The 139528-nt window shown below is 42.6% G+C and overlaps 3 protein-coding genes and 1 long non-coding RNA gene across 6 annotated transcripts in view; 3 read left to right on the plus strand and 1 right to left on the minus strand.

The window, feature by feature from the left end:
- Window positions 1-4063, plus strand: part of LOC115199633 (uncharacterized) — a 7033-nt gene extending 2970 nt beyond the window's left edge. Inside the window, exons 4-6 of the long non-coding RNA XR_003879396.1 lie at window positions 1915-2056; window positions 2301-2624; window positions 3364-4063. This is a non-coding gene — a long non-coding RNA (uncharacterized LOC115199633). The remainder of the gene's footprint in view (window positions 1-1914; window positions 2057-2300; window positions 2625-3363) is intronic.
- Window positions 4064-15202: 11139 nt separating this feature from the next.
- Window positions 15203-22801, plus strand: pik3ip1 (phosphoinositide-3-kinase interacting protein 1). The gene is made up of 6 exons (XM_029763062.1): window positions 15203-15269; window positions 15700-15828; window positions 16405-16521; window positions 18719-18883; window positions 19172-19250; window positions 21038-22801. The coding sequence occupies exons 1-6, from the start codon at window positions 15203-15205 to the stop codon at window positions 21249-21251; spliced, it is 771 nt and encodes a 256-aa protein (XP_029618922.1). The 3' UTR covers window positions 21252-22801.
- Window positions 22802-23032: 231 nt separating this feature from the next.
- limk2 (LIM domain kinase 2) lies at window positions 23033-60973 on the minus strand. Of its 3 annotated transcripts, XM_029763058.1 has the most exons (16): window positions 60733-60973; window positions 58100-58196; window positions 40627-40762; window positions 37477-37586; window positions 36885-37073; window positions 36417-36522; window positions 31779-31993; window positions 31447-31633; window positions 31237-31323; window positions 30728-30859; window positions 28396-28452; window positions 27729-27794; window positions 26755-26929; window positions 26590-26645; window positions 26237-26394; window positions 23033-25743 (listed from the first exon to the last, which is right to left on the minus strand). In XM_029763058.1, the coding sequence occupies exons 1-16, from the start codon at window positions 60746-60748 to the stop codon at window positions 25521-25523; spliced, it is 2010 nt and encodes a 669-aa protein (XP_029618918.1). In that variant the 5' UTR covers window positions 60749-60973; the 3' UTR covers window positions 23033-25520. The 3 variants fall into 3 exon arrangements, with proteins under 3 accessions (XP_029618918.1, XP_029618921.1, XP_029618920.1); XM_029763061.1 differs by lacking the exons at window positions 58100-58196; window positions 60733-60973 and adding an exon at window positions 41432-41531; XM_029763060.1 differs by lacking the exons at window positions 58100-58196; window positions 60733-60973 and adding an exon at window positions 41320-41501.
- A 2121-nt stretch (window positions 60974-63094) lies between these two features.
- LOC115200204 (sodium- and chloride-dependent GABA transporter ine) lies at window positions 63095-108218 on the plus strand. Its single transcript, XM_029763063.1, has 13 exons — window positions 63095-64080; window positions 68782-68916; window positions 83296-83506; window positions 83747-83879; window positions 84323-84457; window positions 84695-84798; window positions 98880-99004; window positions 101335-101447; window positions 103127-103267; window positions 103772-103871; window positions 104016-104116; window positions 104316-104486; window positions 105259-108218. The coding sequence occupies exons 1-13, from the start codon at window positions 63825-63827 to the stop codon at window positions 105367-105369; spliced, it is 1836 nt and encodes a 611-aa protein (XP_029618923.1). The 5' UTR covers window positions 63095-63824; the 3' UTR covers window positions 105370-108218.
- The last annotated feature ends 31310 nt before the right edge of the window (window positions 108219-139528 follow it).

Below are 139528 nucleotides of genomic sequence, written 5' to 3' on the forward strand. Positions count from 1 at the left end.
CTCCAATTGACTCAAATGATGTCAACTAGCCTATCAGAAGCTTCTAAAGCCATGACATAATTGTCTGTAATTTTCCAAGCTGTTTAAAGGCACAGTCAACTTAGTGTATGTTAATGTTGTTGATCCATCCTCAGTTTTCTCTTATCACAGCCAATAAACTCTGTAACTGTTTTAAAGTCACAATTGGCCTCATGGTGAAATCCCTGAGTGGTTTCCTTCCTCTCAGGCAACTGAGTTATGAAGGACGTCTTTATCTTTGTAGCGACTTGGTTTATTGATACACCATCCAAAGTGTAATTAATAACCACTGTCATGACGTGGCCCTTTCTGGGTGTAGATCGTGGCTTCTCAATCTCTCCTACACCCACGTTCTGTTATCTCAGGTCGTAAATTCCTGGCGGAGACTCTCTTCCTCTTTTCATGCAGAGAGTGAGACCACAGAGTGAACAAAGGATTTCACGTGGCCGAACTCCTAAATCCCCAAAATGGGAAAATGAAACTATATGTCCACTTGTGAGAATGTGGGAAGGGTCCGTGGACACTTAAGGGACAGTTATGTCAAGTGTGCTTCATTTGGTGACCTCACAAAGGACAGGAAACACACATAACTATATCTCTGAATGTGTACATTTCTCAATTATGGTGTTTGCATCTAATTCTTGTATTAAATGAATGAGCAAAGAGGAAACTATTTGTGAAATGATGTAATGTGATGTTAACCTTTAATGTTGAGAGAATTGTATTCCCTGTAAAGTTTAACTAGTCAGCGGCTACGCCCCCGTGAGCACAGACATGATCTGCCGTAATGGAACCACCTTTTCTACTGTTACGAATAAAAGCCCCTCCTAAGAAAATCCTCTTCAGACTAAGCAAACCCACAGTGTGAGCTGTGATTGCGAATAGTTAAGACCACGCATACCTCGGTGTAAGCTGAGGTGGCACAGGTTATTGAATTCCTAACCATACCACGTGGAGCATTGACTACATTGCGGGAAATGGTTAAACTCTGACTATCGATCCCTACAGAATAAGAGCAAATCTTAGATACTAACAACAATGACATATGCCGTAAATATATACTTGAAATTATTCTCGAATGAGCGGCAGTTCATGTGCGAAAGATTAGCATTTCAATGTATATGATTATAGACTGTGTAATGAATCCATTTTGTCTTTCCCGCTCTCTCTGTCCACACCCCTTCCCTTTGTCCACCAAGCCGTCATATCGGTTTAGCCCACTAGTGAATCTTCACTATCATTGTTAGTAACCAATATCTACTGTTTCTTTGTTTATGCGTTTCTGTGATTATTTAGTTAGTTAGTAAATAAATGATTATTTTTACCCGTCTATCAATAGGTGCCCTTCTTTGTGAGCCATTGGAAAATCTTCCTGGTCTTTGGGGTTGAATCTGTGTTTAAAATTCACTGCTCGACTGAGGGACCTTATAGATAATTGTATGTATGGGGTACAGAGATGAGGTAGTCATTCAAAAATCCTGTTAAACACTATTATTGCACACAGAGTGAGTCCGTGCAACTTATTATGTCACTTGTTTGCATATTTTTACTTTTTAACTTATTTATGCTAATCATAACAAAGGAGTTGAATACTTATTCACTCAAGGCTTTTCAATTTACATTAACTAGTAAAAAAATTGACAAACATCAATCCAGTTTGACGTTATGGGATATTGCGTGTAGGCCAGTGACAAAATATCTAAATTTAATACATGGTAAATTCAGGCTGTAACACAAAATGTGGAAAAAATCAAGAGGGTATGAATAATTTCTGAAGGCACTGTACATGCACGTTACCTACCACCAACACAGATGAGATGCACAGCCATAGGGATACTCAAGTACAGGTCAGTTAGCATTCTGTCTAATTTTGTCTTTCCCCCTCCTCTCCCCCAGGTGTGTGCAGTCAACACCTACAGGCCCTGGTGCGGGGCTCTGGGCTGAGGGTGGTTGCGCTGCAGTTTACCCAGGCTGTGGCTATGCTGTCCCTGACCCTTCTCAGCTCCCACTGCTGGACCATGAGGAACGCTGCCCTACTGTAAGACCTCCTCTCCTCTCACAACTGTAATGCACACACTGTCAACATAGTCAAATCTCACATTTCAGTGTCATTTGTATTGTCTGAAACTGTCCAAATCAAAAATGTAATTATATAGACCGGGCAAAAATTAGGCCCACTTGAGTGGTCTGCTCCAATTTCTTTCATGTAGCTATCAGACATGCATGTTAAATTATTGATTTGTTATTGTGCGCCCTCTGACTGAACCCTTTCTCATGCACAGGCGCTCTGTGCTCCAGGATGCTGGGTCAGTGCTCTGGGGGTGAGGAGGACTCCAGCAGCATGGCATGTCTTCCCCCTGCCTTCTTCATCCAGTACCCCGCCTTGCAGCCCTTCCTCCTGCGGGAGTTGAGGGGGGCGGCAGGGAACTTGCACGGTCCCATAGAGGAGGCCCAGCTCCGCCTGTACCCCTCCCTCTACCCTGTCCTTTTCCTCCTGGCCAAACTCCAGCGAGGGGTCCAAGACCAAACAGGGGGATTACTGTTTTCATGTCATTATTACATTTCCTCAAAGAGACAAGCAAAATGATCCCTACTCAAAGAAACAGGTGATTTTGTACACCACCGTTCACAAGTTTGGGGTCACTTAGAAATGTCATTGTTTTTGAAAGAAAAGCAATTTTTTGTCCATTAAAATAACATCAAATTGATCAGAAATACAGTGTAGACGTTGTTAATGTTGTAAATGACTATTGTAGCTGGAAACGGCAGATAGACTGATGAGTTTCAGAAGATAGTTCTTTGTTTTTGGCCATTTTGAACCTGTAATCGAACCCACAAATGCTGATGCTCCAGATACTCAACTAGTCTAAAGAAGGCCAGTTTTATTGCTTCTTTAATCAGGACAACAGTTTTCAGCTGTGCTAACATAATTGCAAAAGGGCTTTCTAATGATCAATTAGCCTTTTAAAATGATAAACTTGGATTAGTTAACACAACGTGCCATTGGAACACAGGAGCGATGGTTGCTGATAATGGGCCTCTGTCTGCCTATGTAGATATTCCATTAAAAATCTGCCGTTTCCAGCTACAATAGTCATTTACAAAATTAACAGTGTCTACACTGTATTTATGATCAATTTTATGTTATTTTAATGGACAAAAATGTGCTTTTCTTAAATAAAAAGGACATTTCTAAGTGACCCCAAACTTTTGAACAGTGGTGTACATGTACCTGTTTAAGGATGACAAACCTGTATGCTCAGTTAGGAACATAATCATTTACAGTATTCTGTGCGTCCGTCCCCCTGCATTATGTAAAGCGATCCATGTCATCTTTGTTCCCAGGGCCCTGTCAGATTTCCTGATTCCCCTGCTCCATCTGGCTGCCAGTCTCATCTACAGTGTGAGGATCTAGACCTCCAAAGCCTTGGTTGCCATGACACCCCCCTGCTCCATTTGACAGGAGACTGGAAAGGTCCCAGGACCACTGTGCTCACAACCGTCTGCATGGATAGCTACTGCAGATCAGAGCCATCCTGGACTGAGCTCTATGCACACACAGCTGAGGGTTTACAGAACAGAATAAAAGGGAAAGATTCCATTGAGGCCATAGAGATCCTTTATTTCATGTTATTTTTAATTCAGTGATTGTCAGGTTTTATAATCTGTTTTATATTTCCCCAGCCCTCTCCCTGATGTGATGTGGTGGGCTATGTAGAGTCCAGACTGTGGCTGGTAACGGAGGTTCAGCATTTCTCACTGGTGCGGGGGGCCTACCTGGGATTGGCAGGCGTGCTGAGGGGGCGCTGCTCACAGGGGTTCCTCCACCAGCTGAGTAATGCACTCCAGGCAGAGCTGCACTCACCACAGGCTCCAAGTATCTCTCTCGCTTTCTCACTCACTCACTCACTCACTCACTCACTCACACTTTTCCAGAAACACAGTACATTCATGATGTGCTAACTAACCACATTGTGTTTGTGTTAACCATCCCACTAGTGGTTAGAGCATTGGACTTGTAACCGAAAGGTTGCAAGATCGAATCCCCAAGCTGACAAGGTACAAATCTGTCATTCTGCCCCTGAACAAGGCAGTTAATTGAAAATAAGAATTTATTCTTAACTGACTTGCCTAGATAAATAAAGGTAAAATAAATCAAATGCACAATATGAGGAAACCAAGGCATTAAAGAAATGTTTGACTTAAAACACATGCTGCATGGGGCTGAAATCAAGCTGAGAATCTTTTATTTTCTCATGAAATGGGTGTGTATCAGCTTACAGCTATTATATACTAACTAATCAGGCAGACCTGAACAAGACCAGTCAAGGATATCCGTCCTTTTTCTCTGTTGTGTCAAAGTCATTATGGGTTCGCTGAGATTGTTGTATTAAAGAAAACTAAGTCAACACTGCACCACATTCTCTCCATAACCCATTGGTGACCAAATAGTGATCTGCCTTTCAGTCCGCAAATGCTTCCTGTAGCGTAGTCTGATAAGAGCTCTTGATACTTCCTCTATATAAAGACAACATTATTTTGCCTTTGATAAAACCCCATAGGTCCAATCAATATGCTTGTGTCAGTGCCCGTGTTACACCTCCTTCAGTTTCTGGAAAGCTAAGTGTCCCCACTTATTGGCTGCCCTTTTAGTCCCTTTAATAACTCCACATCCTGAATTGACAATGCTGACCTGACCTTGCTGTGTGTTATGTTGAATGGTGTTTAACATTGCACTCTGCTCCGGCCAACCTGAAGGAGGCGCTGTTGGACCAGAGTGTGGAGTACAGCAGGATATACTGTATCTGACAGCCCTAGTGGCAGTGATGACTCTGTCCCAGGACCCATCTCCTTCTCCCACACTGGATGGTCCAGTCCTGCTGGAGTGTGTGGAGCTGCTGCTGGTGGCCCTGGCGGGCAACAGAAGGGGGTATAGAGTTCCTCTCCCAGACCCTGTGTGATGCCAGCCTGCTGCTCTCCCAAAGGTCAGGATACAGATTCAGCACACCACACTCTCTGTTTTTGCCATGATTTATTACACTGTACAATAACATGTCATTATGGTGTCAGAGTCACAAAAAACATGCCGAAACCTTCAGTCTTTTTCTTCTCTCTCTATCTCAGTCTTCAGACATCTCTGTTTCCTCGCTGGTGCAGTCTGTTGGAGGTCCATCTGGCCCCAAAGGCCCCTGAGGCTCTCAGGGTAGCCTGAGCCCTGTCTGGCTGGGGCCCCCTCACTGAGCACGGCCCTAAGGGACCACACTCCTCTCCCTGTCTTCAGCACCAGGTAGAGATCTAGAGTAGGGTCGTAGATTAAAAAGTACAGTATACTATACCTACAGACCTTCTCACAATCTGCTGTCGTTTATCTCGTCTCATCATGATAATATCCTCTACTTGTGCTTCCTATGCATGTTGATCAACACAGGGCTTTACCTGCTGCAGGATGAGGGAGGCCAGGAGAGGAGGAGGGGATAGGAGCTTGTACCTGATGCAGGTCAATCAGGCTCTGCCCTTCCTGCTGGAGCTGCTGCTGGAGGAATACTGGGATAACGCTGGTGCCCTGGAAGTGTTACTGTGTCACCATCCCCAGTCTAACCTGAGACCTGTACTGAGGGAGGCCATGGACACTGGGTGAGTTACGGCACTCACAGGCAATTGACAAGCTCATGTAGACAGAATATTAGCGGTGAGCGATTTAGTGCTTTTTGAGGTCGGTTCAATTATTTAAAAAATTACCACGGTTTCGGCTTCTATTCTTTTTTTTCTTTTTACATTAAATGCAATATGCATTATGTGAGTTGAATGGTGTAACAACACAGAATAAAACAATTAATAATGTCTTATTTCATTCCAAGTCATCATCTCATCTGTCTGACAAAAATCACAATTTTAGTAGTTCTTCAAAGTAAATAAGGCATATATTTGACTGCTGAATACCAATACCTCATGAAGCAACTGCTCTCTATGCCATGATTTATAACTTATACGAGCCCTGATAATTAACTACAATGACCCTAATCCATTGCGCGGCTATTTGTCCGTTTCTTTTACGCCTGCTAGATAAGAGACAGAAGCAATGGAGTATGGTCATTGTAGTTAATTATCAGGTTTTCTGCGCTAAACTATGTAGAACATTGGCCTGTTGGAAACTACAACTCCCTACTACATTGCACAGTTCGGGCTTGATCTGATTTATCTCTAGAGAAACTGCAGCGTAATGTGCATGTTGAGCCCGTTGAAAAAAAACGAAGCAAATGGAATTTAAATAATTGAACCGATGTCGGTCAATTACTTGTTTAAAAAACGAAAAATAGCCGACATTTCGGTTAATCGCTCATCACTACAGAATATGTATTTTGTCACTCAGTCTTATGTTCTTTTTTTGTTGTTCATAGTTCACTCTGTGTTTCACAGGTGTGCTAGTCTCTATGAGCAGGATGAGGCCACGTGTTTGCAGAACCGTCTGTGATGTCAGCATCTCAGCTTCCATACCTGCTTCAGCTCGCTGAAAAGTACCCAGCATCGTCAGTGGTGGCAGAGCGTGTGGGTGTGTGCGCCAGGGAGAATGTTACAGACCTGTTGGAGAACCTCGGGGTCTGCAAAGACCTCCAGCCAGGTAACACAGAGGCCAAGGACCAAGGGCCACATACTTACTGATCGTGTCTAACTGTTCTTCCATTCTAGGTGAGACACAGGACCCGGCCTGGTTGGCTCTCCTCATGGATTCTGGTTTCCATGGTGGCCTGTTGGCCAGGCCAGTGTTCCTCCTGTGGCTGCTGGAAATGTCTGACCTATGGCCCCTCTGTGATCCTCAGAGTGTATGTAAGAACATCCAGGAAATTACCTGTATGCTTAGCCAGAACGGTGTCCAGTTGCCTGCTGCCTTTACTGCAGCTATAACTGGAGACCTGCCTGGATGATACAGTAGTCTGGTTCACACTGTGACAATTTATTGCCTCAAAGAGGACCTCCTCTTTGATGATCTAAGTCCAGAATAAATACATCCATGGATGCTGTATAAATGCCTACAGAAGTTACAAACTATGTGGGCTTTGTTTGAATGGACACTCTGCAACTGCTTAATTCCTATGTTCCTATCCTACAGTACAGTACAGTACAATGCAGTAGCATTTGGCAGGCAGGCTCTCAGATGAGTAATGTACGAGAGCTGACTGACTACAGCCAGATGAATGGCAATGATCAGATTACTTACTGCTGCTGATGAGAGGCCTGCTAAGTATTGAACAGCTATAACCTATGGAGAGCCTCTCCTTACACCTACAATTCCTGAGCTGAGTGTCAATACTGACTCATCCAAAGAGCCTCATTTCAGTTGATGCTATTGCTTGTTTTATTAACATTGTGTTTGTGCATTTGCATGTCTGTGTAATAAAAATGCAACCATGATGCAAGTAATATTTAGCATGGTTTTAAAAGTTATGTTTTTAATGTCATAGATTAAATCATCTCTGATAAATCCACTATAATTGAGAATTTCAATAAGCATTTTTCTACGGCTGGCCATGCTTTCCACCTGGCTACCCCTACCGCGGTCAACAGCACTGCACCCCCCACAGCTACTCGCCCAAGCCTTCCCCATTTCTCCTTCTCCCAAATCCAGTCAGCTGATGTTCTGAAAGAGCTGCACAATCTGGACCCCTACAAATCAGCCGGGCTAGACAATCTGGACCCTTTCTTTTTAAAATTATCTGCCGAAATTGTTGCAATCCCAATTACTAGCCTGTTCAACCTCTCTTTCGTGTCGTCTGAGATTCCAAAAGATTAGAAAGCAGCTGCTGTCATCCCCCTCTTCAAAGGAGGGGACACTCTTGACCCAAACTGCTACAGACCTATATCTATCCTACCCTGCCTTTCTAAGGTCTCCGAGAGCCAAGTCAACAAACAAATTACCGACCATTTCGAATCCCACCGCACCTTCTCCGCAATGCAATCTGGTTTCAGAGCTGGTCATGGGTGCACCTCAGCCACGCTCAAGGTCCTAAACGATATCGTAACCGCCATCGATAAGAAACAATACTGTGCTGACGTATTCATCGACCTGGCCAAGGCTTTCGACTCTGTCAATCACCACATCTTCATCGGCAGACTCAATGGCCTTGGTTTCTCAAATGATTGCCTTGCCTGGTTCACTAACTACTTCTCTGATGGAGTTCAATGTGTCAAATCGGAGGGCCTGTTGTCCGGGCCTCTGGTAGTCTCTATGGGGGTGCCACAGGGTTCAATTCTTGGGCCAACTCTTTTCTCTGTATACATCAATGATGTCGCTCTTGCTGCTGGTGAGTCTCTGATCCACCTCTACGCAGACGACACCATTCTGTATACTTCTAGCCCTTTGGACACTGTGTTAACAACCCTCCAGACGAGCTTCAATGCCATACAACTCTCCTTCCGTAGCTTCCAACTGCTCTTAAATACAAGTAAAACTAAATGCATGCTCTTCAACCGATCGCTGCCCGCACCTACCCGCCCGTCCAGCATCACTACTCTGGACGGTTCTTACTTAGAATATGTGGACAACTACAAATATCTAGGTGTCTGGTTAGACTGTAAGCTCTCCTTCCAGACTCACATTAAGCATCTCCAATCCAAAATTAAATCTAGAATTGGCTTCCTATATCGCAACAAAGCATCCTTCACTCATGCTGCCAAACATACCCTCGTAAAACTGACCATCCTACCGATCCTCGACTTCGGCGATGTCATTTACAAAATAGCCTCCAATACCCTACTCAATAAACTGGATGCAGTCTATCACAGTGCCATCCATTTTGTCACCAAAGCCCCATATACTACCCACCACTGCGACCTGTACGCTCTCGTTGGCTGGCCCTCGCTTCATACTCGTCGCCAAACCCACTGGCTCCAGGTCATCTACAAGACCCTGCTAGGTAAAGTCCCCCCTTATCTCAGCTCACTGGTCACCATCGCAGCACCCACCTGTAGCACGCGCTCCAGCAGGTATATCTCTCTGGTCACCCCCAAAGCCAATTCCTCCTTTGGCCGTCTCTTCTTCCAGTTCTCTGCTGCCAATGACTGGAACGAACTACAAAAATCTCTGAAACTGGAAACATTTATCTCCCTCACTAGCTTTAAGCACCAGCTGTCAGAGCAGCTCACAGATCACTGCACCTGTACATAGCCCATCTAGAATGTAGCCCAATCAACTACCTCTTCCCCTACTGTATTTATTTATTTATTTTGCTCCTTTGCACCCCATTATTTCTATTTCTACTTTGCACTTTCTTCCACTACAAATCTACCATTCCAGTGTTTTACTTGCTATATTGTATTTACTTTGCCACCATGGCCTTTTTTGCCTTTACCTCCCTTATCTCACCTCATTTGCTCACATTGTATATAGACTTATTTTTCTACTGTATTATTGACTGTATGTTTGTTTTACTCCATGTGTAACTCTGTGTTGTTGTATGTGTCAAACTGCTTTGCTTTATCTTGGCCAGGTCGCAATTGTAAATGAAAACTTGTTCTCATCTTGCCTACCTGGTTAAATAAAGGTGAAATAAAATAAATAAATAGAAATGATCTATTCAAGTGGGATTGTCCTCTCTTTCCTATAGCCTTTCATGTTTAGATGTGTTTTATCTGTAGCCCAACATTAAATCCCTCTGTTGTACTTGGCTAGACCATGAACAAAGCCCCTCTGTGAGGATATGCATACAGCTCTGACTCCCTAGACCAGTTCCAACTGCCTCTGATCACTCCTGGTGGAACTGTCATACCACCACCAGCCACAGCAAGGCACCCTCCTTCATTTCAGTCTACAGTAAGCTACATTGCCTTTTCTTTTCTCCTGTTGATTGAAATGATTATACAATAAATAAATAAATAAATAAATAAATATACATAAGGGTGCTCAAGCCAGTGATACCTCCAGATACAATTTAAGAAAAGCATCAAGGATGACATTTAATAAAGGAAGGGGGGAATGCAGCGAGGTTTGGCAGCAATGGTAGTGGCAAACAATAGAGTATCACAGTATGAGTTATAAAGCCTAGCATCATACAAGGAAAGGGTTCTAATTGTTTTTCCAGAATTCATTTTTCCTATATGGGATTTTTAGAAACACTTAAAATAAGGGCTGTGTTTCATGTAGGTTTACCCTGGCATGAGGTTTTGATAACCGTGTAAATCTCTCTAGGACAAGGTGACTTTTATCAATATATTCACCTGTATTTGCCCCGACAAAAAATGAATGCTAATTAGCTGCTATTGTGGCCATCATAAAGAACTACAAACAACATGATGATCTGGACAAGACAGGAGCTTGCAGGGATTTGTAATCTTGCATGATGTCTACTTTGATTCTAATTCGCATTTTCTAATCTGAGCGTAAATAGAGCTGAATATATTGATAAAAGTCACCTTGTCCTAGAAAGATTTACACGTTTATCAAAACGTCACGCCAGGGTAAGCCTACATGAAACACAGCCCCTATTTTAAGTGTTTCTAAAATTCCCTATGGGAAAAATGAATGGTGGAAAAATGATTGGAACCATTTCCATGTTTGACCGCTAGGTTTTATTGGTATTATGACATCTCCACTGTGGGGTTCAATTACAGAATGTAATTGTTGTTTGTTTCATAAAATTAGCTAATTAGTACAGTTCCATTTCCTATTAAACTACTCTGGACAGGTACATCTCCCTGCTCTCGCATACACCTAATACATACAACAATCAATGTCTTATACATACACAAGACAATCACAATATGATACACCAAAGGCAGACAATATGCTATCCTGGGTATTTTCTTCTCACCAACGTACTGTAGTCTTACGACTCACTTCTTCTTTCTATATTAGCTACGTCTTATTGGGTTTCATCTGCAGCAGAGAGACTCAGACGGTGACGTAATGCCAGCAGTAGGCCGGCAGCAGTAGAGACAGACAGACAGCAGGGTTGGGGAACAGCATGGGAATACAAGGCTTTATGCTCCGTTAGTGGAAGGCCTTCTGCCTGGATAAGTGTCCATTGTCAGACCGCCTGCCTCCCTCCGTCCGATGAAGATGATTGACTGGATAAGTGTCCATTGTCAGACCGCCTGCCTCCCTCCGTCCGATGAAGATGATTGACTGGATAAGTGTCCATTGTCAGACCGCCTGCCTCCCTCTGTCCGATGAAGATGATTGACTGTACTGTAGAGCTGCTGGTTGCTCTGCAACACTCCACACACTAGAACAGTCTTACATCATAATCATTACAGTAGTCCACTCCTTTTGTTGGAGATGTGCATCTATCAGTGCAGGCAAATATTTGATAAGAGGCTACAGCTACTGTGCTGTCCACCCTCTTTGGAAGCATTTGTGTGTACATTGGGTCTGAATGACCTTTTCTAATATGTCCTTGTAGATGTGCTTGGAGGAGGTCAGTGTGATCATGTGCAATATAGTGTTATTGAGGCGAGGAGCGCATACACCAGATGTGATCAACAGACAAATAATAAAATGCTGCCTTCTTGGCCTTGGAGGAAATAATAGTGTGGTTCCAGGATGTGGAGGGCAGCACACAAAGGGGGTAGTGATAACTTAAGAAAACAAGAGTCTATTATCTGAACGTTTGATTCTGAAAAACCATTTCCCCATGCCACCATATCTATGTGGTCTCTTTCAGTCATGTTTACATGATCATATATCTGTTTTTCATTGCACTGACTGCCTGTCATCCACCTCATGCTCAAGTGTTGTGGTGAAACTTTTTTGCTACTTTTACCAGGTATGCTTTATTTACATTACCAAGTATAAAAAAAAATCCTGTGGTATTTAGTGTTGGTCCCTATTGGTTTACTGTAGACATCTGTCTCTAACTCTCGTACCTGTGTTCATCTATTTTATGTAACCACTTCTGAGATCAAATTTGTATTAATAACTCATACATGCCACTTATTCAATCCATGTTCCTAAGACGTCTTAGAAATTAGAGACACAGGGAGATAAACGGGGTGTATAATCTTACAGGATTTAAATATGTCTAAGAGCAGGTACAATACTATAGCACTGTAACATAATCTACTGATTTACCCATTGTGATACCAACACTGTGTGCTTTGAAAACAAACAGTACAAATGTTTCTATGTGAACTCTGTGCTACTTACAGACAGACAAATAACATGTTGTGATTTTGGTCCTTGAGTATGTCTGAACACTGAACTAAAAAATACATAATGAAATGAATAAAGGAAACAACTTGTGTAATCTTATACACAACATGTTTGTATTCTCTTGCTCCTTTCACTTCGGTGTTGTTTCCTTGTCTGGCTCACTCCAACTATGACCTATTTAACTGTCCAAATGTTTTTCCATGGGAAACTTTCCATAGATAATTAAGAAAATTAAAGTTGGGCATTTTCCGGAGTGTGTGTGTGTGTGTGTGTCGGTGTGTGTGTCGGTGTGTGTGTTTCCTGCACTCTGGCTAGGGTTTAATAGGAACCTGGAGGCAGACCATCTGGCCTTATTAGAGCCTTTGTTACCATTCCCTGAGACTGCAGGGTTACCTGGATACAGCCTCAGAGGTTTTCATTAAGTCTGTGTCCATGTAATGAAATGATTAGCCACGGCAGACAGGAACAAGGCCAAGTAAGCATCAAGGCTTTTATGAGCTGTGTGTTCCATTTAAGGTCACAAGGAATCTGCTTTTCCCCTCACTGACATATCACTGCCAGTCTTCTGCTCTTGTTAAGAAAACAATAAGAGAGAACATTCACACTTTACTCAGCATCAACACAACATGATTTTAGGTCAACTCAATGTAAAGAGCTAATAAAATATATGAAGTCAGTTTGAATAAGATTGGTTTTAACTTCCTCTTACACTGCTATCAGCAGCAGTGGGTATTTGTGTTTACATGAGAGAAAAAGAGAGCGTGAGAGAGTATTTGTGTTAAGCTTGGGAAGAAAGAACGAGTGACTAGAAAGGGATAGAGAGTTTTAGAGAGAGAGGGAGAATGTTTGTATTGGTAATTGACAAAGCAGGGTGACATTTGTGTGAAAAGCCGCTGCTGAGTGAACGCTGACTGAGTCATGCTCTGTTAGTGGCCTGTGGCTCTCCTTCTGCTGGGGTCAGCCAACAATGACAGGGGCCTCTCTCCTTAAGTACCCAGCTGCCTGCACAAGGAGAGGAGATAGCATTTAACATTGGCCTCCTTCGGTCCTCATGCCCTTATGAAGTCTTGGCCTGTCAGTGACATCAACATGGGTCAGTGACTGAGGCTGAGGGAGAATACAGTAGGGTTGAGAGAGAGGGGCTGTGTGGGGGGATGAAAGGGTCTGTCTGGGATAAAGTGTTGAATGTAAAGTCTATTGTCAGCATTATTTTATAGGGTGTGTCTGATAATAATTCAAGTAACTCTGACACTAAAGTAACACAGTCCTTAAAATATTGTGAATATTTTGGGTAAAAGTTTCTCTGGGATTAGACCTCCTGTAAGTAAAAAGCCACAGTGAAGTTGAAATCTCTGTCAACAAAATTTGCAGAAAGGTTTGTATTTAGAATGAAGGCAAGTAAATCATTAGAGTGGTTTGTGCACTTAAAAAAAAGTGTTTTATTTTAGTGTTAAAAAGCAGGAACGTCTGAATAGTAAACTAATCCAGTATGTCTGTTGGCTGAGTGTGAGTTTTTTGGGAAAATCTTTGGACAGCTCAGGAAGGCAGAGATTTGAGATATACAGTGTAACAGTGTCTGGACTCTGAACAGTCTCTAAAGTGATGTTTTGGAAGCTTGCAAAGTAGGGCAGTGGGGCATATTATTTATAAGTACTGTAATGTGTTCTATTTGGCCTAGTGGGCCAGCAGGATAAATGGTGGACAAACAAGGGAGAAGTGTTTCAATGCTGCTACTGTACAGGGAGATTGTTCCTTTTTTCTTTTGCTGCATTTATTTTTTCTTTCCATGTCTCCTGCAGTCTATAATCTGATTGTCAGGGCAGTTCTATTCTGCCAAAGGAGGAGATCAAGTCTTTCCACCATAAAAAAAAGATTGGAAAAAAGTGATCAGTGATCCGTATAACAAGGCCCTTGGTGACCAAGTCTAGAGTAACAACTTCATGGTTCTTCCTCTATGTTTCATTTAACAGAGGGTTCAGATCAGAAGATCCTAAAGGAACCAGATATATTATTTACCAATAAAAACATTTATTAAGCTACTCAAATATCAGGAGAAACCATGAGTTATTCAAATCAAACTGTGTTGAATGACCCTCACTATAACTTAATTAAAATGAGTAGTATTCAGTGCCAAATAGGCCTAATCTATTTGAGCATGTACACCTTTAGAAAAAAGGGTTTTTGGCTGTCCATAGGAGAAACGGTTTTGGTTCCATGTAGGACCATCAGTGGAAATGGGCCGAGTGGTGTCACACAAAATGGTCATACTCGAGTAAAAGTAAAGATACCTTAATATAAAATGACTCAAGTGAAAGTTTAAATATACTTAAGTATCAAAAGTAAATGTAATTGCTAAAATATACTTAAGTATCAAAAGTAAAAGTATAAATAATTTCAAATTCCTTATATTAAGCAAAGCAGGCGGCACCATTTTTTAAATTGTTTTATTTATGGATAGCCAGGGGCACACTCAGACATAATTTACAAACGAAGCACTTGCCAGATCAGAGGCCGTCGGGATGACTAGGGATGTTAGCTTGATAAGTGTGTGAATCAGACCATTTTACTGTCCTGCTAAGCATTCAAAATACAAATAGTACTTTTGGTTGTCAGGGAAAATGTATGGAGTAAAAAGTACATAATTTTCTTTAGGAATGTAGTAAAGTAAAAGTTGTCAAAAATATAAAGTGTAAAGAACAGATAGCAGCAAAAAAAACGACTTAAGTACTTTACACACCTGTTTTTCTGCAAGGAGAAGGGTTGGCTCTAGGACCTTGAAGATGCTGGCGCCGCCGCACGATACTGCAAATGGGATTTCCTTGTCCAGGAGAGAGGCTGTTTATGAAGAAAGCTCTACTCCCTTCGACAAGGAAGGGCTGATCTGCCGATGGGAGCAGTTTGACTGAATTATTCAGCATAGGCTCTTCCACGCAAAGTTATTTTTTGGGTTGAGAAATAGCTTATCAATTTATTTTTCGTGCATATTGTTTTCGTTTTTATTCATCCTATATTTTATTCATCCTATTCATTATCTACAGTATGTTTTTGTCGTTGCACTTTGTTTTGCTGAGCGTCGCTTTTGTGGACAGCGCATCCATTGTGGAAGGTAACATTCATATGACTGAAAATCAATGCCTTTGTTCACATTAGTCCACGTTATCCGATAGAATGTGCGCCTTTGTTACTTAATTAAGGTGCAATGCTTTGTTTAAAAAGTTATCATCCTATTTTCAGTTTAAAATGTGGATTTTATAGTGCCATTATTGTATAGGACCTGAGAAATGTCTAAGCAGTTGCAAAATAAGTTATAAAATGTTTTTTTGTTTACAACAAGAAGATTCAAGAATACAATTCTTGTTGATTATTATTAAGCATAATTGCGATACTTCCATGGGAATTCCTTTTTGAATGTATGGCGTTGTGGAAACGTCAGACTTACACTTTTACATTCCACACTTAGTATGTTTTATTTGCTGGTAATTTATCCTCTTAATTTTCAATAAAATGTTTCCATAAATCACTGAATGTGTCCCCAGACTGCATCAGATTCAATGGTGTGGAGTACAGAGGGGAGCAACAGAGCTCCTCCGCAGGACGAACCTGTCTAAACTGGACCAACACAACCCGGGACTATGATGTAATGGCATATACAGATTCACAAATGGGTAAATTACATTACACAATCAAACATGTAATATGCCATCAAATTGATGTTTCATTGATTTTACACAAGTTTATCATCTGCTACCATTGCTGTGGTGTTCACTACAAGTGCCATGATTTAAATGTCACTCACATTTGTTTTAATGGTAAACAGTTTGTTTGGTTATAGATGTTATTTAGAGTGTATAACTGCAGGCTCTAGTCTCTTTGTGTGGGTTATATTAGCAAGGTCAGGTTTGAACTATTTGAATCTTGTTGGCAAATACCAACCCAGAGTATGCATTTCAGTAGTACAGTATATCAAAGATGTCACATGCATATCTACACACACACACACACGTTTGTTTTACTATCCTTGTGGGGACCAAACAGTTGATTCCCATTCAAAATCCTATTTTCCCTAATGCTCAACCTAACTTTAACCCCCAGTCCTAACCTTAATTGTAATCCTGAACTTAAGCCTAAAATAGCCTTTTTCCTTGTGGGGACCAGCAAATGTCCCCACTTGTCAGAATGTTCCTTGTTTTACTATCCTTTTGAGGACTTGGTTGATGTGTCCTTTTCTTTATGCTCTGTAGGTATTGGGGACCATAACTACTGCCGTAACCCAGACTCCTCTGAGAAGCCCTGGTGCTACGTGACTGGCCTAGATGCACAGGCCCAGAGACAATCATGTGCCATTGACACCTGCGAAGGTATTTAGCTAGGTTTCCATCCAACTGGCAACATATTTTCATGTGACTATTCTAAAAGCTGCATAAAGAAAATATGCACATTTTCTCACCAGTGGCATGTTTCCACCAAACTGACTTGTTGCAGATAAAAATCAGTACGTGATGACGTAGTGCACACAAAATGTACTTTTTCACTTAAGTTTTCATGTACCAAATAAACATCTAAAGTTCAATGCGTTTCCATCGCATTTTCAACGCTACTGATAGTTTTGTCACAAAAAACGTTGCATTAAATAGCAAATGTGCCTACTCTGGTTTTGGTCCGTGTGCTCTAGCCAAAAGCTTGCGCGGGTATGCTAGTCGACATAATGAGATTATTATGGATAAGGGAGAGGATATTTTTATTTGTCATGTCACCAGAATAAGACCCTCAATATTTATTGGAAAGGAGCATCAAGATCACTGTGCACTTTCACCTAACTGTGAAGTTCATCATTTATTTCATCTGTAGCCTAATAAACTGCATGGTTTCCCAAGTCATAGTGGGAGGACTACACAACATATCAAGTTTACTTCCATATGATGGTTGTTATATACATTTTTGGTGTTTCCACTGCCATTATTCACATAATTTATTTTAGGCACACAAATATCCCACAATGTTGAACGAATGATCTGTCGGCATTTATAAAATTGTACTGAAACTTCCTGTTTCCATCACAGCTGTCGTGATTTAATATATATTTTTTTTATACGGTATGACTTTACTTGCATAAAAAATGTGGATGGAAACGGTTACTGAAATATATACAGTGCACATGTGAACGCACTACATTGGGAAAATGTATGTAAAATGCTGTTTAAACATAGCTGCGACGGAGTGAATAAATATTGTGCACACATTGAAATGTAGGTCAAGGCTGGGCAAAATACATTACTGGATGGGAAAAAGACTGTCGCCTCTGCCCTTCCCTAAATTGAATCTCGATGCAGTTCTTGGAAAAGGGTGTCACTGTATTTGGGGAATGTCTAACTTTTTAAAGAGATGAAATGTAAATGTTTTTCTGAGGCTCTTTCTAACCCTGTGAATGTTATTATGAAATCCAAAGTGAGAGTCTGGAAGTGGTATGGTGGGACTTCCCCCCCAGACTGGGCCGTGAGAACAAAGAAATCTAAGGGGAGCCATGTGTTTCTTTCTTGGGAACCTAGAATGTATTTATTCTCATAAGGAAGCTAGAGCACTTTTGCCACAATATTTTTTGACGGTATATTTGTAGTTATTTTATAGTTATGCAACAATTTATACACAAACTGATGCAGAATTGTAGATATCCTATTAAAGTATTCTAATTCCTAATTCTTTGTACACAATGTTCAAATAAGACAGCTAATTAGGCATCTCTAGAGAAATATCTTCTCCCGCGTGAGAAGCTGTGGGAGAAGAAAAGACTAGGCCAGTTTGTCAGTTAATCCACTTTGAGGATGCTTCCTGGGGTTTGACCTTTGCTCTCACATTGTCTGGAAAGGCAGTGCATGTCAAGCAATAACAAGGGCCCTGTCCGTACTGAGCCTGTAGAGCCATAACTTGTTAGGCAGATGGCTGCCTCAGGGTAGGTGTAAGCCCCACCCTATTCCTCAACCCATTGGTGGAAAGTTATACTTTTACCATGGAGACAGTAGGTAATTGGCTACTGCTGGTTGTGACCTCAGGCTCTTCAACTCCAGTAGAGTTGATAAACAACTTTTTCTGGAGGGGTAGGGCCTGACTCAGTGGCGCTCAAGAGCAGATGTTGACACTAGCAGCTTCCTTTCCCCCATTTTGCTGGGAAATGGCTGTCCTTTTTTAATTATTTAATTTCTTTATAGAACTGCTTCCAAAGTGAACAAATTAGACAAATCCAGTAGCTTTCCTTGTCCTACTGAGTCCATGCAGCAACGTTTTTAATGTCAAACAAGGCAGGGATTTTAGAAACCATGCGGTCTGATTTCTTAAAATGGGACCAAGTGAAAATTATTCACGCATTTATTCTACAATAAAAGCACTTAGAGTGAAATTAAACAATACAGTTAAATTTAATCCACTACTACTATCATGTGTTCAAGTATGCAAACACAAAGGCAACATCAGTAAACCTAGAAAGCAAACTAACATGGTGGTCGGGTGGTGTATGGGGACTGGCTGTTGATCTTATCTGCTTTTCTCATATTGTCTCCACAGAAGAAGCCCCTACAGAGGCAGGCCCCCTTACCACAGCACAGAGAGAGGTTTTTGAGCTGACCAAGTCTGGGTCAGCCCAGGGAGGGGGTGCTGCGGTCCAGCCAGTCATTGGCATCAGCCAGCGGGTACGCACAGGACCCAAGAAGAAGGACCTGGGCACTCTCGGTATGTCCTGATTGCACTGCTGAAGCAGATGGATTAACATAGGGGGGATGTCATAGGGCCATAACGTGAGCCTCAAGGTATTCTCTTAAAAAGAGTGGTCCAGCTTGATGCAGCTCGGCTTGGCACAATAGAATGAGATGGATATAAATGAGTTATAAAGGACTCACAATATTATCATAGGGATAAAATGTGAGGTGCATTGATATGCACATTTTCAAATGCAGACTGTATATAAACCTTTGAATTCAGTTTGGTAACCATAGAGCCTGTGTGTTTTATCTCTCTCAGGCTATGTGGTTGGCATCCTCATGATGGCCATCATCATCCTAATGGGGGTGGGCATCACCTTCGGCTACTTCTACAAGAGGTCAGTATCAGCCACTATGCTACACTAGGTGCTCCGACTGGAGACACAGAGCATTACAACCCTAGCTATTGTCTACTACTTTGTTAGGTTGCATCATGTGGTATGTCTGAGTGACATACGAAGTGGAACACGGGAACCACTAGACCAAATGGTGCCTCAGAGAGTAGGGACACACAATGTTACATTGGTTTGCAACAGATGCTTATTTCTACAGCGCAGAGAGACCAAAATAGAACATGAACAAAATGTTCTGCTATATTATGCCTAATTAGCTGTCTTATTTGAACATTGTGCACAAAGAATTAGGAATTAGAATACTTTAATAGGATATCTACAATTTTGTAGCATTGCACAGCTTAGACTTGTGTCCATGACACAGGCAGCAGTTAAAGGCTTGGAACCTCTCAGGCAGAATGTCAGTGGGGTGAGGGAGGGCTTGTGTGGGCAGTTGGCACAGAATGTTACCAGGATGTGGAGCAGAGGCCACAGGCTGCCTCCCCCTCTACCCATCCTGTTGCCTCCCTCCACTACCCATCCTGATAGCTGTCTCTCTCCAATGTGATGAGGCCTGTTCAGAAGCCACAACAACAACAACAACATGAAAGCGGAAGGAAGAAAAAAAAGAGGGCGCCTGTAGCCTGGCTATTTTAGGCACCCACGTTTGATGTTTCTGAAATAGTGGAGAGCATGCAGGAGTCCTGGGGGAGATAGAGGATCTACTGCAGTGGTGCAGCAGGCAGAGAGGAGGACCCAGTTCTGCAGATGGGGGATTCTGACTGATGGCCTCTGGCACAGAACTAAATGTTCTGGAGCTCCAGGTTTGGCTGTCCAATCTGATTATGTGACTCAGCGTTATCTATTCTAAGAAGCTGGGGGGTAGTGTGTTTCAAGTAGCTTGATTTAAATCGGTCAAGGAAATTGATTTCTTTCTCACGCTGTGATATCAGGTTTAAGAAAAAAGTGTAGCCTCTGAAGCCCGTGCTTATCAAGTCAACAAGATTTGGAAGGATGGCCCCACAAGACTAGGAAAAAGTTGAAAAGTGGGGTTAGGAGGATTTGCTGATTCCTAAAATTACACTATGCAGACCCAATGCGTAGGAAACTGCTGTAGTGGAGCAGAGCACAGTTGTGTAACGTGTCGCATAGAAGCAGTCAAGCAGGAAGAGGCGCCAGTCCAACACTATGGCATGTTCCCTGTGTTGGATGCGGTTCAGCAGATGGCAGATCGCACACCCTCAGATTGTACCCCAAATGGCACCCTATTCCCTCCATAGTGCACTACTTTTGAGAAGAGCTCTAGGAAATAGGGTGCCATTTGACAATCTGCCCCAGTCAGCTGCCTGGACTGGCTTATGTCATACTGCAGGATGCCTGCCACCACCTAGCCCCAGTCCCATCAAAACATTCCCTGTGCCAGACCAGATACCGTCTCGAACAGGTCTGTCTGGCCCTGTTGTTTTTGCTACTGCAAGGTTAATGGCCACTGTTGAAAATAGCCTCATCCCAGTGATATGAGACTCAGTATGGGACGTCGCCTCTCGTTCTGGTCATAAATAGAAATCGTGACCTAGCTGTCTCTGTGTTTCGAAAGATGATGCAGGTCATTGGAAGTTACCGAGGCACGCTATGATGAAACTCTGATTCATAGCAGTGTTTTTTTTCTTCCAGGTTAAAGACATTAGTCCTGTAAACTGTTATTGTAAACAACCCCATGCGCCTACATAATCTGCTCCGATGATCAGTACCACCGTCATCCTAACCTCTTGTGTCTGTGCTTTTTGTTGCAGGGGTCGTGACCTGAAGAAGCAGCATGAGCAGCGAGTGTATGAGCGGGAGATGCAGAGGATCACCCTGCCCCTGTCAGCCTTCTCCAACCCAACCTGTGAGCTGGTGGATGAGAACTCCATCGTCATCATGGCCGAGGAGCAGACCCCCACCCAGGAGGGCATGGAGGGGGGAGACCCCCTGATGGGCCAGCAGGCTGGTACCCCAGGAGCCTGAGCACTGACCACCCCACAGGACTGGGAATAAACAAGGACATTCGAACCTCAGAGAATCCAAATACTCCCCATAGCCCCCAAATCACCCCCCTTTTTTAAAGGCCTATGAGGAGAAGGGGAGCAGGGCTGAGCTCCAAAGACTAAACGTTGTGTCCTTATTGCCCTGGTTTTAACACAAGTGTCACCAACAGGGGAAAAAATGACAACAGGTGGAGCTGAAGGACTAATTTCACTCCACATGGAGACCAATCGGAGATGGTTGTGTACAAAAGTGCATGTCAGGGATGCTCATTAAGAAACAGTGCATTTGATATCCAAGAAAACATGATCATGGGCTGACGCTCTGCTATAGCAGTATGATTGTCTTGTGAATGGGGTGTGCATCAATCAACATTAATGATGGAGGGTGATGTTATAAGCTTTGGATGAGAGTAGGAGACAGTGTTTGGAAAGGGGGAATTCATAGCCTTTTGTTATTCTTTCTTTTTCATATTGAGGTATTCAGTAGTTTGGTGTTATGGGCTTACCTGAGAAAACAATGCTACACTTCCCCTGGCCCTTTTGGCTGTGCTAGGGCGGGTATGGGGAGGGCATCCAGTATAGGATAGCCCTGTTAAACATCTGCGTTAGACATCTTAAAGACCATTGGAACAGATGTGGAGTAATAATTAGCATGAGGGAACGTTTATGTCAGATCTGCAAAAGGAAAGGAAACATCTCCCGCTCTCTGAAGCTGTGACGTTGCCTTAGCATAATGCGTCTGAATGCATTTGTACATGGTTCCCCTGGTGACCTTTCTGTTTAACTCATAAGGCTGGGTGATAGAAACCAATGTGCACTAACTAGAAACATCAGGAGTCGTTGGCTTTCCATGAGAGGACAGGCTGTATGGTTCCTTAGGTTAGAGACTGACAGGAAAAGAGGGACGTCTTTGTAAATCGGAGAGTCTGTTCTCAGGAGGAAATGCAGCAGCACAGCTGTGACACAGAATACAGCTTAGTCTGAGGTCTGGCTAGAACCGTACAGAGGCTGTCTGAATGACGCTTGGGCAGAACAGAAGTCTGTTTAAAAGTTGATGCCTGGGGCATTAGATTGAATTTAGACCATTTTGAATTGTGTCCCAAACGTCAGGGCAAGCAGACGAGCAAAGTAAAAGGGTAAACAGGATATGAGTCCAAAACTGAGGTAACCTACCATATTAGATATGTACAGGATGGAATAATTGCATAATAAGCAGCCTGTTGCATGTTTTGAAACAGGATGCTGAAAGTAATGCCACAGTTGGTTAGAAAATGTAACGTGTTATTGACCAACACCATCTCTTGTTGGGAATAAATGTAATATCTTTCTGCTTTACATGATTGCTCTATTCTGCATCACTCCAAATGGTTGAATCATTCTGCATCCCTGGTTACTCTTCAATCATTGTGGTTCCTTAGTTTTGGTGCAATGCTGTTTTTTAAATGTTTCTTCACTGTTGCTCATCATTGGAAATGAGTACTTGTATTTGTAAGTTTGGCAGATTTCAATAAAATTGACTTTGAAAAAGCATAACTGCGTCCTCATTCCTCACCTTTAAATGAATACAAATGAGTTCCTTAATTTAGCTGAAACCTGCTAAAAGTGAGTGACTCATGCTCACTGGGAATTCAATAAGACTAGACTAGGTTTAAGATTCACCCATCCCATGAGCAGAGTCATACATTACCTCCCTCTAGTGGTCATCTACACCCATTTACAAAGGGAGAGTAGGGTTTGTGTGCATCTTTAAAGTTAGCAATATATTAGCAAAATGTTTTATTTTATTCATTCAACATCATGGTGATAAGTGATTACAATGTGTACAAATCAGTACCTTAGATTATGCTAGCATACAAAACCATGTTTATTTTAATCTCCATATTCTACAAATATTGTTCATGTCTAAACAAAATCTACAAACCCTTGATTCCCTTAGGCATATATACATTCCTTACAGCCAACTTAAATATATAAATCCAGTTTTATTTAACTACAATTCACTTTGTCAGGGTTTACAAAAGCAGCCTAATTTAGATATTTCACTAATTTGTCCTTTGACCAATCAGATCTGAAAAATATACATTTAGCAGAGCAATTAGGGTTAAATGCCTTGCTCAAGGGCACAGACAGATTTTACCTAGTCAGCTCCGGGATTTGAACCAGCTGTCTTACTGGTCCAACGCTCTTATTAACCACTAGGCTACCTGATGTGATTGGTCAAGACGAATGTGGGAAAAAGATCATAATTGGGTTGCCTGTGTAAACAGAGCCTTTTTAGTAAGTTGTACAATGCCTTTGAGAGCAGAGCTCTATTGAGTACACACCAGGTTCATGCTGTCCAATCAGAGCTGAGATTCTGGAGCGCATACAGAGCTCTGTGTTGAGTGGTCCTTAACAACAAGCACCAGGTACCAGTCTGGTTCTAAAGGTGTGCTGCATGTAAAAACACTATTCATCCTATAACAAACTCTGAATCAGTCAACAGCTCCAAATTCCCAAATCATAATACAATTTTAAATCTGTCCATGTGCACATGGACAAAAACAAATTCAGAGTTAATTTAGTGGATTAAAAACATTTTGTTAATTGTAAGAAAATCTATACACTACCATGTCCACCCTCTACAGTAACTTTACATTAGTAGATGCCCCACAAACCAAATGACAATAAGACTAAAGGATGATTACTGTTAACGGCTGTAGAGTGGATCTGATGCCATCAGTGAAGCATGGAAGTTCTCTAAGATCAAGGTCACATTTCAAGTTGAATCACTGTTTGACAAGGATTTTCTTGGTCAGTGAGCTCATAACATTCCTTTGACACAGCTCCACATATTTCTCTGACTGGTGTGACAGTGTGTGGCCTCCTCAGAGTGCTTGTTTGGTCCCTGCTGTGCTCTTCACACCAGAGGGGTATCCTACAAAGCAAGCTAAATCTACTTAGCTTCACATTCCAGCTCAGGCTTCACCCATACTATGACGGTGGATATTGCTTGTCCGCCTGCCACTAACTCTAGCAGGCTTGTAACCGCGAGTGCATGTTGCACATGGCTAGTTGAATGCCAAACTCTTCATTGAGACAATGCTAAAACTTCGATCCATGGGCAAGTCAGTGCCCCATCTTCATTTGTGCTGAAGTCAAACTAAAATAAAAGTTATCTTGCAAATTCAGCAGGCTATGGTATATTTATTACTTATCGTTAATGCAGACTTTGGTGTGCTTATCAATGCACAACCGCCTTTCTTTACACACTCCTATCAATAAAATAACTGCATTAAGTCATACAAGTGGTACTGTGCTGGAAAATGTAAATGCATTCCGTCAATAATAAATGTGTAATGTGATATATTTTAATCAGTCGTCTTCCTCCAATTGAAAGGGATGACAATGCAGTCCTCAACTCGTGGCTCAGTCATTTCAGGGTAAGCAGAGTTAACTGAATTAGCCTGCCCCGGAGAAGGTTAGTTCTGAAGGATTCATTGTCATAGAAATTTACCTGGATAAAAGATGAATCACCTTCGTATGACTGGTTATTCCGGGTTGAACTCAGAGTTGACCAAAGTAACCTCGCTAACTACTCAAATCTGCTTCGTAGGATACCCCTCTGTCCTCCTGATGGTAAACAAACTTCACTCCAAATGCTCTGCCCTGGGTTAACTCCGTCAATCAGCTAGTCTGTCACACATCTCTATTTTCACTGCTGCTGCCTGCCGATCGAGTCTTCTCTCCACAATCCACACATAGCACACTACAACTTAAGACCCACCCGACGAGATAAAAATGTATATTAAATGCTGTGGAGAGATTGTCTCGATAAAATGAGGAATCATTGAGAGAGCAGAGAACCAACCACATAACAGAATCTGCTAGCATGGTAAACAGATGTGTAAAACCCTGCATGTCCTGGTGTGTGCAAAAAAAAGGATTTAAAAAATGTAACAGGACAAAAATAAATACCAAACGCCTCTAGACTTCTCATTGAAATGTGTCTCCTCCCTTATCTCCAGTCTACACACACTGCAGTGCCTTGGTGCTCTCAGAGCTGTATGGTCACTCACACACATCCACTACAGACCATATCAACATAACACACAGAGAGAGAGGAGCTTGGTCCAGCTAGCTCAGGTTATCCAGTTCCCAGATGGCATGAGTTAGGTTTGTCTTCCCCACTCCTCCTCCAGCTGTGTTAGTGCAGTCCAGGCTGTGGTCTTGGAGGGAGGGCTTGGGGATCCAGAGGGGCAGGCGTCTGCTAGGTGCCATTGTCAGCCAGGCTGGACTCCTCTGGAGGGGCTGGTGTTGGGGCTGGTGTTGGGACTGTGCTCTGGGGAGCTGGGAGCGAGGAGCTTTCTTTTGGAGGGTGGAGTCGACACAGTTTCTGGTGCAGCTCTTCCAGTTCGGCTGGCAGACGGATGCCCATCTCCTGGTTAAGGAACAGGGCCTCGAAACAGTCCTCCAGCTTCTGGAAGGCAGGCCTGGGGAGGGAGTGGGGGGAGACACAGGGGGGTGAGAGGTTACAACCAGGAAGGAAGGTCATGGTATGAGGGAACATGAGGGAGCAATCTGCCTTCTGAGACAGAGATGCTATCTGGTTCTGAGGAGTGTTCCGTTTTTCCACTTGCTTTTGTGGCTCTAGAGGGCAGAGAATAGCCTGGATAATGTCTCATGGGGAGGCAGGGGAAAACTTTCCCACATGTGGCCGTTCAGCTCAGTTACAAACACTGTGCTTTCTGTTCCATGTACTACCCCTCACGCCCTCTCTGTTATCTCCCTCCCTGGTCTCTCTCTCTCTACCTTTGTTCTCGCTGTTACTTTGAGCCTTCAATTACAGAATGTTTTGTATACATGCCTACTACAGCTATGTTATCACTACACTGACTTGTTTATCAAAGTAATACATTCAACTGTAATACATTACTCAGCATCTTAAGCCATCAGACACTGTATAAAACAATTGTCTCAATTCACCTGTTTTCAGGGATGAGGTCACAACAAGCCACAGCCAATGGGAAGAAAGCTGGTGGGCAGTTGTCAGGGAGAAACTTCTCCATGAACTTGTCTACATTCAGGCCAAAGTCATAGGTCCTGGGAAGGCACTCTGGGTCTGCATTCACCTGCCCAATAATCTACAATAACAGAGAGAGTTAAAAATGGATATACACTCCAGATTGCAGTATCTGACCAACACTGTGGACAAATCAAACAAAATAAATGATAGCGCAATTTCCAAACACAACAAGTATCCTCCATTTCAACATACAGCCCATAGCCTAATTCTGTGAGTAAATATAAAAAGCAGGCCTTTAAAATCGTATTCTTACCTCACAAAGCACAATCCCAAAGGAGAAAATGTCCACCTTTTCATCATAGCGTTTACCTGAGGATGACAGTTAATTAACAGGCCAGCATACAATGAATGAAGAAGTGTTAAAGTGAATGATCCGTGTGATCCACAGCTCCAAGCTAGGTCCTCCTGCTCTGCTCACCGTTCAGCATCTCTGGAGCCATCCAGTAGGGGTTCCCCACCACCGTGTAGCGCTTCTTACGGTCAATACGCCTGAACACCCTCTTCTTATTGACCAGTTTCTCAGGGGGAGGTTGCTTGACCTCCTCCACCATGAGCCGGGATAGGCCGAAGTCTGCCACCACCACTGTGTTGTCCTGAGGGAGGTCAGGGGTTAGAGGTCAACAGAACATGACGTGGCAATGTAACAGTGTCAGGTGTTTTCTTCAGTCAAGGAGCATATTACTTAACATACCTCAATCAATATGGGTCAAATAACAACAAAGGATAAGATTGTTTCCAAGAGTTGTTGCTTATGTGTCAAGTCAATGACCAATAAAATAAATCACAATGAAGTATGACCAGATGGGTATGTGTGTTGTCTTATATATATATATAATAGACACTGAACTGAGACAGGTATACAGTTATACATAGGTCACTACATGTAAATCAATTAGTCTGTCTGTGGAAATAACAGACAAGACTCATTACACCTCATGTAGGGTTGCCATACAGTGAAAGCTCTGTGAAGACCTATATAAGCCTGTACTTTATTACTTACACAATATGTTGTTGTGAGTTGTGTTCTACTGCTAGAATAGAACATAGCTCTACCTGGCCTGTACCAACAAGACTACTCTGTCCCAATCAAAGACTTCTGTGACAACAACAAAACATGTTCTAGAACACCCTCCCTCCAGGGTAATCTAAAACAAGAACCTACACTACCCACGGTACATCAATCTTTAACAGTTTAGAAGCCAAACACACACTTTTGGTATAAGAGAGAAACAATGACTGATTAACGAGAGATAATGAAGCAGGAGTGGAATCTGCATGTGTTTCTGTAAATGGATCAGGAAAACTGAAATGGATCTCTGATTTTCTATATTCTCCTCTACCTATCTATCTTTGAGTTAGCTTGCCATGTACAATTCAGGATAGGTCACCTACCAGTTTCACCAGGCAGTTGTGAGAGTTAAGATCTCTGTGGATGATGCTCATTGAATGCAAGTAAGCCTGAAATAAGGAAAAAATATGAGTCAAACCAATCATCCACAAGTGGAAGCAAACACGGCATATTAAAGACATAAATAGTGCTTTATGCTGCATAGAAAACAATGTAGCTTAAAACGTCTCCCACTAAGCCTGGCTGATAGAAACTTCATCATTTGACAATGTCTTAAGGGAACAAATAAATTATTTTGTTGCCCTACATACTTGTGTTTCTGTGGAAGGACTGTGGGTTGTAAGGAAAGGGAATCAGAGAATAAGGAACTGTCAGTATTGAAGTGGTCTCCAGGGAAATGGGAAGGCCTGCCACTCTGTTGGCTAAGACAGACAGTAAGGTATGTGGAACATATGGCTACCCCTAGGTCACTGCAAAGCCCCACACTACAGTATGACCCACTGGCAAGAGCAATCCCTGCCTCAATTAATTTGATCTCAGTTCATAGAGTCAGAGTCAACCTGAACCCAAGTACTGTACCTTTAAAATGCATTGTGTTTAACTACCACCATACATATTGGAAGCTGCTCCAGCTGAACAAAAAGCAGCCAGTGTCTATAGGGAGAGTATTTAACCTCCAACAGTAAATATCCCTGGAAGGGGCCAACTCACCATTCCAGAAGCAATGCCTTTGGCGAAACTAACCCTCTGCTCCCATGGAAACTGGTCCTGTAGCAACCCAGGGAAAAATAAACAACAAGAAATGAATAGGTGGGCCCCTTAGTAGCCTTTATGGCTACACAGAATATTGTGGGCGTTCAAAGGAAAGTTACATAAAATCATATAGTGTAACCCACCACTGAAAATCTCAAATCAAATAATTAAAACTCCAGTTCCCTCTGATTGCTGTTGACCATATGTTTTGTTGGACTGCGGTGTAAATGATCCAATCTGGGAAGTAAGGGTGGTAATAAACTCCTTTGAATCTTCACCTGGGAACACTTTCTCTATTTACTCCCATTCCACATCTCTGCTGGTTTACATGCCAGCCAGCCCACCACTGAGCCAACAGCCTTTATCTGAGCAGAGTTTACCTTAGGTCAAGTCAGTCCCAGTCCCACACAGCACAGGCCCTTAAAGGGATACTTTGGGATTTGGCAATGAGGCCCTGTATCTAATTTCCCAGAGTCCGATGAACTTGTGGATACCATTTTTCTGTCTCTGTGTCCACTATGAAGGAAGTTACAGGTAGTTTTGTGAGCCAATGCTAACTAGCATTAGCACAATGTCTGGAAGTCTGACTTCCAGACATTGTGCTTACCTCTAACTTCCTTCATACTTGCCAGACATAAAAATGGTATCCACAAGTTCATCTACAGACCAGTATCCCTTCTTTCTTTTCTCTCCAAAACTCGAGCGTGCCGTCCTTGGCCAGCTCTCTTGCCATCTCTCTCAGAATGACCTTCTTGATCCAAATCAGTCAGGTTTCAAGACTGGTCATTCAACTGAGACTGCTCTTCTCTGTGTCACGGAGGCTCTCCGCACTGCTAAAGCTAACTCTCTCTACTCTGCTCTCATCCTTCTAGACCTATCTGCTGCCTTTGATACTGTGAACCATCAGATCCTCCTCTCCACCCTCTCCGAGTTGGGCATCTCCGGCGCGGCTCACTCTTGGATTGCGTCCTACCTGACAGGTCGCTCCTACCAGGTGGTGTGGCGAGAATCCGTCTCCGCACCACGTGCTCTCACCACTGGTGTCCCCCAGGGCTCAGTTCTAGGCCCTCTCCTATTCTCGCTATACACCAAGTCACTTGGCTCTGTCATATCCTCACATGGTCTCTCCTATCATTGCTACGCAGACGACACACAATTCATCTTCTCCTTTCCCCCTTCTGATAACCAGGTGGCGAATCGCATCTCTGCATGTCTGGCAGACATATCAGTGTGGATGACGGATCACAACCTCAAGCTGAACCTCGGCAAGACGGAGCTGCTCTTCCTCCCGGGGAAGGACTGCCCGTTCCATGATCTCGCCATCACGGTTGACAACTCCATTGTGTCATCCTCCCAGAGTGCTAAGAGCCTTGGCGTGACCCTGGACAACACCCTGTCGTTCTCCGCTAACATCAAGGCGGTGACCCGATCCTGTAGGTTCCTGCTCTACAACATTCGCAGAGTACGGCCCTGCCTTACACAGGAAGCGGCGCAGGTCCTAATCCAGGCACTTGTCATCTCCCGTCTGGATTACTACAACTCGCTGCTGGCGGGGCTCCCTGCCTGTGCCATTAAACCCCTACAACTCATCCAGAACGCCGCAGCCCGTCTGGTGTTCAAACTTCCCAAGTTCTCTCACGTCACCCCGCTCCTCCGCACACTCCACTGGCTTCCAGTTGAAGCTCGCATCTGCTACAAGACCATGGTGCTTGCCTACGGAGCTGTGAGGGGAACGGCACCTCCGTACCTTCAGGCTCTGATCAGTCCCTACACCCAAAGAAGGGCACTGTGTTCATCCACCTCTGGCCTGCTGGCCCCCCTACCTCTGCGGAAGCACAGTTCCCGCTCAGCCCAGTCAAAACTGTTCGCTGCTCTGGCACCCCAATGGTGGAACAAGCTCCCTCACGACGCCAGGACAGCGGAGTCAATCACCATCTTCTGGAGACACCTGAAACCCCACCTCTGTAAGGAATACCTGGGATAGGATAAAGTAATCCTTCTAACCCCCCCCAAAAAAAGATATAGATGTACTATTGTAAAGTGGTTGTTCCACTGGATGTCATAAGGTGAATGCACCAATTTGTAAGTCAATCTGGATAAGAGCGTCTGCTAAATGACGTAAATGTAAAATGTAAAATCTGACTCTGGGTAAATAGATAAAGGGCCTCATTGCCAAAATCCCAAAGTATACGTTTAAGGAAAACAGTAACAGCTATTTATTTCTAAACTATATTTTGGTGCAGTGGGAGAGAAGAGAGAGGGTTTAGTGAATTAATTAGCTGAAACACACCATGTCTCTAATGAAATCCTTCAGTGTGCCTCCCTCAATAAACTCGGTTATTAAATTCAGCCTCTTGTCCTTGTATAGCACGCCGATGAACTTCAACACGTGGGGATGTTCCAGACTCCTCATCACTTTGACCTGGAGAGAGAGATACATTTAAAGCTGCAATCCTTAATGGTGAAACAGCCACGGCCTGTAAACAACCAACACAGTATTTTCAACCTCGGACATCATTGCACGCACAATAGAAGACCACAATATGTACTGACCTTTTTTTTACCATGCTGCGTGACGCTCTTCAACTCGACAACAAAAACAATAACAACGGTGGTGGGCGGCCAGTGGCGCCATTTCCCCTTACTGCAGATTCCATCTTTAAAAACTCACCTTTATGCTTTCAATCTGAACTTTAACACCACAGCAATCAATTTCCACATTTTATCTTTGAAAAAAGCTTACGTTTCCCTCCGAAGACTGAAGCAAATCCGTAAAGATGAGTGGACTAGACTACTGACCTCCTTTAGAAAGGTCTTCTGCGTCTCCTCATCACAGCGAATCAACTCCTTCATCACCATCACCTCACCAGTGGCTTTGTGGGTTACCTGTCAATGAGCAGAAAAACAAAACACTGACGTCTGTGTGAAGGTATGTGAAGGCATGGAGTAGATGTGAGAGATTGAGATGTGTGTGGAAAAAAGAGGTTGATTGTTGGGTGAGGAGCTGACCTTGATAGCCTGGCCGAAGAAGCCCTTGCCCAGCACTTCTCCATGGATGAGGTCACAGGGGCGGAAGATGCGATGGGAGCAGCTGCTGGAGGAGCGCAGGGATTCGGAGCGCCCAATGTCCCGGGTCAGGATAGGGCGTTCCTTAGGGGAGGTTGGCCCAGGGGACTTACAGATGCTGTTGCTACGCCTTCCATTTACAGAGAGGGACAAATGTCAATTAGACATACGTAGATCAAGATATACTGGAACAAATTATAAATAACTTTGTATCTCTCCATTTCTGCCCCCAATGATTAGACTCTCTCTCCTAAGGTTGGTTGGTTCAGCTGTACCTTAGAGACCTCCTCTTTAGGGTGCCGTCATCCACCACGTCTGTCCTCTCCAGGACACTGTTAGAGGGTGAAGACAGACGCATGCGGGAGGTGGCGGGGACCCCCAAGCGGTTTTGCGAGGACCCCAGTCTGAGCCTGTCCAACCGCTGCCTGACTGGATCATACTCTATGAGCAGCTGCAGTGTCTGACTGGTCCGATGGATGAGGTCCTCCACCTGAAAACACCAATGAAAATACATAATCTGCTTGGACAAAGTCCTCTCTGACATAGTAACATGAGCACGCAACACTAATGAGAGAGGTATTGGTATACGGCCCATAGAACACGGGATGGAATTAGAAGAACTAGGCAGGGTTCCAATGAGAACAGGTTCCTGATTCCTGACCACCCGAAGAGCTATCAAATTGACTTATACAACATGACTTGAATGGAGCCGAATAATTTTAATTCGAACACACCTTGTGGCAAACAGGAAAGGTGGGAACTAAAATGAAATCAGTGAATGCACCATTGGAATGCACATGGTTTGGTAAGGTGGTGTGGTGAGATTGTGTTGAGTCCTTCCAGATGCCATCCTCCCCAACTAAAGAATGTTTAAATTAAGGCAGAATGGAAAGAATGCAAAGATCACGTTCTGTCTTCCATCCACCTCATTTTAGAACGTGGCTATGGGCACAGCCAAACAATGGAAGTGATGGATTTGACTTCCGCTTTACTTACCTACTAGAGCGGGCCGGTGGCAAACTTGCTAGAGTAAATTATTTGAAGGAGTCAATATATAGAGTATAAAAGTCAAGTAAACAAGTGTAAGTGTAATTGTATATGTAGCCTATTTCATTCATGTTCGCTAATGTTAGCTAGACCTACTAGTAGTTCTGTTGTGATAATTACATTAGTGGTGTTGTTTAAGAGTTAAGGGCCGTCCACCAAGCCAATAATGATAACTATAATGAGAAACTATAGGCTACATAACTATAAAACGTTGGTGAGCCTGTACAGGAAAGTTTATCATTCTATAGTCCTGCACCTGTCAATCAACTGATCAACGCATCCTACTGTACACTGCCTATTAATAAGGGGGTAACACAAAACCATTCATGAGGTCTCTAAAGCACAGATACTGGTTCACACCATTCAGTGTTGTCAAGGTATGTTTTGTCATAATAATAATACTTTAATGTACATGTAGGCCTAACAAAAAAAGAATATAACCTGTATTTAAATGTAGCAATTCGACAAACGCCATTTAGCCTGAGCATCTTTTACAGCATGTCATTGACTCATTGTTTAAGTGGTTTGCAAGTGATTTTGGTTTTTCTAACGGTTGTCAATTCCTTTGGGTCTTCTTTTTCACAGTGCTCAACTAGGCTATGCCTGTGCCACTACACTATATATACACACGAAAGTATGTGGAACACCCCATTAAATTAGTGGATTCGACCACACCCGTTGCTGACAGGCGTATAACATTTAGCGCACAGCCATGAAATCTACATAGACAAACATTGGCAGTAGAATGGCCTTACTAAAGAGCTCATTAACTTTCAACATAGCACCTTCATAAAATGCCACCTTTCCAACAAGTCAGTTCGTCAAATGTCTGCCTTGCCCCGGTCAACTGGAAGTCCTGTTATTGTGAAGTGGAAACGTCTAGGAGCAACAATGGCTCAGCTGCGAAGTTGTAGGCCACACAAGCTCACAGAACGGGACCGCCGAGTGCTGAAGCGTCTGTCCTCAGTTGAAACACTCACTACTGAGTCCCAAACTGACTCTGGAAGCAACGTCAGCACAAGAACTGTTCGTCGGGAGCTTAATGAAATGGGTTTCAATGGCCGAACAGCCGCACACAAGTCTAAGATCACCATGCAAAATGCCAAGCGTCAGCTGGAGTGATGTAAAGCGCGCTGCCATTGGACTCTGGTGCGGTGGAAACACGTTCTCTGGAGTGATGAATCACGCTTCACCATCTGGCAGTCCGACGTACCAATCTGGGTTTGGCGGATGCCAGGAGAACGCTTCCTGCCTCAACGCATAGTGCCAGCTGTAAAGTTTGGTGGCCGAGGAATAATGGTCTGGGGCTGTTTTTCATGGTTTGGGCTAGGCCCCTTAGTTCCAGTGAGGGGAGATCTTAATGCTACAGCATACAATGACATTCTAGACGATTCTGTGCTTCCAACTTTGTGGCAACAGTTTGGAGAAGGCCCTTTCCTGTTTCAGCATGACAATGCCCTCATGCATAAAGCAAGGTCCATACAGAAATGGTTTGTCGAGATCGGTGTGGAAGAACATGACTGGCCTGCACAGAACCCTGACCTCAACCCCATCGAACACCTTTGGGATAAATTGGAACGCCGACTGCGAGCCAAGCCTAATCGCCCAACATCAGTGCCCGACCTCACTAATGCTCGTGGCTGGATGGAAGGAAGTCCCCGCAGCAATGTTCCAACATCTAGTGGAAAGCCTTCCCAGAAGAGTGGAGGCTGTTATAGCAGCAAAAGGGGGACCAACTCTATGTTAATGCCCATGATTCTGGAATGAGATGTTCAACTTTTGGTCAGGTAGTGTATTTGCAATGCATCAGTGCAACAATGTTATCATTACCAGCCCAAAAAGACAACACTAATGCACTTTCTCTCCTCAACTTTCCCCAAAATGCATTTTCTATGCTGTACGCCTGTTTTAAATTCAGCAATTAGTAAAAGCAAGCCCTCTTCTTTCCCTGAATTGGTTATTGGGCTTAGTATTAAAAAGTATAAAAATAAATGTCCTATAGCTTTTGTAGCCTATAGCTTTCCTGGGATTTCACAAGAAGAGGAATGGCCTATTGTGGAGAGGCTTACGTAGCCTATTTCGCACGGGAACAGCCGGAAGAGAGAGGGTAGTGATGTGTAGCTGAGGTAAGAAGCTAAATACTAGCCTGATTAGGCCATTCATTAACTAAATATTAGGCCTATAGGCAAAATAATTACCTGTCAAAGTGCAAGAAAAAAAAGTGAACAGATGATGAAATAGAAAATGTGTAGTGTGTTCCTCCAGGCTGCACTCTGTGGTCCCTGGGCAGGGCACGCAAAGTTCCACTATTGATTAGGCATAGGCCTAAATTTTTAAGACAAGACAATTATTATACCCGGGCTACAACAACACAGTGCAACAAGAAATGTATTGTCATTCTCAAGTGAATATACAATTATTATCCATAGGTTGTAAACTGCAGTGACGTTGGCAAATTTGAATAACCGCTTAAACGTCCTGTTTTGTTTCATGCCAAAATAACTGCATAGGTCTACAGCCTAGGCCTGATTATGAAACAATATGTATCAGTTTGTGTCTATTCTCGACAGTTTAGAAGGACAAGAAAGGTACATTAGCAGGCCGCTCATATGGTGTATTTTGTCAGGATGTAGCCTATCGATGTTAAGATAGGACTACTATCCCGTGTGGCTCAGTTGGTAGAGCATGGTGTTTGCAACGCCAGGGTTGTGGGTTCGATTCCCATGGGGGACCAATACGGAATAATAAAAAATAATACAAAAAATAAAAGAAAAAAATGTATGCATTCACTACTGTAAGTCACTCTGGATAAGAGCGTCTGCTAAATGACTAAAATGTAAATGTACTATAAGAAAATATGTGATTCTCCTTTCAAACTCCCCAGCCGCTAATGCTGTAGCCTATTTTACATTCAGCAAGCAAGAGCAAGCGCGCATCTCTCCTCCTATAGGCTATAAGTAGGCAAAAAAATAAAAAATAAGTGTCCAACTACATTTTGTAGTCTGCTTTTTCCTGGGACTTCACAAGATGTAAGAGGAATAGCCGTGGCAGCGGAGAGGCCAGGTGCGTAATTGCGCAACAGAAAGACAGAGGCTAGAAATGTAGCCTTTAGCATAAGTAGAAGCATATGCATATTATATCATAATTCATGAGCTCAATGTTAGGCTTAGTACCGCAGTGAATATGTCCTGTCAATTTACACAGCGAAAGAAAAAAAAGTTGATCCTGAAGCTGATCCCGAAGCTGTGCTGAGTGTGCTCCCTCCCAGTCCCTGGGAACGCAGCTGGAAAAGCTACATTATGTTTCAGTTTTTTTAGGGACAAGAAATATCTTACCTGGGCTACAACATCACAATGTAATGAAGAATATTATTATTGTTTTCAAGTGAGTACAAAACTCTAGTCTAGGCTGTAAACTGCAGTGAATAGCCTATGTAATTTGAATAACCAGACAAACGCCCGGCGTTTTTAATGCATTGCAGTATTTGGATCAATTATGGGGGGATTTCTCTGCAGTTTAGTCTACAAAGTCCAGACCCATAAGGCCAGTGATCTATTGTATTTTGTCAGGATGTTTCGGCTAACAGAAACATGCTAATGCAGGGATTTCTAGTGGTGCACATATGAATTATGAATAATGTGCGAGTTTCTGCGTTTGGCTTCCGTGTTATTAAAAGTGTTTGAAAATGAGGTGTATAATAGAGCAACGGTCGCAAATACTTATGTAATAGTCACGCTTTATTAAACACCACTGGGTTACTACTGAATAGAGACTACATTTCATTGCTTTATTCAAACTACTGAATGTTATGAAGTTAACCACGTAAAACGTCAGTGAATGGTGAAAAACGGTATCATGCAACTCACCTCTTCCTCCATCAGTGTCCCCACTGGAAGACCGTTGATCTCCAGGATCCTGTCACCAACGTGGATGGCATTCCGAACTTCCGGGCTGATATGCATCCCTCTGACTCTGAGAGAAATACAGCACAAATACATGTCTGTCAGACGCACCAGTATCAGCATGAACTATGACCTGAATTCATACAGGTCTATCAGAAGAGAGTTGGTTCTATTGACTAATCAGCAGTGAGCACCTAGACAATACACAGGTGGGTGTGTCTGACTGTCCACAACATCAAGTACATCAATCAACTAATGAGCGACTCCTTTGGCCGAGTCCTGATCAAGACTATAATAACGCCACCAAAGTAAAGAGACGTGGGATTTCTATAATCAGTTACACAACACATGATTCATCCTGTCCCACTCAAGTCCTAGACAGTCAGGGGTGTATGGATTCACTGGCTGTGAGTGACAGTTAAATCCACTCACTCTTTGACTTGCACGCTAGCTAAGCCGCTGGCCGCGTCCCCTATGACAGAGACAGAAAAGCCCCTCTTGCTGTTGGTGGCAGAGGGCATGGAGATGAGGGTGACCGTGTGAGGCAGAGAGTCCAGGGACGAGTCGGCCGAACGCTTCTCCAACACGGGTGCCAGGACTACCAGCTTATAGCACTTCCCACTGCACCGAGAGGAAGAGGAAGAGAGAGGAGAGAAGAAAGAAGGAATAAGGGGCAGTGTTGTGGATAATGATGTTATTAAAGTGTTTACCAGTTGAAAGTGGTTCAAAGTGTTCATCAACATGTTCTACTTCAACTATGTCATCTGTCTGTACGATGTTTCAAAACAATTGCCCTTTGGGAACAATAAAGTTTTATTGTAGAAAAATATGTAGAGAAGAAGAGAGCAGGAAGGAGGGGTATGGAGAGAGTCAGACCGTAGAGGGAGCTCAGGTGTGAGACAACAGATTCATCAGAAATAGAGCGATGCTGCCTATTTCCAATAACATAAATCACATTCCCTAAACTGCCTCTATCAACATCAGACTAAACAAAAAAATGGAACAGAATTAAAACAACTCTCACCAGTACAGTTTGGAGCGCTCTACCAGAGCATAGGTGTCCCTATCCTCGATGACCACTTTGCAGCTCAGACACACAAAGCACTCTGGGTGATACTTGTATTCTCCGGCCACCTGGAAGAACAGATACAGGTGGGTTTGTCTTTCCCATGGCGTTCCAGCTTCATGGAGAGAACACTGTGCTGTGTGCCGTTCTGTCCGGTGTTGTGTGCTAGATGGTGTTGTGTTCTGTGTGCTGTCCTCCTCTCTTTGCGGCAGTGACACAGTCAGTAACACCTGCTCCACTCTTAACCTATCTGGAATATGCTATGATGTCATCCACCTCCCCGGGACCCAAGCCCTGCCTTCTCTAATCACAGCATGCCTCTCACTGACGCTCTCTCTTTTCACACATTAACATACTCTGAAAGAAAGTCTGGTTCTCTCACGCATGTACAACAGCTTACTCATTCACATGTTACTTCTCTATAACTTTCACACTCCCAATCTATTGGTCTTGCTCTCATGCTAAATTAAACAAAGTATCCACCTCCTGAAGCAAGGGACACACACACACACTCCTACACACAGGGTATGTGCCATAGAGGAGGTTCAGAGGCCACTTCATGTGGGTTTGAACTTCATTCCTGGATCTGAAGTGATCATGTGATGTTAAGGCTGGGCGGGCAGCTGGAAAATCTAAAATGTGCTCCTGTACATGAGGCCTGGAGAGATAATCTATTTAAACCAGTCAGTGTTAACAGACTTCAATTTCATTGGAGTCTTAAGTCTACAACAACAACGAGCTGCAATGCCTTCTAAAGCTTGAATTCAATTTTGGTTAGAGATTTTGTCTCAAGACCTAAGCTCCTCACCAGATCATTTAAAAACAGAATCATTTCTAAAGAATGTGAATATATTAATGAAAACCTGTAGTCTTTGAAGTGGGATAATATGTTCCATTCTCCCCAGCTCTTCATTGTAGGCTGCTATGAGTAAAAGTGTTGGGAAAGGATCTTGTTGCTGGTCCAGGGGGCACTAGGATTAGGCTGAGTGATGTAAGCCATGTGTGCGTCTGTGGCTGTGACTCCCTCCCTCCAGGCTGAAGCATTACCACACTGACCCCAGTCAGAAACAGCCTGAAGGAACCCCAGCTAGACACACACAGCTGTGTCATAGTCCATAGGTGGCTGTGTGTGTGCAGGCTCTCTCGGCAAGGGGAGGCTAGTGTGTGTGTGTGTGTGTGTGTGTGTGTGTGTGTGTGTGTGTGTGTGTGTGTGTGTGTGTGTGGAGCTGGTCTCTATTCATTTGTCTTTTCATTTCCCCATCTTACCAATTGAAAAAGAACAAAAAGAAGGATATTCCAAAGCAGTCTAATTTGAGAGGATTTACAACTGTCAAGAACTGTAAAACGTCTCCACAGCCACAGAGAAAAGTAGGCAAACTGAAATGAAAAATGCCATGCGACGATCTCCTCAGAGAACAAAATGGCATTTGGTGCCATAGCCTGCCCCACAAACACACAACAGCTTTAAGTAGCTGCATGCTCCACACTACTCTCCTCTCCTGAGAGACCCAACAGCTAGACCATTTAACCCAGTGTTGGTTCGGCTGCAGGGTAAGAGAAGGCTGCCAATTCAACCCTGCCAGAAATACTTGGCACTTACAGAGCCAATGTGTCCAAAACCAAATAGAAAGGCCCATTATGTGTTTTGCTTACTGGCAAACTTCAGGTAAAAAAATTAAAATACTTCATTTTGGGGCCCACTTTAATCCAGTTAAAGAGAAATGACCATTTTGTGACCAGGAATTGTTTGTGTTTTCAGCAGTTCTAGTTGTATTTAGACCTGGTTTAATAGGGGCCATAATACTGTTAAAATGAAGTTCCATTAAAAATCACAGCACTCCAACCCCATGCATGGGAATTCCATAGCACTGATGAAACAAGAAGAAAGCTAACCAATATTCAGCCTTCAGCTACACTTCAATAGCATAACCATGAGCTCATGATCTAATCCTGAAAGATGAACATTGATTTGACAAACGCAGTCAAGCCAAACATTCTAACCTTCCCTTAATAACAGATACTTGATCTTTCAAAAACTGTCTCCAATAAACACTGTGGTGGTCTGGTGGCAGACTGGCCGTGCAGTGTGGGTAGTATCTGTTGCCTTTCCACCGCAGTGGACTGAATCAGGTGATGGACTGGTTCCAAAACCACTCCATGTTCTCCATTTTCCCCCCAAAGTTCACTATGTGCCGGGGGAAGTGAACTGTGGAGACTGTACAGAGGAGAACAGAGCGGGGCCATGACGGGGGAACCTAACTAACACACAGAGAGAAGGGCCATGATGAGGGAACCTAACTAACAGAGAGAGAAGCATCCAAATGGAGGAACCTAACACAGACACACACATTGTGCTGGGGAACCTAACTAACAGAAAGAGAAGCATCCACAATGGGGGAACCTAACACAGACACACACATTGTGCTGGGGAACCTAACTAACACAGAGAGAAGGTTCAGGTCCAGTCTGCTCTGTGTGGATGATTACTGCTGTGCCAGTGCCCAGCCCCCATGACCTCTCCTGTACATAAGTATTGACCTCAATCACCAAGGAGATGTTTGTTACAACATAGGGCTTCAACCTTCCCTCTAGGGATTCTGCTGAAAGTTGAGGAGAGGGAAAATTGGGTAAAGCTGATAGTTCCCTCATTTGTACACATGGAGAAAAACAGATCCTATTGCTGCACAACCCACTGAGCGCATATCAAAGAACAGTGATTCACTGTGAGTTGGTGTTATCCGAGTGTGGCCCTACACATCTAACCTCTAAATACAATAGTAATCCTGACAGTGAATTATTAATATATTATCTAATGTACAGCTTTGTCTGACTGTTCTCCATACCAACACTGTCGTCTTTATGTTCAATGAGATCTAAAATTGAACCAAGCCTGAAGCCTATTGCATTATAATACCTGATACTCTGGATCCTGGGCCAACATAAACGGCAACCAGGGTTCTTCTTGCTTTCACACAGGAAGCAAGGACCAGGTGTGCAGAAGCTCCAGGATCACAATCAGACTGGGATATACTGGTATGTGGAAATGACAAACCATAGTCTCAGTGTCTACTGACAGTGAGGTGAGGAGGATGGAGTGGGGTGACTCACCATGGCAGGTCCAGTCATGAGCAGAGAACAGCCATGACACAGCTCTCCAAACTTCTCCCAGTAGTGTTTACGGCAGTACAGCTTGCCATCCTTCTCATAGTACCAGTTGGTCAGGTGGTCACAGCACTCCGAGCACCTGTGGATGAGAAAAACACTTTACCTCTGCAAGAAATGAAGAGAGAAGTGTGGACATACGGATCCTTTCAGCAGAGACCATATCAAGTGTAGAGCAAGCTGTTTCAAGGTGATTCAGAAGAGAGTCACTGCAAAGCCTGAGTGTATCATTTCAAAGACCTGTTGACAATCTCAAAGACTTGTTAGATTTCTGAAAGATTCCTATTGAGCAGAGATTCCCACCACTCAAACAATGGAGAGTGAGAGATGACATGCAGATAGAACCAATAAACAATAGACAAAGCTGGAGCAGAATAACTAGAAAAATATTCTCAAAGAAAACAGCATCTGAAAAAGACAAATACACTGGGGACTTAGTGTGCGATCTAAGTCAGTTAATATTGGAAATAGTTTAACCAACACGCAAACAGTTGACCTGTCTGTACACTTTCCCTCAACCAATCCTCTTTACAAAGAAAGTGACGGTGAAAGAATCCCTTAACGAGAGGCACTGGCACTGTAGACACAGCGCAGAAAAAGCCATTCATCATGTGGAAATTACACTGGTGAACATGATACCTTCCACTCTCAGGTTGCACTGGAGTGCAGCGGTTGCTTCAGGCCTTTCTTTAGGATGACGGTATCTACTTGTCTCTGATCGCCAGGATACGATGTAAAGGAAGTAGGTTACCTTGTTCCTGAGACATGTCACGTCTCGTTGGTGTGATCCATCACAAGGTAGGTAACACTGAAGAGAGTGACTATACACACACACACAATGTCTACATGAGGGCTGTGGTTTCCCAGAAGAATAAAGCGATAAGAAGCAGACCTTGGGAAACGCTAATCATTAACCTTACCTAAATACCAGCAACTAACACCAAAGGCTGCCCTCAGCTCTCCCCATCCACAGCCACATTCCAGCATCTTAATGTGTTCCAGTTGTTCCTGAGGAGGATGAAGCACCTCTCAGACAGAAACCCTGACAACCCTCTACACAGCCTGGTGGAGGGGGATCAACAAAAAATGTGGTGAATGCACTGATTTGTCTGAATTTCTAGTTGAGTAATGCTTGATTTTATTATGTTGTTGTACAAAAACCTTCATTTTTCGCAAAACAATTCTGCCGCCACATCACTACTCCAGAGCTGATTGATCCATATCCTTGACTGGAGAGAAACTTGGCAAATCAGGCAGAAATGTATGGCTTCAACAATAGAGACGGAATGTTCATAGAGTTAGGAATGCTGAAGTTGCGGAGAGATCAGGGAGCACCTGCAGGCTATGAGGATACCTTCAGGTAGTTTCACAGGTTATGCAAAATGGCAGCACCAGGTTAAGCTGTGTCAGGCGCACAATCAATTCTAAACCTCTCTCAAAGAGATTAGTCTAGGTCTCTAAACTGGCAGCCCACTTACACAGACTCCCTGTGAAGGGGTTGCCAGTTCTGCCTACTGACTCATTCATCTGGAGGATCATTTATAAACCGTGCATACACACAAAATATACCCCAATATGTGTGTGCACCAGTTTTCACGCAAAACTTGCCATTTAAAATGTTTTACTTGACATGAGAATGTGCATACCTCCCTGCAAACTTCAGACCATGCGTACGCACATCTGCTAGTGGTTGAAATATTGTATTGCAAGCTGGCAAGTATTTAGTGCAAATGGGGGATATGATGAAATGCTTATACAGAAAAAAACGAACAGAAAAACATCTGAATAAGAAAGTAACCATTTGCCATTAGTGAGAACAGCAAAAATCTATGTGTATTATATTCAGAATCTAAAATAATTCGACATAGGAATCATTTTCCTATTTATTTTCATAGCCATTGCAGAATATATTCCTCACATTTTCTGGCTGTGATGGTTTGATATTCCCAAAGTAGCCATACAACAAATTTGAAATGACCATGCGCATCTCTCATTTAATTGGACCTTGTAGCCCAGTAAATAGACAGGCTATACAGTATGTATTTCAAACTTTGCAATATCATAAGCAGCGGGGTTTATAATACTGGTATACAGTCGAATTTAACAGCTAATCTTTTACATTGAAGTAGGCCTATGTACCAAGTTAAGTTTTTATTGTCATGTGCAAAAGTAGCCTACAGTGAAATGCCTTTCTTGCTCTTCACCAACAACGCAGTAATGAATATCAGTAGCACTACATAAAATGTATTTTAAAAAGACAAGCAGAACAAAAACATACAAGAAATATTACTAACACTGTAAGTAGTGTAATTGCATTTCTTTTTTGCAGCCTGTCCTACAATGTTTCAGAATTGGCGGGCGAATCCAAACGTTCTGCTGACAGGTCAACGACAATTTACCATTGTTTTCTCATTCACAAATTGACACAGTCCTTTTCCAAATACAGAATAAATTAATGCTAAAGATTACAACATTCTGGCAACACATTAAATAGACTAGTAGCTTATGTAAACATTTTGACAGTATGGGTAGCCTACAATATAGCCTACCCATACTGTCATAATACAATATAGCTGTGCGATAGGAGCACAACATCATTGCCTATTAAATCAAAGAGCCTATACCAAGGCAAGACATACTGTATGAACCCAATAATCTATTGGTAAACTAAATATTGGACAACAATTAGTATTTTGCATGCTGTGGCCTAACGCCAATAGTTGTAAATTATACAGCAAACAAAGAGAATTATCGTCACCATAAAAAGTGAATGGAGGCGTTTTCCCAGGCGGAGTTTTAATGCTCGTTCACGTCTGATTTATAACTGGAAACATGCCTATGTATGGCGTGTGCCAAGTTTATAAATCTCAATATGGGGTGTGTGGACTTTTCAGAAATGGCACAAGCAGAAATTTATAACAACGGTTATAAATGAGGCCCCTTGACTGGAGGACACTCGGTAAACTGGCAGAAGACAAACATTGAGGTAACAGTCTTAACAAAAATGCCAAGCACCTGCCTGTCTGGGGTATTGGTGTAGTTTTTCCCTTTATAAAGCACCAGAACATTCCAGTGCTAGCCTGGGTCTGTGGGCGGGGCTTATTTTTATTTTATTTAACTACGCAAGTCAGTTAAGAACAAATTCTTATTTTCAATAATGGCCTACCCAGGATCAAACCAGGGTCTGTAGTGACGCCTCAAGCACCGTGATGCAGTGCCTTCGACTGCTGCAACACTATGGATCACAGTTCTCTTAACCTGCAGTAGAGTTGATTCTGGCTCATCAGCATTTGGAGAGAAAATCCACTCCTGGGGATTAGGCAGGTCAATTCCCTTTTACAATGGTTCATTCTAACACAACACTTATTACTGGTTACTTGGACTAAACCTTATGGAGGTGGTTTATGGCTTCTGGTACACTATGTGAGGAAACCAATGCTCCAAAAACATGCAGCCTACGCACACACACAGAGACTAAAGCAAGAATAGGTAAGCAGGAAAAGAGTGAAAAAGTTATTTCCAGGCCTTCCCGTGCACACAGCCTGGTCTCATAGACTAGACGTAACATAGCAAATGTAAATCCATGACACTCTAATTAGTATGATATGTTAAGTTTGGTATGGTTACATAAGACAGATGGTTACTTAAAGGTGGGATGGTTGGTCGGGGTGGATGGGTGGGCGTATAATGCGAAATTCTAGCAACAAAGGTTGCGCGTTCGAATCTCATCATCACGAAAACTTTTGCAACTTTTCAACTACTTACTACTTTTTAGCTAATTTGCAACTTTTTTTAATTAATTTTTTTATCTTTATTTTAACAGGGAAAACAGACTGAGACCTGGATCTCTTTTACGGCTGTGCCCTGTGTAAACATGTTGAGTTTTAGGCATACAGACAAGAACATTTCAAACATACAAAACAAAGACACAATTCAACAGAAACAATCACAGACAACATCATATTGATCCTCCATAACATTTTTGAAATGGGCAAGGGACACCAGAGTGTCTAACTTAAGTTGGATCTGCAGTTTGTTCCATAAATAAGGTGCAAAGGAACTAAAGGCAGTCCTACCCAACTCTGTGGAGACCGCAGGAGTCTCTAATGTAATCCACATCTGTGATCTGGTTTTAAAATTTGTATATCTAGTGGAAATTAATGATGATATATATGGAGGTAGTTTTAAAAGAAGTGCTTTATAAATAAACAAGAGAGCATGTTGCTCTCGCCTCACAGATAGAGAGGCCCAACCCACATGTTGATATAGGATACAGTGATGAGTTTTGTAGCTATCACCCGTGATAAACCTGAGTGCACAATGGTAAATAGCATCCAGTGGTTTTAATGTGTTTGCCGATGCATGCATATAGATAATATCACCATAATTTAAAACGGACATAAAAGTAGCCTGCAGAATTTGTTTTCTATTTACGGAGGACAGACAAGCCCTGTTTCTGTAAAGGAACCCTATCTTGAATTTGAGCTTTTTTCCCAATTCAGTAACATGTTTTTTAAAAGAAAGCCTATCATCTAATCATACCCCTAAACATTTATATGCAGAGACCTGTTTGATTTGAGTACCATCCAAGCTAGTGATTACAAAAGTGTTTCTAACTGAGAGTTTAGACCTAGAAAAAAACATGACATTTGTTTTCTTAGCATTTAAAACAAGTTTAAGTTGTAAAAGAGACCCCTGTAGTATCCTAAAATCAGACTCCAACTGCATTAAAGCTTGGTCCGCTGTTGGAGCAATAGAGTACATCACTGTGTCATCTGCATATAAATGGAATTTACAATATCTGACATCATCACCAATGTTGTTTATATAAAGTGAGAACAATAGTGGGCCAATTATTGAACCCTGAGGGACCCCTTTAAGTAACTGTCAGACTTGACGAAAAATCAACTAACTGGCCAGTACCACAATGGCCACTTTTCCTTTCAAATAAAAAACCAGCAGAGATGAAATGCTTATTAAAAGCATCACAAATATCATTTTTTTCACTTAGGATACAGGAATCTGAGGTAATTTGCTTAGGAAGAGAAACAGCAGAATCCCCCCGTTTCAGTGAATTAACGGTTTTCCAGAATTTTGCAGGATCTCCTGCAGAATCTGTCATAGCATTAAGGAAGTAATTTGATTTTGCCTTTTTGACAGCTGCAGTACATTTATTTCTCAATTGCCTAAAAAACAGCCAATCAGCTGGAGTACCTGTTTTCCTCGCCAAGGCCCAGGCCCGATTCTTTTGCAGGAAAAGACCTGACAATTCAGGAGAGAACCAAGAACTGGTTCGGTTTCTTACTCTGTGATTCTTAAGCGGGGCATGTTTATCAGACATAGAGGTAACAATAGAAGAGAAAAAAGCAAGGGCTAAAACCGGGTCCAGAAAGCAGCAAGTGGATAAAAACTCAGAGTGATATAAGTCAAGGGTAAAAGCTTGCTGTGAGAAATGTTTATAATTTCTCTTAGAGATTATACAGGGATCAGAGTGTTTCAGCCTGGTATCTCTAATACAAGCAATAGGGCAGTGGTCACTGATATCATTTGCAAAAACCCCACTGGCTGTGTATTTATGGGGGGTATTTGTTAGAATAATGTATAGTAGAGTAGATTTTACTGGGTTGGTTTAGTTATCAGCCGAGTTAGATTTAGCTCAGTACAAATGCCTTTTAATTTATCGGATACTGGTGAAAGCCAATCCAGGTTAAAATCTCCCAAAATCAGTAATTCAGAGTTTGCATAAATTGACAGTATATCAGATAGTTTGCATAGAGTACAAGGAGGAGCTGAGGGGGGGGGGGGGGGGGGGCGATATACCCCTCCTAGAGTTAAATGAGCATTATTACCAAGTACCAAATTTAAAACTAGACATTCATATTGCTTTGGGACAGAGGTTGATATGGACACAGAAACATTTAAGCAGCATTTTACATAAATCGCGATACCACCACCTCTACCAACTCTATCAGCTCTATAAATACTGTACCCAATCAACTGAACATCTGAATCGGGCACAGAATCACACAGCAACGATTCAGATACAACCAATAAGTCAACATTTGATTGTGAGACCAAAATTTCAATAAAGTCCAACTTTTGGATCAGGCTTCTAGCATTCAAATGAATTATTCCAATGCCATTGCTACAGGAATTCATATGAGATGGAGTATCCAAGGTAGCACCTGAAGCTGCACTGGATGAGCAATAAACCATTTGAGCTATTGACAGAGCTTAATTTTATGGAGACAAGATTACTACTAACAATACCTCTCTGCATGTGAGTAGTATTCGCAATACGGTGATTGGACAATAATCTAGGAATTGCAGAAAGGTTGTTAACTGTAGTTTGTTCCATATTTGCAATCGAGGGACTAATTAATGAAACTGGGAGAGGAGCATTGAACGTAGTCTGATAGGGGAGCGTACAATCCCAAAAGTCAGCCCCCGAAAATACACAACGTCAGGTATCAAAGGCTCTACATGAGGCAAGAGTAAGAGACATGTTGGTGGAGAGGATGCTGGAGCCATACCTGTTAAGATGTAAATTACTTAGAATGTTAGATAACCCAGCCCTAACCTCAACTCTTATATTAAAGCTTGATGATTCTTTGAATCAGCTATGTAGTACTAGGGCAAAACCAAAACATGCACCCCTTGGAGTCCCCAGGACCGAGTTTGGGAAACACTGCCTTCACCTTTAAACAAACTCAAAAACTTAACCCTAGCCTAGCTAACGTTAGCCAGCTAGCTAGAATTCGTAACATATCATACGCTGGGCAAATTCATAGCATATAATACAAATTGTAATTCGAAATGGGTGATGGACATCCACGAATGAATATATACCATACAAAACATAACATTATCATACTAAATGGAGTGTGATGGATTTACGTACAGAATAATACGAAATGCTCCGAGACTAGGTTGGTGCACAGAGGGATGGTGTGGAAAAGCAGAGGGGTGCAGAAAGGCTGTCCAGATAAAGATCACATTAGTGAGGGGAGTGCTGTATGTAATAGGGAACGCTGCCCTCGGACTGGCCTAACGCCCAAATTAGATCCTTTTGTCTGATGGAATGTTGACCAGATCATACATCGAGGTTACAGAATGAAACTAAAAAAAGTGACCAAAAAGGAACTGTATTAAAACATTGTTTTTGTCTTTTTCCCCCTCATCTGTACTCTCCTCTATACTACTGAGACTGTTTAGTGTGTTAGCCAAACTGTGGTCAGTAGTAGTGCCCTACTCTATGTGATAGTGAACCTGAATATTGCATGTACACTCACGCACGCACTGTATGTGAGTATTTGTGAGCAACCTGTATATCATCATTGTGTGTGTGTGTAAAGAGCCAGAGTGTTTTTATAACACAGTCATGGAAACGGACAGAAACAGGAGGCAATTCTGAAACACACACACACACACACACACACGTGTGCGTGTACGACAGGTGAGAAGAATATCTTGTCTCCAGGTGTGCGTTTCAGGGAAACCAACTTTCACTGTAAAACTGAACAACGTAACGTTTGGATGGTCTCTGTTGAGTCATAGTGTGTCCTCCCTCCCTGTCATACCAAAACAACCCAATACCTGAGGAGAAACATTGGATTGGTCGGTCCTAGTGTGGGGGATAAAGGATAACTGTAGAGTACACAGTCATGTCCCTGAATAAATAGCCTAAAGACCAAAACAAAGATTATCTGATCTAAAAGCAAAAAACACAATCAGCAGAGTAAACAACGCTGGTGTCACTTCTCAACCAAGCATTCTTGAGAAAGAAAAGAAAAAGATAAACAAAGAGACATGTCTCAGGTAAGAGGAAGGACTGGTCCTCCCAACAATGTCAGGGACTTACCCTGCTTAGACAAACATTACTCATTTGATTTCCTCAATTCCACAAATGCCTTTTGTTTTAGTGTACTAGAATCTCCCAGGCAGGTCGTGCAACTAAAGCTGGTCTTAAGCTAGGTTTCCATCCAATTGGCGACAGATTTTCATGCAAATATTCTCAAATCTGCATGAAAAAAATATGTACATTTTCCCTCCAGTGGTGTTTCCACCAAACAAACTTATTGCAGATAAAAAAATATATATAAAAAAAATCAGTGCATGATGACATGGTGTACACAAAATGTACTTTTTGGCTTACATTTGTATGTACCCAATAAAAATCTAATGTTCAGTGTGTTTCCATTTTATTTTCAACTCTACCAACATTTTTATAATGAGAACGGTTGCCTTAAATAGCTAAAAATGTGCCTACTCTGGTCTTGGCACATGCGCTCTAGCCAACAGCTTGCAGATAGTGCAGGTAGGTTGTGTGGTTAGGCTAGTCTACATGAGATGATTTTGGATAAGAGTGAGAATATTTGTATTTGTCAAATAGCAGTCAAGCATCGATCAACATAACATCAGAATAAGACTCTTGATATTTATTGGAAAGGATCATCAAGCTCATCACCATGCACTTTATGAACACTTAACTTCATCAGTACTTATTTCATCTGTAGCCTAATAAACTGATTGGTTTCCCGAGTCATAGCGGAAGGACCATATACCATATCATCCAGTGACTCCAAGTTTGTTTCGATATGCATAACCGCGGGAAGTAGGGGTGCCGAGTGTGCTGCAGCACCCCTTGATAAATTATTACTCCTGTATGAGCGGAGAAAATGTATTGTCAGCAGAGCGGAGTGAAAAATCCCCCCCCCCCCCGGTGTCGTCCAACATGTTCCTCAACCCGCCCCCCCAACCCCTACCATTTTACATTTCAACTTCAAGTCCCAAGGATTCCAGATAGCACGGATCCTTATCTCAGGGTGACTCTGTTGTGCTCCCATGTTACACTACTAGTTTCTGGGAGGGAGAGAAAACCCCTCCTCTAATTCTATTGCAAGGAGGTTCCATAAAGAATTCATACTGTAATGTATTCTAAAATGCTGGAAACTGACACTAAGCATTATAGGGAAGCAGTGTTGTAGGAATGGAAACAACACAAACACTAGTTCAAGATGCCATAGGACTCCCTTTAGGACTACCCAGAAGGCAACCAATGTGAACAGATAGTTACAGTTCCAATCAAACACATCAAGGTTACATTATTGGACCCCACAGACAATTAATGAGGGGAAAGGATTGTCAGTATGACTTGAGCCTGAAGGCTTCACCTCTTTTAGAAGAATAACATTGACTCATAAAGCACAATCCTTCGGGACAAGCCAGGATCCAGTTTTCCATGGCAAAAACAAAGGACTTTGTGCAGTGTCTGGCGCTGCGGGCCCACGACTCTGAATCGCTGTCTTGGAATGCGGGCACACAACACACTGTCCAGTCTTTACCTATACGTTCGCCTGACAACGTCAGCTTTACTGGAACAGGGATAACATCAGCCTTTAACAATGCTGTACAACTTGGAGGAGGTGCAAAGCTCTGTGTGCACAATAGAACAGAGCGGGGGGTAACATGGAAAAGGAAACTACTGTCGTTGCTTTAGAGTTTGACAATGTCCCACTTGGAGTGAGAATAATTCTGTATTACAATGACAAAATTAATGAAGTTACCAGAAAAGAGGCTAACATTTGAGGAAAAGGAAGATTTTGGGCCAGGGTTTCTGACTGTTGAACTCCAGCCCACTTGGTTTAGCGTCAGTATAGTCGTCTGGATTGGAGGTTTTTTCCAAAGCAGATGCTCCATCTGAAGAGTTCATTTCACAGAAAATTTGTGAGATGATTTGGGGGGGCAAGAGAGAAAGAAGGAGCTAGAAAGAGAGAGAAAGAAGGATCTAGAGAGAGAAAGTTGCACAACTGCATCAAGGACTTGGCTTTTGAACTGACACTAGGTGCAGTAGTGCTACAAAAGAGTCAATTATAGAAAAACAGAAAGAGACCCAAATACTGGGTTATGTAAGAACATTGTGCCGCTAAAAAGCTTTGCTAGAAATTTGAGTGCTTGGACAAATTTCAGTTGAAAGAATAAGGAACACTCACAAATGGCAAGTCCCTTCTACTCTACGGAGACATAATCGGAAATACCTCATATTAGGATGCACAATTCAGTTAATCTTAGACTTCATTAATTTATTATATTCAGGGACAATTCAGAGCTCAAGAAAAACAGCTATACTCTAATCAGTTCTATTCAACTAGTCATTAGTTCTACTTTTCCATTCGTGTTACATAACCTTGTGTGCTGGATGGGCACAGTGAGTGTCAGAAACACACTCCCTCTCCTTACTATATTAACAAAGCTGCCGTGACTCTGCCCTCAATCCCAGCTTCCCCTCTCACAAAAGCCCTGTGGAGCGCGTTGTCATCTTCTAGACCATGACCTGTCCATTCTTGGATTGTCTATCTGAAGCCCCATCGTCAAATCCATAAATTATCTTCACGTAAAGTAAAACCTGAGTGATTGCATTTCACAAACAGAGCTTTAGAGGAGCTAAATGTTTGTTTGAGCGTCTGTACATGGACAATTCCACAGTGCAGATGCAAAGTTTGGAAACAGAATGACGGCACAAACAGGTATTCTGTTTACAAACTTTGCATCTGCACTGTCAAGTAAATGTGTTTTTGTAAAATGTTCAGTGTAAATTGTTAAAAGTAGTCCTTGTGCATAGAGTTGTTTGTTTTGTTGACCTTTGCAATCATTGGTTTTTGTGTGACATTCAGATTTTTCAAAAATGTGCCTCAGTGTCACTATGTTTATTAACGTGGAATTGACCACATACAGTGCCGACAAAGTATTCAGACTCCTTGACTTTTTCCACATTGTTACATTACAGCCTTATTCTAAAATGGATTAAATAGTTGTCCCCCCTCCCCATCAATCTACACACAATACCCCACAATGGCAAAGCAAAAACAGTTTAGAAATATTTTCAAATGTATAAAAAAATAAACTGAACTATCACTTTTTTTAACTAGGCAAGTCAGTTAAGAACACATTTTTATTTACAATGACGGCCTAGGAACAGTGGGTTAACTGCCTTGTTCAGGGGCAGTTTGGGGTTTCAATCTAGCAACCTTTTGGTTTCTGGCCCAACGCTCTAACCACTCGGCTACCTGCCGCCCAATTTACATACAGTACCAGTCAAGGGTTTTTGTTTATTTTTACTATTTTCTACATTGTAGAATAATAGTGATGACAACACTTTTAAATAACACATATGGAATCATGTAGTAACCAAAAAAGTGCTATACAAATACAAATATTTTATATTTGAGATTCTTCAAAGTAGCCACCCTTTGCCTTGATGACAACTTTGCACACTTTTGGTATTCTCTCAAACAGCTTCATGAGGTAGTCACCTGGAATGCCTTTAAATTAACAGGTCAGCCTTATTAAAAGTTAATTTCTGGGATTTATTTCCTTCTTAATGCGTTTGAACCAATCAAATAAAAGTTCATTTGTCACGTGCGCCAAATACAACAGGTGTAGACCTTACAGTGAAATGCTTACTTACAGGCTCTAACCAATAGTGCAAAAAAGGTATTAGGTGAACAATAGGTAAGTAAAGAAATAAAACAACAGTAAAAAGACAGGCTATATACAGTAGCGAGGCTATGAAAAGTATCGAGGCTATATACAGGCAACGGTTAGTAAGGCTGAATGAGGTAGTATGTACATGTAGATATGGTTAAAGTGACAATGCATATATGATGAACAGAGAGTAGCAGTAGCGTAAAAGAGGGGTTGGCGGGTGGTGGGACACAATGCAGATAGCCTGGTTAGCCAATGTGCGGGAGCCCTGGCTGGTCGGCCCAATTGAGGTAGTATGTACATGAATGTATAGTTAAAGTGACTATGCATATATGATAAACAGAGAGTAGCAGCAGCGTAAAAAGAGGGGTTGGGGGGAGGGGGGCACACAATGCAAATAGTCCGGGTAGCCATTTGATTACCTGTTCAGGAGTCTTATGGCTTGGGGGTAAAAAAAAACTGTTGAGAAGCCTTTTTGTCCTAGACTTGGCACTCCGGTACCGCTTGCCATGCGGTAGTAGAGAGAACAGTCTATGACTGGGGTGGCTGGGGTCATTGACAATTTTTAGGGCCTTCCTCTGACACCGCCTGGTGTAGAGGTCCTGGACAGCTTAGCCCCAGTGATGTACTGGGCCGTACGCACTACCCTCTGTAGTGCCTTGCGGTTAGAGGCCGAGCAATTGCCGCGTACCAGGCAGTGATGCAACCAGCCAGGATGCTCTCGATGTTGCAGCTGTAGAACCTTTTGAGGATCTCAGGACCCATGCCAAATCTTTTTAGTTTCCTGAGGGGGAATAGGCTTTTCAGTTGTGTTGTGACTAGGTAAGGGTGGTATACAGAAGATAGTCCTATCTGGTAAAAGATCAAGTCCATATTATGCCAAGAACAGCTCAAATAAGCAAAGAGAAACGACAGTGCATCATTACTTTAAGACATGAAGGTCAGTCAATCTGGAAAATTTCAAGAACTTTTAAAGTTTCTTCAAGTGCAGTCACCAAAACCATCAAGCGTGATTACGAAAATGGCTCTCATGAGGACTGTAACAGGAAAAGAAGACCCAGAGGTACAGTTGAAGTCGGAAGTTAACATACACTTAGGTTGGAGTCATTAAAACTCATTTTTCAACCACTCCACAAATTTCTTGTTAACAAACTATAGTTCTGGCAAGTCAGTTAGGACATCTACTTTATGCATGACAAGTAATTTTTCCAACAATTGTTTACAGACAGATTATTTAACTTAAGTTTACATACATTAATTTGACTGTACCGTTAAACAGCTTGGAAAAATCCAGAAAATTATGTCATGGCTTTAGAAGCTTCTGATAAATTATGTCAATTAGCCTGACTCAATCGGAGGTGTACCTGTGGATGTATTTCAAGGCCTACCATCAAACTCAGTACCTCATTGCTTGACATCATGGGAAAATCAAAAGATATCAGCCAAGACCTCAGAAGAAAAATTGTAGACCTCCACAGGTCTGGTTCATCCTTGGGTGCAATTTCCAAACGCCTGAAGGTACCGCGTTCATCTGTACAAACAATAGTATGCAAGTATAAACACCATGGGACCACGCAGTCATCATACCGCTCAGGAAGGAGACACATTCTGTCTCCTAGAGATGAACGTACTTTGGTGCCAAAAGTGCAAATCAATCCCAGAACAACAGCAAAGGACCTTGTGAAGATGCTGGAGGAAACAGGTACAAAAGTATCTATATCCACAGTAAAACGAGTCCTATATCGACATAACCTGAAAAGCCGCTCAGCAAGAAAGAAGCCACTGCTCCAAAACCACCATAAAAAAGCTAGACTACGGTGTACAACTGCACATGGGGACAAATATCGTACTTTTTGGAAAATGTCCTCTGGTCTGATGAAACAAAAATCAAACTGTTTGGCCATAATGACCATCATTATGTTTGGAGGAAAAAGGGGGAGGCTTGCAAGCCGAAGAACACCCTCCCAACCGTGAAGCACGGGGGTGGCAGCATTATGTGGTGGGGGAGCTTGCTGCAGGAGGGACTGGTGCACTTCACAAAATAGATGGCATCATGAGGGAGGAAAATTATGTGGATATATTGAAGCAACATCTCAAGACATCAGTCAGGAAGTTAAAGCTTGGTTGCAAATGGGTCTTCCAAATGGACAATGACCCCAAGCATACTTCCAAAGTTGTGGCAAAATGGCTTAAGGACAACAAAGTCAAGGTATTGGAGTGGCCATCACAAAGCCCTGACCACAACCCTATAAAAATATTTATGGGCAGAACTGAAAAAGCATGTGCGAGCAAGGAGGCCTACAAACCTGACTCAGTTACACCAGCTCTGTCAGGAGGAATGGGCCAAAATTCACCCAACTTATTATGGGAAGCTTGTGGAAGGCTACCCGAAATGTTTGACCCAAGTTAAACAATTAAAAGGCAATGCTACCAAACACTAATTGAGTGCATGTAAACTTCTGACCCACTGAGAATGTGATGAAAGAAATAAAATCTGAAAGAAATAATTCTCTCTATTATTATTGAAAGATTAGTGGAATCTGTGTGGGTAGCTGGACAGGTAGGATGACTGACAGTGAGGGTGAACAGGTGGTCACGGGTCAGGTGACAGAGGAATGGATGAGACTGAGGCAGGAATTCCTTTAACCATACAGTGGTATATTTACTGAGTAGTGTGGATTCATGGACGCACAGAACTTCTGGATTTGATAGAGTGAAGGAAGAGAAAGCAGCGCGATCAGGCGATGGTGATTTCCTCCTTTTATGGAGTGGAGATCTGTCGGACATTTCCACCTGACCTAATTAAAGCACCCCTGGCCCAGCTGAGTAAGTGGCAATGAATTAAAGGATTATTCCACCAACTCCATGGGCTTTTTCTACAATTATTCTGACATTTCACATTCTTAAAATAAAGTGGTGATCCTAACTGACCTAAGACAGGTGTATGTAAACTTGCGACTTCAACTGGACCTCTACTGCATGAATCAGGCCTTCATGGTCAAATTGCTGTGAAGAAACCACTACTAAAAGGACGACAATAATAAAAAGAGACTTGCTTGGGCCAAGAAACACAAGCAATGGACATTAGACCGGTGGAAATGTGTCCTTTTGGTCTGATGAGTCCCAATTTGAGATTTTTGGTTCCAACCACTGTCTTTGTGAGTAGGTGAACGGATGATCTCCGCATGCGTGGTTCCCATCATGAAGCATGGAGGAGGAGGTGTGATGGTGCTATTGGTGACACTGTCAGTGATTTATTTAGAATTCAAGGCACACTTAACCAGCATGGCTACCACAGCATTCTGTAGCGATAAGCCATCACATCTGGTTTGCACTTAGTGGGACTATAATTTGTTTTTCAACAGGACAATGACCCAAAACACACCTCCAGACTGTGTAAGGGCTATTTGACCAAGAAGGAGAGTGATGCCGTGCACCATCAGATGATCTGGCCTCCACAATCACCCGACCTCAACCCAATTGAGATGGTTTGGGATGAGCTGGACTGCAGAATGAAGGAAAAGTACTCAGCATATGTGGGAACTCCTTCAAGACTTTTGGAAAAGCATTCAAGTGAAGCTGGTTGAGAGAATCCAAGAGTGTGCAAAGCTGTCATCAAGGCAAAAGCTGGCTACTTTGAAGAATCTAAAATATATTTTGATTTGTTTAACACTTTTTTGGTTACTACAGGATTCCACGTGTTATTTCATTGTTTTGATTTCTTCACCATTATTCTACAATGTAAAAAATAGGAAAAATAGGAAAAAGCCTTGAATGAGTACGTGTGTACAAACTTTTACCTGGTCGTGCAAGTATTCAGATCCTTTACTCAGTACTTTGTTGAAGCATCTTTGCAACAATTACAGCCTTGAGTATGACGCTACAAGCTTGGCACACCTTAATTTGGGGAGTTTCTCCCATTCTTCTCTGCAGATCCTCTCAAGCTCTGTCATGTTGGATGGGCAGTGTCGCTGCACAGCTATTTTCAGATCTCTTCTGAGATGTCCAATCGGGTTCAAGTCTGCGCTTTGGCTGTCCAACTCAAGGACATTCAGACACTTGTCCCGAAACCACTCCTGCGTTGTCTTGGCTGTGTACTTAGGGTCGTTGTCCTGTTGGAAGGTGAACCTTTGCCCAAGTCTGAGGTCCTGAGCGCTCTGGAACAGATTTTCATCAAGGATCTCTGTACTTTGCGCCGTTCATCTTTCCCTCGATCCTGACTAGTCGCCCAATTTCTGCCGCTGAAAAACATCCGCACAGCATGATGCTGCCACCACCTCGCTTCACCATAGCGATGGTGCCAGGTTTCCTACAGACGTGAAGCTTGGCATTCAGACCTACAAGTTAAATCTTGGTTTCATCAGACCAGAGAATCTTGTTTCTCATGACCAGAGTCATTTAGGTGCCTTTTGGAAAACTCCAAGCTGGCGGTCATGTGCCTTTTACTCAGGAGTGGCTTCCGTCAAGCCACTCTACCATAAAGGCCTGATTGGTGGAGTGCTGCAGAGATGGTTGTCCTTCTGGAAGGATCTCCCATCTCCACACAGGAACTCTGGAGCTCTGTCAGAGTTACCATCAGGTTCTTGGTCACCACCCTGACCAAGGCCCTTCTCCACGATTGCTCAGTTTGGCCGATCAGCCAGCTGTAGGAATAGTCTTGGTGGTTCCAAACTTCTTCCAATTAGAATGATGGAGGCCACTGTGTTTTGGGGGACCGTCAATGCAGCAGAAATGTTTTGGTACCCTTCCCCAGATCTGTGCCTTGACACAATCCTATCTCAGATCTCTACGGACAATTCCTTCGACCTCATGGCTTGGTTTTTGGTCTGACATGCACAGTCAACTGTGGGACCTTATATAGACAGGTGTGTGCCTTTCCAAATCATGTCCAATCAATTGAATTTACCACAGGTGGACTCCAAGTTGTAGAAACATCTCAAGTATGATCAACATGATGAAAACATGATGCACCTGAACTCAATTTCGAGTCTCATAGCAAAAGGTCTGAATACTTATGTAAATAAGGTATTTCTGTTTTTAACTTGAAAAAACCTCTAAAACCCTGTTTTTGCTTTGTCATTATAGGTATTGTGTGTAGAATGATGAGGGGAAAAAATTATTTAAATACATTTTACAATAAGGCTGTAACGTAACAAAATGTGGAAAAAGTTAAGGGGTCTGAATCCTTTCCGAATGCACTGTATGTCCTATTGTACTGCCCTCAGTGTTCAGCTCAAGTCCAGAGGTTTCTCAATGGGGGCCAGTAACCTGGGAATGCCAGATAGTTAATGTCAGTCTCCATCCAGACAATGATTAAGCCACAGGACAAGAGAATCTGCCAGGGCCAAAGTCCTCAAGGCCAGAGATAGAGATGTGGTGGGATCTTCCTCACATTGTGTACCGGTGACCCACCCAAATTCATGTGTGAGTGCTGCCTCATACACGTTTACCATTTTCCCCTTTAAAAAGGCAAAAGGACGATAATCATCTACCGCCTGTAAGTTGTTAACTTGTTGTACTAACAACAATGGTTCAAAAGAGTAGAATGGTGGTTTCTGCCACTGGGATGTGTACAGGAATGCACTGTACAAGAGTTCTGCCTCACTGTAGAATGGTCCGAACACTAAAACGGAAACATTCCTGCCCACAGTGATGCTAAAACATTCCACAGGTAGAACTCTCCAGGACTACCCACACGTCAATGTGTAAGCATGTGCATACAGCTTTTGACCACAAATAATACCTGAAATAGTCAAAAACTGCATTTTAACCAACAAAATATATTGTCTCTATTAATTTCATTGCTGCTTATTCCATGTCATAAGGAAACCAAGCTCACGTGTCTACTGCACAGACAGTAAGTCCTACAAAAAATGATTAAAAAAAATTTAAACAGTGAATGTAACTGAAATCTACATTTAAAAGTATGACTTACTGAAAACAGGCGTTGTGCCAAGTTCCTTGAAGAACCTTCACATTGAATGTGTCTTGAATTGTTCCCCCGCAACCCGCACAGTGGCGTCCATCTGTTCCTGTAGGGTTCAATTATGTCACTACAGGAAAAGCATACTCTATCCATTCATAAAAGTAAATCACAGTAACAATGCATTACTGCATATATATTATGGACTGAACAAAGGTGTGACTTGTAATCTGTTTGCATAGATTTTTTTTAAAGAAAATAAGAATATATGGAAATTCCCTGACATATAATAACAACCAATTTTGAGAATTGCAAATACAGTCAGTCAATGATTATAGGGATAATGGTTTTGTAGAACATAGGCTGACACAGGCTGTTTACATTATAATGTTCAGGCTATAAATTATTCTCAAGTAAACAGAAAAATGTTTAGACAAGCCTGAGCATCATTCTTCTGATATATATATTAGACACACACCAATCAAAGGTTTGGACACCTACTCATTCAAGGTTTAAAAAATGTTTACTATTTTCTACATTGTATAATACTACTGAAAACATAAACTCTTTGAAATAACACATATGGAATCATGTAGTAACCAAAAAAAAAAGTGTTATAGAAATCAAAATATATTTTTTATTTGAGATTCTTCAAATAGCCACCCATTGCCTTGATGACAGCTTTGCATACTCTTGACATTTTCTCAATCAGCTTCATGGAGGTAGTCACCTGGAATGGCTTTCAATTAACAGGTGTGCCTTGTTAAGTTAATTTGTGGAATTTCTTTCCTTCTTAATGCGTTTGAGCCAAACAGTTGTGTTGTGACTAGGTGGGGGTGGAATCGAGAAGAAAGCTTTATTTGGTAAAATACCAAGTCCATATTATGGCAAGAACAGCTTAAATAAGCAAAGCGAAACGACAGTCCATCATTACTTTAAGACATGAAGGTCAGTCAATATGGAAATTTCAACAACTTTGAACATTTCTTCACGTACAGTTGCAAAAACCATCAGGATCGGGGCGGCCGGTAGCCTAGTGGTTAGAGCATTGAACCGAAAGGTTGCTGGATTGAATTCCCGAGCTGACAAGATAAAAATCTGTCGTTCTGCCCCTGAACAAGGCAGTTAACCCACTGTTCCCCGGTAGGCCGTCATTGTAAATAAGAATTTGTTCTTAACGAACCTGATTAGTTAAATAAAGGTCAAATAAAACATCTATTTAAATTTAAAAAGCGCTATGATGAAACTGGCTCTCATGAGGACCGCCACAGGAAAGGAAGACCCAGAGTTACCTCTGCTGCAGAGGATAAGTTCATTAGAGTTACCAGCCTCAGAAATTGAAGCTTGTCTGTTACATGCTTCAGAGTGCATGTTACAGACACATCTCAACATTAACTGTTCAGAGGAGACTGTGTGAATCAGGCCATAATGGTCAAATTGCTGCAAAGAAACCACTACTAAAGGACACCAATAAGAAGAGACTTGCTTGGGCCAAGAATCACAAGCAATGGACATTAGACCGGTTGAAATTTGTCCTTTGGTCTGGAGTCCAAATTGGAGATTTTTGGTTCCAACCGCCGTGTCTTTGTGAGATGCCGTGTGGGTGAACGGATGATCTCTGCATGTGTATTTCCCACCGTAAAACATGGAGAAGGTGGTGTTATGGTGTGGGGGTGCTTTGCTGGTGACACTGTCTGTGATTTTTTTTTTAATTCAAGGCACACTTAACCAACATGGCTACCACAGCATTCTGCAGCGATACGCCATCACATCTGGTTTGGGCTTAGTGGGACTATCATTTGTTTTTTAACAGGACAATGACCCAACACACCTCCAGGCTGTGTAAGGGCTATTTGACCAAGAAGGAGAGTGATGAGTGCTGCATCAGATGACCTTGCCTCCACAACCCCATGACCTCAACAAAATTAAGATGGTTTGGGATGAGTCGGAAGGCAGAGTGAAGGAGATGCAGCCAACAAGTGCTCAGATTATGTGGGAACTCCTTCAGGACTGTTGGAAAAGCATTCCAGGTGAAGCTGGTTGAGAGAATGCCAAGAGTGGTTGTCAAATGATTCCATGTGTGTTATTTCATAGTTTTGAAGTATTCACTATTATTCTCCAATGTGGAAAACAGTAAAAATAAATAACAACCCTGGAATGAGTAGGTGTGTCCAAACTTGAATGGCACTGTATAAGTCCAAAAATATATGTAGCAATATATGTAGATTCCAGCTAGATTTTTTTCTTGAGCTCTTTCATTTGTTCTCAAAAAAGCCTGCATTCACAAGGCTTCCATTCCAATGCAATAAATATTGTGAGTTTTGAAATGAATGGATCCAAGCTGCTAAATTCAAGTAACATTATTTTACACATCTGCCCGAACTTAATGGCAGAATCATTGACGTTGTTACAAAGTAACTATGCATGTTATGATGATCAGATGCATTGTAGCGAGCTCTCATTTGACAAACAATATCAGCTCGCAAATGTATCAAGTCTCGAAGATCGTGCACCCCCCCCTCCTCGATTTAGCTTGGGCTTCCCTTTCCCCAAACAATAGATTGTATGTATAAATAAAAAAAGTCAACATTGTTATCCACATGTAAGCGTAACTATCAACTGGGAGAGAAGTTTAGACTGCTCACCTTCCAGCTCCTCCATCTAATTGTTGTGTCGTCGATATTTGTTCTTTTTTTCCCCCAGAAAGTTCTCACAGTGATCCAGTGTGTGTTACATTCGCGGTTATTTATTATACGAATACAAGAATCGCATATAGAAATTGTAGTTTAAATCCCGTGTACATTTTCTTAGGAGGGAAAATATCGCTGTTCAGTTTTGGAATAGCCTACTTTGTTGGCAGGATGACGTCATGCAGTTGAAATTCCTGTACGGAGACCGGAAGGGATCGGCAGCAGCAACACCTGGAACAGGAGCAAATTGGAGCCGAAAAGGCAAATATCCACTACACTGAACCTATAGCACCATCTACTGCCAAAAAGATTTCACGTTATTATTTTTGTTGAACCATTTTCATATATGAATAACTTATATTATGACATTCCCTGAGCATCCGTAATGCAAGCTTGTTATGACTGAGTCCTACACGCAAGATAGCTTACTGTTCCTCAAGTATGTCTGTGCGGCTCGTGGATACTTATACCTGAAGATAAAACACGACTTTCACACTAGTAAACCAAAATTGTTGCAACCATCATACTGAATAGGCTACCCTGTAACTCCAAATCGACCCTGTACCCTGTAACTCCAAATTCTCCGTACTGTGAGATGCCTAAGACAGCACTACACGGAGACAGGACGGGACAGCTGATCATCCTCGCAGTGGCAGACCACATGTAACAACACCTACACAGGATCGGTACATCTGACCATCACACCTGCGGGACAGGTACAGGATGGTAACAGCAACTGCCCGAGTTACACCAGGAACGCACAATCTCTCCATCAGTGCTCAGACTGTCCGCAATAGGCTGAGATAGGTGGGACTGAGGGCTTGTAGGCCTGTTGTGAAGCAGGAAGGTCCTCACCAGACATCACCGGCAACAATGCCGCCTATGGGCACAAACCCACCATTACTGGACCAGACAGGACGGGCAAAAAGTGCTCTTCACTGATGAGTCGTGGTTTTGTCTCACCAGGGGTGATGGTCGGATTCACGTTTATTGTCGAAGGAATGAGCGTTACACCGAGGCCTGCACTCTGTAGCGGGATCGATTTGGAGGTGGAGGGTCCGTCATGGTCTGGGGCGGTGTGATTTATATATATACTGATTTATATATACTCTAGATGACTGACCCGGGGGCGCTGTGTTGATGCCACCGTGCCTCAGTCTTGGCACTCCCCCACCAGTGTAAAAAATGCATTAATAAAACCCATAAAACCTAGCAGTCAAACATGGAAATGGTTCCAATCATTTTTCCACCATTCATTTTTCCCATAGGGGATTTTAGAAACACTTTAAAATATGGGCTGTTTTTGTGTAGGCTCATGCTGGCGTGACATTTTGATTACCGTGTAAATCTCTATATTTGCTTGTATAGAGTGTCATACCCCATCAGAACCCAAAATATGCTTGTAAACAAGCCAATAAATGTAAACATTTTGGGGCAGCAGGTGCTTAGAGAGTTGGGCCAGTAACCGAAAGGTTGCTGGATCGAATCCCTGAGCTGACAAGGTAAAAATCTGTTGTTCTGCCCCTGAACAAGGCAGTTAACTCACTGTTCCCCGGTAGACTGTCATTGTAAATAAGAATTTGTTCTTAACCGACTTGCCTAGTTAAATAAAGGTTAAAAATGTAATTCCCCAGGAATGATGCAGCGCTCCCCTTGGGCCAATTGAGATATTGCATGCGACTAACACATTTCTGTGAATTACTACAGCTCCCGCCTTGGGCCAATCAGTGTACTTTTTTAAATGCCAGATCTCAATGGCAAGAAGCAGCATTCACCCATGTTTCGTCAAAATCGGGCCAGTGCCGTCTGAGATATCGCGTGTAACTAAAGTACATATGGATGGAGAAAGATTCACAGTCCCCTCCCCGATTTCATCGTGGGGACAACAAACACTGTATAGCCTCAAAACATGGTTAAAACTATCATTTCGATATCATGGAGGGTCAGTCCTTGCATCTATGAATTTGAGAGTTCTCAAGGCCCATCAAAACTGAGGCGGGTTGTGTCTTTGTTATTGTTTCAGTTAAGGATTCTAGCTTTAACAGTAGGCCTATTCAAACAGTGGTTAGAAGTACATCTGATGATCTGTCTTCATACAGGGGAATTGATTTGAGTCATGGATTGTGTGCATCTGCTTTCTCTTCCACTGAAAATGTTTTCTATTTTATTTCATTTATTTGTATTACAATAATACATCGATAGAAAATGCGAACACAAGTATACTTAGAGAATATACAAAGGACAGTTGAGTTCTAAGGGGGGTATTATAACACGTAACACTAAGACCGTCAGCGCCAAAAAAACAGTGACGTTGGATGGGGGGGGGGCTACATCGGACATCACATTCGGGCTCGTCAGAAGGTCATCGCTACCAGAGAGGAAGAGAAAGGGTCCACTTTCAGCAACATTTCTCCAAGCGGTAATAAGCAGACCGCCTGCATTTCCGATTTTGGGACAACGACTCCAATTGTAGGGGCGGAAACAAGACCATCTCGTCATTATTATTATACAGTGTCGCTAACGGGAAACTACGGCACGTGGGGGCGGGTTACCCAACATTTTTTTTTGTGTAACCCTGATGGTACATAAGCATGTAGTATGATAACTTGCAGGTCCATGTTGCGGTGGGTTACCGGGAGTTTAGGGCATATTAGTCTGCATGTTAATTAAGAGTAGATCGGGGCATTTCATCTTGTGATATGTCAGGCAGTTATTGAATGAGATGTCTGATGCCTACAGTCTAGATCGCGCACGTCGTAGACTTAAGCTACTTGCAATACAGTTGTGTTTCATAAGGAATTTAGTTGTCGGGATTGTCTTTAATTGACTTAGACATATCGTAGTCGTCGTGTGTCTTATCAATTTCTTGCTCTAGACTTTGTCATAATATGCAGAATAACGGTTCTGAAATAAAGGTTCTCTCTCGTCACATTTAGCGTATGTGTAAATTTGAGTGATATTATCTGTTTAGTAATAGTAGTATAATAGCCCATAGCGTAATTGAAATTGTTTGGTGAGAGTTAAAGACTACTAGCCTACACGTTAAAATGGGCGTGGGGTCCGAAAATGCAGCATCCACCACCAAACTATCCATTCGCCACGGGGTTTACAAAGAGGAGACGAATATCGCTCTGAAAGCACCCTTAAACGTAGAGGGTATGTTACCGAAGAAAGTGGGGCACATGACTGCAGAAAGAGCCACCTGGGGTCGCCGCCTTGAGTTTGTCCTTGCATCGGTGGGGTACGCGGTTGGACTTGGGAACGTGTGGCGGTTTCCATACCTCTGCTACAGGAGCGGTGGAGGTAAGCACAAATACTGTCAGAACAACAGAAGGAGAGGGGTAATGTAATGTCAATCATCTAGATTTAAAGTGTGTGCGTTGCATACTGCTATTATGCATAAATCAGAACCTGAACATCTGGAAATGTAAATACAGAATGCGGGTGCAGGAAGATGTTTTTGGTTTGTTTAATTTATAAACCAGTCTAATTACTGAACCAGCTTAGACACATGCCATATGTTTGCAACCCTGTAGGTTAAACTTCATGAGCCACATGTGAGTGCCTTTGGTTGACAAGAGCCTCAAACAGAGATGAGTGTTTTCACCATGAAATAAGGACTTGCTTTCAGAATAAAGATGATGTATTCATTGTTTAACCCATTACAGCCAAAGCCCTGTCTAACTGGGGCAGACCTTTATCACATTTTTTACATGTATTTAACCCCTTATTTTTGTCACTAAACAGTCTCCATATTAACTTCATTGTTTCCAACTGGTACCGGTGAACATACAGACAAGTCCTGGGAGGTCTGTAGGTGTCCTAGAGCAAAACGACCAACAAGTTTGTGAGAGTCTCACTTTTCCACAGAGGGTCATATTAGTGTGTAGAACAAACTGTTTGGACGCTACAGATCAGATGTACCAACTTCAGATGTGTCCCAAGACGCTTGTGGGTCGTATAGCAAAACGGAGAACACCATGGTGTTCGTGAGAGTCATCTTTCCATAGAGGGGTAATAGTTTGTCGGCCAAACCGTTCGGATGCTACAGACGATTTTATGAGAAGACCATTTTTCGGGATGTCTCATGGTCTGACAAACACTGCTCTAGCTCTGTCACATTTCACTGCAGATGTGGGAGTACAACATCGGCGGATACAGTAGATTGAGATGCATCCAATGCAAAAAAAAACATATTTGTAGCTTAAACTAACACATTTTTATGGGGATTTTTTTAAATGATGCTAATTATATTTCAGCAGGAGCTCAGATATCGACTTTTATTGATGTTGGATGTTTGTTTCTAGATGGATGTATGACATTTTACCTACTTCTTGCTGATCTAATCTTACTTGCATGTCTTTAGAATAGGATTTAGCTAAACTACGCCAAGGCTACGCCAGGTTGAGATTAACGTTATGATGTTATGAAGTGGACTTGTTGAAAGAGCAAGAGGCAACTCTCCCCCATGTTACTATGTACATTTGTTGGGGAGAAGAAACCTATGGTTGTAATCCAGTAGGACTCACTGCACCACCCTCACTTTTTAGACTTCTGATCTATGACTTGAAATTGTGCCGAAGAGGAACAAAAGAGATTTTGGAAAGTTGGCCAACCGGTTGTGGTTTTCCTATTTTCGCAACAACGACAACAAAAAACCTTGAACATAATTGACAGTAATTAACATGGTGATAAAGGTCATGAAACAAGACAGATAAGTACATCAGAAGAAGTATGTTTCATGCTGAAAATGAACCGCTAGGTAAATGATTATGATAGTTAACTATAAGTGTGAGGAGGACCTATAAGGGCACAACGATGACCAAGCAATTTGTTTCAATGGCATCACTGGTTTTATATCATTTGTTTCATGCCGTGACTTTGCATTGCCTTGGCTTGTCTGGCACAGTTGAGATCTAGCTGAGATGAAGGCATATCAAGAATGACACAGCAAAACAACAAAAACTTCAACAACACACACTGATGATTGTGTTCTGTTGTATTTCCCTGTTTGTAGTTTATTCGATCCCCGTTATCTTTTGCTGAAGCAGCAGCATCCTGGGGTCCACACAAACATGACATGTAACAAAACACACATACACTGATAGACAAGGACAGTCACAGAAATGTAAAATGCAATGATATACAACAACAACAAAAATAGTAGTACATACAATACAACAACAAATTCTGTGTAATGTGTCCCCTCACTGTCCCCACTGTTCCATTAAATGTTGTTTAATCGTTTTTTAATGGTCATTTTGCTGTTTGCTTGAGTAATTGGAGATGGAAGGGAGTTCCATGCTAACATGGCTGTGTATAGAACTGTACGTTGTCGTGAATTCATTTTGAACTTGGGGATTGTGAAGAGACCCCAGTTTGTGTGTCTGAGCTGAATGTTATTTGATTATGCAAACAATCTGGAATTTCGTTACAGTAATACTTCTCATAAAAACTAGGAGAATCAGTTAATCTCTCGTAAACCCTCAACCAGGAAAGACTGGCATGCATGTTGTTGATGTTAGTTCAGTATGTGCAGTTAAGGGCAAGGTGTGCTGCTCTGTTTTGAGCCAGCTGCATTTTTGCTAGATCTTTCTTTTGCTGCACTTGACCATATTACCGGACAGTAATCAAGATGGGACAAGACCAGAGCCTGAACAACTAGTAGTTGATTTGTGTCAAACGCAGAATATCTTTTTATAACAGACATACTCCTCCTCATCTTCACAACAACTGTCAATATGGCTTAACCATGATAACTTATCATCCCTAGGAGTTCAGCTTCCTCACCTTGCTCAATGATCACACCCTTTATACACAACTCCAGTTGCGGTTTCGGTCTTAGAAAATGTTTTGAACCAAATATAATGCTTTTCATTTTAGATGTATTTAAGACCATGTTATTGTTAATCTGGAACTCTGTTAACATCACACACACAAACATTTCACACACATTATCTAGACTTAGCACTTGGTGGCCAATAGCAACACCCTAAAATAATAGGCCTTAATAGGTGAAGCTGCAACCATAACACTTGACATGGTACCCCCACCTGCTTTGGTCTTTGTCATGGTAGCAACGTAGGCTACAATTTATTTTCAAGAAAACCCTCTCAGAATCAAATAGAGCTCTATTTCGTTCCGCGTTCAGCATGCGTTGCCCTCTTCTGCCTTGCCATGGGGTTTCCAATAGCTTCGCTAACCCCAAAGTTCAGGGATGGTTTAGAAATGGGCAGGATTCATGTCTTTGTGTTTTATAAACCTTGCCACGGACCTCACTGTATAACAGAAAGATCCTACCTTGACAGACACGTCACACTGGTTTGCTCAGGCACTAAATTCCTCTGTCATTCATTCACATCCCAGATTATGTAGCAGACATGAGGGTCTCTTGATGAGGGAGGCCTCTTGGTCTAATGGTCAAGACGGTGATTTCTCCCACGTGAGACCAGTGTTCAGAGGAGGGGGAGGAGGTCAAAGGGGGTTGAATGTAGCGGACATGAGTCTGGCTCGTGATGAGGTAGCCCTGTCTGCGACTTAAATCAGATCACGCCCGTCAAAATTACAATGAGGAGCCTGTATCTCATTCCCTCACCGGAGGGCTTAAAACAAGTATACTGCTGTAATGACTATCCTAGTTGTAGCGTAGGGAAATTAGACACTGTCATTATAGTAAGACACCATGTGTTGTCTATTCATCCTTCTTAGTGTTTAGCTAGTTGTCATATGGGAGAACCTCCCGGAAGGACAACCATCTCTGCAGCACTCCACCAATCAGGCCTTTATGGTAGAGTGGCCAGACGGAAGCCACTCCTCAGTAAAAGGCACATCACAGCCCACTTGGAGTTTGCCAAAAGGCACCTAAAGGCTCTCGGACCATGAGAAACAAGATTCTCTGGTCTGATGAACCCAAGATTGAACTCTTTGGCATGTTGGTGGCAGCATCATGCTGTGGGGATATTTGTCAGCGGCAGGGACTGCGAGACTAGTCCGTATCGAGGCAAAGATAAACAGAGCAAAGTACAGAGAGATCTTTGATGAAAACCTGCTCCAGAGCACTCAGGACCTCAGACTGGGGTGAAGGTTCACCTTCTAACAGGACAACGACCCTAAGCACACAGCCAAGACAACGCAGGAGTGGCTTCGGGACAAGTCTCTGAATTTCCTTGAGTGGCCCAGCCAGAGGCAGACTTGAACCTGATCTAACATCTCTGGAGAGACCTGAAAATAGCTGTGCAGCAACTCTCCCCATCCAGCCTGACAGAGTTTGAGGGGATCTGCACAGAAGAATGGGAGAAACTCTCCAAATATAGGTGTGCCAAGCTTGTAGCATCATACCCAAGAAGACTCGATGCTGTAGTCGCTGCCAAAGGTGCTTCAGTACTGAGTAAAGGGTCTGAATACTTATGTAAATGTGATATTGCAGTTTTTATTTTTAATAAATGAGCAAAAATGTCTAAACCTGTTTTTGCTTTGTCATTAGGGGGTATTGTGTATAGATTGAGGGGGGGGGGGATAAACAGTTTAATCAATTTTAGAATAAGGCTATAACATAACAAAATGAGGAAAAAGTCAAGGGGTGTGAATGCTTTCTGAAAGCACTGTATAGTGTATTTACTGTCATCTGATATGATTTCTAGCCTGGTCCTTTATCTTCTCTAAACCAATGATCACTTTTGGTTAATTTTTCTAACTAGCACCTGCGGAACAGGTTTTGACTACGAGACCGTGACTTTCGTAGCATCTTAGAACTTAAGCAGCAGGTTAGGAAAATTAATGTAGGAGGTTAGGAGAATTAGGTGAAGGTTAGGAAAAGGGTTAGGGTTAGATAAAATGCTCTCCTAACGTGCTACGAAAAGTCACTTACGGTTGTAGCTGTTCTTCGTCTAGTCACAACCGTGGAACAGATCCACAGTGGTCTGTAATGACTCACAAATTAAACAAGAAAGGGATTTTACTGTTCTTATATTACTAATCTATTTGTCCTTCACTTTCTTATTTTAGGTGCCTTCCTTATTCCTTACTTTCTCATGCTGTTTCTGTGTGGAATCCCCCTGCTCTTCATGGAGTTTGCCATTGGGCAGTACACCCGACTGGGACCAGTGCACGCTCTAGCCAAAATCTGCCCCTTGTTCAAAGGTGAGTGATATCCACAGGCCTATTGTTTACCAAGGCCTCACATTATGTACAAGTACAGTCCAGTTTTATTAAACAATTAGCTACCATTTCCTGTTTGTTTTTAGTCAACGTGGAACAGTCCAGCAAAGAGGCAATGGTGTTTTAATAAGTACATACAAACAGTAGGCCTACTTGGCAGAGGTAAAGGGATTAACGCGTGGTGGCTCAGTTTGCCACTGTTGCAAAGGGGAAGTGATAAATAACTCTTATCAGGTTCCGGTGTCACTCAACATTGTGCATGGTTACATGCACACGGTAATGCGATTATAGTCTGGTCAGATTTAATCAAATAGTTTGATTACTACAATTATACCGATTTCCCTAATAAACCTGTTTACACGGACACATCTGAAATCAGGCTACCTGATGGCACTCTGATAAATGCAGAATAAATGTTCTACCACAGTGACCATGTTATTTTTGGGAAGCATATTTGATTGAGTTCAGACATGTAAAGCTTGTATGTGAAAACTACTTCTAAGAAGCAAACAGTGCCTTCAGAAAGTATTCCTATCCCTTGACCTATTCCACATTTTGTTGTGCTATTCAAAATGGATTCAATAAATGTTTTCTTCTTCATCAATCTACACACAATACCCCATAATGACAAAGTGAAAACATATTGGACATTTTTGCAAATGTATTGAAAATGAAATACCAAAAATATCTGAGATTTCCAAACTTGGAATGTGCAACATTGGCCCATTTTATTATTTTCAAAATTCTTCAAGCTCTGTCAAATTGATTATTGCTAGACAACTATTTTCAGGTCTTGTTATAGATCTTCAAGAGGATTTAAGTCAAAACTGTAACTCGGCCATTTGGGAACATTCACTGTCTTCTTGGTAAGCAACTCCAGTGTAGATTTGGCCTTGGGTTTTAGGTTATTGTCCTGCTGAAAGGTGAATTCATCTCTGGTGTCTGGTGGAAAGCAGACTGAAGCAGGTTTTCCTCTAAGAGTTTGCTTGTTCTTAGCTCCTATCAGTTTCTTTTTTTTATCCAGAAAAATTCCCCAGTCCTTAACGATTACAAGCATACCAATAACATGATGCAGCCACTACTATGCTTGAAAATGGGGAGAGTGGTACTCAGTAATGTGTTGTATTGGATTTACCCCAAACATAACACTTTGTATTCAGGACAAAAAGTGAATTGCTTTGCCACTTTTTTGCAGTAATACTTGTGCCTTGTTGCAAACAGGATACATGTTTTGGAATATTTGTATTCTGTACAGGCTTCCTTTTCACTCTGTCAATTAGGTTAGTATTGTAGAGTAACTACAATGTTGTTGATCCCACCCCCCTCAGTTTCTCATCTCAGCCATGTAACTGTTTTAAAGTCACACCATTGGCCTCATGAGCAGTTTCTTTACTCTCCGGGAATTGAGTTAAGAAGGATGCCTGTATCTTTTTAGTGACTGGGTGTATTGATACACCATCCAAAGTGCAATCAATAACTTAACCATGCTCAAAGGGATATTCAGTGTCTGCTTTTTACATCTTTACCCATCTACCAATAGATGGTGACAGACAAGGGAGTCCACACGTTGGTAGTTAAGGAGTAACAAAAATATTTATTAAATAACTAACCAAGTATAAAACTACAAATGAAAACTAACCTGTGAAGTGTGAAAGTAGGCGTGTGAGGAGTGTAATGCAGATGCATGGATGAAGGTAAAATGTGTTGAAGGGTGCACCTAATCAAAAAACATAATCAACCAGATCACAAAACAAAATGGTGCTTGGAGGGAGAGAGAGAGAGCACCAGGAACTTTTACCTCCTAGTTGATCCCAAACCCAGGTGCAACTTGTCACCTTAATGACCCAATCAGCTCCACCTGTCCCCAATCTGCAAATAAAAGCACAAACACAGAGAAGGCGGCAGGGAGCGTAAGGAGGGGGGGGGTGTAACACCCCGTCCCATAAAAATCGGGGACTAACAAGGACCCGAAAACAAAACCCACAATTACAACTGATCAAAAATTCATAACTAATAAAGGTTCAGACACAAAATACTATACAAACCATAAAGGTAAGAGGCCCACCAGATGCCCATGACACCCCCCCCCATCCAACCACGGTACCCGGAAGCAACAGTTTAAGAGAAAGAAATGTAGACCGGGTGACAGGAGAGCAGAAGCCAGAGCAACAGGAAGGACAAAATAAACCCAAAATAAACCAGACCAAATCAAATCAAATCAAATTTATTTATATAGCCCTTCGTACATCAGCTGAAATCTCAGTGCTGTACAGAAACCCAGCCTAAAACCCCAAACAGCAAGCAATGCATGTGAAAGAAGCACGGTGGCTGGGAAAAACTCCCTAGGAAAAACTCCTGAGAAAGGCCAAAAACCTAGGAAGAAACCTAGAGAGGAACCAGGCTATGAGGGGTGGCCAGTCCTCTTCTGGCTGTGCCGGGTGGATATTATAACAGAACATGGTCAAGATGTTAAAATGTTCGTAAATGACCAGCATGGTCAAATAATAATAATCATAGTAATTGTCGAGGGTGCAACAAGCACGTCCGGTGAACAGGTCAGGGTTCCGTAGCCGCAGGCAGAACAGTTGAAACTGGAGCAGCAGCATGGCCAGGTGGACTGGGGACAGCAAGGAGTCATCATGCCAGGTAGTCCTGAGGCGTGGTCCTAGGGCTCAGGTCCTCCGAGAGAAAGAAAGAAAGAGAGAATTAGAGAGAGCATATTTACATTCACACAGGACACCGGATAAGACAAGAGAATACTCCAGATGTAACAGACCACCAACCGAAAAGAAAAACGAACGCAACAAAGGCGTCCAAAGATTGACTAAATCAGTGCACGAGAAAGCGCATCAGCCACCACATTATCCACACCTTTTACATGTTGTACATCCAAATGGAACGCCTGCAGGAACAAACATCAGCGCATAATCCTGCGATTTAGGCAAAGCATGGTGTGCAGGAAAGTAAGGGGGTTGTGGTCAGTGTAAACCACAAGAGGGACCACACCCAACCCCACATATACCTCAAAATGCTGCAACTCCCAGATTAAGGCAAGGGCCTCCTTCTCCCCCACTGAATAATTCAACTGATAGCTGTTAAACTTTCAGGAGAAATGGTTAACAGGATGTTCAACACCTCCTTCATCTGCTTGAAGCAACACGGCACCTGCCCCCACATTACTGGCATCCACATATAGGCTGAAAGGCTGTTCCAATCGTGGGGCAGCCAACACAGGGTCAGAGCTAAGAAGCAGTTTCACATTTTCAAAAGCACTCTGACAGCAGGAAGACCAGATGAAATCAGCCCTCTTCAATAAATCAGAGGTGCTACAACCGTGGAGAAGTTGCAACAAAATCCTTGATAATACCCAACCATACCTAGGAAGCGTTGCATCAACTTCTTGGCGGTGGAAACCGATCGATAGCGGGCACTTTAGCCCGCACCAGGAGAACAAGACCCTGCCCGACCACTCTGCCGAGGTAGGTCACTGTTGCCTGGGGAATCTCACATTTGGCTAAGTTCCCAGTGAGACAGGCCTCAGCCAAACGCTCAGAGTCCGTATCTGCACCAGGTGTCACTATAAACAACCACATGGTCTAGATAAACAGCACAGCCTTCAAGGCCAGAGATCACCCTATTCATAAGACGCTGACACGTAGCATGAGTCATACGTTGCGTATGAGTCATGACCGTATAGGAGAAAAGACCTGAAGGAGTGAGAAAAGACCTGAAGGAGTAATAAAAGCAAATATTTCACGAGCTCTTGATGACAAAAGCACCTGCCAGTAACCCTTCAGCAAATCAAACTTGCTGACAAACCGGGCAGCACCAACCTGGTCAACACAATCTTCCATCCGTGGGAGTGGGTAACAGTCCGGTTTTGTCACACTAACCTTCTGGTAGTCAGTGCAAAATCTAAGAGAACCATCTGGCTTGCTCACCAAGAGACACGGGGAGGCCCAACTGGAGAATGATGGTACAGCGATATCATTAACTAGCATGTACTTAATCCCTGAGTCCAAGTGACGTAGCTTCTCCAATGAGACACGATAAAAACTTAATGGGGACAACAGCCACAACATCAATATCGTGCACTACCAAATGTGTACGAGAATGTGTCAGCAAACAATCTGAAAATCAGTGATCAAATCAGTTAACTCTGCTTGACAATCATCAGACATGTGACCCAACAAACTCTCCAAGTTTGCAAGGGACTCTGAATTCATCAACCTACCCTGCAAAATACCATCAGGGCCCGGCACCCCCTCTTCATCACACTCTGCCACTGTATGTGAAGGTGGAGTGGCTGACCTCAGATCAACAGATTCCACCAAAAGAACAGGACTAACCACGTCAGTTTTTGCACATAGTTCTGATTTAGCAAATTCAGAAGTCAAACGAGCACCGGTCAAACAACCTTTTCAGCCTCACCTGAGAGGATGCTAGTTTTTCTTTAGCCATTTCACAAGCTACATACAACCTGTGTTGGAAACCACTAACATATAACAAAACATTTTTGGGAGGCTCAACCACCTTCCAATCGTCCTATTAATACAGCAAGGGGACCACACACAGTATGCCCAAAAACAAGATCATTAGGACTGAACCCAGTGCTCTCGTGATACTTCTTTATCAGCGTAGCAACCAGGGTAACCCCTCTTCCCAGTCACGTTCTAATTCAGTGCAGTACGCACGTAACAGTGACTTCAAAGTCTGATGAAAACGCCCAAGGGCCCCTTGACTCTGCGCATGATAAGCACTGGCCTGATTGTTTTATACGCAATTGTCACAAGACTTGTGCGAAGTGAAGTTGGAACCCTGATCGCTCTGAATCACCACCTTAGGTATTCAAAAAAATTAGATGAACTGTGACAAGCCTTCACAACAGACTTAGTGTTAATGTTGCGAAGTGGATAGGCTGCAGGATATCTTGTAGCCTGACACATCACAGTTAACATGTAGGTGCTACCAGCTTTAGAATAGGGTAAGGGTCCAACACAATCAATAACTAAATGCTCAAATGGCTGGCCTGTAACAGGAATAGGTTGTAGCGGGACTGGCCTTAACATCTGATTAGGCTTCCCAGTCAACTGACGAACATGGAATGTTTTGACGTAAGCAGAAATGTCTTTCTTTAAACGAGGCCACAAAATTCGATCATAGGTTTTACTAAGCCCTAAGTGACCAGAGACGTTTTGAAAACTAGATCTCGAAGCTTAGAAGGAACGACGATCTGAGCAATAGTGTCACCCACACAACGTTTGCTGTGAGGCGTTCATTTCCTCACCAACAACTGATGTTGAATGTAGTAACCCTGGGCAGCACTCCTTACCACCTCAACCGGACGTACTTGATCAAATAAACCTTTTTAAGGTAGGATAAGTGGACTGCTCCATCACAAGATCACTACAGGACATAGGCAAAGGTAAATCATTTAACGGATTATCAAACTGTTCGGCTATCTGTTGTGTAAGTTTCGTTTTGACTGTAGTGTCAGCACGGCTCATACCACGAGTCACAGCGCATGCAAAGAATACCTCCGGGAATCTCTACGTTTTCATCGATAATCCCTACATGGGATGGGTATGAGAAACCACCAGAGGAGACATGACTACCGGCTAAGTTGTTACCCAAAATCACATGAACACTGTCAATGGGAAAAAAGGGACACACCCCAAGGGAAACCTCACCTTGCGCTAGGTCAGATAAGTTTGACTTTGTGCAAGGGTACAGACAATGTATTCAAACCTATCCCTTGAATCAGGACACAGGTTCCTGTATCTGTCTCCATAGAAAAAGGCAGAACAGTCTCCAAAACAAACGATTGAGGCACCAGTGTCTCGCAGAATCTTTACGGGCACTTGCACATCTTTTCCCAATAGTGAAACAAACGGCGAATAATCAGTTCTAAAAGGTTTGGACAATTCTTGAGCTTGCGCAGCAGGATTAACATGAGGAACAGGCCCAGCTAACGCAACAGGTTTTAAATTTGTGCTGGCCAATCTGCTGACCTTTTTACCAAGGACAGGACATTCGTTCTTCCAGTGGCCTTTACCTTGACAATAATTACAGATTTTACTTGCATCATGACGCATTACACCAACGATTGAATTGAGATAACAAATCCCGTGAAACTTCAACATGGGACTGTTTTTCACCTTTCTTCAATGTTCTGAAACGCTGTCGATACGCTTCAGGAACCAACTCGTAAGCATGCAGGACAGCAGTTTTAACCTTTTACGTAATCGGCGCTATCTGTAGCGCTAAGAGATGAGTGAGCCTTACCGGTCAAAACACACTGTAGCATCAAAGTACGGTCTGCATCAGGCCAAGCCCGAGAGTCTGGTACATGTTCTAATAACTTAAATAGATCAGGATCCTTTTCAATAAAATTTAGGCAACAACTGGAGATTACCAGCAACATCAAAAGGCGGAGAACGACCAAGGGAAGAGCGTCCCATTGGGGAGCTTGAATAGTCATTCTCAAAAGAAAATTCACCTGAAAGCTTGCCTTCTCTGACAAGTTCTAATCGCTGATGTTGCAACCGCAGTTTAGCTTGTTCTGTATGTATCCTGCTTCAACCTTTCCAAATCAAGTTATTTTTGCTGTTTCAACCTTTCCAGATCTTTGTCACGATGTAGCTGCAATAAAAGTAACTCCTTTTTCTGCTCAAACATCAAACCAGCACTGGACACAATTGGAACATCCAATACAGCTGGACTAGTCCCTCGTTTGTGAGGCATTGGAAAACCTCCCTGGTCTTTTGTGGTTTAATCTGTGTTTGAAATTCACTGCTCGGCTGAGGGACCTTACAATTATCTGTATGTGTGGGTTATAGAGATGAGGTAGTCATTCAAAAATCATGTTGAACTAAATTATTGCACACAGAGTGAGTCCCTGCAACTTATGTGACTTGTTAAGCACATTTTTACTCCTGATCTTATTTAGGCTTGTCATAACAAAGTGGTTGAATACTTGACTAATTTCAGCTTTTCATTTTCAAAAAATTCGCTAAACTTAATTCCACTTTCACATTATGCGGTATTGTGTGTGTGTGTGTGTGTGTGTGTGTAGAGCAGTGACAAAAACATCTCAATTGAATCCATTTTAAATTCAGGTTGTAACACAACAAAATGTGGAAAAAGTCGAGGGGTGTGAATACTTTGAGGGCATTCAGTTGTTCCGAACGCACTTCACTCGCGCTAAAGAGGGAGGCTCGCTCGGCTGGTGCTAGCACATGCGCAGATCAAATAGCTGTAACGTCGATTTTTTAAATTTTTTTTATTTTTTTAAGGTGTTTACATGTTCTAATTATTTGAAAGATTGCTCAGAACCAGGTGTTTTAATTGGCGTATTCTTCAATTTTGACTTTACACCGATTTTTAAGATAAGCAGAGTTAAGGTATTTACGTGACTTTTGCATAATCTGCCTACTGACATAATCTGTTTTAATATCAAATTATTACTGTGCAAGTAATTGTACTCAGTGACACGACTCAAAATTGGGTTTTAAAAATATGCTACACCTTTTTGTTGACATCAGTTATTTACACATTATCCATTGGGTGGATAGCCTACTGGGTTTGTACTTCACAGAATAAAATATTAGAAAATGAATGCAGTCAACTCCCACTCAGGAATATTTACACTATACCATCCATGAAGTAACAAGGTGTAGCCCACTTGTTAGTGTAGTGATCAATAATAATGAACAATCTACAATTGATAAACCTGACTGACTCCATTAGATATTAATTTGTTCTACTATTTCTCCTTTTTTTCTGCACTGTTGGGAGAGGCCCGTAAGTAAGCATTTCACTGTTAGTCTACACCTGTTGTTAACGAAGCATGTGACAAATACAATTTGATTTGATTATAGTAAAACCATGTGCATTCAAGTATTGTGCGTTTAGCTGACTAAGGTCAAGGAATGGTCATGAGAAGCGAATGCAAAACGCAAGTATTATTTAATAACGTTGTAGAATGAATGTATTCACAAAGGTATAAAGCTTAAGTTACAAAGCAATACTGACATTTAACATAGCAAAGAGTGTACAAAGATATGCCTACTAGAAGCCTAGGAAATGAGAATTGATCATACAACCTTCCTCCATGGACAGTTTATAGGATAAGAGGGCGAACAACAGACCTTCATTCCATTTATACCAGATCTGACTTGTTTGTGTTCAAAGTCAATTGTTGACCAAACTAAAGGTAATAAAACTAAGATGTCAGATCAAACCAGCCAACATCCTCTAGGAAGGGAGTCACATCTACACTATATATACCAAAGTATATGGACACCCCTTTTGTGGATTCTGCTATTTCAGCCACACCCGTTGCTGACAGGCGTATAAAATAAAGTACATAGCCCATGCAACCTCCATAGACAAACATTGTCAGTAGGATGACCTTACTGAAGAGCTCAGTGACTTTCAACGTGGCACCGTCATAGGATGCCAACTTTTCAACAAGTCAGTTCATCAAATTTCTGCCCTACTAGAGCTGCTTCGGGCAACTGTAAGTGCTGTTATTATGAAGTGGAAATATTTTTGAGCAACAACGGCTCAGCTGCGAAGTGGTAGGCCACACAAGCTCACAGAACGGGACCGCAGAGTGCTGAAGCGCGTAGCATGTAAAAATCGTCGGTCCTTGGTTGCAACACACACTACCGAGTTCCAAAATGCCTCTGGAAGCAACGTCAGCACAAGAACGGTTTGTCGGGAGCTTCATGAAATGGGTTTCCATGGCTGAGCAGCCTCACACGAGCCTAAGTTCACCATGCACAATACCAAGTGTCGGCTGGAGTGGTGTAAAGCTCGCCACCATTAGACTCTGGAGCGGTGGATAAGAATTCTCTGGAGTAAAGAATCACGCTTCACCATCTGGCAGTCCAACGGACAAATCTGGGTTTGGCGGATGCCAGGAGAACGCTTCTTGCCCGAAGTGTAAAGTTTTGGTGGAAGAGGAATAATGGTTTGGGCTAGGCCCCTTAGTTCCAGTGAAGGGAAATCTTAACACTACAGCATACAATGATATTCTACACAGTTCTGTGCTTCAAACTGTGTAGCAACAGTTTGGGAATGGCCCTTTCCTGTTTCAGCATGACAATACCCCCATGCACAAAGTGAGGTCCATACAGAAATGGTTTGTCGAGATCAGTGTGGAAGACCTTGACTGGCCTGCACAGATCCCTGACATCAACCCCATCGAACACCTTTTGGATGAATTGGAACGGCGACTGCGAGCCTAGCCTAATCGCCCAACATCAGTTCCCAACCTCACTAATGCTCTTGTGGCTGAATGGAAGCAAGTCCCTGCAGCAATGTTCCAACATCTAGTGGAACGCCTTCCCAGAAGAGTGGAGCCTGTTATAGTATCAAAGGGGGGACCAACGCCATATTAATGCACATGCTTTTGGAATGGATGTTCAAGCAGGTGTCCACATAATTTTGGTATGTAGTGTATGTGTGATAACCCGAGGGGGTGGGCTGGGAACACTTGCATATTCATCAGTCTGTTCCATGTCCATTTTTTGCCTAACCACACATAATCTAGTTCCCAACCCATATCTCCACAGATGGCCAGGTTAGGAGTCAGTTGTGCACACCGAGAAAGCAATGGATTACTCTGTTTTGAACATTGTAACAATTACACTTGCTTCATGACAAATCATTCAAGTGAAGTGTTTAATTTGTTCATTATGGTTTGGCCCTGCATTACAGGGATGTGTACTTGATCTGGGTTGTGACTCTGTGAAAGCACTTGTTTGTCATTTTGCTGGACTGTGGTAATAGGAACACATTATCCTGAGAACCGCCTGTCTGCTTGTTTAATCAATTATGTGTATTGTATTGAGTGTGATTTGATATTTTCTGTTATTTTATTAAATAAAACAATTCTGTCACCAAACCAGATTTGTTGTTGGCTGAGACCTCGTCCAATGTCAATTTTAGTACCTCAATTAGTCTCCAATTATTTGGCCCTGCTTTTCTGGAAGGGTTTGATTGAAATCTAATTAGTGGGGGCTTTTGTTTTTGAGCTGACGCGCACACATGTTCAAATTACTCAAGGAGTGAAATGTAGTACATTCTGAATAACAATAGCCAAATAACAGCAACCAATACAAATCTAAATTTGGAATCAAATATGGGTGATTCAGCATGTGTTCTTGATATCCCAAATATTTCTCTTGATCGAAATTCACATTGTTTTCATAAGCAGCTCTTAGAACCCCCCACCCCCCACCCGTAACACATCAAATTAGCTCAGGATCAGTGGCTCTAAACAAATCCCTCCAATGTCTTCAGTGTTTCACTTATCACATGAGAGATGAGAGCATAGTATGTTCTCTTTCTAGTGTCCGCTGCAGGGCACTATTTTCCGTCTTAAGTTAAAGATTTCAAACTTTCTGCTTGGATCTTGTTCTGCAGTCCAGGAGGCACACTGTTAAGTATTCAACTCTCTAAATAGTGAAAGTTGTATTTTTTTAAATTCATACTCAAGAATTCTGATTGGTTAAAACCCAAATTCCTTTTGAACACTGAATGGCCTCTGACTACAGAACACTAGCAGTCACGTAATGCTCCCTTCAATGTACAAGAGCCCAGCCATCAACATCCATTGACTCTTGGGTTTGAATCAATAAGGTCACCTGTTCTAACTGAAGACTTTTCTCCATAGTTTTTATCTCCTCAAAGACAGAGATGGTCTACCCGGTCAAAGCGTATGGTTCCATCCCTTGATTTATCGCTCATTTCAGACTGGTAATGGCTCTGTGCTAAGCGAGGGACAAAAGCAGGTAGTTCTTTCTGTATATATTTTTTTAATTGATATTACTATGCCACACATGGTAACTGTGATACACAAATCTCTCCTCTGTTAAACAAACACAATTTACACACTGGACTAATGTGCTACAGTGTAATTACTTAATAGTATATGAATGTATCATCGTAAAATCCTCTCTCCTATTCCTCTCATGACCCACCATTGTATCTTTATCTGTGGGTTGTATTTGTAATGGGATTTGTAATTCCATATTTTGGTGGTGGAGCTTGGATACAGAATGCAGCACATTTCTATTAATCCCTAATGTGATTATATTACAAATCCCATTCCACATGGCATTGAGGAATTTATCATACACCAACCTCATAAGCTAACATTCTATACAACTACGTCTGATGGTCCTCTTCCGTTTCACAACAGCTAAAACTGAGCTGATGGCTCTTCCTTTGCAAAATGCATTATTACTTCTAAAAACCCTCTGGTTTAGGGGCATATTGTTTTTTATTAAAAAGACCAAGCTTTGCTTTGATTTGTTTTATATTTTGAGCGGCCTTGTGTGTTCTGTGTTTTGGCTGATTGTCTGTTTGGTATCCTGGTGTCCCGGAGATGTCTTCTAATTCGTCAGAACGTTTGGGTTTGAGTGGGGGGTGTTTACTCCTATGGGGACCGGGAGGGGCTCAGCTTACCTGATTGCTGCGAACAACAACTGATAACATTTGTGTTTTGCTTTTGAATTAGGAATTTTTTGGTTGTGTCCATTTCTTTGTTTATGTATGTTTGTGTGTACATATGTGTTGATTTTATATACACAAATAAATTATTTGTTTTATTAGCAGATGGAACCAGTTCTTCTTAATCATAAGATAACCTGTGTGTCTATTTTGTTGTTGGCGGTATCACAGGCATGTCTGTCACAATCGTGAGGAAAGACAGACCAAGGCGCAGCGTGAGTTGAGTTCCACATACTTTATTATATAGTGAAACTACCAAAACCATAAACAAACAGAAAACGAACGTGAAAGCCGTAGTGCTGAACACACTAACACAAACAATATCCCACAACCCAGGTGGGAACAATGGAGAACTTAAGTATGATCCCCAATTAGAGACAACAAACATCAGCTGCCTCTAATTGGGAACCATACCAAGAGCACCAACATAGAAATTAAAAGACTAGAACACCCCCTAGTCACACCCTGACCTACAGCACCATAGAGAACCAAGGGCTCTCTATGGTCAGGGCGTGACAATGTCAGGTGACTTCACCATGACTTTACAGGTGCAGTAGCAGAATCTACACAGGGAAACTTTGGTCATGAAAAGGTTAAGTTTAACACAATGGGTTAATATTTGAATAATAGATGTACGTGTAACATTGGATCAGAAGAGCTTTTGTTTCTGAAATCGTAAACCCTGCCAATTAGTTTAGTGGCTGGCAAGATTAGCCCAAAAATATGTTTCAGGGTTGCAATAGTAAAAGACAGAGATTGTATCAATGCTGCAGTGAAAGATTGAAATCGGCTACAGGACTACAGCATGTGTTAGGGCAAGGTCAAGCTAACTTTATATTCGTAAACTGAGGTATTTTATCTGCTTTTTCTTAGTAATTTTCTGACAAAATAATTCTTACAGTGACTGAACATTTAGAGGTTGATCCATTACTTACAATTCACATAATGTAACTACATAAAATGTAGCAATTCATAAAATGTTGTAATGTTTTGTACTAATCCTACTGAATTCTCCCTCGTCAGCAGTATTGCACCCCTGGGTTGTTATTGAACATAAGATTGAACTCGTTTTGACAGGGAGAACGCAAACACCATTACGCCACTCTGGGTGTTTGGACAAGCCAATAGAGCAGAGCATCCCCTTAATTAGTGGTGTGAAGGGAAAGCGCAAACTCTGGGATGAATGAAAAGAAAGGAGGCTTATGGTGTGCAGTAGTTCCAACTGATCCTGGAGGTCAGTAGGGTTATATTGGGTTGACAGAGGTGTTTTCTATTCGACCCACCCTCCATATTGTCCACAGCATTCCATTATTCTTTCTCTGCAAACAATGCCAATATACACCGAGTGTACAAAACAGTAGGAACACCTTCCTAATATTGAGTTGCACCCCCTTTTGCCCTCAGAACAGCCTCCATTGGTCGGGGCATGGACTCTACAAGGTATCGAAAGAGTTCCACAGGGATGCTGGCCCATGTTGACTCCAATGCTTCCCACAGTTGTATCAAGTTGGCTGGATGTCCTTTGGGTGGTGGACCATTCTTGATACACATGGGGAAGCTGTTGAATGTGAAAAACCCAGCAGTGTTGCAGTTGTTGACTCACTCAAACTGGTTCGCCTGGCACCTACTACCATACCCCAGCACCAAACATGACCTGACCTGACCTCACAGGGATTTGTTTGTCAAGACACAGTTCTTCTATCAGAGTACATTAATGTACATAGAGTCCAGTGGAATGCTTTATGAACAGTAGACAGTCATTACACAACTGCTAAACTGTTGGAACCTCGCTACATATTCTAGGAGCTAAGGACTAAATCACTTTCTTAATCAAAACTATTTAGAGAAGAGAAACACTCAACACTGTTTCTGACTAATGCAATTATAAGATTAACTTGTTGATAATTCTAAATCGGCTGGCTGCCACAGTTAATTCCAGCTCTCCGTGATGTTTTCTGATGTTTTCTTATGATGTTTTCTTATGAGAAATTGCACAATGTTTGGTTATTCAGTGTCCAACTGAGAGACACTTGACCCAGCACAGCAGAGGACCCATGTCAAGTTCGGGTAGTAAACCTGGACTACTCTTATCATAAGGTCTAATCATGCCACAGGGACGTAGTTCTAATACTTGAGTCATTGTGTATGCTACTAGCAAAAAAAAAAACGTAGTTTTTATTTCTCCCCTCAACAATAAAAAAAGAAAAACTGCAACAAAAAGCTAAAGAATAAACAACTGAAACGATGTATGCCTGTTACGTTTTTCTAAATTTGATAAATTTTGTCATGTTGTTGGACTGTGTCGCAAATGAAATCCCAACTCATTATATCAACAAATGCCTGGAACTGGATGTCCATATGGCTCTTCTTCAGTTCCCATAAAATAGAGTGGATGTATTCTAAATTACAGACTAAATTACAGACATATGACTCTTCTTCAATTAAATTACAGGTAGATCTCTATCTGTGTACATGCCTGGCCAATTTTGCCTTCCAAACCCACCGCTTTGAATCGGTCAGTCCTGTTAGTATCGGAACATTTATTATTAGTCATTTGAGAAAGCTCAAAGGACTTTTTCTTGAGCTTTGGTTTTCCTGGAAAGTGTTTGTTGGATTTTAGGCACATGCATGAATCTTTTTCCACAGCTAATTGGTAATGGGAGCACTACCATTGTAGTTTACCCATGCTTACCTTTATAGATCTACATACAGTACACTTCTGAAGGAGGCCCACACACAAAAGACACCAGAAGAGAAAGTAGCTACTGCTGTTGGGGCATCACCACTGTAGGAAAGTTCCATGACTTTGTCCCTTTTGCCCTACCTGTTGTTCTACAGGTGTGGGCATTGCCACAGTCGTGATCTCCTTTGTGCTCTGCACCTACTACAACGTTCTCATGAGCTGGGCGCTCTACTACTTCTTCAACTCATTCCGAGCCACCTTCCCCTGGCAGTCCTGCAACAACACCTGGAATGCTGTAGGTAACTGCTCCATCGGTTTCCCTGGCAACACCACCCACTTGCATTCGGCCAGTCAGCAATACTTTGAGTAAGCATCGATCTTCTTCAATGAATCACATTTTTATTGATGTAGGATCTAGAAGTCACTGGCATGGGTAGGGCTCAGGACTCTTGTGGTTATTGTTATAGCTTGTTTTATCAAAAAAACAAAAAGGTCCCATCCAGATTACTGTAAAGTCGGGGCTCTTGTATTATTGAAGGATAACAGTATGATTATGAAGGTTTCTTTAGCTTTGATTCCCATCCTGACCCTTACTTCCTCTCTCAGTCACAGGCTTCTGGAGATAACCAATGGTATTGAGGAGGCAGGAGGACTACGCTGGGAGCTGTTTGGCATCCTTATCCTGGCCTGGGTCATTGTCTACTTGTGCATCTTCAAAGGTGTCAAATCCACTGGCAAGGTCAGAGTGCATTCTCTTCCCTCAACACTAGCTACTTATGGCTATTCCTCTTTAGAACAGTAGATTGTTTAGTGTTAGTAATTTGTGGTATTATCTATACATTTCTGTTAGCCATTACTGTTTCATTTTAAATGGTTGCATTCACCAGATACTCTTTGTTCTTAAATGTATACATAACTTTTGTATGCTCTCAGGCTGTCTCATCGGTGGGGGATCATTATTCAAATCTAAAGGTTTTCCATTGCCTTTGGGTCTACATTGTTGGTGGGTGTTGGAGGAGAACAGATGGGTGTTTAGAGGAGACAGAATTTGAGACAGAATTTGAGACAGAATTTGTTCCACCTCTATGTTGCTTCATACATCTTGTATGTTTTGATCTACAATACATTTAAAATCATGTTATACTTACTGAGTATTTTTATTCTTCTCACTCTTTGCTTTAGGTTGTTTATTTCACCGCCACATTCCCATACTTCATGCTGTTTGTCTTGCTCATCAATAATGTCCAGCTTCCTGGAGCCAAGAATGGGATGCTTTACTTCCTGAAGCCTAAGTGGAGCAAGCTGCTTGATGTACAGGTGTGACATACTGTATTAGAGGATGAATGATGATTAATGGACAGTTTCCCGGACACAGATTATGCCTAGTCTGGGACAAAAAAAAGGATCCATTGAAAAAGGTTTCTAGTCCATGATTAGGCTTAATCTGTGCCTAGGAAACTGCACAGAAGTGTATTTGTGTTCTTGTTTTACAGTATGAGTAAAAACATTGTGTGCATCGCTCACCTTTATCCGCTTATCTCTGCCTTACTGCAGGTGTGGGTTAACGCTGCAGCCCAGGTATTCAACTCCATTGGAATAGGATTTGGTACCATGATCTCCATGGCCAGTTACAACAAGTTCAACAATAACATCCTCAGGTTAGAGATGCAGTCTCCTGTACCACTACAGGACCACTTTGTCTTTGCCATCACATGATTTATCTGCAGATACACAGTGTAATTCTATAGTTCAAAAATAATAACTGTCTCATGGTGACTAAGAGCAGTTAACTGTGTCTTCTCAATAAGACCCAACATGCTTTGTACATCAAAAGATCTGTCAATCAAGTGAGGGCATGTCAAGTTGGGGGAGGGTTTGGCGGGCAGGGATGTCCATGTCCCATCATGCACTAGCGATTCCTGTGACGGGCTGGGCGCAGTGCATGCTGACATGGTCGTCAGGTGTTCGATGTTTCCTCCGACACATTGGTGCGGCTGGCTTCCGGGTTAAGTGGGATTTGTGTCAAGAAGCAGTGCGGCTTGGTTGGGTTGTGTTTCGGAGGAAACACGGCTCTTGACCTTCACCTCTCCTGAGACCGTACGGGAGTTGCAGCGATAAGACAAGACTGTAACTACCAATTGGATACCACGAAATTGGGGAGAGAAAGGGGTTAAGATTTTTGTATTTTTTTTAAAGCGCAGTTTGGCCGGTCATGTTTTGGAGGACGCATGACTCGACCTTCACCTCCCGAGCTTGTTGGGGAGTTGCAGCGACGACACGAGATCGAAAAAGGGGGTAAAATACGGAAGTGGTCCAATGAAGCAGACAGAAGGCTACAAGACTGTTTTTCTAGTACAGACTGGGATATGTTCCTTGATTCATTGGATAGCGTTGAGGGCTGCATCAATAAGTGCATAGACAACGTTATTCCCACAGTGACTAAATGAATGTATCCAAACCAAAAAACATGGATTACAGGCAATATCCAAGCTGAGCGCAAGGCAAGAGCTACTGCTTACAAGGAACAGGACATGGACGTATACAAGAAAGCCCACTACGACCTCCAACAAGACATCAAGCATGCAAAAGGAAGCATCAAGCATGGCTCCAAAGCTTGTCGTATGTGGCAGGGCTTTAATACTATAACGTGAAACCCAGCCGTAAGATGCCCAGTGATGCAGAACTCCCAAACAAGTTAAATGCTTTTTATGCTTGCGTCGAGGAATACAACACTGAGTCTTGCGTGAAAGCCTCTGTTGTTCCGGATGACTGTGTGATCTCACTCTCCATGGTCAATGTGAGTAAAACTTTGAAACACTCAAGGCCACCGGGCCAGATGGAATACCAGGTCCTGTTCTGAAAGCATGTGCAGACCAGCTGACAAGTGTTCCACCATTGGGGTGCCAGGACAGAGTTTGGTCATTTGTTTTCAGGCTGGTTGTATTGGTGCTAGCTAGGTACCAAGCTAAAGCTAGCTACCCCAGAAGTTGCGGTCAAACAAATTATGCTTTATTACCAACGCAGTATTGTAAACACATCGTTCGTGGCCGGTGTTTTCTTGACTTGTAGTGCAGCACATCGTGGGCTGTATGGAAACAGGCCAAAAATGAATGACAACTCAAATAATTGTGCGTGCCAGGCCGAAATGTGTCACGGGCCGGAATCGTCCCATGGCCCTTGTTTGACACGTGCTCTAAGGGCACATGGTATGCGATCGATGACAACAATGTTAAGTGGACAAGTGACAGTGACCGCATGGAATTCAAATGAGGTGATGGTCAGGTGAGTGAGGGAGAAAAGAGCGAATCTCCACTTAGGATAAATGAGCAGCCCTGTGCCACCACCGCGACGACCAGAAGCTGTCGGACTATGAGAGAAAATGTAGTCGGATGAAGAGAGAGCAGCTGGAGTAGCAGTGTTCTCTGGGGTGATCCATGTCTCTGTCAGGGCCAAAAAGTCTAGGGACTGGGATGAACTCAGCGTTCTTGACCATAGATCGGCAGTTCCAAATCCTGCCGGAGACCAGGAATTGCGCAAAGGGTACACTAAATTAGAAGGGTTGCAGCCAAGGGGTGGGGAGTGTCTGTAAAGTCAACTGGGATACATGCCATAGTTGCCAAAGCTACAAAACAGCAAAATGAGATCATCTGAAAATAACTAGGTCAAATACTCAAATGAGAGTGGTGTGGAGCCTTCTACTCTTTCTTCATAAAATAACTAGGTAGAATGTCTTTGTTTTGCCGACGGGCTTAGTTTTGACAGTGACACCACCACTGGCACTGATTACCACAACAGTCACACATTTCCCTGCCCCTTAATCCTGGTTGATGTGTCAACAATCACCTGCAAGTTATGAGTAGTCAGCAGTTCACACACCAACTAGGCTAATAGGAAGACGGGCAGCACTTAAAGTAGATGGCCCTAGCTAGCAAAAAGACAGTACTAGACAACAGATTAAGATGAAAATTATACTCCTCGAGATATCAGAAGTCCTCTAGCTATAGAATGGTTCTGTTCCCTGAACCGGTTCCAACCCCTGGTCTTAACAGACTTTTTCAATCTCTCCTTGTCCCAGTCTGTAATCCCAATTTATGTTTCAAACTGAACAACAACTCCAAGGTAACCAGCCTAAATGACTATCAACCTGTAGCACTCACATCTGTAATTATGAAGTGCATTGAAAAGCTGGTCATGACACACATCAACACCATCATCCCAGACACCCTGGACCCACTTCAATTTGCATACTGCCCCAACAGATCCACCGATGGTGCAATCTCAATTGCACTTTACACTGCCCTCTCACACTTGGACAAGAGGGGAAATAATTGTGTGAGACTGCTGTTCATAGACTACAGCTCAGCGTTCAACACCATAGTCACCTTCAACCCTGGGACTGAAAACCTCCCTCTGCAACTGGATCCTGGGCCCTCATTTATCAATGTTGTGTAGAAAAACTTCTAAATTAACCCGTACGAAGAAAATGTGATGTTCGCAAGTACAAAAAAGTTCGTATTTACACACACCTGTAAGTATTTTACCTTGATAAATCAGACACGTTCTAAAACACTGTGCTAGTGCACGTGAAGTCTCATTTACATAAAGAACTGCCCTAAATGACCATTTATGGTCACAAACCTTACATTTTAAAGCTGCAAGAAATGTGACTAATTTCTGTCTGCCAACATGGATCTAGAAATATAACTTTTGATCACCGAAGTGGAAGCTAAACAAGCCATACTTTTGGAGCCCTCAGCAATGGCTTGACAAATAAGATAAAAAATATTGCTTGGGAGCAGGTTAGAGCTGTGGTAAATTCTACCTCATCTGAGTGCAGAACAGTTAATGAAATTAAAAAGAAATGCTTTGATTTGAAAACATATGCAAAAAATAATAATTAGGATCCACAAAAGGGATATAAGTGCAACAGGAAGACGGCAGAGTGACTCTCTTCACTGTCTGCTATGGACCAGCACATTGGCAGCATAATTGGAGAGACCTCAGTGTCTGGCATCATTTGTGATGGTGATACTGAGGACCCTCTCCCAGACCCTGAAGGAATACCAGACACACCAACTGATGGTGATACTGAGGACCCTCTCCCAGACCCTGAAGGAATACCAGACACACCAACTGATGGTGATACTGAGGACCCTCTCCCAGACCCTGAAGGAATACCAGACACACCAACTGATGGTGGTACTGAGGACCCTCTCCCAGACCCTGAAGGAATACCAGACACACCAACTGATGGTGATACTGAGGACCCTCTCCCAGACCCTGAAGGAATACCAGACACACCAACTGATGGTGATACTGAGGACCCTCTCCCAGACCCTGAAGGAATACCAGACACACCAACTGATGGTGGTACTGAGGACCCTCTCCCAGACCCTGAAGGAATACCAGACACACCAACTGATGGTGGTACTGAGGACCCTCTCCCAGACCCTGAAGGAATACCAGACACACCAACTGATGGTGGTACTGAGGACCCTCTCCCAGACCCTGAAGGGATACCAGACACACCAACTGATGATAAGTCAAGCTTTATTTTCACAACCATATTCAGACATGGACCACATCTAAATATTTTGTCTTGACAATATATCTAAAAATCAATATATAACAAAATAAATGTAACAAAATTAATATAACAAAACATGAAATCTTGATAGATGTGAAACAATGAGATCAACACACATATTCTTGGACTCAATCAGCAGCTGGAAGATGTATGCAACGGCCTAAGAGAGAGAAATCAATCATTGAAAGAACTTGTTGATTGTGTCAAACATGTGAGACAATAAATTATTGTGCAATGTAAAGGTGTTTTCCTTGTCGATTTGATTACAATATTTGGTAGAACATATACCTTAAACCGTTGTATGATATTGACTCTTGTCCTCAGTGCCAGAGATATGGATGGTGGGGAAACACTCCCTGTCAGGCATGGGCTCATCGGGTCTGGTTGGATCATTCAGTGGAATGCCATTTTTGATTGCAATGTTGTGGAGCGACATTCCTCCACAACATTGTGTGCTCAGATATATAATAAGCGTGCTTATTCTGGCATCAAGCCTTGACAATGTAGAAAACCTAAAATAGGAATTTGCACATTGTATTACATTCATGGTAATGTCATTTCAGAGGCAAACCTTGCTAGGCTGGTATTGCAGTGTGCCTCCTGTCCCAGACATGCACAGCCAATGTCCTTTCGGCAGGTCTATGGTGCGCTCCACTGTTCTTGTGCGTGCGTAGGCTTGGTTGTACCTTGCCTCTTGTTGGTTTGAGGGGTTTGTGAGGGCAGTCATCAAATCAATGTAAAGTTTATTTGTCATGTGTGCCGAATACAAAAGGTTTACACCTTACAGTGAAATGCTTACTTACAGGCTCTAACCAACAGTGCAATTTCTAAGTTAAACAAAAATAAAAATGTATTAGGTGAACAATAGGTAAGTAAAGAAATAGACAGTGAAGAATAACAGTAGTGAGGCTATATACAGGCACCAGTTAGTCAGGCTGATTGAGGTAGTATGTACATGAATGTATAGTTAAAGTAACTATGCATATATGATAAACAGAGTAGCAGCAGCGTAAAAGAGGGGTTGGGGGGCACACAATGCAAATAGTTTACGTAGCCATTTGATTACCTGTTCAGGAGTCTTATGGCTTGGGGGTAAAAACTGTTGAGAAGCCTTTTTGTCCTAGATTTGGTGCTCCGGTACCGCTTGCCATGCGATAGTAGAGAGAACAGTCTGACTGGGGTGGCTGTTTTTTGGGGGCCTTCCTCTGACACCACCTGGTGTAGAGGTCCTGGATGGCAGGAAGCTTGACCCCAGTGATGTACTGGGACGTAAGCACTATCCTCTGTAGTGCCTTGCGGTCGGAGGCACCAGGCAGTGATGCAACCAGTCAGGATGCTCTCGATGTTGCAGCTGTAGAACCTTTTGAGGATCTGAGGACCCATTCCAGATCTTTTTAGTTTCCTGAGGGGGAATAGGCTTTGTCGTGCCCTCTTCATGACTGTCTTGGTGTGTTTGGACCATTCTAGTTTGTTGGGGATGTGAACACCAAGGAACTTGAAGCTCTCAACCTGCTCCACTACAGCCCCGGTGATGAGAATGGGGGCGTGCTCGGTCCTCCTTTTCCTGTAGTCCACAATCATCTCCTTAGTCTTAGTTATGTTGAGTGATAGGTTGTTATTCTGGCACCAACCGGCCAGGTCTCTGGCTGTCTCGTCATTGTCGGTGATCAGGCCTACCACTGTTGTGTCGTCTGCAAACTTAATGATGGTGTTGGAGTCGTGCCTGACCACGCAGTCGTGGGTGAACAGAGAGTACAGGAGAAGACTGAGCACGCACCCCTGAGAGGCTCCAGTGTTGAGGATCAGCGTGGCAGATGTTGCTATCTACCCTCACCACCTGGGGGCAGCCCGTCAGGAAGTCCAGGATCCAGTTGTAGAGGGAGGTGTTTAGTCCCAGGATCCTTAGCTTAGTGATGCGCTTTGAGGGCAGTATGGTGTTGAACGCTGAGCTGTGGTCAATGAATAGCATTCTCACGTAGGTGTTCCTTTTGTCCAGGTGGGAAAGGGCAGTGTGGAGTGCAACAGAGATTGCATCATCTGTGGATCTGTTTGGGTGGTATGCAAATTGGAGTGGGTCTAGGGTTTCTGAGATAATGGTGTTGATGTGAGCCATTACCAGCCTTTCAAAGTACTTCATGGCTACGGACGTGAGTGCTACAGGTCTGTAGTCATTTAGGCAGGTTGCCTTCGTGTTCTTGGGCACAGGGACTATGGTAGTCTGCTTGGAACATGTTGGTATTACAGACTCAATCCGGGACGTTGAAAATGTCAGTGAAGACACCTGCCAGTTGGTCAGCACACGTCCTGGTAATCCGTCCGGCCCCGCAGCCTTGTAAATGTTGACATGTTTAAAGGTCTTACTCGCGTCGGCTACGGAGAGCGTGATCACAGTCATCCAGAACAGCTGATGCTCTCATGCATGCCTCAGTGTTTCTTGCCTTAAAGCGAGCATAGAAGTGATTTAGCTCGTCTGGTAGGCTCGTGTCACTGGGCAGCTCGTGGCTGTGCTTCCCTTTGTAGTCTGTAAAAGTTTGCAATCCCTGCCACGTAAGACGAGCGTCAAAGCCGGTGTTGTACGATTCAATCTTAGCCCTGTATTGACGCTTTGCCTGTTTGATGGTTCGTCAGAGGGCATAGCAGGATTTCTTATAAGCTTCCGGATTAGAATCCCGCACCTTGAAAGCGGCAGCTCTACCCTTTAGCTCAGTGCGAATGTTGCCTGTAATCCATGGCTTCTGGTTGGGGTATGTACAGTCACTGTGGGGACGACATCCTAGAATCAGTTATTGATAAAGACAGTGACTGATGTGGTGTACTCCTCAATGCCATCAGAAGAATCCCGGAACATGTTTCAGTCTGTGATAGCAAAACAGTTCTGCAGTTTAGCATCTGCTTTATCTGACCACTTTTTTGTAGACCGAGTCACTGGTGCTTCCTGCTTTAATTTTTGCTTCTAAGCAGTATTCAGGAGGATAGAATTGTGGTCGGATTTACCAAATGGAGGGCGAGGGAGAGCTTTGTACCGTGTCTGTGTGTGGAGTACAGGTGATCTAGAAGTATTTTCCCTCTGGTTGCACATTTAACATGTTGGTAGAACTGATTTAAGTTTCCCTGCATTAAAGTCTCTGGCCACTAGGAGCGCCGCCTCTGGGTGAGTGGTTTCCTGTTTGCTTATTTCCTTATACAGCTGACTGAATGCGGTCTTGGTGCCACCATCCGTCTGTGGTGGTGTTTTTAATGGGTAGCCCTGGTCTCCTGCAGTTATGAACACAACATTCAGATATTGTTTCCCAGTATAGATCTAACATGGAAAATAAAACATAAGTCACTTACCAATAAGCCATCTATCCTCAACAGCTTCTTCCTGGAGGTTAAGGCCGACTGAACTGTTCTGCAACAATGAATGAATCGTGTCCCACCTGGCCAAATGTGAATCACCGATGACCTGCACATTGACAGAATGAAAACCTTTTCTGTTGACGAAGTTGAATTCGTTCAATGATGGTGCTTTTATTGCGATGTGTTTGTAGTCAATTGCTCCAATGTCATTGGAAATGGTATGCAAATCCATTTTCACTCTGGCCTGTTGCACAGCAGTGTACGGACCCTGTATGTATTGTGGGGTCAATGAAATAATGCCATGAAGGACTGCAGGCAATATCTGGCTCATGGTTGGTTGTGAAATGCCAGACCGATCCACAATCTCCCCTTGGAATGTTCCAGTGGCCAAAAATCCCAGGGCGGAGAGGACGTGGGTATGCACTGGGTTGGCATTGGTGCGTTTCGTCTCCCTTTCTGGAGAGAGTTGGTTGCAGAGATACAATAAAATATGCCTTGGAAAAATACATCTACTAATAAGCCAAGTGTCGCTCTCAGCAAAAAAAAACTGCATGCTCATTGAAAACACGCTCCCTGCGTAATGCTGCTTGTGCCAGATCGTCCAGCAATGCAAGATTTGCCATTTTGGACAAGTCACAATGCCTCAGTGTTGCCTTTTTTATATTGTTTAACTAAATTGTCTCCAACCTTACATACCACTCTCTTTCTAATTTACTTTATTATTCAATTAGGCTTCATGTTTATGAATTCGATAGCACCCTGAGAAAACTATTAGTAGCTTAAGTGTCTATAAAAGAAATGCATGAATAAACTATTAATGTATTATCTTTTTTCTTCATAGTTTATGATTTGGTCCAGTATGTCAATCCTTTCTCCATTTGGTTGATGGTATTTCATTATCAGTTTGACTTTTCACCCACAAGGTGTTGTGGGTAGGCACGGTCAGAGGTTTTCTTAAATTTACACACATTCTCAAGTATCAGTACAAATTGATAAATCCCACACTTTGCTTAGAAATGATCGCACTCATGGTTTATGAACATTTCTGTTCGTACGCAATGTTGATAAATGAGGGCCCTGGACTTCCTGATGGGCTGGCCCCAGGAGGTGAGGGTAGGCAACTACACATCCGCCACCTCGGGTGTGTGCTTTGTCCTAACGATGGTAGGCCTGATCACCGATGGCGATGAGAGCCTACAGAGAGGAGGTCAGAGACTTAGCAGTGTGGTGCTAGGACAACAGCCTCTCCCTCAACGTAAGTAATACCAAGGAGGTGATCGTGGACTACAGGGGAAAGAGGGGAGAACACATCCACGGGGCTGTAGTAGAGCAGGTCGAGAGCTTCAAGTTCCTTGGCGTCCACATCACTAGGGACTTTAACATTGTCCACACACACCCTCCCAGTCGTGAAGAGGGCTCTCGGACCAACAGGCTCTGAGACTTCTTCTACTATGCAATAAGACTGCTAAATACTTACCGTAATTTCCGGACTATTGAGCGCACCTGAATATAAGCCGCACCCACTGAATTTTTAAAATAATATTATTTTGAACATAAATAAGCCACACATGTCTATAAGCCACAGGTGCCTACCGGTACATTGAAACAAATGAACTTTACACAGGCTTTAACGAAGCACGGCTTGTAACAAAAATAAATAGGCTTTAACGAAACACGGCTTGTAACAAAAAATAAATTAGCAGTAAGCTTTAGTTGTCTTTTTGCACTGAGTCAATTCCTCACGCTGCTGTTTCCAACATTTTATCATCGACTCATTAAGACCAAGCTCCCGTGCAGGAGCTCCATTTCCTTTTCCAACAGCCAGATCAATCGCCTTCAACTTGAAAGCTGCATCATATGCATTTCTCCGTGTCTTTGCCATGATGAGGGTGACAAAATGACTACCGTAATCAGAATGATGGGAAGATTGAGCGCTCGATTTAATCTAAACGGTAAACAAAAAAGTTGTTTGACCTTAACCCGTTTGGCAATTTCATTGGTCTAATGAAAGCTTCATGCCGGCAAAAAACTGAGCACGTCACAGAATGTGTTTTTTTTTTTTGAAAGCGGGACAAATCCATATATTAGCCGTGTCATTGTTTAAGCCGCGAGGTTCAAAGCTGGGGAAAAAAGTTGCGGCTTATAGTCCGGAATTACGGTAATTAAATGGTTACCCAGACTATCTGCACTGACCCTATCTTGCACTGAGTTTACAGTACAAACAGTGCATTCTGAAAGTATACAGACCCCTTGACATGAATAAATACGTAATCCTTATTTTAAAATGGATTAAATAGTTTTTTTCCCCTCATCAATCTACAGTCGTGGCCAAAAGTTCTGAGAATGACACAAATATTAATTTCCACAAAGTTTGCTGCTTCAGTGTCTTTAGATATTTTTGTCAGATGTTACTATGGAATACTGAAGTATAATTACAAGCATTTTATAAGTGTCAAAGGCTTTTATTGACAATTACATGAAGTTGATGCAAAGAGTTAATATTTGCAGTGTTGACCCTTCTTTTTCAAGACCTCTGCAATCCGCCCTGGCATGCTGTCAATAAAGTTCTGGGCCACAACCTGACTGATGGCAGCCCATTCTTGCATAATCAATGCTTGGAGTTTGTCAGAATTTGTGGGTTTTTGTTTGTCCACCCACCTGTCTCTTGAGGATTGACCACAAATTCTCTATGGGATTAAGGTCTGGGGAGTTTCCTGGCCATGGACCCAAAATATCGATGTTTTGTTCCCCGAGCCACTTAGTTATCACTTTTGCCTTATGGCAAGTTGCTCCGTCATGCAGGAATAGGCATTGTTTGTCACCAAACTGTTCCTGGATGGTTGTGAGAAGTTGCTCTCGGAGGATGTGTTGGTACCATTCTTTATTCATGGCTGTGTTCTTAGGCAAAATTGTGAGTGAGCCCAATCCCTTGGCTGAGAAGCAACACCACACATGAATGGTCTCAGGATGCTTTACTGTTGACATGACACAGGACTGATGGTAGCGCTCACCTTATCTTCTCCGGACAAGCTTTTTTCCGGATGTCCGGAAAATTACTTTACCCCAGTCCTCAGCAGTCCAATCCCTGTACTTTTTGCAGAATATCAGTCTGTCCCTGATGTTTTCCTGGAGAGAAGTGGCTTCTTTGCTGCCCTTCTTGACACCAGGCCATCCTCCAAAAGTCTTCGCCTCACACCTGCAGATGCACTCACACCTGCCTGCTGCCATTCCTGAGCAAGCTCTGTACTGGTGGTTCCCTGATCCCGCAGCTGAATCAACTTTAGGAGATGGTCCTGGCGCTTGCTGGACTTTCTTGGGCGCCCTGAAGCCTTCACAACAATTGAACCGCTCTCCTTGAAGTTCTTGATGATCCGATAAATAGTTGATTTAGGTGCAATCTTACTGGCAGCAATATCCTTGCCTGTGAAGCCCTTTTTGTGCAAAGCAATGATGACGGCATGTTTCCTTGCAGGTAACCATGGTTGACAGAGGAAGAACAATGATTCCAAGCACCACCCACCTTTTGAAGCTTCCAGTCTGTTATTCAAACTCAATTAGCATGACAGTGATTTCCAGCCTTGTCCTCGTCAACACTCACACCTGTGTTAACAAGAGAATCAGTGACATGATGTCAGCTGGTCCTTTTGTGGCAGGGCTGAAATGCAGTGGAAATGTTTTTGGAGGATTCAGTTAATTTGCATGGCGAAGAGGGACTGTGCAATTAATTGCAATTCATCTGATCACTCTTCATAACATTCTGGAGTATATGCAAATTGCCATCATACAAACTGAGGCAGCAGACTTTGTGAAAATTTATATTTGTGTCATTCTCAAAACATTTGGCCATGACTGTACACACAATACCCTATAATGACAAAGTAAAAACAGGTTTTTAGAAATTTTTGCAAATGTATTAAAAAATACAAAAACATTTACATAAGTAGTCAGACCTTTTACTCAGTACTTTGTTAACCTGTTGAGGCCAGGGGGCAGGATCTTATCCCGGTATTGGGATTCATTGTCATGTGACCATGGCGGGGAATTCAAAACTGCAAGAGTAATCATTTCAAATAATCAAATAATCAACTATTTTCCTCCATTTGAAAGATATATCTCCTAAATCTAGCCACGCTGTCCGATTTTCAGAGGCTTTACGGAGAATGCATAAAGTTAGGTTATGTGAGGAGAGTACATTGACAATAGCTGCGTGTAATGTTTAGCCAATTCAAAGAAGGGCATCAACAGACAGAAAACTAGCTAGAATTATGCACTTACCTTTGACAATCTGCATCAGATGACACTCATAGGACATTATGTTAGACAATACATGCATTTTTAGTTCCATCAAGTTCATATTTATATCCAAAAACCGCATTTACAGTCGCGGTGAAATTCAGAATTTTTTTCGGCTCGAATGCTCCCAGTGAATCCAGCATTACAAATCACGGAATTACTATTCGAAAACATTGGTAAATTATAATATTGTCATTCAAAGAATAATATATTATCATCTCGTAATTGCTACCGAATGGCCAGATCTCAAAATAACTTTACTGGGAAATCACATTTTGCTATAAACTGGGTACTATGCTAACAACATAAGCTAAGCTATAAGCTATGCTAAGCTAAGCTATACAGTTAGCATTAGCATCATCTAATATCGATAATAACATTCTAAATATCCCCTTACCTTTGATTATCTCCATCAGAAGGCGCTGCCAGCGATCCCAGGTCCAGAACAAATGTGGTTTCTTTTGACAAAGTTCATAATTTATGTCCAAATAGTTAGCGTTCAGTAGGCTCCCACAAAATGAGGTGGGCAGTGTAAAGTCACGCCGAAAAGCTAAAGAAAACCTAGTAAATAATCTATTTACGTTTGTTTAAACATGTCAAACGTTGTTTAGCATTAATCTTTTGGTCCATTTTTAACGTGAAACATCAGTAAACATCAGTAATAGTTTCACACAACCTATCAAGTGTCTAGAATAAACGATTATGACAAAGACACTCTCCTCAGATTTATGCGCAGGCGCAAAAAATGAAGTGATGACGTGTCAACTTGTAAGCATTCTAATTCGGTCTGTATTCATCACAGATGCGTCAAACAACTTTATAAAGATCGTTGACATCTAGTGGAAGCCTTAGGAGTTGCGAACTGAATCCTTTCTCACTATGGTATCTATAAAACAATGACACTAAATAGTACAGCCACAAAATTCTCATTTTTTTAAAATCTATTTTTCTCAGGTTTTTGCCTGCAATATGAGTTTTGTTATACTTACAGACACCATTCAAACTGTTTTAGAAAATTTAGAGTGTTTTCTATCCGAATGTGTTAATAATATGCATATCCTAGCTTCTGAGTTGGTGTAGGAGGCAGTTAAAAATGGGCACATATTTTTTTCAAAATTCTCAATACTGCCCCCGTGGCCCGTAGAGGTTTAAAGAACGTTTAGCAGCGATTACAGCCTCGAGTCTTGAGTATTACACTACAAGCTTGGCACACCTGTATTTGGGGAATTTCTTCCATTATTCTCGGCAGATCCTCTCAAGCTAGGTTACGTTAAATGAGGAGCGTCACTGCACAACTAGTTTCAGGTTTTTCAAGAGATGTTTGGGCTCTGGCTGGGCCACTTATCTCCCGAAGCCACTCCTGTGTTGTCTTGGCTGTGTGCTTAGTAGTTGTCCTGTTGAAAGGTGACCTTTCGCCCCAGTCTGAGGTCCCGAGTGCTCTGGAGCAGGTTTTCATCAAGGATCTCTCTGTAGTTCACCTCAATGACCAAGGCCCTTCTCCCCCGATTGCTGAGTTTGACCGGGCGGCCAGCTCTAGGAATAGTCTTGGTGGTTCCTAACTAATTCCATTTAAGAATGATGGAGGCCACTGTATTCTTGGAGACCTTCAATGCTGCAGAAATATTTCGATACCCTTCCTCAGATCTGTGCCTCGACACAATCTTGTCTCAGAGCACTACGGACAATTCCTTCGACCTCATGGCTTGGGTTTTTGCTCTGACATGCGCTGTTAACTGTGGGACCTTATATAGACAGGTGTGTGTGCCTTTTTAAAATCCTGGTGCACAGGTAGCCTAATGGTTAGCTTAGTGGTTAGATCGTTGGGCCACTAACCGAAAGGCTGCTGGATCGAATCCCAGAGCTGACAAGGTAAAACTCTGTCGTTCTGCCCCTGAACAAAGCAGTTAACCCACTGTTCCCCGGTAGGCCGTCATTGTAAATAAGAATTTGTTCTTCTTGCCTAGTTAAATAAAGGTTAAATGGAAGAAAAAAAAACTAGACGCGCTCACACAACCATTCACATACACTACATACACACACACTTTTACACTCACCATATGCTGCTGCTACTCTATTCTTTATTTGACTCTGATTATCTATCCTGATGCCTAGTCACTTTACCCTGTCTTCATGTACATATCTACCTCAAATACCTTATTATTATCTATCCTGATGCCTAGTCACTTTACCCTGTCTTCATGTACATATCTACCTCAAATACCTCGTACAACTGGTACTGGTACTCCCTGTATATAGCTACATTTTTGTGTATTTTATTCCTCTTGTGTTAATATTCTCTCTTTATTATAATTTTTTTATTCTGCATCGTTGGGAAGGTCTCGTAAGAAAGCATTTCACGGTTAAGTCTCCAGCCATTGTATTCGACGCATGTGACAAATAACATTTGATTTGATTTGACTGTCCAGTCAAAAAGGCTGGTTTTGTTCTCCTTAGTGATCCATTTACCATGAGAAATCATATCATCAGTCTGACTGTGTTTGTGTTCTTGTCCTCCTCTAGGGACACATTGATTGTCTCCTTAGCTAACTCGGCCACCAGTATCCTGGCTGGTTTTGTGATATTCTCAGCCATTGGCTACATGGCTCATGTCCACAACCTCCCAGTAGACAACATCGCCACAGATGGTAAGTACTTCCTGTTCAAGTGAGACGTCTTTGATGTTGTTCATCCATCTATTTATATGCCACTTTAATTTCCAGAGTGTCTATTTAATGTTTGGATGGGTTATTGTCTCCTAAAACTTCCTCTCATGGTCCCAGGGGATCATGGTTCATCACATCTTTTAACCACTAAGTTTGTTAATACCTTGAATAGTGTTCATTTGTCATAGTCAGTAGGTATTGGTAACGTGCCATACTAATAGTACCACCAAACAACTTCACCATTGACAGATAGATGTTTAGGGCAGTGTATGAAGGGAAGTAGGTACAAACGTGACCCATATACTCCTGTGAATAATTCTTGGGAATAATATTCATAAAAGTCCAATTGAGTTCAGAACTAACACCTTCCTCATTTTATTAGTTCCTGGAAAACGTACACGGACACAGAGTAGAATACAAAGGGATTCATTCACAAGGATGCACTTCTTTCTGGGGTGCTAGTGTGGAAAATTACAGCATTTGGAGTAATTGCTTTTGTAGAGGCAGACATTCCTCCCTACCTAACAGGCAGGCGGAGCTCAGAGGGCTGGGCCAGGCTGCATCACACTGGTTTGAGTCCCAGTAATCTCTCCTTTCTCCCGAAGTGTGCACTTGTTCACTTCCCTTCATGGATTTGAATGGAAATGACTTGTACATAGAAAACTCCCTTTAGCCCATGTCTACACGAATCTGATGCTTTTAAATGTGTGGGGAGTAGTGAATGAGTGCACACTTCAGGAAGAAGGAGAGATTATTTGGACACACTCACTGAGTAGACCTGGATGACCAGTTAGCATGCCAGTGAGACAAGCGTCACCACGGCTTCCAAAGTAGTTTCTGTCATGACCCAGGTAAAGACATTTGAATCAACAGAACAGTATTTCTAGCCTCAGTCCTATGCTAAGCTGTGACCGAATAGGAATTTTCCCATATTACAATTTGGGAAACCAGATTTGGTGAGGCTCTAAAATACACACAGATCATTTTGGAACTATAAAAAAAAAATCTATAGAAAAAGGCCACATTAGTCACTAATGACTTGTGGAGTGGGTTGTTTTTCCCCAAGTAAATTGAGAACATGATGCAGTCAGGAAATGAACCTTTTTAAAATTATCTCTCTCACTCTCTCATATCATCATTTAACAGGTGAACAGTGTGACTTATGTGAAAAGAGGCATAAATCCTCTCTGACGGAATACCATAACTACTGTACTGGTTATAGGGATAGACAATGGAGTAAGAGATGAAAGTGCTCTCTCTTTCTCACCACAAGTGTTTATTACTGGCTCAATATTATGGATTATGAAGTAGTTATTTCATGAATGAGAGCGTCATAGTCGGTGGATAACCAGGACAGGAAATACCCAGCAAACAGGGAACATTCCCAGAACATTAGTTAACATTCCCATTCAATTCCTGTGAAACTTTCACAGAACCTATTTTGGTTTGCTGGGTAGTAACTAAGTAAATACCCACTGTAGTTATTTAAGTTTTTCTATGTGGAGACAGTAGGAAAGGAGGGTGCTCTGAATAGTGGATGTCAACCTACCACTTGGATGTCTACCTCTAGGATTTTGTTCTAAAACAAATACTGTATTATATATGAAATGAATGGTGAATTAAACTTGCGTTAGCTTGAGATGAACTGTAGGTGTAACAAAGTTTCCATTGTTCAGAGTGTATTAGGACCTTTTTGAAGTAAATGAGGGATTAGCCGTTGTGCCTGCTGGGTTCTGCTGATGAGCACCTGCTCTGGCTTGGATCAGTCCCAAATATGGTCTTGGATACCTCTGACTAACTGCTGACTAACTGTTTGACCCCCACTGACCTCTTGTGACTTCAGAAGTGTTCACAGTGTGCAGTTGCCTCTGAGTTAATCATTTGTGGAAGATGACTTATGATCGTTTTGTTTCCCATTCCGAGCATGACACTTCCTCAGGTGAATGGAATGAAACCGACCCAGATATATTTATTACATGACCATTGCTATCATCTTTCTGTATGCCACAATTTTTCATGAATGTAACATTTTTTGTTAGGTCATATTACTAATGAGGTCAACTGCATGAGGGTTGAGAAGGTGTCCTGTCTACCATGTTTTGTTATTGAACGGTTTGACTTCCTGGTGTCGGATGAGATAACCACTGGTTAATCAGTGCCAGGGAAACCGGTTCATTAATCTGTATGATGTTTCCAACTTGGCATCGTTGGCCTTTGTCAACTTCTAAACCAGTGTCTTTACCCGTGCTAATGTTGTGGGTGTTTTCCTACCCTTCTTGTTTGACATCCTATGGTGCGTTTGTGTTCCACAGGTCCTGGGTTGGTGTTTGTGGTGTATCCAGAGGTCTTCTCCACTATGCCTCTGCCCCAGTTGTGGGCTCCTCTGTTCTTCTTCATGCTTCTCTGCCTGGGACTAGACAGTCAGGTTAGACACTCGCACACGCACACTTGTGGTTATGGTATGTAACCGATAATGAAAAGAAGAAGCCATTCTTTCATAATTAATCCTAGTTTTTAGTCCACATGTTTTTCCCATATCAGTGCATACAGTGTAACGATAAAATACCCACTAATAACATGTTTCTGTCATAGTCGTCTTTTTCTTTGGCCATCATGTAATCTATTTTCGGAGACCACTTTTGGTAAAAACAGACATTGTAGGTCATACAACAATTACTACCTTTTTAATATTCATTTAGATTGATTACATTTGACATTTACATTTCAGTCATTTAGCAGATGCTCTTATCCAGAGCGACTTACAGGAGCATTTAGGGTCAAGTGCCTTGCTCAAAGTCACAACAACAGATTTTTCACCTAGTCGGCTCAGGGATTCGAACCAGCAACCTTTTTGTTACTGGCCCAATGCTCTTAACTGCTCGGCTGACAGATGAGGGAAGAGAGGAAGCAGGGCCGCCGGCAAACGTGTGGCGAGCAGGGCATTTGCTCCACCACTTTTTATTTAGTTTTATACCCTTTTTATTTTATTTTTTACTTTTTTCCCTGATTTCATGACATCCAATTGGTAGTAAGTGTTGTCCTATCGCTTCAACTCCCCTACGGACTCAGGAGAGGCGAAAGTCGAGAGCCATGTGTCCTCCGAAACACGACCCTGCCAAGCCGCACTGCTTCTTGACAAACTCTTCGCTTAACCCATAAGCCAGCCACACCAATGTGTCGAAGAAACACTGTCCAGCTGGCGACCGAAGTCAGCTTGAAGGCGCCTGGCCCGCCACAAGGAGTTGCTAGAGCGCGATGGGACAAGGAGATCCCGGCCTGCAAAACCCTCCCCTAACCCGGACGACGCTAGGCCAATTGTGCGCCGCCTCATGGTTCTCCTGGGCATGGCCGGCTGTGACACAGCCTGGGATCGAAACCGGGTCTGTAGTCACGCCTCAAGCGCTGTGGAGCAGTGCCTTAGATCGCTATGCCACTCGGGAGGCCCATTAATACACTTTTTGGTGTAAAAGCGTTGAAAACAGGGACAAAGTAGACCTACTGTTTTTTTTGGGACTGACTTGCCTCATAATTTGTAAATTTGAGCACAATTAGTAGCCCATGTCCTGTGTGTGTGTCTTGACCAATAAGATTAATGGAAATCACATGTTGGGCATGGCGCACATCTATAGAAAGCAGAGCTCGCTCTCCACTTTACTTTTCTGTTGATACCTAGCCCTACCTAGTTTTCTTGGTAGGTGACTACCGCTTGTAAAGTAAATCCCCCTGTGAGAGCAATAAAATAAAGTGGCCCGCTCTCCACGCCCTGACCAAAAGTTACTTTTCCAGTGTAGCAGGTTAAAAAAACGACACCTCAGTGTAGATATTTTAGGCTACAGGAATTTTTTGCTGTTTGGTTGTTTTAATTTTTACAATTTTTTTTTTATCCCCTGCCTAATGGAACAACCACAGAGTAGGCTCAACTTGACCGGCTGCCATAAATGCCAGTAATTCTGTCTTTCGCTTAAACAATGGGGATAGGATAGGCCTAGTGGAATTCCTTAGTTATGTTGTTTTCAGAAAAATAAATCACCTGGGGCAACTTTAGAGCCGCCTCAACTTGCACAACTGCTCAGTTCACTTTCCCCACTGTACTGTGCTCTGCAGTTTGCTATGGTGGAGGTGGCAGTGACGTCCATAATGGACGGCTGTGGCCCCAAGGTGCTGCGTGTCCTGAAGAGACAGGAGATCATCGCTCTGGCTGTCTGTGTTATTGGCTTTCTTCTAGGCATTCCTCACATCACTAAGGTAAGGTGATCCTGTCAGATATAATTACTATTCATGGGGTAACGCCCCGCCCCCTCCTCTTTCTCAGAATGAGACCATATACTTATGTTTGGACCTGTTTTTATTTAGGTTTCTTTCAGTAGATGACTAAGACACATACAGCCAGTAATTAGTGCATGGTTGACCAGCTGATTCTGTCTTGTGGAGTGGGTTGCTTTTCCCCAAGTAAATTGAGAACAAGATTCAGTCAGGAAATTAACCTTTTTATAATTAAACCTTTCTCATTCTCTCCCGCTCTCGTACCCCCCCCCCCCCCCCCCCCCCCCCCCCCACACACACACACACATATACATACATACATACATACATACATACATACATACATACATACATACATACATACATACATACATACATACATACATACATGCATGCATGCATGCATGCATGCATGCATACATACATACATACATACATACATACATACATACATACATACATACATACATACATACATACATACAGGGGGGAATGTACGTGTTCCAGCTGATGGACCACTACACTGCTGTGGTGTCTCTCACATTCCTGGCCTTCTTTGAGGTTCTCGCTGTCTGCTGGGTTTTCGGTAATACCCTGCACCTTCTCTCCCCTTATGATGAAACTCAACAGCCTATTGTGTATTTATACAAGAAAATAAAACACTTTGCTTTATAGACAGTATGTATGTCTCAGAGTAAATATAAGTATTTAATGCAATGTGTTATTGCAGGACTGCGGCGGATGACCATCGTGATCAAGAGGATGTTGGGAAAGGCTCCCAACATCTATTTCCGCTCCTGCTGGATGTTTTTCTCCCCTGTGCTGGTCCTGGTGAGTGCTATGGCTAACTCATGTCTTTTTAATGATGGTGATGAGGACAGTTAGCGTAATGACGGTGATGAGGATTTGTTGTGGTTTGTAGTTGTTGCTTTTACTTTTTGTAGTCGTAATAGTAGTGATAGCCGTACCTAAGACTTAATGATCCATTCGTTGTATTAGAGGTTTCATCCATGTGTAACCTCCCCTGCAGTGCATTCTGATCTCCAGCATCGTCCAGTACACGCCCGCTCGCTATGGGAAGTCATACACATACCCTGTCTGGGCAGAGGTGGTGGGCTGGGGAATCTCCCTGGTCTCCATCATTTGGATCCCCCTGGGAGCCCTGCACGAAATCTGCACAAATAAGGGCACACTGATGCAGGTGAGCATCCGTTCAGTAAACCAAACACGCATACTGATACATACTTTTAGATCACAGATACTGTTTTAGCATCGTGCATACATAATGAACAAGTATACTGGTACTCACGCATATACACACAGTCACGCACACACTCACAAATCAATAAATCAAATGTATTTTATAAAGCCCTTTTTACATGAGCAGTTGTGCTTTACAGAAACCCAGCCTAAAACCCCAAAGAGCAAGCAATGCAGATGCACGGTGTCTAGGAAAAACTCCCTATAAAGGCAGAAACCTAGGAAGAAACCTAGAGAGGAACAAGGCTCCGAGGGGTGGCCAGTCCTCTTCTGCAATTGCCGGGTGGAGATTATATGGCCATTAAGGACAGATCTTCAAGATGTTCAAATGTATATAGGTGACCAGCAGGGTGAAATAATAACCACAGTGGTTATAGAGGGTGCAGGGTTTGCTTTTCACGAGAGAGAGAGAGAAGCATGTCCGGTGAAACAGGTCAGGGTTCCATAGCCCGACCGAGGGGACGGTGGACAGGGACATCCATGAGTCGTCAGGCCAAGTAGTCCTGAGGCACGGTCCTAAGGCTCCGGTCCTCTGGGAGAGGAGACGAAGAGAGACAGACATATATTTGATACTGTACATTTATCCCACATGGCAGTCATATAAATAACTAAAATGCATGATAAATATGTTCTGGGCATTGGCAGAAACCGTAGAAGTTAAACTATGTATGTGACTCTGAACCTCTTCTTTTATCGATTCTCTGTGCCCCCAGAGGATAAAAACAGCAATGACTCCTACAATAGAGTTGGACCCCGTCAACCATCTACCAGAGAAGCAGAGAGTGGACATACCGGAGTCTGTTGTCTTTATCACTCCTCTGTGAACAGGGACAAAAGCACTGTGTCTCAAAGTGGTACTTCAAGTGCCATGATATGTCCTTGCCCTGAAGCACTTTATTGCCTTACAGGTACTGGATACGCAAGTGCTCTCACACACTTTTTTTTATACTACAGACATTACAGGGTAGCCTACTCTGACACTTACAAACATATTAATAAAAACGATGATTATATTTTTTTAAATATTGCGATATGCCTGGCTGGGTCTCTGCTTTTCACTGACAGTTGCAACTCAACAATAATCTAGCCTATTTGGTATTTGCAGCGCTCGCTGCCCAAATTGCTGGCCCTTCCGACTGTAGGCTATGCAATTTAAAACAATCAACAGCTTTTTTTTAGAAGCTATTGATTCTCTGTGGCCAAATCATGCTTTCTTGTGTAGCCTATTTTGAATGATTTTATACATTTTTGTATTGACAGGATCAAGCTAATTAGGCTATATCATTTTGACAATTTAATTACATTTACTTTAGGGAAAGCTTAGCTTCCCATGGCCTTTTGGACACGCCGCCTATGCCTTTTAATGTGGCATAAACACAACGTTTTCATCTGATTGTCAAACAATCACTTAACAACGGCGCTCTTGTAGGCTACCCACGCAGGCACATTCATCCATTCCAAATCCAACAGTGTACTGTGCAACCGTAATTTGATGAATGGAAAGAGACATCTGTTATAAAACATCTACGTGTGTTGTACTGACATTCTGTGATTGTCATTAGGCCTACACTTGTAGCCTGAATTGATGCATTCACTGTTATCCTTGCGCTCCTCAGTGTCCGCCACTCATCTCCGCCTTTTCCGTGTGCGTGTCCCCCACTCATCCCCGCCTTTACAAAGTGGAGGCTAAGTGTTCTCCTCAAACCACAATGCAAATTTGGCGCATATACCACCCAGTTTCAAGTCAATTCGCAAATTGTTCATGCTGCTGACATGCAGTAATGTTAAATAATGGTGTAATAGGCTCACGTTTTACTGCCTTACTTTCACCCCTGATTATGATATGGTAAAACATCATATTCATCATGCCACAAGACTATGAACTCTGGAGGACAACTCGTCCTTCTGGTAATCTCTTCAACCAGCTCTTCTCCCCGCTGGACCTAACATATTGTGTCTCCCAACTTAAATTGACAAAAATTTTCACCAAATGTAAAAACCAATGTAGCCAATACACACACACACACACACACACACACACACACACACACACACACACACACACACACACACACACACACGCACACACGCGCGATAGCGGCATATTTCATATCATCCGACAAAATGACACACTGATCAGCTCAGCTCAGCCTTAGACCGATGAAGCATCCATAGTTACAACCAATAGGTGGCCGCTCAATGCAACAAATGATGGCTAGGCAAATCAGTGAGAAAACAAACCTTTTCCCTTTCACCAGACCGATTTCATGGACTAAGGTCCACATTGAATCAACATCGTCACCTTGTGGCCACGGTTTTTACTCACCGTGAGGTCAGATGGGGCTAGGTGAATATTGATCAACAAAGTAAAAATCTGTCGTTCTGCCCCTGAACAAGGCAGTTAACCCACTGTTCCCCGGTAGTCCATCATTGTCAATAAGAATTTGTTCTTAAAACTGATTTGCCTAGTTAAATAAAGGTAAAAAATATATATGCAATTAAATGTATAGAGGTTAACTGTGAGGAGGGAAACCACTGCAGTGCTGCTATGACATCCATTAGTGGGGAGAGTCCAATGTTCTGACATCATTCATCAGCAGTTTTTACACTTGAATGGACTTTGAAGTTTTGGGGTTCTGGTTGGAGTTTTATATTTTACTTGTTCTGCCACAGTTTGTGCCTCAGTTGTGTGTCTTCTTGTTTGTTACAACAATGACAATTGGATTTCAGCTTTACAAGGAGTGCCTTTTGTCATTAAAAAATCCAATGACATTGGAATTGTCATCGACTATCGGACTGAAAGGCTCAAAGAAATAAATATGATTAGACATGATTTAGATGGTAAAATGTATGAAATAAATACAATGGGGTCTTTTGAGGGGTCACATAAATATGTGACGAAGTGAAGATACGTTTGCCACAAGTGCCATGTATCAAAAATATTGATTTTGGATTGTCAATATTTGATGAAAATACCAAAAATATATAGAGATTATCACCGACCCATTTTAAGGATCATTAAAAAATTCACACAATTATAATTTAGTGTTAACTCTCTTTTGATATGAAACAAGATCAAATTCCCATTTAGTGAGCTGTTTAGATGCATTTTTTTCTGTTTGTCAAAAAACATTTAGTTTTGACTAATTAGTTTATGATGCCAATCATCTATTTCTACCATTGCACAAACCACAATAAGGGGTTAAAAATATAATCATGCCTAATACACTCTTGTTATTCTATGCAATATTATGGTTGTGTCACAAAATGCAGGGTTACTGCTGCTGGTTGTTTTTATTCATTGTTCTCATACATTCAAACCAAATATTTTATTTATTTTCAAATGTTTTTTTTGTTGTTGTATCAAACAAAATGGTATATGAAATAACAAACACACTGTTACTATTTCTCCATTAAGTTCTCCATGGTGGTGGTACTATAATGGTAGAAATGTTTATGCTCATATTACGCTTTTAAAATAGCAACTTTCTCTTTTTTTAAATTGATTTAGCATAAAATAATTTCTCTTTGTATTTACGTGTATCTTGTTTTAAAGTGTACTTTCTGTTTGACTTATTTTTTTATCTGAAACGTTGAAAAATAAAATTAGATTCATAATACCTGTTTATCACGCAGAGCTATTTGTGTCAAATAAAGATTATTGTCAAATATGTTCGATTTTTACGAGCCCTTTCAATTCATCAATGTGTCCGTTCTGAAGAGCATAATTTAACAGTAGATGGCAGCAATGTACAGACAGTAATAATATGCAGCCCAGGGGCATATTGCCATACAGGCCAGTACAAATGTCTATGATTATTCTTAACAAGCATTTCTATGTACATCAGCTTATGTTAATACAATTTTGAAAATGTAGCATTTTTAGTTGTGGTATTCCTAAAAACTCACTCAAGCTGTTTTAGTCACTTGTATACAGGAGGTGATAACTACCAACTAGTATGAATACGCTCATTACACATTTTTAGCAGACCGTAATCCTATAGTATACCCTACCTCAGAAACTAGTTCAGCACTTTAGACAAATATTGTATACTATAGTTATAATGTGGCATGCAAACAGACAGCTGAAAGTATCTGCTTTCCTGCTTGCAGTTATGCACTCACCAAATCTTATTTTTAATTTATCTAAGTAGTCATTTTGAAGAATTATTGGCATAATTAAGCACAAATCCATTTCCATTCTTCATTTGAGAATTATTTTATTGCACACAGAACTGCCAAAGGGGGCGGTGTTGCAATCTACTGCAAAGATGGTAATACAGAACTCTGCAGGCTATCCAAGTCTGTACCCAAACAATTCGAGCTTCTACTTCTAAAAATTCACCTTTCCAGAAACAAGTCTCTCACTGTTGCCGCTTGCTATAGACCTCCCTCTGACCCCAGCTGTGCACTCGATACCATATGTGAATTGATTGCCCCCCATCTATCTTCTGAGCTCGTGCTACTATGTGACCTAAACTGGGACATGCTTAACACCCCGGCCATGCTACAATCTAAGCTTGATGCCCTCAATCTCACACAAATTACCAATGAACCTACCAGGTACAACCCCAAATCCGTAAATACGGGCACCCTCATAGATGTCATCCTAACTAACTCGCCCTCCAAATACACTTCTGCTGTTTTCAATCAAGATCTCAGCGATCACTGCCTCATTGCCTGCATCCGTAATGGGTCTGCGACCAAATGACCACACCTGACCACACACTGTCAAACGCTCCCTAAAACACTTCTGCAAGCAGGCCTTTCTAATCGACCTGGCCGGGGTATCGTGGAATGACATTGACCTCATCCCGTCAGTAGATGATGCCTGGCTATTCTTTAAACGTGCCTTCCTCACCATCTTAAATAAGCATGCCCCACTTAAAAAATGGAGAACTAGGAATAGATATAGTCCTTGGTTCACTCCAGACACGTCTGCCCTTGACCAGCACAAAAACATCCTGTGGTGTTCTGCATTATAATTGAATAGCCCCCCTGATATGCAACTTTTCAGGGAAGTTAGGAACAAATATACACAGGCAGTTAGAAAAGCTAAGGCTAGCTTTTTCAAACAGAAATTTGCATCCTGTAGTACTAACTCAAAAAAGTTTTGGGACACTGTAAAGTCCATGGAGAATAAGAGCACCTCCTCCCAGCTGCTCACTGCTCTGAGGCTAGGAAACACTGTTACCACCGATAAATCCACTATAACTGAGAATTTCAATAAGCATTTCTCTACGGCTGGCCATGCTTTCCACCTGGCTACCCCTACCCCGGTCAACTGCCCGGCACCCTCCACAGCAACCCACCGAAGCCCCACCATTTCTCCTTCACCCAAATCCAGATAGCTGATGTTCTGAAAGAGCTGCAAAATCTGGACCCATACAAATCAGCCGGGCTAGACAATCTGGACCCTCTCTTTCTAAAATGATCAGCCAAAATTGTTGCAACCCCTATTACTAGCCTGTTCAACCTCTCTTCCGTATCGTCTGAGATTCCCAAAGATTGGAAAGCTGCCGCGGTCATCCCCCTCTTCAAAGGGGGTGACACTCTCTAGACCCAAACTGCTACAGACCTATATCTATCCTACCCTGCCTTTCTAAGGTCTTCGAAAGCCAAGTTAACAAACAGATTAGCGACCATTTAGAATCCCACCGCACCTTCTCCGCTATGCAATCTGGTTTCAGAGCTGGTCATGGGTGCACCTCAGCCACGCTCAAGGTCCTAAACGACATCATAACCGCCATCGATAAGAGACATTACTGTGCAGCCGTATTCATCAACCTGGCCAAGGCTTTCGACTCTGTCAATCACCACATTCTTATTGGCAGACTCGACAGCCTTGGTTTCTCAAATGATTGCCTCGCCTGGTTTACCAACTACTTTTCTGATAGAGTTCAGTGTGTCAAATCGGAGGGCCTGTTGTCCGGACCTCTGGCAGTCTCTATGGGTGTGCCACAGGGTTAAATTCTCGGGCCGACTCTTCTCTGTATACGTCAATGATGTTGCTCTTGCTGCTGGTGATTCTCTGATCCACCTCTACGCAGACGACACCATTTTGTATAATTCTGGCCCCTCTTTGGACACTGTGATAACTAACCTCCAGACGAGCTTCAATGCCATACAACTCTCCTTCCGTGGCCTCCAACTGCTCTTAAACGCAGGTAAAACTAAATGCATGCTATTCAATCAATCACTGCCCGCACCTGCTCGCCCGTCCAGCATCACTATTCTGGACGGCTCTGACTTAGAATACGTGGACAACTACAAATACCTGGGTGTCTGGTTAGACTGTAAGCTCTCCTTCCAGACTCACATTAAGCATCTCCAATCCAAAATTAAATCTAGAATTGGCTTCCTATATCGCAACAAAGCATCCTTCACTCATGCTGCCAAACATACCCTCGTAAAACTGACCATCCTCCCGATCCTCGACTTCGGTGATGTCATCTATAAAATAGCCTCCAACACTCTACTCAACAAACTTGATGCAGTCTATCACAGTGCCATCCGTTTTGTCACCAAAGCCCCATACACTACCCACCATTGCGACCTGTACGCTCTCGTTGGTTGGCCCTCGCTTCATACTCGTCGCTAAACCCACTGGTTACAGGTTATCTACAAGTCTCTGCTAGGTAAAGCCCCGCCTTATCTCAGTTCACTGGTCACCATCGCAGCACCCACACGTAGCATGCGCTCCAGCAGGTATATCTCACTGGTCATCCCCAAAGCCAATTTCCTCCTTTGGCTGCTTTTCCTTCCAGTTCTCTGCTGCCAATGACTGGAACGAACTGCAAAAACCTCTGAAGCTGGCTGGAGACTCAAATCTCCCTCACTAGCTTTAAGCACCAGTTGTCAGAGCAGCTCACAGATCACTGCACCTGTACATAGCCATTACATTTACATTTTAGTCGACACTCTTATCCAGAGCGACTTACAGTAGTGAATGCATACATTTCATTTCATACATTTTTTGTTCCCACACTGGTCCCCCGTGGGAATCAAACCCACAACCCTGGCGTTGCAAACACCATGCTCTACCAACTGAGCCACACGGGACCATCTGTAAACAGCCCATCTATCTACCTACCTCATCCCCATACTGTATTTATTTATTTATCTTGCTCCTTTGCACCCCAGTATCTCTACTTGCACATTCATCTTCTGCACATCTACCATTCCAGTGTTTAATTGCTATATTGTAATTACTTCACCACCATGGCCTATTTATTGCCTTAACTTACCTCATTTGCACTCACTGTATATAGACTTTTTGTTTTCTTTTGTTCTACTGTATTATTGACTGTATGTTTTGTTTATTCCATGTGTAACTCTGTGTTGTTGTATGTGTCGAATTGCTACGCTTTATCTTGGCCAGGTTGCAGTTGCAAATGAGAACTTGTTCTTAACTAGCCAACCTGGTTAAATAAAGGTGGAAAAAAAACAACAACAAAAAACACTGCAGGAATCCCACAGGGACAGAGCTGTGCATGGAGAGCAAAGGAGAGCGGGAGTTAGAGCAGAGCCTATTTGACTGTAGTGCCTTTGGAGGTGGGTAGTTAATTAGCCTCACAGTGGAGCAGTGCGCAGGGTCAGTACCATCGGCCTGCAATGTGATCGATATTCCCTTCCTTCCTGCCCCCTTCGTGACATAAATGTATGGCAGTCACTAAATTACTGCTGGCGGGGCTGCTAGATCAATGGCCATAGACTTATGCAGCCAATGGGGCAGTAAATTCATGGGCAGGAAAGGGTGGACAGTAGTGTATGTGGGTCTGTCTGGTGTGATGGAAGAGGAGGTTTGTTAAACGATGGGCCTCTGGTAAAAGTGGAGCGGCATCTGGGAGGAAAAAATCAATTAGCACACTGGTATTCTTGAATACTTCAGAAACAATTTAGACCTAATGGATTTGTTTTCTCCGACGTTTCCATTCTGATCAATAAAGTTTCATCAGAGTGGGAAGACAGGCAGGGATAGGCAGGCAGAGAGAATCGAAAACTGAAGCGGTTCCAGGCCTTGGCTGACCTCTGCAGTGGAAATAAACACTCGCTCTAAAGGCAAGGGGGGGGGGGGTCATTTGACAGAAAAGCAAAGCACATCCGCTTTCTCAGCCTCTCGGCCCATCTGATTAGCATGGCCTCAGATTCCCAGCAACATTGCAGGTATTTGAGAAGCACTGTGTTTGTGTGCCGAACAGGGTTCAGTGCCTGTGAAAGACGAGATCAGCAATCATGGGAAATGAAAGACTTACACAGGCAGAGCAGCATTGCTACAGTGTATTCTCTCACTCATTCTGTATGTTTGCCATTATGGTGAAGGATTATGTTCAAAATAAGGATAATAAAATAAATACTATAAAAACACATTTAGAATGATTAAATTAATGTTCACTAAATCATTATTTAGAAACATTTACAAATGTCAGTTAAGATGTGAATTTGGGGGTGGTTGTTGTGGCTGGAGATCATCACGGCCTTCAGATCTACAATGTGATAAGCCATAAGGTTTGCTGAGAGATAGTATGGCTACATTGATATGCTGTTAGTTACAATGTTGAGGCTTGGGTCTGTGTTGACAATGATGTGTCCAATTGTAGCTAAACTATAAAGATAAGAACATTAAATGATTGAAAGAGCCTTCCTTTTATTCTCTCCTATTTGTTTGTGATGCTCCCCTAATCTCCGATGGCAAAGGCAATTCATCTCCATTTATTTTCTTGTCCTTCAAAAGAGCAAACCATTTGCTGGACTAAAGTAAATGTCAGGGACTTTCTGTTGGCAGAGTGAGTGAGGCTGTTGATGTGGCGCTGACCGATGAATCCATGTTCTGATGTCACATTTCAGCCCTCGACCCTTTGGAAACAAATATATCTGACAGTTTGGACATGGAGGGGGAGGTAAATTGATGTGTCATCATCTGACTTGTTCTTTCCATGTACAACACCAGTTGAGGTTGCGAAAGCTCGCTGGTTCGAATACCTGAACCGACAAGGTGAGAAATCTGATGTGCCCTTGAGCAAGACACTTAACCCTAATATGGTCCAGGGGTGTTGTACTACAATGTCTGACCCTGTGAAACAACACATTTTACTGCACCTATCTGGTGTATGTGACACTTTTTTTCTACATGTTTTTTTTCTATGGGAAACATTGTTTGGGTTTGAGAATCATACAGCAGATGTTGTACGAATTACCATGTAAATGACAAAGTACATTGCTTACCTCAGCTGGTTAATATAACCACTGTTCATTTTCATGGCCAATTAATTGTAAACTCCTTGGTTGGAATGCAATTTGAGGATGCAGTTACCTTTGGAGAAATGAGAAGTGCAATTAGCTAAGAAAACATCCAGACCAAAGGCTTGGTGCTAATTAGAGACCTGGGTTGACAAAGTGGAGGAGGCGAGGTGAGGTGCTGGTTTGAGACTTGGTGCTCTACTATTTGTAGTGCCAGGTAGTGGCTGAATTCAGTACACCAGGAGCTTATGCTCAGTTTATTTGAAAATAATCCCCCGGGATCCCTTGTGTTCTCATGTAGGCCTACACACCTTTAATCTTGCATTTTTAAATAAGCAATTTTTCATTATTTATATTTGGCTTTTCTACCTATTAAAACAGTAACTATAACAACTATTCATCCTTTAGTTAACTAGGCAAGTCAGTTAAGAACAAATTCTTATTTACAATGACAGCGGGTTAACTGTCTTGTTCAGGGGCAGAACAACAGATTTTTACCTTGTCTGCTCGGGGATTTGATCTTGCAACCTTTCGGTTGTTAGTCCAACGCTCTAACCGCTCGGCTACCTGCCGCCAGATTCTACAGATTGCAGATTCTACAGATATGCAGATTCTACAGTGAGCTCCTGCGGCACATTCGTTCGTTCCCCTTTAGTTTAATAAGGGTTGTTGTGTTCGTTTTGGTAACAAACGAGCCGAGCCCAAAATAGAGCTCCCCTCCCAACAGATAATGAGGGCAAAGATCAAGGCTTCACTAGGACTTCCTTCCTTCTCCAAGAAATGCTTTGTCTTCAGATTCTTTTGTAGTGACAATTCCCATGAGTCCCTGCTGAGGATGCTGTTGTGTGTATGCCCAAGTAAATAGGGAGAAGAGTGGTTTGTATGTGAGACAGAAAAAAACAAAGGTAGCTCACTTTTGAATGTATGGCAAAGCCCAACATGCATATATCAACATTTTACATGGGCTTTTACAGGCTGAGGTTCCATGTATCTGAAAATCAATGCTGCATTTGACATTTTAAGCTGGTTTACCCCAAGTACCCACATTTTCCTATTGGCTATATGGTGATAGGAGGTGTCCTCTCCAGTCCTCTCCATGCATCCTTGAGACAGCATATTGGCTGTTTGCTGCTAACAGTCCTGAGAGTGAATGAGTGCTCTTAAGGGCCATCAGATTAATGTGTTTTTCTTGTTCCCGCTGATTGAGTGGGAGGCTGGGGTTCTATGTGGAGCCTGGAGCCAGCCAGGCAGGCGGCAGCAGCTGAATATGCATGAACTCTGGAGGAGCCCGATTGATGGGTCTCCAAATAATAAGAACTTTGGTGAAGTGTGGGCGTGAATCTACCAGCCATCCTCAAATAAGTCTTCAAAGAAGGATTATATAAAAAGACATGGTGGGTTTAAAACAGAGAAAATTATGCAAGATTGTAATATGATGGGATGATAGAAGATGGCATAGCTGTGATGTGTTTGGTAGGGGTGGGTAGGCATAGCTGTGATGTGTTTTGTTATGTGTGGGTAGGCATAGCTGTGATGTGTTTGGTAGGGGTGGGTAGGCATAGCTGTGATGTGTTTTGTTATGTGTGGGTAGGCATAGCTGTGATGTGTTTGGTAGGGGTGGGTAGGCATAGCTGTGATGTGTTTGGTAGGGGTGGGTAGGCATAGCTGTGATGTGTTTGGTAGGTGTGGGTAGGCATAGCTGTGATGTGTTTGGTAGGTGTGGGTAGGCATAGCTGTGATGTGTTTGGTAGGTGTGGGTAGGCATAGCTGTGATGTGTTTGGTAGGTGTGGGTAGGCATAGCTGTGATGTGTTTGGTAGGGGTGGGTAGGCGTAGCTGTGATGTGTTTGGTAGGTGTGGGTAGGCATAGCTGTGATGTGTTTGGTAGGTGTGGGTAGGCATAGCTGTGATGTGTTTGGTAGGTGTGGGTAGGCATAGCTGTGATGTGTTTGGTAGGTGTGGGTAGGCATAGCTGTGATGTGTTTGGTAGGTGTGGGTAGGCATAGCTGTGATGTGTTTGGTAGGTGTGGGTAGGCATAGCTGTGATGTGTTTGGTAGGTGTGGGTAGGCATAGCTGTGATGTGTTTGGTAGGTGTGGGTAGGCATAGCTGTGATGTGTTTGGTAGGTGTGGGTAGGCATAGCTGTGATGTGTTTGGTAGGTGTGGGTAGGCATAGCTGTGATGTGTTTGGTAGGTGTGGGTAGGCATAGCTGTGATGTGTTTGGTAGGTGTGGGTAGGCATAGCTGTGATGTGTTTGGTAGGTGTGGGTAGGCATAGCTGTGATGTGTTTGGTAGGTGTGGGTAGGCATAGCTGTGATGTGTTTTGTTATGTGTGGGTAGGCATAGCTGTGATGTGTTTTGTTATGTGTGGGTAGGCATAGCTGTGATGTGTTTGGTAGGTGTGGGTAGGCATAGCTGTGATGTGTTTTGTTATGTGTGGGTAGGCATAGCTGTGATGTGTTTTGTTATGTGTGGGTAGGCATAGCTGTGATGTGTTTGGTATGTGTGGGTAGGCATAGCTGTGATGTGTTTTGTTATGTGTGGGTAGGCATAGCTGTGATGTGTTTGGTATGTGTGGGTAGGCATAGCTGTGATGTTTTTGGTAGGTGTGGGTAGACATCGGGTGCAACTTTGGTTTTAGAAGTGGGGGGGACATAACTTTGCGGGGGATCTGGGGGTCCTCCCATTTTTTTGGGCATCTAAAGCACCTTTCCTGTATTTCTACACAATCTAATATGACCCATGGTCCTTCAATAATCAATATTGTGTTGCACCTTTAACCAATAGCCTAACAAATGAACAACTTTTACAAGACTTTACTTTTTATTTTTATTTATTAAGACATCCTCTATATCAAATTTCAGCCAGACTGCCCAGCCAGCCCGAACCACCTGCACGCCCGACCCCCACCAGTCTAATCAATAAGTCAACTCTCTCCCCAACACAACTCCCTATCTTTTTTGGGGGGCTCAAGGGACCAAAGTAACCAAAGTTGAATGAAAACACACATACACCTACACATTGACACACAGAAACAGTACACCCTCCATATAATTTATATCATAGGCCTAATAGTATTGTAGAGCTCTTTTTACTTGCAAACTATATAGATGGGTCACCCCATCCTGCCCCTAGGGGTCCAAGGCCCTGTAACGCCCCCAACCCAACACATCCCACCCAGCTTTAGGATCATAGTGAAACATTCATTATTTGTTTCAGGTGTGTTAGGCCAAGGCCAGAGTGACAACAGTACAGCAGACCCCCAGTACCAGGACTGAGCAGCCCAGCAGCTAGGGATTGCCTAAATAGGTATCTCCCCTGACGTGGGCATGTTTTCGATACAGACTCCTTTTGTCGTACAGTATTCCATATAAGGCATCCAGACCTTATGAAAGTTGCATAGTATACCCTTAATCTTGTAATAAAACAAAACTAGTGATACTGTACATAACTTGACATTTCGTCCATACATTGTGGGAGGATAACCAACCTTCCAATTAATGGCAATGCATTTCTTAGCCGCTATAAATGCTAGGTTACACAGTTCTTCCAAAAATTTCCAAGCAAACAAAAACAGGGAGAAGGGAGAATCTGTGGACATGCTGAGATAAAAGAACATAGTTTGCCAGAATTCAGGCAGCCTTCACAAGACCATAACATGCAAATATGTCCCCTTTTGTGCTTTACATCTCCAGCAGAATAATACTTTTTCCGAGTGCATGATATTCAGTTTCACTTGCATATAGTACGTTCTATGGATGGTCTTAAACTGCAGTAATTTATATCTCTGATTATGTGAACATGACTGGGCATTTTTAACATATCTGTGTCCATTCATCATTATCAATAGCGTCTCCCAGGTCTTCCTCGCATTTTTGTTTGACATGTTTTGTGTCAGCTGTTAAAGCCTCTATGAACCCAGTTTGGAAATCAACTTTAGAGGTTTGTCAGACTGCCTTAAAATAGTTACAATCTTTGAAGCTTCTTGCTTGTCCAGTGTTTGCTGCAAAGAGATAAGAACGTTTTGTATTGGCAACCTCTGTGCTGTCACAGACTGGTCTTCCCTGGCTGCCTGACCTTGATGAGACCCCTGTCACCGTCTGATCTTGCTCAGATAGGGCATGACAAAGAATTACCTTGGTGTACATTTATACATTATATTATCCGTGAATAGAATCAATGGTTAAATAAATGAAATTACCATTATTCCCAGATCCCAGACTGTAGCCTACCCATAAACTCAAGATGGAACTTTGTATCAATTCACTAATAATATACTGCAAAATTCACCTGAGCTCCGTAGACTGGTCTTCCTAGGCTGTCTGACCCTGCAAGGACACCTGTCACCATCTGATCCTGCTAAGACATGATGAGCGTAGTGTTGTGTATTGACCATGACAGTAAAGCCTGTAGAGCTGTTCATACCATGTCAGTGCGAAAAGTAGGGAATTAGCTAGGGAAACTGATAGATCAATAATGCTACATTACTATACTGACTAATAAAAACTAACATTGCGCTGAAAAAAACTCACAATATCGGTCTTCAATCGTTTGGCAGCTGGTTTCATCGTTTGATTCAGGTCTAGTGTGATTGAGCAAAAATAATAGCTAAAGTTGGTGAGCTAGCTAACGTTAGCCAAATTTTGGCTAGCACTAGCTAATGGTACATCATCAAATTACTTCTGTTGAAACGGGACAAAACACAGGCTACAAGACATTTCCATACACACAACAGCTGTTAGAGACTGCTGCCTGAAAGATATCTAGAGGCTAGCTAGAGCTGAACTGGCTGTGGTCGGTACTAGTTAGCTAACTAGCTCTAGCTAATGTCAGTCAAATAAAGTGTAGCCGGTTTCTGCTCTGCTTGCTTCTAAAACTCTGAGAAAAAGTGCAAAACAGACAGCAGCTGCCTCTGTTCATCTCTCCCGTGCTGGTCCTATACGCCAGCTTTTCAGAAGCTTTGCCTTCACACAGCCTGTCAGCACGCTCTGTGGTGTCCCTGTGGTCCTAAATTCAGCCAGCTGAAACCGGAAAACAGCCTACCCGACCGCTCTGAGGCGTTTGCATGGTCCTAAAGCACACCGGTGCCACGTTTTGTATCATGGTGCAGTGATAAAACTGGGGGGGACAAACATGCAATTTCAGAATGTGGAGGGGGTCATGTCCCCACCCCGTCCCATTGTTACTCTTCCTTCCAGGATGGCTACAAGGCCCTCCCCTGACCTCCCTTCGGTAAATCAGACCACAACTTCATTTTGCTCCTCCCTTCCTATAGTCAGAAACTCAAACAGGAAGTACCCGTGCTAAGGTCTATTCAATGCTAGTAGTACCAATCAGAATCCATGCTTCAAGACGGTTTTGATCACGTGGACTGGGACATGTTCCAGGTTGCCTCTGAGAATAACGTTGACGTATACACTGACACGGTGACTGAGTTCATCAGGAAGTGTATAGAGGATGTTGTTCCCACTGTGAATATTAAAACCTATCCAAACCAAAAACCGTGGATAGATGGCAAAACTGAAATTGCGAACCTTCACATTTAACTACGGCAAGGTGACTGGGAATATGATAGAATACAAACAGTCCAGTTATGCCCTCCGTAAGGCAGTCAAACAGGCAAAATGTCAGTATAGAGACAAAGTGGAGTCGCAATTCAACGGCTTGAGACATATGTGGCAGGGTCTACAAACAATCACGGATGATAAAGGGAAAAATCAGCCACGTCGTGGACACCGACGTCTTGCTCCCGGACAAGCTAAACACCTTCTTTGCCTGCTTTGAGGATATCAGGGTGCCACCGACATGGGCCGCTTGCGAGGACTGTGCACTGTCGTTCTCCGTGGCTGACATGAGTAAGACATTTAAGCGTGTTAAACCTAGCAAGGTTGCGACATCCCTAGCTGTGTCCTCAGAGCATGCGCAGACCAGCTGGCTGGAGTGTTTACGGACATATTCAATCTCTCCCTATCCCAGTCTGCTGTCCCTTGTTCCTGTACCCAAGAAAGTAAAGGCAACTGAATTAAATTGCTATCGCCCCATAGCACTCACTTCTGTCATCATGAAGTGCTTTGAGAGGCTAGTTAAGGATCATATCACCTCCACCTTACCCGACACCCTAGACCCACTGCAATTTATATACCGCCCCAATAGATCCACGGATGATGCAATCGCCATCGCACTGCACATTGCCCTACCCCATCTGGACAAGATAAATACCTATGTAAGAATGCTGTTCATTGACTACAGCTCAGCCTTCAACACCATAGTACCCTCCAAGCCCATTATTAAGCTCGGGGCCCTAACCCCGCCCTGTGCAACTGGGTCCTGGACTTCCTGACGGTCCGCCCCCAGGTGGAGAAGGTAGGCAACAACACTTCCACTACGCTGATCCTTAACACGGGGCCCCACAAGGGTGCCTGCCCAGCCCCTTTCTGTACTCCCTGTTTACCCATGACTGCATGGCCATACATGCCTCCAACTCACTCATCAAGTTTTCAGACAACACAACAGTGCTAGGTCTGATTACCAACAATGATAAGACAGCCTACAGGGAGGAGGTGAGGGCCCTGCTGGAGTGGTGCCAGGAAAATAACCTCTCCCTCAACATCAACAAAACGAAGGAGCTGATCATGGATTTCAAGAGACAGCAGAAGGAGCACGCCCCCATCCACATCAACGGGCCACAGTGGAGAAGGTGAAAAGCTTAAAGTTCCTTGGCGTACATATCACTGACAATCTGAAATGGTCCACCTACACAGACGGAGGGTGGTGAAGAAGGAGCAATAGCGCCTCTTCAAACTCAGGAGGCTGAAGAAATTTGGATTGGCCCCTAAGACCCTCACAAACTTTTACAGATGCACAATTGAGAGCATCCAATCAGGCTGCCTGGTACAGCAACTGCACCGTCCGCAACCCAGCGCATCACCGGGAGCACATTTCTGGCCCTTCAGGACATCTACAGCATCGGCGCCAAAGGAAGGCCAAGAATATCATCAAGGACCTCAACCACCCAAACCAAGGCCTGTTCACCCCGCTATCATCCAGAAGGCGAGGTCAGTACATGTGCATCAAAGCTGGGACAGAGAGACTGAAAAACAGCTTCTATCTCAAAGCCATCACACTTTTAAATAGCCAACACTAGCCAGCTACCACCCGGTTACTCATCCCTGCACTTTAGAGGCTGCTGTCCTATGTACATAGACAAGGAACAGAGAGATGTGTGGTAGTTTACATTACACAGCAGCATTAGGAGGGGCCTCTTGCATTTCCACAGAAATGTTATAGTAGCATTAAAAGTAATTGACCCCACCAATGTCCTAGACAATGCTTAACAAACTGCCACCGTGCAATTTCCTGTAGGGAAACAAACCCCAATTAGAAGGATGGGTTTCAGCTACATTACAGCAGCCAAAACAAAGATACAAGTGGCATGTGTTTCAGTAGGGAAAGGATGATCCCTAGTCAGTTGCACAACTGAATGCATTCAACCGAAATGTCTTCCGCATTTAACCCAACCCCTCTGAATCAGAGAGGTGTGGGAGGCTGCCTTATTTGACATCATCGGTGCCCGGGGAGCAGTTGTTGGAGGTTAACTGCCTTGCTCATCAACCTGGTCGCAGAGCATTTTGTATTCTGTATGTAAATCTGAGACACTCCATTTAGTATGTTACTTTTCATATGTATTCATTTGTGGATGTCCATCACCCATTTCGTATACGTGTTACGAATTACAATTCAAATCAAGTCAAATTGTATTGGTCACATGCACATATTTAGCAGATGTTATTGCGGGTGTAGCGAAATGCTTGTGTTCCTAGCTCCAACAGTGCAGCAGTATCTAATACATCACAAATCTAAAATAAAAGAATGGAGTTAAGAAATATATAAATATTAGGATGAGCAATGTCAGAGTGGCATTGACTAAAATACTGCAGAATAGAATACTGTGTGTGTGTATATATATATATATATATATATATATAAACCGTATTAAATGCCTAGTGTTTCATTATTAAAGTGACCAGTGATTCCATGTCTATGTATATAGGGCAGCAGGGTTGAGTAACCGGGTGGTAGCCGGCTAGTGTTTGGCTATTGAACAGTCCGATGGCCTTGAGATAGAAGCTGTTTTTCAGTCTTTCGGTCCCAGCTTTGATGCACCTGTACTGACCTCTCCTTCTGGATGATAACGGGTTAACAGGCCATGTGTCACACACTGATCTGTTTCACCTGTCTTTATGATTGTCTCCACCCACCTCCAGGTGTCACCTGTTTTCCCTATTAGTCCCTGGGAATGTATTTCCTTCATGTTCCCTGTTTGTCTGTTGCCAGTTCGTCTTGTCAAGTCAACCAGCGTGGTTTTCCGTGCGCCTGCTTTTACTTATCTCCTTTTTGCTAGTCCTCCTGGTTTTGACCCTTGCCTGCCTTGACTCTGAACCCGCCTGCCTGACCATACTGCCTGCCACTCTGTACCTCCTGGACTCTGACCTGGTTTATGATCTTTTGCCTGTCCACGACCATTCTCTTGCCTGCCCCTTGGATTATAATAAATATCAGACTCAAACCATCTGCTTCTGGTGTCTGCATCTGGGTCTCACCCTTATACCGTGGCTCAGGTGGTTGATGTGTATTATGTTACGAATTCTAACTAGCTGGCTAACGTTAGTTGGGCTAGGGTTAAGTTTAGAAGTAAGGTTAGCTAAAAAGGTTAGCTAACATGCAAAGTAGCTTTCCACCCTGAACAACCACCTTACTTTTGTTTTTGCCTTTCAAGTAACCATCAGTCTTATTTAACCAAACGTAACATATCATACTCATTTGAATGTTCCGGATTTACGTTTCTATGTCTAGTCTGAGACCAGGCTGTGCCAGCTCAGGGATTTAAACCTGTAACCTTTTGGTTACTGTCCCAACACTCTGAACTGCTAGACTACCTGCCTCCTCAGTAGGTCATGATGCTACTGTAGGACACGAGCCATAAAGAATTCCCACAGTGTTACCTGGTCAGATAACATTTCCAGAAGCTGACACGGCTTTTAGAGAGACTGAATATCGCATCAGTTAAGATTGAGAAGTAATTTTAGACAGAGTTTTAAAAAAATGTATAAACTACTTTTCTCTTACTTCACTTTATGGGTCACAGCTACACTAATAATAAAGCTGACATGAGATACACTGTGAATACAAAACACTAGGAACACCTAATCTTTCCATGACATAGACTGATTCAGGTGAAAGTTATGATCCTTTATTCAATTTGTGTAGATGAAGGGGAGGAGACAGATTAAAGAAGGCTTTTTAAGTCTTAATACAATTGAGACATGGATTGTGTATGTGTGCTAGTCAGAGGGAATGGGCAAGACAAAATATTTAAGTGCCTTTGAACAGGGTATGGTAGTACTGTAGGTGCCAGGCACACTGGTTTGAGTGTGTCAAGAACTGTATCACTGTGTTTTTCATGCTCAACAGTTTCCTGTGTGTATCAAGAATGGTCCCCCACCCAAAGGACATCCAGCCAACTTGACACAACTGTGAGAAGCATTGGAGTCAACATGGGCCATCATCCCTGTGGAACGCTTTCGACACCTTGTGAAGTCCATGCCCTGATGAATTGAGGCTGTTCTGAGGGTATCGGGGGGTGCAAATCAATATTAAGAGGTTCCTAATGTTTTGTACACTGTGCATATTCTCATTCTGCACCAATTAACTTTCTGAGAAAGTAAATGCAGATAGTTTGGGAATATGAACAGAATATCTAGAGAAAGTATGGCTCACTTAGAGGCTGATGTTTATGGTTGAGACAATCTTCCCAGGATTCTCTCTGCTCCAGTGTTTTCCTCCAGTGCTCACCATGTGAGCTGAATCTCTGACACCAGGGCTGAGTTCCAAATTGCCCACTATTCCATTTATACTGTAGTGCACTACTTTTGACCAGGGCCCATAGCCAACGTGCACTATGTTGGGAATATGGTGCCATTTAGAAAGCAGACCTGAAACCGCTCTCTGCACTCCCACCGTGAGCATTCTGAGCAGCAAGACCCATCTGGACTACATTAGGCAGCCAGTCCTTCTCAGGTTCATGTACCAAACACAAGGTCTCAGAGCACTCATGGATCAATGATGATGAAACTAGACATCATGTACTGTACACTGCCTGTGCCCTTTTAGCTTTCCCTGTTAAGAGTTAACCCAATGAGGATACTTTTAGCAACATTATAATTATAATTTCTAGTGATCATCACACAACCTTGTCAAAAATATGTACAGTAATGTCAGCTCAGGGTGCATTCCCGAGAGACGCTCCCTGAATGAAGCTTGGATTCACATACATCTTTACTACTCTTCATACTGTATCAACACTTTTCACCAAGTAAAATAAATGCCTGATCTTTGGTCTGTTGATTGCCCCAGTGTTATAGCCACGGATTGTAGCGGAGCGCTTAGGATAATCTCCTTATTAATTCAGAACCCTGCTAATTAAATCTGCATGTCCTGTTAATAATGCAGGGTCTATTTTTCATAGTTTTTAGAGAGAGCCTGGTGAATTATTGATGACATCATTCACCAGATCTAATAAATATAGGTTGCTATTTCAGTTCAGTTCTCCTCCTGCTTCAGTCATGACATACTCACTCTCAACTGCCTAGTTAAAGCCTGGTCATAGCCTGGTGATGGGGGCATATTTATGTGTACTGTATTTTGCTTCTATATCAGTTTAGCATTAACAGGTTGCTTGATTGACTGCCATTCCATTAACATTATAACCACGTTGTTATACTGCTGTGCCATTAAGTACTGTAGGCTATGCTTATGAGATAACTTTCAACTTGTATGAACTGGCCATTTCTCCCAGAACCACAGAACAGAAGATGCCCTCTAACAGTTGATGTCGATTAAGAGAAAAGTTTTTATGCAACTAAACACATGAGCTTTTGTTTATGCTTCAGGAGATAAGAGCAGCTTAGCAGAGAGCTGTGCTTAGGGCATTCTACCCTGCAGCCTCCACAGTCTTCCTTTTTGAGGCCAGGGGGCAGGATCTTATCCCGGTATTGGGATTCATTGTCATGTGACCATGGCGGGGAATTCAAAACTGCAAGAGTAATCATTTCAAATAATCAAATAATCAACTATTTTCCTCCATTTGAAAGATATATCTCCTAAATCTAACCACGCTGTCCGATTTTCAGAGGCTTTACGGAGAATGCATAAAGTTAGGTTATGTGAGGAGAGTACATTGACAATAGCTGCGTGTAATGTTTAGCCAATTCAAAGAAGGGCATCAACAGACAGAAAACTAGCTAGAATTATGCACTTACCTTTGACAATCTGCATCAGATGACACTCATAGGACATTATGTTAGACAATACATGCATTTTTAGTTCCATCAAGTTCATATTTATATCCAAAAACAGCATTTACAGTCGCGGTGAAATTCAGATTTTTTTTCGGCTCGAATGCTCCCAGTGAATCCAGCATTACAAATCACGGAATTACTATTCGAAAACATTGGTAAATTATAATATTGTCATTCAAAGAATAATATATTATCATCTCGTAATTGCTACCGAATGGCCAGATCTCAAAATAACTTTACTGGGAAATCACATTTTGCTATAAACTGGGTACTATGCTAACAACATAAGCTAAGCTATAAGCTAAGCTATACCGTTAGCATTAGCATCATCTAATATCGATAATAACATTCTAAATATCCCCTTACCTTTGATTATCTCCATCAGAAGTCGCTGCCAGGGATCCCAGGTCCAGAACAAATGTGGTTTCTTTTGACAAAGTTCATAATTTATGTCCAAATAGTTAGCGTTCAGTAGGCTCCCACAAAATGAGGTGGGCAGTGTAAAGTCACGCCGAAAAGCTAAAAAAAAACTAGTAAATAATCTATTTATGTTTGTTCAAACATGTCAAACGTTGTTTAGCATTAATCTTTTGGTCCATTTTTAACGTGAAACATCAGTAAACATCAGTAATATTTTCACACAACCTATCAAGTGTCTAGAATAAACGATTATGACAGACACTCTTCTCAGATTTATGCGCAGGCGCAAAAAATGAAGTGATGACGTGTCAACTTGTAAGCATTCTAATTCGGTCTGTATTCATGATAGATGCTTCCAACAACTTTCTAAAGATCGTTGACATCTAGTGGAAGCAGTAGGAGTTGCGAACTGAATCCTTTCTCACTATGGTATCTATAAAACAATGACACTAAATAGTACAGTCACAAAATTCTCTTTTTTTTTTAATCTATTTTTCACAGGTTTTTGCCTGCAATATGAGTTTTGTTATACTTACAGACACCATTCAAACTGTTTTAGAAAATTCAGAGTGTTTTCTGTCCAAACCTGAACAATAATATGCATATTCTAGCTTCTGAGTTGGTGTAGGAGGCAGTTAAAAATGCGCACATATTTTTTTCCAAAATTCTCAATACTGCCCCCTGGCCTCTTAATGGCATGCTATGAAAGGAATTGTGTCTGGGATATCACTCAGTTAGTCTGCTTGTTCATGCAAGCAGTACAGATTATTATCAACCTACATGTATGGAGAAAGAGAGGAACACAAATGGGAAGTGAAACCCCCTAAATGTATCTTACAAGCGTGGATGACTGGGATGGCATCCATCAGGACACAGTTGTAGTCCGCTCAGCTATGTGTTGTGTTCTTAAGTGCCTGAGGATACTTTCTAAATCAACTATCCCCTTGACTCTCCAAGCTTTGATGCAATATAAAGACAATTTTATCAGGATACACAGGAGTTGGCATTGTCCTCATCAAAACAGCAGTTCACTTTAAACCTCAACTCCTGTCACAAGACTAACAGCAGTGTGTCTCTCTTTCTCTCTAGCTCTGTTTCTAGTTTATTGAGATCTGTTTACTGCCATTAGTGGTGTACAATGGTGTATAGTTCTGTTTGACAGCAATCTAAGGACTGACTCTGTGCTCCTTAGACAACATTGTGAGTGTGATACATGTCGGTTCATTGTGTTCTCTCAGTCCGACGCCTCTCTGTATCCCTGCAGAGAGCAGTGTCAAGGTGAGAGTGATGAGAAACTATAACAGCTCTATGGCAGCTCCTCATAGCCTGCAGCCACCAGAGGAAAATGGCCTTTTATTTTTAGCCCCTTGCCTTGTTAGGATTCAGATGCCGGGTCCACTAATGATGCTTAATATTCAACAGTGGATGCTTTCCTAATAGCACCATATTCCCTTTACAGTGCACTGCTTTTGACCAGAGCAGTGCACTATGAAGGAAATAGGGTGCATCAGGTGTCTGACGTTGTTATGCATGGGCAACTGACCACTCACATTCAAGAACTAGACGGTGGAAGAAAGGGTTTAAACTGGCGGTGGCATTATGTCTACCAAATGATTCATATGTGAACACTCTGTACACACTCTCATGAAACTAGTTTGCTTAGGAAAATATGTACTTTTTATGTTTTGAAGTCATTAGTATAGGCAAGTAGTAATTCTGACACCAAAAGAATTGCAGAGGATCGAAAGCATTTCTTAGAGGTAATCTATTATTTTCCTGATGGTTGCACAACAGTGTTGTCAGTGCAATGCCATTCCCAAAGGTCAAATCACACTGAAGCTGACAACCGGGTGATTGAGTTTTTTTCCACAGCCGATATTCTGCTTGTTTTGAATCAATGCGTGCTATTCTGGGAGAGGAAGGAACTAGGGGAAATGAGATATCTGATGAACGAATGCAACCCATCTCAGTATTCTATACAAGGTTACAACATACTCCCTAAGCGATGCTGAAGGCAAAATATGGTGAAAAATAGTTTCCTCCTCTAGAGACTATCCTCTTCATTCCTCTGACCCATTCAGACTCATAGTGTACATGCCAAATGGCACCCTGTTCTCTATATAGAGAATAGGATGCCATTTGGGACAAAAACCAAAAACATCATCATACATCCATATCCTGTTAGACCTGACTGGAGGTTAGCTACGACACAGCAGGTCCCAGCGAGGGACACTTAGTATTTATTCAGTATTTTAGTATTTATTAGGATCCCTATTAGCCTTGAGGTGATTGGCCTGATTGGCCCCGATTGGCACAGAGGGAAACAGGCCAACAGACAAATAACAATACAGCTAATCAATAAACACAACATATGATTACTTAAAGCATTTTGTGACAATTGCTGATTTAAAAAAAGTTTTGTTGATTGAATTTGATTGATAATCAGCTGGGACTGAAAAGAGCAAGGATCAGTTCCAGCAACATCATCATGGAGAATGACAAAGGAAGGGTTCATTAATTCAGGACACCAATTTACATAAGTGGCTCATCAGAGTTGTCCCAAAATTGCACAATTCTGGACTGCTTCAATGTGATTTCATTGTGGGATATCCATAACCTGGTATTCCAAATGTCAAACACATTATTATTTGCTTATGGATGGGTCATTTATCTCATGTGAAAAGATTAGTTCTTAATGGTCTCTGTAATCTCTTGATTTGCCTGTGCTTACTGTATTTCCTGTACTGGAATTACGTTTATTATGTTGTATGAAATGTATTGTGACAAGTAACTTCATTTTCATGATGTCTGCGGATGTCTATTTGTGTTGGATGAGTGTATGTGGGAAGAGAAGGGGGGTTATGGACGGGACATTACAGCCTTAAATCCATGGCCTTCTGGAATCCATTAGAAGGTTGCACCTCTTAGATCCCCATTGTAAATAATCCCTGTTGGTCTGACGACACAGATAGCCGGGAGTCCCACAAGCACATTGTGTGTTTGTTGATTATTTTTAATAGGGAAACAGCACATATTAAATTAAAACATCGCTGTAGACCTTCAAGCGTTTTCACTGCCACCACATTCCACTTAATATACTGTCTTTCTCTGTCTCTCTCTCTCTCTGCTATCATTTAACACAGGGGAACAGAGTGACTTATGTGAAAAGAGGCATCAATAGTGACTGTTATTCTCCACCTGACCCCTTCCCCTCAGACAGAATACCATAACTACTGTACTGGTTATAGGGGTAGACAATGGAGTAAGAGATGAAAGTGGTCTATGAATAAATGTTATATAGAATATTATGTTACGAATGGATTCCAGAACACATCTAAGAGAGGCCAAAGGGCAAAGGATATGGTGTTCAGAGTACAAAGAGAATATGTTGTTTTGGGCCAGCATTACAATGACACATGACACTGTCTCTCTGTTCCAGCAACTGTTAGTAGAAGGCATCTTATGTGTGAAATAATTCATTTAGGCCAAATTTATTTAACAGTGCCCTATTTGTTAGGTAGGCATTCCTGTGAATAATATTGATGTGATGTTGACAGTACCTTCTCCAAGGAGAGATATTGCTTTGATGTAGGATCTTAATTTGAGTTAGTTTGCTACAGCAGGAAAATAATCCTACAGCAACAGGAAATGTGAATTATTATGTGGATTATAATTCATGGAAGTTTTTGTAGGGGTTGATACATTTTTCGTAAGGGTAAATCAAATCTGAAATGTAAAAGTTGAAATACACTAAAAGTTTAAAAAAATGTCCTGCTTTGCAGGAAAGTTCTCCTGCAACAGGGTGATCAAATTAAGATCCTATGAGGTGGTAGAGTTACTGAAATGGTTGTGTTACTACGGTGCTGGAGGTTCCCACCAAATCTTACATGATGATTAATACAGGTTTAACAATTACAAAAATGGATTAAGAACAGACACAAACAATGGCTCCCTGACAATGGTGCTTTTGAAAGGTGCAGTTACAAATCGGGATGAATTCTTGGTCTATTTCACAGCTCACTATGAAGGTAGGGTAAAATGGTTTGTTTTCATACTATGAGAGCTACCATTAAGAGGAGAACTACCATTAAGATGGTTGTTCACATAAATGTCAGGTCTCTCGCACCTGGCATTCGATGTGACATCTAACCCAGAGGACTATTTCTCATGATCAGAAATGACGAACAGCAGCCCAGTGTTCTGGGGTAATGGTCATATGGAATACATGTTTACTGTTCTAAAGGTATTCAATGACAGATGAGGTGCCCTTTCTCTTTCTCATAGCGAGACAAAGAGGAATTTTCATGCTGTATGTAGAGAGCTACACCATAGCTGTAGCCTTAGATTTCCCCTGAGACCCTTGTTTACAGGATAAAAGCAGAGCTGGGTTGTTGATGGGGACCTCTCTATGAATGCTAATATTAATGGGATATAAAATCATACATATAATTTTTTTGTATTGCTTTCAAGGCCTTATTTGTATTGTGTTTGAGCGGAATATGCACAGTGGAAAATGTGTAAAACATTATGCCATAGAAGTAGAGTGTGAATGTGCCTTCCAAGTGTCTTCCAAGTAAAATACGATCATGAAATCATTACATCTTTTATACACTGCTCCAAAAAATAAACACAATGTAACTCCAAGTCAATCACACTTCTGTGAAATCAAACTGTCCACTTAGGAAGCAACACTGATTGACAATAAATTTCACATGCTGTTGTGCAAATGGAATAGACAACAGGTGGAAATTATAGGCAATTAGCAAGACACCCCCAATAAAGGAGTGGTTCTGCAGGTGGTGACCACAGACCACTTCTCAGTTCCTATGCTTCCTGGCTGATGTTTTGGTCACTTTTGAATGCTGGCGGTGCTTTCACTCTAGTGGTAGCATGAGACGGAGTCTACAACCCACACAAGTGGCTCAGGTGGTGCAGCTCATCCAGGATGGCACATCAATGCGAGCTGTGGCAAGAAGGTTTGCTGTGTCTGTCAGCGTAGTGTCCAGAGCATGGAGGCGCTACCAGGAGACAGGCCAGTACATCAGGAGACGTGGAGGAGGCCGTAGGAGGGCAACAACCCAGCAGCAGGACCGCTACCTTCGCCTTTGTGCAAGGAGGAGCAGGAGGAGCACTGCCAGAGTCCTGCAAAATGACCTCCAGCAGGCCACAAATGTGCATGTGTCTGCTCAAACGTTCAGAAACAGACTCCATGAGGGTGGTATGAGGGCCCGACGTCCACAGGTGGGGGTTGTGCTTACAGCCCAACACCGTGCAGGACGTTTGGCATTTGCCAGAGAACACCAAGATTGGCAAATTTGCCACTGGCGCCCTGTGCTCTTCACGGATGAAAGCAGGTTCACACTGAGCACATGTGACAGACGTGACAGAGTCTGGAGACGCCGTGGAGAACGTTCTGCTGCCTGCAACATCCTCCAGCATGACCGGTTTGGCGGCGGTGGGTCAGTCATGGTGTGGGGTGGCATTTCTTTGGGGGCCGCACAGCCCTCCATGTGCTCGCCAGAGGTAGCCTGACTGCCATTAGGTACTGAGATGAGATCCTCAGACCCCTTGTGAGACCATATGCTGGTGCGGTTGGCCCTGGGTTCCTCCTAATGCAAGACAATGCTAGACCTCATGTGGCTGGAGTGTGTCAGCAGTTCCTGCAAGAGGAAGGCATTGATGCTATGGACTGGCCCGCCCGTTCCCCAGACCTGAATCCAATTGAGCACATCTGGGACATCATGTCTCGCTCCATCCACCAACGCCACGTTGCACCACAGACTGTCCAGGAGTTGGCGGATGCTTTAGTCCAGGTCTGGGAGGAGATCCCTCAGGAGACCATCCGCCACCTCATCAGGAGCATGCCTAGGTGTTGTAGGGAGGTCATACAGGCATGTGGAGGCCACACACACCACTGAGCCTCATTTTGACTTGTTTTAAGGACATTACATCAAAGTTGGATCAGCCTGTAGTGTGGTTTTCCACTTTAATTTTGAGTGTGACTCCAAATCCAGACCTCCATGGGTTGATAAATTGGATTTCCATTGATTATTTTTGTGTGATTTTGTTGTCAGCACATTCAACTATGTAAAGAAAAAAGTATTTAATAAGATTATTTCATTCATTCAGATCTAGGATGTGTTATTTTAGTGTTCCCTTTATTTTTTTGAGCAGTATATTTAAAAATAGTATGTGTATTCTGGATTACTCAAATTTGTATATTGTCTTTCATTTTACATCGCAAGCAGCAGAACATTTTGCCAACACATCGCATGTCTACGAAAAGAAGAAAGGAAAAGAAAAGCAGTATTTACAGTGCATTCGGAAAGTATTCAGACCCCTTCACTTTATCCACATTTTGTTACGTTACAGCCTTATTCTAAAATGGATTAAATAAAAAAATGTCCTCAATCTATACTCAATATCCCATAATGACAAAGCAAAAGCAGGTTTTTAGAAATGTTTGCAAATGTATAATTTTTTTCAAACAGAAATACATTATTTAAACAAGTATTCAGACCCTTTGCTATGAGACTCGAAATTGAGCTCAGGTGCATCCTGTTTCCAACGATCATCCTTGAGATGTTTCCACCACCTGATTGGAGTCCACCTGTGGTAAATTCAATTGATTGGACATGATTTGGAAAGGCACACACCTGTCTATTTAAGTTCCCACAGTTGACAGCATATGGCAGAGGAAAAAACAAGCCATGAGATTGAAGGAATTGTCCCTAGAGCTCTGAGAGAGGATTGAGTTGAGGCACAGATCTGGGGAAGGGTACCAACAAATGTCTACAGCATTGAAGGTCCCCAAGAACACAGTGGCCTCCATCATTTTTAAATGGAAGAAGTTTGGAACCACCAAGACTCTTCCTAGAGCCTGCCTCCTGGCCAAACCGAGCAATCAGGGGGAGAAGGGCCTTGGTCATTGAGGTGACCAAGAACACGATGATCACTCTGACAGAGCTCCAGAGAAGCTTCCAAAAGGACAACCATCTCTGCAGCACTCCACCAATCAGACATTTATGGAAGATTGGCCAGACGGAAGCCACTCCTCAGTAAAAGGCACATAACAGCCTGCTTGGAGTTTGCCAAAAGGCACCTAAAGGACTCTCAGACCATGAGAAACAAGATTCTCTGGACTGATGAAACCAAGATTGAACTCTTTGGCTGAATGCCAAGCGTCACATCTGGAGGAAACCTGGCACCATCCCAACGGCGAATCGTGGTGGCAGCATCATGCTTTGGGGATGTTTTCCAGTGGCAGGGACTGGGAGACTAGTCAGGATCGAGGGAAAGATAAACCTGCTCCAGAGCGCTCAGGAGCTCAGACTGGGGCCAAGGTTCACCTTCCAACAGGACAATGACCCTAAGCACACAGCCAAGACATTGGAGGAGTGGCTTCGGGACAAGTCTCTGAATGTCCACGAGTGGCCCGGCCAGAGCTCAGACTTGAACCCGATCGAACATCTCTGGAGAGACCTGAATATAGCTGTGCAGCGACACTCCCCATCCAACCTGAAATAGCTTGAGAGGATCTGCAGAAAATAATAGGAGAAACTCCCCAAATACAGGTGTGCCAAGTTTGTAGCGTCATACCCAAGAAGACTCGAGGCTGTAGTCCCATTATTGGTTACACAGACTTTTGGCCTTCCATCCTATTCTAACCACCTCTCGCCGGCTTTGTATTCATGTTACCTGATGAAATTGCTGTACAATATGATCTTGTTGCCATCTGATGCACATTCAGATGCCATAAATCAGAGCTCTCCCTGTACTATGCCGTGCATTGATTGATTGATGATATCTGGAAATGTGTATGTACACCCTGGCCCATCTACAGTTGCTAGCCCCAATTCTGACGTGTGCTCTGATATCTGCTTCACTGAATTCTGCTCTCGTAAAAGCCTGGGTTTTCTGCACTTTAACACTAGAAGCTTATTACCTAAAATGGATCAATTTAAAGTGTGGGTTCACAGCTCCAAATCCAGATGTGTTGGTCATTACTGAGACGTGGTTAAGAAAGAGTGTTTTGAACACTGATGTTAACCTTTATGGTTATAACCTTTTTCGGCAAGACAGATCTGCCAAAGGTGGGGGAGTGGCAATCTTTACCAAGGATCACCTTCAGTGCTCGGTTGTCTCCACCAAGTCTGTCCCCAAACAATTTGATTTGCAGGTTTTAAGCATTAAACTTTCAAATAGCTCTTTGTTGACTGTTGCTGAGTGCTATTGTCCTCCATCAGTACCGGCCTGTACCCAACCTGCCCTAAGCACTCTCCTGGCCGCTTACACCAAGTCTGATTTTGTCCTGCTAGGTGACCTAAACAGGGACATGCTTAACCCACATGACCAAGTCCTAAAACAATGGGACTCCCTACATCTTTCTCAGATTATTACCAATTCCACAAGGTATGACTCCAAACACCCAGAAAAAGATTCTCTCCTTGATGTTATCCTCACAAATAATCCTGATAGGTATCAGTCTGGTGTTTTCTGTAATGACCTTAGTGATCACTGTTTTACAGCCTGTGTTCGTAATGGCTGCTCAGTGAAACGACCTGTCCTGATTTGTCATAGACGCTTGCTAAAAAACTTTAATGATCAAGCCTTCCTTCATGAACAGTAAAATGGTATAGAATCAGCTTGATCCCCTCTTTCGAAGACGCTTGGACCTTATTTTTTTATATTTTCAGTGGTATTCTTAACAAACACGCCCCCATAAAGAAAATGACAATTAAGCACAGGTTCAGCCCCTGGTTTGACCGTGATCTTGCAGAGTTACTCCACCTCAAGAAATGCATTTGGCGAAAGGCTTGGCACACGCATACTCAGGCTGACTGGCTATCGTTCAGGAAAATGAGAACTAAGTGCACTCAGGCTATCCGGAAGGCCAAAATTAGTTACTTTAAGGAGCAGTTATCTCTCTCTGTGGGTCTAACCCCAAGTAGTTCTGGAAAACGGTTAAAGACCTGGAGAATAAACCCTCCTCCTCACAGCTGCCCATGTCCCTTAATGATGTGGTTGTTATTGACAAGAAGCACATGGCTGAGCTCTTTAATCACCACTTTATTAAGTCAGGATTCCTATTTGACTATCTCCTCATCTCCCACCCTTTCTAATGTGACTATCCCCGATGCTTCTCCCTCTTTTCCCCTGCCCCGCTACAAAGTTCCTCCCTGCAGGCAGTTACTGAGTCCGGTGTGCTAAAGGAGCTCCTTAAACTTGACCCCAAAAAAACATCTGGGTCAGATGGTTTAGACCCTTTCTTCTTTAAGGTTGCTGTCCCTATCATCACCAAGCCTATCTCCAACTATTTTAACCTTTCTCTCCTTTCTGGGGGAGTTCCCATTGCTTGGAAGGCAGCCACAGTTCGTCCTTTATTTAAAGGGGTAGATCAAGATGATCCAAACTGTTATAGGCCTATTTCTATTTTGCCCTGCTTATCAAAAGTGTTGGAAAAACTTGTCAATAATCAACTGACTGGCTTTCTTGATGTCTAAAGTATTCTCTCAGGTATGCAATCTGGTTTCCGCTCAGGTTATGGATGTATCACTGCAACCTTAAAGGTCCTTAATGATGTCACCATTGCCCTTCTAAGTAATATTGTGCTGCTATTTTTATTGACTTGGCCAAAGCTTTTGATACGGTAGACCATTCCATTCTTGTGGGCCGGCTAATGAGTATTGGTGTCTCTGAGGGGTCTTTGACATGGTTTGCTAACTACCTCTCTCAGAATGCAGTGTATAAAGTCAGAAAATCTGCTGTCTCAGCCACTGCCTGTCACCAAAAGAGTACACCAAGGCTCAATCCTAGGCCACACGCTCTTCTCAATTTACATCAACAACATAGCTCAGGCAGTAGGAAGCTCTCTCATCCATTTATACGCAGATGATAGTCTTATACTCATTTGCCCCTCCTCGGATTTTGTGTTAAATGGTCTACAACAAAGCTTTCTTAGTGTCAAACAAGCTTTCTCTAACCTTAATATTGATCTGAACACCTCCAAAACAAAGGTCATCTGGTTTGGTAAGAAGAATGCCCCTCTTCCCACATATGTTATTACTACCTCTGAGGGTTTAGAGCTTGAGGTAGTCAGCTCATACAAGTACTTGGGAGTATGGCTAGATGGTGCTGTGTCCTTCTCTCAGCACATATCAAAGCTGCAGGCTAAAGTTAAATCTAGACTTGGCTTCCTCTATCGTAATCGCTCCTCTTTCACCCTAGCTGCCAAACTCACCCTGATTCAGATGACCATCCTACCCATGCTAGCTTACAGAGACATAATTTATAGATCGGCAGGTAAGGGTGCTCTCGAGCGGCTAGATGTTCTTTACCATTCGGCCACTAGGTTTGCCACCAATGCTACTTATAGGACACATCACTGCACTCTATTCTCCTCTGTAAACTGGTCATCTCTGTATACCCGTCGCAAGACCCACTGGTTTATGCTTATTTATAAAACCCTCTTAGGCCTCACTCCCCCCTATCTGAGGTATCTACTGCAGCCCTCATTCTCCACATACAACACCCGTTCTGCCAGTCACATTCTGTTAATGGTCCCCAAAGCACACACATCCCTGGGTCGCTCCTCTTTTCAGTTCGCTGCAGTTAGAGACTGGAACGGCCTGCAACAAACACTCAAACTGGACAGTTTTATCTCAAACTCTTCATTCAAAGACTCAATCATGGACACTCTTACTGACAGTTGTGGCTGCTTTGTGTGATGTATTGTTGTCTATACCTTCTTGACCTTTGTGCTGTTGACTGTGCTCAATATTGTTTGCACCATATTCTGTGCTGCTACCATGTTGTGTTGCTACCATGTTGTTGTTATGTTGTGTTGCTACCATGTTGTGTTGTCATGTGTTGCTGCCTTGCTATGTTGTTGTCTTAGGTCTCCATCTTTATGTAGTGTTGCCTCTCTTGTTGTGATGTGTGTTTTGTCCTATATTTATATTGTATTTTTTATTTTTATCCCAGGCCCCCGTCCCTGCAGGAGGCCTTTTGGTAGGCCGTCATTGTAAATAAGAATTTGTTCATGACTGGGCCTTCAGTACCTCGTGGACTGGGAGGGGTATGGTCCGGAGGAGAGATGATGGGTTACGGTGGAGGACGTACTGGATCCTTCCATGCTGCGAGATTTCCACGGTCTCCATCCGGATCGCCCTGCGCCTCGCCCTCCGGGTCGTCCCCAAGGTCGGTGCCGATGCGCAGGGATGTACTTTCACGACTTCCGCCGAAGTCGGTCCCTCTCCTTGTTCAGGCTGTGTTCGGCGGTCGACATCACCGACCTTCTAGCCATCACTGATCCATTTTTCATTTTCCATTGGTTTTGTCTTGTCTTCCTTCACACCTGGTTCCAATCCCATCAATTACATGTTGTGTATTTAACCCTCTGTTTCCCCTCATGTCCTTGTCGGAGATTGTTTGATTGTATGTTTGTGTATTATGTGTTGGTGTGCGACGGGTTTTGTACCCACTTTTTATTATTTTGTCATTTTAATTTTGGAGTTTTGTGAAGCACTGATTAAACAACTCTGTTTATACCAAGTTCGATTCTCCTGCGCCTGACTTCCCTGCCACCAACACGCACCCATTACAATAACTGACTTGCCTAGTTAAATAAAGGTTAAATAAAAAATATATTTAAAAAATGCTGCCAAAGGTGCTTCAACAAAGTACTGAGTAAAGGGTCTGAATACTTTAAAAAAAAAAAAAATTTGCAACCATTTCTAAAAACCTGTTTTTGCTTTGTCATTATGGGGTATTGTGTGTAGATTGATGACGGAAAGAATACGGCTGTAACATAACAAAATGTGGAAAAAGTGAAGGGGTCTGAATACTTTCCGAATGCACTGTATGACTCAACCTTTGGAAATCATGTGATCCAATGGAAATGCCATGAACTGTTGAACAAGTTTTCTTGTAAATCCCTGATTATATCATTGTGTTCTGGGTATGTGCCCCCTCGTGTATAATACAAATATATTATTCCACATGTGTGGATCTTGATTCATATCCTGTTGAATAATACAAAGTTTGGTGTATATCTCCATAATTTCAGTACAAAGTACTGTAAAGAATAGCATAGAACACACCAATACACAGCATATGTTATGATTTCTCCTGTCCTGACCATTTGTATCCCAATTCTCAGGCTGGACATAGGAACAGACATAACCGTGAATGAATCAAGGGGGAAGTAATGGCCTCTGAACAATGTGATTGATTGCATCAGACAAAAGAGTGAGCAGGAAAAATCTTTCCAACCCTGCCTTTCCACCAATCCCATTTTAGAGTGAACAGATTTCTAAACAATGGATTCTTTGTCGTTTTCCTCTGTCTATGTATCGGAGGGGCAGACAAATTGTGGGTCACACACAATCAGCTGACTGACTGAATGCTTTGACTGCTGACTTATGAGGTACCACCTGACCATCCATGGGTGGGCCATTGGGGCCTGACCTCTGACTTGACCTGGCTCCTTATCTCTGGCTAGAGGGCCCTCTCCCGATGGCTCTATGGCCTCATCCATTAAGAAGAGGGGTTCTGGGAGAGAAGGACAGACACAGCCCTTTACTCCATTCTCGGCCTGCATCCCAAATGGAACTATTTCCTATATAGTGCACTACTTTGGTTCGGGCCCATAGGGCTCTGGTCAAAAGTAGTGCTCTATAGGGAATAGGGTGCAATTTGGGATGCACCCTGGGTCATCTCCTGTAAAGGTATTAAACTAACAGTATGACATTTCACAACCTCTTGCAGATCAACCCAGGTTTACAGTATGTGACCTGTGCTGTTGATGGACAAAACATTTACAGAATGAAACCTTACCTTTGGCATATCAAACAAGCATGCACATAAACGCAAGACGCTGTCTGTTCCTTTTACTCCAGAGTCCCAGAGGCTTTTGACATACATTAGATGAGACAGAGGCATGACCCTGTCTGCTTCAGCATGAGTAATCTGACTGGGACTCAGTGGACAGGTCAAGGTCTTCCTGTATGTTAACCACAGTCTTCCCGGTCACCGCAGAGCTAGGTGATGTTAATGGGTGGTGACAGTACCAGGGGCCATAGTGCAGGGAGAAACCATCGTCCCCCTGCATACCCTTAGATGATGATGCTGCTGCTTGGAATGTGCACTGTCATGTCTGTTATGTCGTGTCAGCAGACTGACTGCTCCTTGTAGATGGGTGAACAAGTCGGTATAAAAGAAATAGCGACCGCACACTCATGAGCTCCACCACGTACCTCAGCCTGGTCTCATAGACTAGATGCAACATAGTAAATCCGGGATACTCAAATTAGTATGATATGTTATGTTTGGTATGGTTAGATAAGACAGATGTTTACTTAACAAAAAACAAAAGTAGGGTGGTTGGTCGTGGTGGGTGGGTGGGTGTATAACACAAACTTCTAGCAACCCAAAGTTTGAGAGTTTGAATCTCATCATGGATAACTTTAGTATTTTAGCTAATTAGCAACTTTTCAACTACTTACTACTTTTTAGCTACTTTACGTTAGGCACCTAGCCACCTAGCTGGAATTTGTAACGTATCATGCATTTTGCAAATTCGTAACATATAGTACGTTTGCAAATTTGTAACAAATTGTATGTTTTGCAAATTTGTAACATATAATTCATAGCATATCCTTAGCCACTGGAAGTAGGGGTGCTGAGGGTGCTGCAACACCCCCTGAAAAATCTGTATAAAAATATATATTAATAATAAATAAAAATGATATAGGCGTCTGCAGTGGTGACGAAAAAAATCGCAACACCCCCAAACTACTTCCCGCTGCTATGAAGTTATCATACGAAATGGGTGATAGACATCCACAAATGAATATATACGAAACATAACATATCATACTAAATGGAGTGTGTCGGATTTAAGTACATAATAATTTTGAATTCTCTGAGATTAGATTGCGTACCTTTATCAATAAACAAACAGCAT

The sequence above is a fragment of the Salmo trutta genome, chromosome 9 (assembly GCF_901001165.1).
Source record: "Salmo trutta chromosome 9, fSalTru1.1, whole genome shotgun sequence".
Taxonomy (NCBI): Eukaryota; Metazoa; Chordata; class Actinopteri; order Salmoniformes; family Salmonidae; genus Salmo; species Salmo trutta.

Coding starts and splice junctions, on each gene's coding strand:
- limk2 (XM_029763058.1), bottom strand. Junction 31,324..31,446: donor TCTTCGGCCAGGCTATCAAG/GTCAGCTCCTCA, acceptor GCTCATTGACAG/GTAACCCACAAAGCCACTGG. Junction 30,860..31,236: donor AGAAGACCTTTCTAAAGGAG/GTCAGTAGTCTA, acceptor CTCTCTCTCCAG/GTCAAAGTGATGAGGAGTCT.
- LOC115200204 (XM_029763063.1), top strand. CDS start 63,825: ATGGGCGTGGGGTCCGAAAATGCAGCATCCACCACCAAACTATCCATT. Junction 68,917..83,295: donor AATCTGCCCCTTGTTCAAAG/GTGAGTGATATC, acceptor GTTGTTCTACAG/GTGTGGGCATTGCCACAGTC. Junction 99,005..101,334: donor AGACAACATCGCCACAGATG/GTAAGTACTTCC, acceptor TGTGTTCCACAG/GTCCTGGGTTGGTGTTTGTG.
- pik3ip1 (XM_029763062.1), top strand. CDS start 15,203: ATGTTTTTGTCGTTGCACTTTGTTTTGCTGAGCGTCGCTTTTGTGGAC. Junction 16,522..18,718: donor TGCCATTGACACCTGCGAAG/GTATTTAGCTAG, acceptor TTGTCTCCACAG/AAGAAGCCCCTACAGAGGCA. Junction 18,884..19,171: donor GAAGGACCTGGGCACTCTCG/GTATGTCCTGAT, acceptor TATCTCTCTCAG/GCTATGTGGTTGGCATCCTC.